The following is a 144,179-nucleotide window of genomic DNA, read 5'->3' on the forward strand; positions in this document are numbered from 1 at the left end:
GTCAATCAATGTGCCTTGCATGACCGCTGCCTCCTCGATAAGTGATCTGCCGTCCCTCAAATTTGCTCTCAGCTCAAGCCCAGTGTGGATCTCTGCTGAATTTGCACCCATTGTTGTGGATTATTTCCCCTGTGGTTTCGTAAAACATGAGAGACCCGTCCTTTTACCAGCATCATTTGTTTACAGTGCAACTTGGGGATGATGGCAATCTTCCCGAGATATGACCGAGCACCTTTATTTGTCTTTTTTTTTTCCTGATGTATTGAGTGTTGCGACACTGATGTTAATTTGTGCAAAGCTATCAGATGCACGCAGTACCAATGACGCTTTCTATTCAGTTAATGCCAACTCCACGTCGATGCATCACCGCTTTCTGCCACACACAAAAGAAGCACGAGAACCAGAAACGGAGGGCTCGGGAAATGAAAATAGGAATAGCCATGTATTCTGACTGAAGCGTTGCTCCTAAAGTAAAACATCATGGTGCTGCGATAGAAAGACCAATTCTAAAATACATAAATAAATAAATAAACATTAGTACAGATTTACTGCTCATCACCTGACTTTTTGTAATCATCCAAGAGAAAATGTGTTTTGCTCCATACATTAATCAAAAATGCAAGATGATTAGAATAAGGAATATTCTATATACAGTATCTGACTAGCATTTTTCATGTTGGCTGACAGGACACCGCGTTGGAATTCATGAGCAACTTTCTAATATATTGAACAATCCGAAAGCGGTAAATTCCTCGCTCCGGGCATAAATGCGACCATTCGTTTTGCTTGTAATGGTTGACATGCTTTGCAGACCCCTGCATTGAGTATTATTAATGGGTGGGGCAAATGGAGCTGTTTTTCACTCCAATGAGAATCATTTTGCAGCTTTGAGTTGTGCATTAGTGCAAAGATGGAATTGCACTTATTGGATAACTGATCATGTCTAGGTCAGAGTTAATTAATTTAAGTTAATTTTCAGACCCGATTAAAAAAAAACGGACATTTTAAAGGGCAACTTTCTGGATTTAAGAAACACGAGAAAAAAAAGTGGTGGTGTGTAACAATTACTTGTTAGACCAAGCAGAGGCGAAAAAATATGTAAATGTGAAAAACAACAACAAAAGAACGCTTGAACACAACACTGGTACTTTGTTACGTCACTCCTGTAATTTAGTGGCATGGATTTACTGAATGATCAACCGTTCTCTTCATTAATTTGGCTCCAACTTTCTCTGATTGCTTTTGTCAGATCAGGTTTAAGGGCTGGAGCTTTGTCATGGACCATTTTCTTCAAGTTCCACCAAAGATTTTTAATTGGATTGAGATCCGGACTACTTGCAGCCCGTGACGTTTGACTTTAGTGTCTTTATTCAAGGAATGTTTTCCCAGTTTTTGTCCTTTGGCTGGATGCATCATCACCTTGAAAAATGATTTAATCATCGCCAAAGTTCCTTTCAATCGATGGAATAGAGGCGGTGGGCCAAGGCTGCTTCTCTGTTTTGGTTTTTGAAACTAATAGTCCAGATGATGTCAAACCTGGATCTTTTAAGTTTTTTAGCTTTTTTTTGTCCTTAATCAGAATTTGTTTGTTGACACTTGTAATTCTTGCACATTTTTTTCAAAATTACCTCATAAAATGTGTTAGATTTACAGGCAAATGCAGCAGCATATGATATCAGTTGTGCTATTGGCACATAACACAACAAAAAACGATGATGCTAATCAGCCAATCGGGCATAGACAAGAAACGGTTGTTGATCTCGACAATATTGAGCTCGCGGTGGACCTCGGACCCAGCGTAAAGTTCCACTGAATATTGAGTGGAAGTTGCAGCATTCACGTTTGCAGCTAAGTATAAATATTGTTGGACATGGCTAGCTACTTATTTGCTGTCAAAGTCTGGCAAATATTTTTTTTACGAGTAAAATTTGCCTCCACCGTTAGCATAATGTTTGGACTTTACAAATCACTGTTAATCAAATGTGAAGCTTAAGACCTGAACATATATTTCAATATCATGGACTATTTATTCATCTTGAAAATAATATTACATTCTTCACCTCAGATGATGTGTAAAAAAATTACATCCTGTTGGAAGCGTTGCGGGTGCTAATATGGCAGCTGGCCAGCTTCAGTCATGTAAGGCTAAGCCACGCATTCACTGTCTGTCGGGCTGTGCCATATGGCCAAAATTTAATATTGTGCGGGTATTACCTGCATCATGTGTGTTGTTATGGATGCATTTACCCATGCCGGACCGTACGATAAGCGCTTCGGAATCTGGATGGATGTGTTGTGTGGCTTTGAAACAAAAAAACCACCACTCCCCCCCGCCCCCCCCCCCCCACCTTTCCCCACCACCCACACACGCACGCATAACGGTGGTTGTGTCCGTATTGATGCATTACATGGCCATGTGACGGAATGTAAAAAGCGAATTGAACCACATCAAGAAAAAGGTATCATAGGTGTGTCCAGTATTCACCGCCCCCGCGCTGATGACAAGACTGTCCATGTAAGAACTGGTCTGCCAGTGGACCGCTTGGGCTTTGGCATAAATGGCTTGGATCCATGACGACCGCTACTTCCTCTTTTTTTTTCCTCTCAGGCTATTTGTGTTGAGATCTGTTGGGCAAAACAAACAAATCACCTACATTTGAAGAGGGTCGGGTCCTGCTTTAAGAATGTAAAAACCTGACTTGTCGGTGAGCAAGAGCTTTGTCATGCTCAAGGATTTGAGGATTGGATGAGATGTGACTAAAACCATTAAGAGTCCCATGAGCTTCGAGGAGTCAGTCATGTGCCGAACTGCCATCGCCTAAGAACAGTTTTGCCGCTGTGCTTTGGTGCTCAAGGTGAGTATGATCTGAGAGGAAGAGACCATCTTTCTGCTGTTGTCCAGCATGACCTCAACCAGCTCCTTGTCTGAGAGTTCCATTGAAAGTCCGCATGTGCATGCCACAAAGTTTAAACAAAAGTGCATTCAAGCCTGTTATAAATTGGACCTCTTAAATAGAGGTTCTCTCGTCAAGGCGTTTCCAGAGCCAAGTGATTTCTGCCGTGATGCTCAATCCTGGAAAGATCTCATCCGTGGGATGTAGCTAGAGGCTTAACGAAGACACACGAGGCAGGCTGCACAGTCGACCACAACGAAGCTCTATTGTCCACAAAATAACTTTAGGTTTAAAGGGTGATGCAACAGAATGAATCAGATCAGTGGCGAGCCGAGGGGCTTCGACTACTTGTCTGAAGATACTGAAATATGACAGAAGTGAAGATATAAACCAGAAAAAAACAAATCAGCATGAAAGAGTGACGGTGGTTCAAACATCAGATGGCATCTCTGTATGTTGTTAGATTAGGCTGCTTAATACGGTAATTAGAAAGGTGGCTGTTAATATAATGTGGTGAGAATCAGCGATAAAAGGTGAAAGGTTCCCTCAGAACCTATCAATGTTTTCCATACGTTCAATATGAAATGGCGTGATTTTTTTATTATATCAAGTCCCAACACTTGCGATCAAGTGTGGCAAATAAAATGCAAACAGAGACAGTGACATGATGTCTCTGTTCTGTGCGCACATGTTCTGTGGCATCCTGACTTTCGTGCCAGCACAAGCCTCGCGTTGTATGTGTTTGAGAATTTGGCTGAGCACACAATGCCATGCTGGGTGTTCCGGAGGACCGAGGGCATCGACTCGTGCCTTTCTTCGACGGGGCTTTCCATTCAGCAACGACGACAACGAAAACACGAGGCCATCGTAGGTGATCCAAAAAAAACCTGATTCGCTTTAATTTCTTCTTGAACACAAATTAAGGCTTAACAAAAAATGACAAACATAACTTCCACATTATATTTAAACAAAACACGTTATTTATACAAAACAGTTCTTAACACATCTTTAACGCGAACCCCACGAAACACGGTCAGAAAAGGTGTTGCTCCATGCGCTACTGTCTTCCTAATGCTGCTTATGTAAACCTGGCCTTTTAACAGGCTACAGACAGGACAACTAATGGAGCCCAGATACTTTAATATTCTTAATAAATTTGCTCTAAGTAAAATAGCAATCAAGTACAACATCAAATACTGTATAAGACAAACAGCTTGCACCTATTCAATTCAAATTAGTCAGAGTTGAACAAATAGCTAAATATATAATTTGACCAAATTTTCCAGATGGCTCTAGGAGCTATATCTATTGGATGTTGCAGAAATCAATTAATTGAATGCATTACAGTGATCGCTCACATATCGCGGTTAATGGGGACCAAGACCTCCCGCGAAAGAGAAAAAGCCGCGAAGTAGGTACCCCCCCGCCCCTGTACAGGTATATGAATATATATAATATTTATAAGGCCAAATTTAATGGTATACATGCATGTAGAAGTAAATGATTGTAGTAATTAACATTGCTTAATGCTATCTACTAATATATATACATATATATATGTAAGATGTATACGTTAGGTTAGGTTAGGTTAGTGTATAAATAACAAAATACAGGAAACATAAACATGAAATATAGATGTAATACTGTATATGTTGCTCTATGTGACTCGCTGTTGTTTTCCTGACTTTCACTGCCTCTCGCGAACCTTTTGCGGCATATTCGCTATTTTTTATTTATTTTGTTTTTGATGATGAAAGCTCCAAACTGTCTTTAGGTGTGATTGTGGTTGTTTGTCTGGTGTGGTTGTTTGTCTGTGTGTGCCCACTGATTGGCTGGCAACCAGTTCAGGGTGTACTGTACCGCCCACTGCCCAAAGACAGCTGGGATAGGCTCCAGCTGGCCCACGACCCTCAGATCATGGCTGGATGGATGGATGACAGTGCTGTCAACATCTTAGTCATTGCCACTTTCAACAACATTCCCTGGAGGCCGTTGACCTTATCGCACACAGGTGGATTCAGACTTATCACTGAATATATGACATATCAGCACCCAGAGACAACAATCAGGGTCAGGAGAGTGTAAACGCTCTGCATTATACTGGCAGCGACTTCAATGGACAGATAAGGCCAGCACTACTTGCGGCAGTATAGGGTCAAAGTGAGTGCAGGGAGCTTTTCATGGAGACTCAGCACAAAGGAAGGATTTAAAGATGTTCATGAAATGTGCACTGTGGGACACATTCCAGGACAACGTTTTGGAACCTCAAAATGGTAACATTTGGAAAACCTTTGCAGATTTTCAAGAATGCACTCTTTTTCACGACTGTCTGTGTCCTATGTGTTGTGTTGTGTTATTTTTGTTATTTTGACTTCAAAATGGCGCCGCGAGAGTGGCTGCCTTTCCAGCAGCTCCTATATTTTGTTGTTCTACTTCTTCCTTTCATAACTTTGCTGCTGTGAATTGGGAATTTCTCCATTGCGAGACTAATAAAGGTTTTCTTATCTTTTTGGTTGGGTATAATTGTAGAAACAGATGTCTGTAAAGAACAGACGCTTACAAGTTTTCAGTCTGGGCAAAAGTACATGATATTCAAAATAACAACTGTGTTGCTGTTCTGTTTCTTCTGCTCATAAACTGTAACCAGTACAACTTTAACCCACATACCGTACATCACATTTTCAAGCTACATTTATGGCAAGAAAAAACAAATGACAGTTTTGTCAAAAAGGCAATCAAAGGTTGCTAATTTATTCATACTACACTGCTTTCCATCTCTTTTTTTCCCACAGATGAGTTTGAAAACCTTGGACTTGAAACACAAAAAAAGTGTCCTTTGGCTAATTCACATACACACTTTCCATCATGCTTCTGCAGCTGGCTGTGGGTAAGCTGGTGGCAAAGTGTAATTAGACCATATTAGTGTCAGTATTTGTTGGTGGCTGTGGATGTGAGCCTGTGCGTGCGTGTGTGTATGTGTGTTCTTTATAAGGGCACTCTTTAACAGCTCCGTTGTGGCTAAGAATGTTCTCTGACTCTTAAAACCATCAACGGTGTTAAGTCAAACATCACATTTACTGGCTAATTTATTACCCCAAAAAAAAAGTAGTGTCGATGACTTCTGTGGATAGCAAGGCCCCTGAAAATTCATTAACAAACATATCAGAATTGATTTCGAGCTCCTCTCAGCCAAAATGGATTGATTTAATCGGGCATCTAAGGAGTTCCAAAGAGATGATATATTGATTTAAGAACATTTTGCATGTTAGAAATGATCCTGTTTTTCCTTCTTGAGAGAAGTTTCCAAAAGGCTTCAACCTGAGACATTTTTTTAGGTCTGTGAATTGCAGAGGATTATATAAACCCCATTTTACACACAGCTCGCTCTGTTTGGATTCAGCTGTCCACTTCTGTGTTTTTATTTTTTTTGGTTTTGTTTTGTTAATGAAAATATTTCCATATGTGCTCAACTATGGGGTCTTGATTCGGTGTGCTTTGTCAGACCTCATTTGCATTCCACGGTGGCTCGACTTCCACGTTACTCAAATATGTGTAAACATTCACTATTTAACAACTCTTCGTGAAACTTATTTTTTTTCTTAAGAAACCACGAAACTGCAGTCTTTCTCTCCATACAGGCTAGCTGAGTAAATTAATTTTCCAACTGCTGCCTCATTGAAAAGACTGTAGACTCCAACTCTGGCAGGACTGCAGAACCCACTTTGCTATAATTAATGTTCCGCAGTGATGAAATATTCCTTTTAAACCTGAAATTCATATCTCATATCCGCTTTTGGGTACTGCTCACCAAACCCCTGTGATGGAAGCTCAGACATAAACTTTTGCTGTTTCCCTTGAAGATCTACGCAAACTTTTACCACCAATTACCCACTGAATGTGCCTTGTATCTGAAATTCAACACCGTAGGTCAAACAATTAAAATAAATCACTAACAAAGTACTTGTAATGAACATATTTTCACGGCGCATGAAACAAAAGCACCTGGTGCAGACCGGTAACATCCATCCATTATCTGATCCGCTTATCCTCATGAAGGTTGCGGATGTGCTGGAGCCTATCCCAGCTGTCTCCCGGCAGCAGGCAGCACGCAGGGCACACATAGGCAAAAAAACATCCGCGCTCACACTCACACCTAGGGACAATTTCGAGTGTTCGATGGACCTGCCTTGCAATCGTTTTTGGAAAGTGGGAGGAGACCGCAGTACTCGGAGAAAATCCACACAGGCACAGCGAAACATGCAAACGCCACACAGGAAGATTGGTAACATCTTTTTTTTTTTTTTTTTTTAAATAAGTCTTTGCTATATCATTTGTCAGCACACCAGATTTTCTGTTGTTTTTCAATACTTTATTCAAATAGCTTGCATATGCTCCAGAATGCAAACATATGCATTCCAAAGTAGAAGCTTGGCTCGAACATAGGGTTCCTTTTGCTACTTTGCTCAGCCAAACACATGGTGGCAGATGCATAATTATGGCACAAATTACATTTTCCCTCTCAATCTACGAGGGATTACTTGTGATTCACAGTTTTTTCATTGCCAGAAATAGGGCTGAATGCTGTAGCGCAGGGCCAAACACACACATGCACGATATTTGAACAGTAAACGTATGTGATTCACCAGAGCAAAAAATGGCATACAGATAGTAGATTGAAAGGAAACCATTTTGACTTTCAGCGTTTGTTTCTCTTGAAAAAAAAAAGATTAGTGAAATGCAGAGTTCACACACTGACAGTGTCACCTTCTAGTCTTTGAAGTATTGCAAATCATGTGAATCATTTTATCTCATCTATTTTATGTTTCATAGCTATATTTTTTTCTGTTTAATTACTTTATAAATAAAGCTATGACGAATCAAGTTAAGGGTACAATGACAGGATTATGAATAAATGATTTGGCTTGACAAGTGGCTTGCCTTTAGATTTATGACTGAGGGAGGATGATTTCAAAGGTAGAGGTCTCATACTCAGTCATCTCAAAGAGGCCTATCAATCAGGCAGCAGTCAACAGCCTACGGCTGGATGCTGCATTTGGAATAATGTGGCAGATTTCAACCAATCAAAAAATATTTTCACTGGCCTACAGCTCTTTTCACCCTAGACTCGCTCAGTGTGCCAGTTGCACGGCAAACCGAAATGACAACGGTTCCTGGAAATGGAGGCGCCGATGTAGAAGCCTACAAGAAAGTTAAAACTGATTTGGCCACAGTTTAGATCTCACCTTGACAAGATGTACCGTATTTTCTGCACCATAAGGCACTTCAGATCATAAGGCACACCTTCAATGAATGGCCTATTTTAAAACGGTTTAAATATATAGGGTGCACTGCATTATAAGGCGCAGCATAGAAGCTACAATAGTGGCTGCGGTTGCGCTATGCATCCACTAGATCGTGGTATGCTACAGGAATACAATTCCATACCATACAGCTTTATTTATACATAGCCTTCACAACCGCTGTAGCTGTAACAAAGCCATTAGAACTGGTCACAAACACTGACAACATATACATACAAATGGCATTACAAAACAATAAATGAAAGACAAAAGGTACGAAGAAAATGGATTTAACAAAAAGGCGCACAAACCTCGTGGGCTCACATCCAAAAGGGGCTAAATTTCCTTAGAAGTCTTGCTTGTCTCCCTCTTCTTTCGTTTAGTCAGGAGTTAACTATGCTTTTGGTATTATCTTCGTTTCATTATGGCTGCGCAGAGCTCACAAAGTAGTTGTCTCAAACAAGTGTTTGTTGCTGAATGCGCGTGTCAATTGGTAAAGGGCAGGACCCTTTTAGGTTACAAATGGTTCCTGCTATTAATCACCACTAGATGGCATAGGAACACGAACAGGGAAAACACTCAATGGGTAATGTTAAGAGAGTTAGAGTCTCTTTATATTAAGCACATCGGATTATAGGTTTCACTGTCGGCTTCTTGAGAAAATTGAATGATTTTAGGTGCGCCTTATAGTGCTGAAAATACGGTATCTTTCATTGTTACAAAACAAAACCCTGACTTTGCTCATTTTGAGGAGGAAGAGGAGATGAGCAGTGAAGAAAAACTAATGTTGTCACATGTAAAATAACATCCCTCCACCAGCTATTTTCCTATTGGAGGTATTTGCCAGATGTCACGTGGCCGCCGCTCTCAAATCGAACATTTTTGAATTCGAGGTGACTTGCCATCGTCCCTCACCACATACAGAATGAATGGGGTTTAGGACGACGCACTGCACCCTGCTAAATGCAGTGTGAAAAAGGGTGAAGCATTTTGTGTCAGCAGTTTTTTTTTTTCTGCCCAGCTACCGTTCATGTGAATGATGACATGTTTCGGATGAATGACTGTGTTGTTTGGGAAGTTGGTTGAACTGCACAATGGCCTGTGAATTGGTTGAAACGACAGTTTTTATAGTTGTGTTTCTTAGTTTTAAGAATTACTACATGACAAGGGAGCCTTGGTTGTAACGCAACCATAGCAATGTACTGTGGCTACATGGGAGAAGAGGAAATTAAATGACATTGACTATTACTCATTGAGGGCGATGCAAGAGCTCAGGGCCTTTGCCGCACTGATCTCATGCACCTCTGCATTTTTGGTGTGCAATCTTACTGACCGATTTGCGCATCAGTTTCATGGCCAGAACATATTTTGGTTTTTTGAGGAGTAATTATTTGTATTCTATTGGTTCGTTTCGACACCAAGCCTTCTGGCTAATTTTTTGTATCACATACAGTACATGTACGATGACTTCCCTTTTAATTGAGGAAATAATCATGAAATCCATTTATCCCTTCCAAACTTACATTTTTCAGCACACACAGACATTTGGGACTATTTATTACTTCCAAGTTGATTAATACAGTGCAGGAAAAAAAAAACGCTCCTCAGGCTAATGGATTGTCTCATCTATACACACAAGGCAGGTTGATAAAAAGGAAGCCGCATCTTTCTTCAAGGGCTAGTCTTCTGGACAGATAGCCATGTCACCTGGGGGAAAAAAGATTCTTTCCAAGATCGGTTACTTACAGAAGTACAAATGAGGTGATCCCCTCTGGTGCTATATAAGCTCTCAAACATGATCTTTTCCTACTGGAAGGAAAAATCCTCTCCACAGGAGTTCACATCTGTTGGTCGTTTTCACCACTAAAAAAACCCAAGAAAAATATCTCCAGGTTAAAGGAAAGTAAAATATTGTATTTTGCAAATGAGTGTTGTGATAAGGCAGTGTTGAGGCAGGGGGACTAGCCCAGGGCCTTCAACTTGAGGATGAACGGGGGGGAATCCGAACATTGTTGGGTGGCAATTAAAAATGTCTCGTTCCGGACACCATGTTGATGACTGAATTTCGACCTGGACAGAAGTTCCATATGAGCGTTGCATCACTTTTGTATGTTAGGCTATGTCTTATTTTCCGTTCGTTGCGGTGCACTGAGAACAGGTTAATACTAAGTTTAAAACAGCAGATGTCAACACCTAAAGCAGCCTTCCTCAACTGGCGGACCGCGATCCACGACCGGACCGCCGACCTCCTCTGTCCGGACCTCCTCTGTCCGTACCCTCGGCAAATTGTATAAAATAATAAATTATAAAGTGATTTTTACGTGAAACATTTTATATTTTTGGACTATAATCTGCGCATTACCGCGATCGCTTGTTAAAATTATCCGTTGTATTCTTTGCGTGCACTAACAGATGTATTGCAGAGGACCGCAGCAGCGCGACTGTGTGTGTATAATGTTTGACTAACTGGAGACCCTGACTGAGCAGGGCATGTCGGCGATAACGATGCGCTGATTGGCTCCTCTGAACTTAAGGTGTCCCCATACATAAGCGTCAGCACGCGTCTATCCCAACACACACGCATTCAAAATGGATGATTGTGTCAGGAAACAGACGCATGTGCGACGCCACAGTGTGCTCACAGCTTCAGCCCAGGAGAGCCGCACACAGACAATTAGACAAGACGAATCGCGGGAGGTTTTGATTGTGTGCAGTTTTGCTCCGTCTACCCGGGGATCTTTGCAGCTGTTTAACAGCAGAACACCGCAACATGGTAAATGAACATCACAATAGCGTCCTCAAATAATATTTGCATGCCTCAGACATTGCATTCAACTTTAGTGGAAGAACAGCACTGCACATTCCTGTGCTCCCTTGTGTCAGTATTTAAAATGGTTCTTAACTCCTCTTGTGATAATTTTTTCAGTGATTTCAGAGGGGATGTGAAAAGGGGAATTGTACAAATGAAAAGGATATTTTTGTTTTCATGTTTAGTATTTATTTTGGTAAAATGAGTATTTTGTTTTGTTTTTGTTAAATTAAGGGAGAAAAAGACAACTACTGAACTTTGAAGTCAAGATGGCGCCCGAGTAGGCAGCCGTCGGCAAGTGCTCTCATGAGCCTTGCTTTTTTTGTTGTTTTTTGGTTTGTTTTGTCACTTTGTGTTTGTTGTTACGTCGTGTGGACCTGATGTGGACTTTTTTCAGCATTTTTTGGCCACGACATTCATCAAGGAGGAGACTGTGCTTGGTGGTTGCGCCTTCTCGGCAGCATGGGTATACCAGCACTGTTTTTGACTGGGAGGAATGTCGCGCCATTTGACTGTCGTTGCTGGACAGTCCCGGGGCGCTTGTGTCTTGCGCCTGTTATGGGCAGCATTTTTCACAGCCCCGCTTTGTTCAGCGGAGAGATCGGTGCTGTTGAACGGTCTGCGGCTGGATGGATGTAAGGCTTGAGGAGCCGACGATGAGAAGAAAGGAGCGTTAGCGCGGAGCGCCGATGCGGATGTGGAACTGTGAGTCGCGGCTTGGAATTTAAGTGGATTTACATGGAACAGGAGATGTGAGCCAATTTCTTTTTCGTCAATGGACGCTACAGCTTCGTGTTTGCTTTCAAAACTTAGCTTGTAGCAGACGTGTGCACATTTTCAGCATGACGTCTCTGATCCACTGGTGAAAGGACACTTTGATCCTCTCCTCTTTCATCTATAACTGCTTCAGACAACAAAGTGTATGCAGAAAAGTGGTGAAGATTGCACGACTGTCTGTGTCCTATTTGTTGTGTCGTGTTATTTTTGTTATTTTGACTTCAAAATGGCGCCGCGTGAGTGGCTGCCTTTCCAGCAGCTCCTATATTTTGTTGTTCTACTTCTTCCTTTCATAACTTTGCTGCTGTGAATTGGGAATTTCTCCATTGCGAGACCAATAAAGGTTTTTCTTCCTATCTTATCTTTAACAAAGTTAAAGTAAAAATGTCTTATTTCCCTAAAAGGGCTATTTCTATTATTAAGCAGGCACAACTTAACAAAATAAAGGAGTTCCTGTGCCTCAACACAATACCTCTCATTATTTGCTGTGTACTGGCAAAGCGAATAATTGTTATTTTCATGCACCCCATTATTGGTTGGTTGTGAGGAGTGTTGATTTGTATAAGCTTGGCTTGACCATACTAAATGGGCATATAGCCCTGCTCCCCATGACCGCCGTGCATGGGACCGGACCTTGGTCTTATTAAAAAAAAAAAAAGTGGACCTACAGCATTTCTAGTTGAGGACCACTGACCTAAAGCCTGTATCTCTCATTGACAGGTTTACGAGTCTTTTGCGAAGCTGGCGAATGTTCGTTTTCTTCAGGGTTTGTTCAAGTTCACAAACATTCACAAAGTTGTTCGCCAGGCATTCAGCGAGTTTTAATAGTGACAAAAAGTTGTTTTTGTTTTTTTCCTGGCCAAGACCTTTGCGAACTTTTGCGACCTTGAAGGAATTCTGATGAAAAGTCAACATTGGCTACCTTCACAAAAAAACAAACCTTCGCTACCCACTCAAAGTTAAATTACCTTGATTGTCAGCAATAACATTGGACTCATACCATGAAAATGATGAGACCTAAAGTGAATGTCACTCATTGGTTAGTATTTGCAGTCTGACCCCACGGCAAGGGGAACAAAAAAAATGTATTAAAGCAATAAGTAGGTTTAAAAGTTATTGGTGGTGCACCTAGCAATCTCAAATTCCAGAGCTGAATTTGGGGCCCAGTGTGTCCCTCGTGTTGCTCCTGATGACAAACTGCATTATGACTGTGGTATGAGTCTATTAAATATCAGCCACTGGCTAGCGCACACAGTTGTTCCAAGGTCACTAAAAAACACTGCTCTCTTGTTCAGTGGTCTCTTGCTTGTACTTTCTTCTCCTCCTTTGCAGCACTTTCATGCAACTAGCCCCCGACACGCACACAAGCACACGCATGCACACGCACACACACACACACACACACACACACACACACGCACACACATACACTCACACTCACACACAGATGAGCATAAAGTGACACCGCCTCCTTCTCATGTCTAAGCAAGGACACAGTCAAGCTGACTCACCCGGAATTGAGCTGTCATTCGTGTCACCTCAGGCTTGTACATGCTTGGAAATGTGAACGTGTGTGTGAGTGTGTGTGTGTCACCTTGGGCTGGCAGCGTACTGTGGGAGGTTACTGTGAACATGCACAAGCTGGGCTGTACGAGTGGAGGAACAGGGCCTGATTCGATCATCATCATGGTCGTCCCTGAGACAAAGAACATGACTAATGTGGCGGCGTATGTGAGAGAAAGTCCTCCTGGTTGTCAATGAACAAACCGTCCTCCTCCACACAAGAAATACTCACAAGGTCATGCGGAATTAAGTCCCTGCATTTGTCCCAAGCAGAAACCAAACAACAAGAGTCATATTTATACTGTAATAACTTCAGAGAGGATATCTATATAATGAGCTACCATTCTGGGCTGTGCGAGGCAAGTGACGTGTTGAGCCAACATATAAATTCCATTCTATATTTATTCCAGATTGTCCGCACAGTAAATTTGGTAGAGTACATTTTACTCAAAAAGACAATACTTGGTCCCAATGTAAAAAGAGTAAAATATTCATAATATATTTTAGTCAATGCAGTGGATTAATTGTACTCCAAATTATTCAAATGAACTTTTATTTGATGAGAATATAAAATGCTCACCCACATTGTACACTGATGAGAGCCTCATGTACTCTGAGTGAAGAGATTTTCATCCAATCTAAAGATTTACTCCTGCTCTCGTGCACTGAAAAAAAAAAGGATAAATTCACTTAAAAAATGGATTTAAGTAAATTTTGTAAGGGAGAGTGTTTGTCAGGTTCATCAATTTGACATTCAGAAATAAAACACGAGGAGACAGGAGACCCAATTCTGGTACCAGGGGGGAACGCGGAGAAGCGTTAGGTTTCAGTTCTCTGCACATCACCCAAGGATCTTCCTCTCGCCCTCTCACTGATTGGAAATCTAATACATGGGTGTGTCTAACCTAAAAGGTGAGGGCTGTTGAAGACACACTGGACTTATTTGACTATGTGTGTGTATGTGAATGAAAATTAGTACATGTGTGCAATCATTACAAAAACACCAAATTGCAGCTGGTGTGGATGGTTACGTCCATGTCCGACCTTGGTCTTTTTTTGTCTAATACTTATCACTTTCCAACCACTTTCTCGGAAAGGTGGTTGCGTCCCTCAACTGCCACACAGTGCAGTAAGCATTCTTTATTATAAATGTGAGCATATCTTCATAAAAATCATTATATTTTTATTAAAAGCATAAGCATTCTTCATTGCAAGTATAATCAATGTATCATTAATAATATGCAAATGTATGATAACTAAAAACAATCAACCTAACAGTGTTTAAGTAAATTTTACATGCATAGTATTCGCTTATTAAAAAGAAAAAGCCATTCAGTGGATGAGGAATGAATCCACAACCTCCTGTGAATTTTACTATGTTTAGACAAGGATCTTTTCTGAGTAAAATGTACTCTGCGAAATTTAATGTGCAGGGGAGTTAGAACAATTGAAGGTTAAGCTTTTTCCGAGTACCTTGGACAAAAACTTTCCCAATGAGCGTCTGGTTATCAGACAGGCCTTTGAGACCACAGGGCCTTGCTGTGCCAAAATAACAACTGCAGAATATGTTTTTTGTAATAATTGCATTAATGTTGAACATGGCTCTCAAGGGGGATGGCTGTCGTCGAGGAGATGGGGGGGGATAGTAAAAAAAAAAAATGCAATGAAAGTGGCTGTGGCTATAAGAGCAACCATGGGAGCTATGAGATACGTTGCCCACCATGGAAAAGACGGTTGGAGGCTAAGATCCAGGCGGCTTGGAAAGATGTGAGTCAATTGACGGAGGGCCAGACAGGTGTAATGAAAGGGCCGATACCCGAGAGGTACACCCAGATGACCATACCTGAAGCACTCGAAACTGCCAAACAAAGGCTCCAAGCCTTGTCCAGTCACCTAAAGTGGTATACGAAAGAGAATGAGGCCAGACGAATAAACAGGCTGTTCGCAATACAACCTGCGAATGTGTACGCTCAGTGGCAGGGTTCTAACAGCAGAGTAGACCCACCAAGACTGGAAACTGAAAGGTACTGGAAAGGCATATGGGAGAAGGAGGTCGCACATTGCAGTGCACAATGGCTGGTGACTCTGAGAGAGGAGCACAGCAACCTCCCTGAACAGAACCCAGTTACCATAACAGTGGCAGACATACAGGAAAGAGTCTCAGATATGAAAAACTGGACAGCACCAGGCCCGGACATGGTCCACACCTACTGGCTAAAGAAACTCACGGCACTCCATGAGCACCTAGCAGCACAAATGAACCAGATGTTGAGGGATGGGACTCACCCAGGATGGCTAACCGAAGGGCGAACGATCCTGATCATGAAGGATCCCTCAAATGGTGCAGTCCCATCCAACTATCGGCCAATAACCTGTCTCTCCACAACATGGAAGCTCATGTCAGGCATCATTGCGGCTAAGATAAGTGGACACATGGATCAATACATGAGTGAAGCACAGAAGGGCATTGGTAGAGATACCAGAGGAGCCAAACATCAGCTTCTGGTTGACAGAACAGTGACACAAGACTGCAGGTCCCGACACACCAACCTGTGCACAGCCTGGATTGATTACAGGAAAGCCTATGACTCGATGCCACATAAATGGATCACTGAATGCTTGGAGTTGCATAAGGTGAACAGGACCGGAAGAGCCTTCGTTGCGAACTTGATGAGGATGTGGAAAACCAAACTTGAAGCCAATGGCAAGCCACTTACCCAAGCGTCCATCAAATGTGGCATATACCAAGGTGATGCACTCTCCCCATTGCTGTTCTGCATAGGATAGCCAAGTAATCGCCAAGACTGGCTGTCGATACTGCCTCAGAAATGGAACTACGATCAGTCACCTCCTCTACATGGATGACATAAAGCTGTATGCTAAGAGCAAAAGGGACATAGACTCCCTGATCAACACAACCAGGATCGACAGCAGTGACATCAGGATGTCATTCGGGCTTGAGAAATGTAGTCAGATGGTGACGAAGAGAGGCAAGGTAGTCCACAGTGAGGGGGTCTCACTCCCTGAAGGAACAACAGCAGACACTGAGGACAGCTACAAGTACCTCGGTATACCACAAGCCAGTGGCAACCTCGAACTGGCAACAAGGAAAGCGGCTACAGCCAAATACCTCCAGCGAGCGAGGCAAGTCCTAAAAAGCCAGCTCAATGTTAAGAACAAGAACAACACCCTGGAAATGAACAGATATCCTCTGCCAGTCATCAGATGCCCTGCAGGAATAATAAGGTGGCCAAAAGAGATTCAGACCACGGATGTTAAGACCCGAAAGCTCCTAACCATGCATGGAGGGTTTCATCCCAAATCCAGCACCCTGAGACTGTATGCAAGCCGTAAGGAAGGAGGCCAGGGACTAGTGAGTGTGAGAGCCACTGTCCACGATGAAAATCCAAGCTCCATGAATACATCAAGGAGAAGGGTCCAATGGATTATGTATTCAGAGAATGTCTCAGACAATGGGGAAGAGAGGATGAAGTGCTGGAAGAGGGACCATCACGGCAGGACAAGCCCCAACACAGGATGTACCACTGGAACATAACGGTAAGTGGCTGATCTCAAGAAGTCCTGTCAGTGACGAGAGAGGGCTGGCCTGAAGGATAGCACAGAAGCACTCATCCTGGCTGCTCAGGAGCAGGCCCTGAGCACCAGAGCCAATGAGGCCAAGATATACCACACCAGACAAGACCCATGGTGTAGGTTGTACAAAGAGACACCTGAGATGATCCAACACTTAACTGCAGGGTGTAAGATGCTGGCAGGGAAAGCCTACATGTAACGCGATAACCAGGTGGCTGGCATACTCACCCAAAACATCTGTGCGGAGTATGGACTGGAAACCCCAATGTCAAAATGGGAAACACCTCCAAAGGTGGTGGAAAATGACCAAGCAAAGATCCTGTGGGACTTCCGGATACAGACTGACATGATAGTCATGGCGAACCAACCAGATATCGTGATCATAGATAAAGGACAGAGGAAAGCTGCTGTAGTAGATGTAGCGGTCCCAAAATATGGAAACATCAGAAAGAAGGAACACGAGAAACTCGAGAAATTCCAAGGGCTCAGAGAGGAGCTGGAGAGAGCCTGGAACGTAAAGGTAACAGTGGTGCCTGTGGTGATCGGAGCACTCAGGGCAGTGACCCCCAAACTAGATGAGTGGTTGCAACAGATCCAGGGAACAACATCAGACATCTCAGTCCAGAAAAGTGCAGTGCTGTGATACTGTGCAGAACCCTCAACCTTCCTGGCCTCTGGTAGAGGACCCGAGCTGAATGGGGTACGGACACCACCCGAGGGTGTTATTATCGGCATTAATTTAAATAATTTTTAATGTGATTCAATTTTTTATCGCGAGATTAATGCGGCAACACGTCACAATGGATGTTTTGTTGCTCTATAAATAAACCGGAAATAAAACAACAAGCGCGCTGCACAGGTTCACGCCCATGTCTGTTTTGCCAGCCATGGCAGTGCGAGACACCGAAAACGGATACTTAAAGAGTTTATGAATGGAAAGTTTACTTTTAAAAAGTTGCCAGGTGGTTCCACTGACAAGACCAAAGTCACCTGTATGTTTTTGCACTCGTAAACTGAGCTATCATCATAGTACGTCGATTCTGAAACACCACTTAATGGCCAAGCACACAGCTGATGTGAGTACTCCGCCCCCTCGTCTAAGACAGACAGCTATGGATCATTTCATCCATCCATCCATCCATCATCTACCGCTTATCCGGGGCCGGGTCGCAGGGGCAACAGCTTTAGCAGGGAAGCCCAGACTTCCCTCTCCCTAGCTACTTCTTCCAGCTCTCCCCGGGGGATCCCGAGACGTTCCCAGGCCAGCTGGGTGACATAGTCTCTCCAGCGTGTCCTGGGTCTCCCTCGGGGTCTCCTCCCGGTGGGACATGCCCGGAACACCTCACCAGGGAGGCGCTCAGGGGGCATCCGAATCAGATGCCCAAGCCACCTCATCTGGCTCCTCTCGATGTGGAGGAGAAGCGGCTCGACTCTGAGCCCCTCCCGGATGTCCGAGCTTCTCACCTTATCTCTAAGGGAGAGCCCGGACACCCTGCGGAGAAAACTCATTTCGGCCGCTTGTAGCCGGGATCTCGTTCTTTCGGTCACGACCCATAGCTCGTGACCATAGATGAGGGTTGGAACGTAGATCGACCGGTAAATTGAGAGCTTCGCCCTTTGGCTCAGCTCCTTCTTCACCACGACAGACCGATACAACGTCCGCATCACAGCAGACGCTGCACCGATCCGCCTGTCGATCTCCCGCTCCCTCCTGCCCCCACTCGTGAACAAGACCCCAAGATACTTGAACTCCTCCACTTGGGGCAAGATCTCCTCCCCGACCCGGAGGGGACACTCCACCCTTTTCCGACTGAGGACCATGGTTTCAGATTTGGAGGTGCTGATCTTCATCCCAACCGCTTCACACTCGGCTGCGAAATGCTCCAGTGAGAGTTGGAGAGCCCCGTTTGAAGGAGCCAACAGCACCACATCATCTGCAAAAAGCAGGGATGCAATACTGAGGCCCCCAAAACGGATCCCCTCAACGCTTCGGCTGCGCCTAGAAATTCTGTCCATAAAGGTTATGAACAGAATCGGCGACAAAGGGCAGCCTTGGCGGAGTCCTACCCCCACTGGAAACGATTCCGACTTACTGCCGGCAATGCGAACCAAACTCTGACATCGGTGGTATAGTGACCGAACAGCCCGTATCAGGGGGTTCGGTACCCCATACCCATGAAGCACCCCCCACAGAACTCCCCGAGGGACACGGTCAAACGCCTTCTCCAAGTCCACAAAACACATGTAGACTGGTTGGGCGAATTCCCACATACCCTCGAGGACCCTGCTAAGGGTGTAGAGCTGGTCCACTGTTCCACGGCCGGGACGAAAACCACACTGCTCCTCCTCAATCTGAGGCTCGACTTCCTGACGGACCCTCCTCTCCAGCACCCCTGAATAGACCTTACCAGGGAGGCTGAGGAGTGTGATCCCTCTGTAGTTGGAACACACCCTCCGGTCCTACTTTTTAAAAAGAGGGACTACCACCCCAGTCTGCCAATCCAGAGGCACTCTCCCTGTTGACCACGCGATGTTGCAGAGGCGTGTCAACCAGGACAGCCCCACAGCATCCAGAGCCTTGAGGAACTCCGGGCGGATCTCATCCACCCCCGGGGCCTTGCCACCGAGGAGCTTTTTAACCACATCGGTGACTTCAACCACAGAGATAGGAGAGCCCACCTCAGAGTCCCCAGGCTCTGCTTCCTCCAAGGAAGGCGTGTTGGTGGAGTTGAGGAGGTCTTCGAAGTACTCTGCCCACCGATTCACAACGTCCCGAGTCGAAGTCAGCAGCGCCCCATCCCCACTGTACACAGTGTTAGTGGTGCACTGTTTCCCCCTCCTGAGACGTCGGATGGTGGACCAGAATTTCCTCGAAGCCGTCCGGAAGTCGGCTTCCATGGCCTCACCGAACTCTTCCCACGCTCTGGTTTTTGCCTCGGCGACCACCGAAGCTGCGTTCCGCTTGGCCAGTCGATACCCGTCAGCTGCCTCTGGAGTCCCACAGGCCATAAAGGCTCGATAGGACTCCTTCTTCAGCTTGACGGCATCCCTTACTGCTGGTGTCCACCAGCGAGTACGGGGGTTGCCGCCACGACAGGCACCAACCACCTTACGGCCACAACTCAGATTGGCCGCCTCAACAATAGAGGCACGGAACATGGTCCACTCGGGCTCAATGTCCCCCGCCTCCCCCGGAACATGGGAAAAGCTCTGTCGGAGGTGGGAGTTGAAACTCCTTCTGACAGGGGATTCCGCCAGACGCTCCCAACAAACCCTCACAATACGTTTGGGTCTGCCAGGACGGACCGGCATCTTCCCCCACCAGCGGAGCCTACTCACCACCAGGTGGTGATCAGTTGACAGCTCCGCCCCTCTCTTCACCCGAGTGTCCAGAACATGCGGCCGCAAATCCGATGATACAACTACAAAGTCGATCATCGAACTGCGGCCTAGGGTGTCCTGGTGCCAAGTGCACATATGGACACCCTTATGTTTGAACAAGGTGTTCGTTATGGACAATCCGTGGCGAGCACAGAAGTCCAATAACAAAACACCACTCGAGTTCTGATCGGGGGGGCCGTTCCTCCCAATCACGCCCCTCCAGGTCTCACTGTCATTGCCCACGTGAGCATTGAAGTCCCCCAGCAGAACAAGGGAGTCCCCAGCAGGAGTACTCTCCAGCACACCCTCCAAGGACTCCAAAAAGGGTGGGTATGCTGAGCTGCTGTTTGGTGCATATGCACAAACAACAGTCAGAACCCGTCCACCCACCCGAAGGCGGAGGGAGGCAACCCTCTCGTCTACCGGTATGAACCCCAATGTACAGGCACTGAGCCGGGGGGCAATGAGTATGCCCACACCTGCTCTGCGCCTCTCACCTTGAGCAACTCCAGAGTGGAAGAGAGTCCAACCCCTCTCGAGAGAACTGGTACCAGAACCCAGGCTGTGTGTGGAGGCAAGTCCGACTATATCCAGTCGGAAATTCTCTGCCTCACACACCAGCTCGGGCTCCTTCCCTGCCAGAGAGGTGACATTCCATGTCCCAAGAGCTAGCTTCTGCAGCCGAGGATCGGACCACCAGGGTCCCCGCCTTTGGCTGCCGCCCAGCTCACATTGCACCCGACCCCTTTGGCCCCTCTCATGGGTGGTGAGCCCATGGGAAGGGGGACCCACGTTGCCTCTTCGGGCTGTGCCCGGCCGGGCCCCATGGGTGTAGGCCCGGCCACCAGGCGCTTGCCAACGAGCCCCACCTCCAGGCCTGGCTCCAGAGGGGGGCCCCGGTGACACGCGTCCGGGCAAGGGAAACCTTGGTCCATATATTTTTCTCTTCATAAGGGGTCTTTGAGCCATGCTTTGTCTGGCCCCTCACCTAGAACCTGTTTGCCATGGGTGACCCTGCCAGGGGCATAAAGCCCCAGACAACTTAGCTCCTAGGATCATTGGGACACACAAACCCCTCCACCACGGTAAGGTGACGACTCACGGAGGGGATCATTTCAAAGCGAAGAAAATGGATAGCACGATGAAGAACAAATTTGCTGAAGCCAAAGCTAAATGTATGGCTACTGCATGCAAGCCTGTCAAATTGTCCACAGCTCGACTCAAGCTGAAATCATTCGCATTGCATCTAACAACTCCACTATGGAATGCCAGCGAGAGCCTCCATTACAAGCTATGTACAGAAATTGTTCGAAGCGGAGAAGGCTAAGCTACACCAAGTGGGAGAAGACACTGTTTCGGGAGAGAAATAAGAGACAAGCTTGATGAGCCTCTGGTGAATAAAGAGCATAGAGCCTGTTGAGTACGATGTATGCCACTGACACAATTGTTACTTGTTTGGAATTATTTTGTGTGGAAGGTTACCGTGTTCCGTGTCCATATCAATAAACGGGGTGGAACTTCTCTGTGTTCGTCTGACAGTGACGGTGCGCTGAGGCATGTCAAGAGTTCAGCGGTGCAGTGGTCGCAACCACACTGAAAATAAAACGTTTCCAGTGTTGTGCCTCGAACCAAGTGTAGTCACCCGAAATGATGTCTTCACAAAACCATAGAGAGACTTCCGCGCAAGAAGGAACGACAGAATCAACATAGCCTGACTTCTGTGTTCAAAGCAAACTTGAGAAAAACGAAGTATGCAACCATGGCTTGAATATACTGTAGGCTAAGTATTAGTTTACCTTAGAATGCACTTTATAATTTTATAATGTTTTTTTAATTCCCTAAAAAGAGCTGTTAAAGGAGCTGTTGTGTGACAAAATATTTTTTTCACTGTTGTTGATGGACAGTAATATTGTGTGAGAGATTATGTGTGAATAACTGCTCCAAGTGAAAAATGTTCATGTAAAATTGAAAATCAAAAATCAAATTCCAGAGATCAGATGTTTTCTATAGTTCTTCACCAGGTTGTCGCTGGGCAACATGGACTTTCAGCTCTCTCCAAAGATTTTCTATTGGATTCGGGTCTGGAGACTGGCTAGGCCATGCCAGGACCTGAGATGCTTCCTCCGGAGCCACTCCTTAGTTGCCCTGGCTGTGCGTTTCGGGTCATTGTAATGCTGGAACACCCAGCCACGACCCAGTTTCAATGCTCTTATAGAGGGAAGGAGGTTATTGGCCAATATCTCACGATACATGGCCCCATCCATCCTCCCCTCAACACAGTGGAGTCCCCTTTGCAGAAAAGCATCCCCAAAGAGTGCAGGTCTACAATTTTATCCCTGATGTCCTTGCAGAGCTCTCTGGTCTTGCCCATTGCGGAGAGGTTGGAGTTTGTTTGATTGAGTGTGTGGGCAGGTGTCTTTTACACAGTTAAAGAGTTCAAACAGATGAAGTTAATACAGGTCATGAGTGGAGAACAGGAGAACTCACAGGTCTGTGGGGGCCTAAATTCTTCATGCTTGATCGGGGATCAAATACTTATTTCCTGCAATAAAATGCAAATTAATTATTTAAAAGTCATGGACTGAGATTCTCTGGATTTTTGTTTTAGATTTTGTCACTCATAGGACATTTGATACAAATTACAGAACCCTACCTGCTTTGTAAGTGGGAAAACCTAAAAAATCAGCAATGTATCAAATACTTGTTCTCCCCAGTGTCTATATAGACACACACTTATACTTCATCCTGATTTGTCAAGGTGTCCCCGACCTTGGCATCCTTCTGCCATCGTCCCTCCATCCTTATTCATCCTTATTCATAAAATAATCATCATAAAATTATTCATCAAATAATCATCCTCCGTCCCCATGGCTCTTTTTATGCACTTCCATCCTTACATTTCACCAAACCGTTCCCACCCCCCGCATGATGCCGTGGGAGAGAGGCTACCAGCAGAGGTTTCAAAATTCATAAACAGCTCATTAGCTGGCTAATGCACTAGTCCACCACATAGCTATAGTGTGTCTTAGACACTGAGCAGAGCTAAACTCTCACTTAAAGCGCAAGTAGACGCAACAGCATTACATTTCATTCTGCAGCGAGTGCCACTATTTCAAGAATGGCAGTTTAAAAAAAAAAAGTGTACAGCAGGCCAGCATACAATTGAATGTATTGTGAAACAGCGGGGCGGCCCGGTAGTCCAGTGGTTAGCACGTCGACTTCACAGTGCAGAGGTACCGGGTTCGATTCCAGCTCCGGCCTCCCTGTGTGGAGTTTGCATGTTCTCCCCGGGCCTGCGTGGGTTTTCTCCGGGTACTCCGGTTTCCTCCCACATTCCAAAAACATGCGTGACAGGTTGATTGGACGTTCTAAATTGTCCCTAGGTGTGAGTGTGGGCGTGGATGGTTGTTCGTCTCTGTGTGCCCTGCGATTGGCTGGCAACCGATTCAGGGTGTCCCCCGCCTACTGCCCGAAGACAGCTGGGATAGGCTCCAGCATCCCCCGCGACCCTACTGAGGATCGAGCGGTTCGGAAAATGGATGGATGGATGGATGTGAAACAGCGTGGGCCACTTTACTCACGAAATATACTTTTTTTTTTTGTTTCGTGTTCTGCACCCTGCTGCTTCTCAGCCTCAAACTGGCCCTTGTAGGTGGGGTATCCCAATAGGGACATGTTCGCCTTGAGGAAGACCAGTTTGCCAATGTTCGCACCAGCCACGGTGGTCCTCCGTGTCCAGAGAATGTCGCTGGCTGTTGAAAAAAAACCCTTTCCACAGAAGCGAAGCTCTGGAGTGGGATGTTGTATTTTATAACTAAATCCATTGTCATGCCTCCCTGTGCTCCGCCGGCACGTTCCCAATGTCGGATGTGCGATTGGGTGACCAGTGATGCGTTTGAAGCGTTCCAAGGCAGTTTTTGTCCTTAGCTCATTTCGCCCGGGTAGGTTGAAAGTTTGGTCGCCTTGAACACGTACGTAGTACGTCACACGCATGTTCATGAATGAGCAGACGCAACAAAATAAAGTAAAAACATGAATAAATACACACTTTCACATACGCACAAGGTCTGTGGCACGAGACTGAGATGGATACACCACAGCCAGCTTTCTTAAACTGCTAGGAGTATCTTGCGAATGGATTTAATTGTTTCCAAGGGTCCACAAAATAGCATTTCGCTGCAAACCCAAACCTTCAGTCACCTGACTTTCTGGCAATGTATAATCTTGTTTACTCTCGTTTTTTTTGTTTTGTTGTTTTTTTTGATGGAGGAAGAGAGCTCCTCCTCTTGAAGCAAATTGAAGTCACTCCCTCCCGCTGACAAACACAATGAATACACATGAGACATGGAGTGCATTAACATTTGGACTGAAGTTGCGTATTGGTGGATTACACACTCAAGACAGGTAGGGTGTGGTTCTGTCAGTCGTCAGTGACGATTCCAGGGACTGACGAAAACCCACTGCTGTAAGGTTCACACCGAACTGAATAATGTTTTAGGATTCCAAATATGCAGGCTCAGACAAGTGATTGCAAAAATATTTATAAATCGCACAAAGTATGAAATGAAATCGCTGCTCACAAGGCGCCAGGAAAAACAATAAATGAAACCAAAATCTCTTGCAAAGGCAAGATACAATGGAACACCGAGAATCCTCAAACAAAATATTCAAGATAGCACAAAAACAAAGAGCAACACTACAATAGCAAAAAATACTTTCAACAAGGATCAATAAACGAAATAAGCACAACTATGAATGGTTTAGAAAATCACACTTGAAGCACAACAGCAAGCAAGGTCGATAATCCAACAAGGCGTAGCAGAAGTCCATCCATTCATTCATCCATTTTCTAATCTGCTTATCCTCACAAGAGTCACGGGGCGTGGTGGAGCCTATTCCAGCTGTCTTCGGGCAGTATGCGAGGACATCCTGAACCGGTTGCCAGCCAAGGCACAGGGCACACAGAAACGAACAACCATCTGCGCTCACACTCACACCTATTTACATTTTAGAGTATTAACCTGCTACGCATTTTTTTTTTGGAATGTGGGAGGAAACCGGAGTACCCAGAGAAAACCCACACAGGCACGGGAAGAACATGCAAACTCCACACAGGAAGGCTGGAGCCGGAATCGAACCTTGAACTTCTGCACTGTGAGACCAGGCCACCCTAGCAGAAGTCAAAGTCCTTCAATACAAAGACAGGCTTGATGAAGAAATGAGGCACAGGCGGACCTGCTGGAGGGAAGCCCCCTTCCCTCCAGCTGGGGCTGGAATACAATCAAAACAGAACATGTCACCGTCCTTGCTTTGTCCGTCCATTAAAAAAAAAAAGTCTTGTGCTTTTTCCCTGAAAGAGTGGTTCTTAACCTTGTTAGAGGTACCAAACCCAACCAGTTCATATGCACATTCACCGAACCCTTCATTAGTGAAAAAAAACAATATGACTTTTTACAAATCCAAGATATAAAAAAAACAACAAAAAAACACATTTATTAAAAACAGATAAAAAAGTGAATAAAATTTTAAGACGTGCGTTTTTTTCACTTTACGACATACTATCACGACAGTCACACATTGACTACTGAGTGAACTAAATTTGCCGCAGCACTGATTGGACAAGCAATGTAATGTGATATTCTGCAGCCAGTGATGGCCAAGCGGGCGTGTCATAACTAATTAACATCTTGAGTCGGGTATGTCTTAACCTCCAAGGCAGAGGCTCCGTCGAACCCCTGAGACCGATTCACCGAACCCCTGGGGTTCGATCGAACCCAGGTTAAGAACCACTGCCCTAAAACCTCACGATCCGTCCCAGGCACGGAATGCCCTTTATTTTTTTCAGCAGTTTTGACAGGCTCCAGCCTTCAATAGGTTCAGCGTTAGAAAAAATGGTTGGATGGAATGAAAAGCAGCAGAGAGTGTACTGGTGATTGTGCATATCACAAAGTTACTTGCTGACTAGGGTAGTGAGTCGATATACTGATCAAAGACAACAGCCCAAATAAAGTTTCGTTTCTGATAGAGTCATGTAAACATGAATGTTAAAAATTGTTTTAATTGTAGCTGGAGTTCACACTGATTTTACAGTAATTAAGAGATGCATAATGGAAAACTAAAGCAGCAAACAAAACTGAAAGACAAATTAGACTTTGACCTGATGAAACAATGACAGTGTGTCGAGCATAATAGAATGACAAAACCGCAAATCTATCCATAAAATACATTTACCAGATGATTGCCATAAAGCTATTATTCTAACAAACAAATAAAAAGTCAACAAGCCTTGGCACTACCCAAATGGAATTGAAGGAAGTTGTTGCAGGGTGGTCAAAAGTGCTTAGGGGGAATTTGAACATTCTGTCTTCATGATAAACAATTTAGCATGGTGAGGCGCACACAAGCAAGCACGGCAGATGAGTATCTGCCAACCCTTCACTGACAGATGATTGGATGTTAGAAATTGCTTTTGCGCCCTGCAGCAAATCATAATGGGCCTGATTTTGGTAGGCAGGCGCTCATGCACTCAGTGTAAAAACGGGTGGATCCCCATTTAGTGCTGCAGCAAGTCTAGTTTTGCATGTTTGTGAATTCGGTAGACCGCGTGGTTGCTGACCAAGAGTTTTCTATTACCTACCCCTGGAGTGCACCTTTCAATCTGGTGAGAAAAAAAAAGACGAACGTTTTGATGACTTCAAAGCAGACCTAAATGGTAGTGCAGGTGGTAGAATGGGATTTAGGTGTATTGGATCTAAGTGCAGGCTGACAGATTCAGCTCTCTGCGGACGTGTGTAGTGGATGTCATCATATTCCAGTCATTGCAAATGACAAGATCTGCTATGATTGGCCCAGAATACACTCCATTCCATCCCAGAACGGTGCAAACCATTTTTTACCTGTCCAAAGTGTCATAAAATACCAAAAGAAAGAAGGTGCTCAAAGGTGCTTTAGGGGAATTAAAGAGAGAAGATTCCACCCATGCATGCAGAGTTAGCCTGGACTTTGCCCTGGACTTGCGTTGGGCAAGAAAATAGGGCTGAATGAATGAAACAACGGCAGCACAGTGAGTTTGCATGTGCAGGGCAAGGCATGGAGACACTACCTTCACCACTGTAGTACAAGTGCACACTTTCAGTTACAGTCATCTATCACCAGGTGGATGTAAATTCATTGGCAGAAGGGTGTTCAAGCAATCAGTAGGATGGTATTTCTGTTACCATGCTAAAATAAAGACAATAGAACTGTAAACTGCAAGTGCAATTACCAATTACATCAAAAATATTATGGCACTGAAGATAGTTTATTACACACACACACACACATTTTTTAAATATATTATATATATATATATATATATATATATATATCCATCCATCCATTTTCCGAACCGCTTGATCCTCACTAGGGTCGCTGGGGGTGCTGGAGCCCATCCGAGCCGTCTTCGGGCAGTAGGCGGGGGACACCCTGAATCAGTTGCCAGCCAATCGCAGGGCACACAGAGATGAACAACCATCTACGCCCACACTCACACCTAGGGACAATTTAGAGCGTCCAATCAGCCTGCCGTGCATGTTTTTGGAATGTGGGAGGAAACCGGAGCACCCGGAGAAAACCCACGTAGGCCCGGGGAGAACATGCAAACTCCACACAGGGAGGCCGGAGCTGGAATCGAACCCGGTACCTCTGCACTGTGAAGCCGACGTGCTAACCACTGGACTACTGGGCCGCCTATATATATATATATATATATATATATATAGTTGCAGATAGTGTAGTGGTACAATTGCCTGACGTGTGTGTGCAGCGTGGTGTCGGTTCCAAGCCATCGACAGTGTGAATGTGGGTGTGAATGGTTGTTTGTCTCTATATGTGTCCTTTAATAAGCCACCTATTGGTTTAGATTTTATTACAGCTATAGGGGTGTTCACACGGCAAGATTTGGTCCGGTGCTACACCGGGGCTGCCCCAGTAGAGCGTTCACACGTGCAAATTAGCTCCGGCGTAGCCCCGGAAAACAGCTTACACCGGAGCAAATTTGATCCACCTCAGGGAGGTGGTTTAAACATTTGCTCCAGAGTAAATGCTCATTTGCGAAGCAGCACCGATGTAAATTTACACGTGTGAACGCAACTGGGTTAAATTTGCTCCAGAGCAAATGCTTGTGAAGAGTTGATTACGTACGGCGAGAATGCGTTGCTTTCGTGCTCTGTCGGACTTCCGTCATGTGTTTGTTTAATAACGACACAAGACTTGGCTGGTAACATCTTTCCTTTTGTAGGAGACTGGACTGTCTCGGAGTTGTTTGTGTAGTTTGTTCCTTTGTTGTGCATTCACAACCCCCCCACCCCCCATATAATTTATTTTGTGATTTCCTCGCTTGATTTTCTGTTTGGCGCATTACGTGTTTGCTTTTCTGAGTGTCATTGAAGTCATCGTTGATTTACGTTTTCGGGGGCGGTCACTCTCGAGCAGAAGGCACGGAGACCAAGAAGAAGAAGGACGTGCCTGTCCAGTAGTCGCTTGAGTTGTGTATACGTTTTAAAAAGAACCAACACGACAGCTCATTTGTTTTCTGTCGTTTTGCTCCGCTGCAGAAACTGCCGTGTGAACGCAAGTGTGGCTGCACCGACGCTGACACGCTCAGCGGCTTTGTACGTGTGAACGCTCCACACAATTTGCTGCGGTGTAAAATATATCGCAACAAAATACATCGGTGCAGCGCCGCAGCAAATGTGTGCCGTGTGAACACCCCTAATATGTAAGAGTCTGTTTCTCAACACAACAAAAGTGTTAGTTTAGTGTGCTTGTGTAGCTAAGTACTGTAATGATAAATGACAAATTGTATTTGCCTGTTTCATTGCTATGCCGGGTTTTCTGGTAATGCATCGTTTGACTAGTAATGTCTGTCCAGGCCACACAGCACAGCAGAGCATGTGCAGGAGTTCTGGCCTGAGCCCGCAAGTTTGCTCTTGTTGTTCTTGCTGCCTACCCTCTCATTTAACCACATTCATTCTTCCGCAAATAACGTCTACTCTTTCAACAAGTTGTTTTATTGAAGTGAACCCGCAAGTACAAAGTAGTCATTGAAGGATGATAACCATAGATGTGAACAAAAGTAGATAGGACATGTCCCTTTTGAGCTGCACTCCTACAGCGATGCAAATGCCAGGAGGGGCAAAGGCATCAGTGCATTCCAAATGTGTGTGGACAGCAAGACAAGTGGGGAAAAAAGATGCTGGCACATACAACAGTGGAACAAGAAATGACCTCTCACAGTTAAAACTATTGTTTGTCCTCCTTTTAATATGCTGTGCACAGAATGCTGTAGCACGTTTTGGCATTGACAAAAAAAGTTACCGGTAACCTCCTGAAAACCAGTTGCAAAATGATGTCGTCAATGCGTCTTTGACGAGAACATTGCCCCGGCCGACAAGCTGGCATGCCGGGTTAGGTTAGCTGGGCTGCTAAAGCACGCGAGCATATCTCGTCCTCCTGTCTTTGATGATAAATCCAAATAGCTTCAGGTCAACGACAAGCTATTTGAGGAATATATGGAAGATTAAATTATTTTTTTAAAAAATGAACATGACAATTGTATTGCAAAAAAAACAAAACAACATTCTGTTTTTAACATTGTCCCTGAACTTTTAACACTGGCCAATTTGCAATGTGTGGAACATAGTTGACAAGCCTTTTCCAAAATCTTCTCTTCAGTCACATACCCCTTTGACATTCTCACAGAGCTGTTGCACCTAAACCCAATTCATGCATGCCTTTAGCAGACAGCATTCAAATGATCTCAGCGAATGTGTGTAGCAGGTGCATTCTTGCTAATCTCGAAGAAATATGAAGTGCATATTTTGGATAGCCAATGCATACAATAGGACTGTAGCTGTTTTTGGCTGATGTGCCACACTGTTGAATTTTGAAGGGTTTTTTTCTGACCTGAATTAGCATGCTTTATGTGCAGGTGATTACATAATTACTCAAAAGAAAAAAAATCTCTGTCGACATCAGTCTGGCTGGTAAACTGTGGCACTGTAACTTGTCACTTCTCTAGTGCAGTTTGGTCAATTGGAAACCAAAGCATCTACTTTCTCAATATAAGTTCAAAATCAGATTTACATTGTCCTCCCACATTCCAAAAACATGCATGGCAGGCTGATTGGACGCTCTAAATTGTCCCTAGGTGTGAGTGTGGGCGTGGATGGCTGTTCGTCTCTGTGTGCCCTGCGATTGGCTGGCAACTGATTCAGGGTGTCCCCCGCCTACTGCCCGAAGACGGCTGGGATAGGCTCCAGCACCCCCCGCGACCCTAGTGAGGATCAAGCGGTTCGGAAAATGGATGGATGGATGGATGAAGATTGTGTTTCAAAACATCGCCTGTCTCTATACAGGCTTGGAGATGGTGTTCAAAGAAATAAAAATAAAAATGACCCATGACAAATAGTTCCACTTCAACTGTCTTGACTTGAAAGAAAATTAGCTCAAGTAAGGTGATATTGATGTACAAAGTAATTGCCATACCAAACCGCCATTTCAGTCTTAACCATGTGCACCCCGAGACAGCACATATTTAGGAATCCCTGTCGATGAGCATTGAGAAAGAAAGAAAAAAAAAAGGTTACAATGCCCTCAGAAAGCCAAAAAGCTCAAATTCAGGCGAGATTGGACAAAATCTGCTCCTCCCCTATGCTTGTTTTCCCTGTCCTAATTCTGTTTTCCACAGCATGTCCAAGTTAATACAGGCTGCTGGTGCTCTCAGTAATCAGATTGGTTCACAGTGATGATTTAATGTCTAAAAATTGACAGAATGTTGTTTTGATTAAAAAAATTCCCATGAAGAACATTTGTATGTGGATTATTCTTGGACATAACCACAGACCCACACTCAACGTTACACTAAAAGCACATTGGCCCTTTGCCCACTGATGACATCTCCTAAATGTGTGCTTTTTGGGTCAGTGTTTGTCTGCATGCTAGCGAATTAAAAAGTCATCACTCTTAATTTCTCCAAAGTGGGGCAAGCCGTATTATGTAACTCTCTGAATTATAAACCAGATCAGTCATTCCACATGGGTTTGGGCCAAAGGAGTGTTGGTAAAGAAGGAAATGATCGACATGGACTTCTATCTTCTATCTGTTTTCACCCTGCACAAATGCACTGTGTATTTGCCTAGTATTTACCTAGACAAGGGCTGAATGAATGAAACAATGGCAGCATGGTGAGTTTGCATGTGCAGGGCAAGGCATATAGATACTTCCTTTACTACTGTAGTACAAGTGCATCAGATACAGTCATCAATCACCAGGTGGATATTAATTAATTGGCAGAAGGGTGTTTAAGCAATCAGTAGGATGGTATTTCTGTTACCATGCTAAAATAAAGACAATAGAACTGTGAACTGCAAGTGCAATTACATCAAAACTATTATGGCACTGAAGATAGAGTATTAAACACACACACACACACACACATGCATGTTTGAGCTGACAGATGGGAGGCACCAGATGATAAGCATCACCCGATTTGTTGTTGGAACTACAGCTGACACCATTTAAGATGAGAGAACACCCAGGCCTACATTAGCACCCTAAATATCTCCGTTGTGTGTGTGTGTCTGTGTGTGTGTGCGCGCGCGTGCATATGTGCATGCATGTTTGCGTGTATATCAGCAAGAATGAGACAGAGAAAATAAAAGGCCACATGATGCAATGTGTTTCCTTGAGAGTCAGCTACCAGTTGATTTCGAGGGCTTCGTTTTCATAGGCAGGAGCACATGTGCTCAGCGTAAATACTGGCGCATATTCATTTTCACACAGACGCACGATCATGTTTTGAAGGCCGTCTCCATGTACCCACTTTGCAGTGGCCAACTTTATGTCATACTTAAGTAGATTGTTGCAGTACAGACCTACTTTGCATGCGTTGATGCCTTGCATGGACTCCAGTTTGCGTGGTTGCGTGCACGTGTGTGTGTCACCGGACTTCTGGCTGACACACGACAGCTTTCTATTTCCTGTGGCCGAAGAGACATCGAGTTGTATGTGGGGTTTTTGGGCATTTACAGCAACCGATTTACAACCGTAACCTTTAAATCAGAGGTAGGAAATTCCGGTTCCTCGAGAGCCATATCCTGCCTGTTTTTGATCCCTCCCTACTCCAACGCACTTCATTCAATTGATCATGATCGTTTCAGGCTTCAATAGAGCTTGCTGGTGAGCAGATTGTCCTAATCAGGTGTGTTGCAGTAGGGAAATATCTAAAACAAGCAGAATATGGCTCTTGAGGAACTGGAGTTCATTCATGCTGAGACTGTACGCATTATGAAAAAAGTGAGTAACTTGGAACAAATGTTCAAAAACATTTAGATAACTTGAAAGGTTCATAACAAGGGTTGTTCATAGCTTGAGGTTGCACTGAATTCTACAAAAAGTTGTCCAATAGATTATGACTTCTCACCTTTTTTTCACTTACTTTGAAGTGACATTAAAAAGAAACGCACCCGAAGTGTACAGTCCACATCAGCTCCACACGACGAAACAACAAACACCATGTGACAAAACAAAAGACAAAAACAACAAAAAAAAGCAAGGCTCTTGAAGAGCACTTGCCGACGGCTGCCTACTCGGGCGCTGCCTACTCTGCATACACTTATTATATTACCACTATTTTGCCGTTCAAAGATCGATAACCTCTGCTCTAAAATGGTTCCAGCAAGACTTCTGTGAAAATTGTGCTCAATCACCCAAGCACTTTATTCTGGTCTTTCAAAATAACAATAGGCTAGTTTAGCAATTTGCATGGCTTCTCCATCTTTTCCTCTGTTAATTACTCCTCGTAATCCTTTCGTGAGAATGATACTACTGCCATGGAGGCGCTGATTACTGACTTATGAGCGAAACCGTGACTTATTTAGCCACACTAGCAAGCCAGCTGAAGCTTGTTGCTAGCTACTGTATCTGTTGCAGCATAAGCAGCACCGATGGTCAGTGTTCCTCATTCCAAAAAAAGGCAGCTTTGCTACTGCAAAATATCAAATGCATGAACAATGAGTATTAGCTCCATTTTCACTTCACCAGATACAATACAATACAATATTCATTTTTATCAATACTTTCTATGACTCGGTGGTGGCCTCGGCCATTCATTATGGCATTGTCTGCTGGTCAGGCAGCATCTCGGCCCGGGACAGAAAGAGGCTGGAGCGACTGGTCAGGAAGGCCAGTTCTGTCCTGGGCTGCTCCCTTGACACTCTGGAGGAGGTGGGCAACAGAAGGATGCTAACTAAGCTAAAAGCTATGATGGCCAGTCCCTCCCACCTCCTCCAGCCCAGGTTCTTAGAAACCAAAACCGAAGTTGTTTTGCAACAATGCACATAGCCACACTCTATACAGGTGTTGTTACCTGCTTGGGGCGTCCCTTTAGCGTCCACTTACACGCCCACCCTTCACTCATTGGCGGACATCTTCCCCGCATGCCTGTCACTCACGTCTGCCTTTTCTCTCTCTTTCTCTCCATATATGTATATATACACGCCCACCCTTCACTGATTGGCCGACTTCTTTGCCGCATGCCTGTCCACAGTCACTTCCGCCTTTTCTCTATATAAACAGCGTGTCGGCTGTCAGTCAGGTTTTGGAACTCAGCGCATACACAAGACACACTGCATCATAAGGCGTCCTGTCCATTTTGGAGAAAATTTAAGACTTTTAATGGCGCCTTATAGTAGTGAAAATACGGTAATTGGAAAATGAAGTTTCAAATCAAAATGCTTCATGAACCATTTGGGTCTGTTGGTTGTAGAAAGAAGTTGAAAAAATGGCAAGTTAGTGGGCTTTCAGCACTGCACTGAACAGTGAGTGCTATATAGAGGGTGGAAGAGTGATAGAACATCAGCTGGCACCTCCATGTTGCCAACTCAGACATCCGAAAACATACTCTTCAGCCCCCTGCATCCCGACTGGCCGCTCAGAGGCGCATCCGTTGGCTTGGACATCTCCTCCGATTACCCCCGGAACACCCAATTCGTGCCATCTTCTCATTTGATCCAGCGACAGCCGGCTGGAAAAGGCCACGCGGCAAACCCCACACCAGATGGCTTGATGTCATCAGAGAGGATCTCAAACACCAGGGCCTTACCCTGGAGGATGCAGTGGACCTGGCTCATGACCGTGGTCATTGGCGGGCCCTGGTGAAGCTGATCGGCTTTACGCACTGCGACGACCCAGCCGAATGAGACTGGGCCTCCGCATCGCAAGAGCATTTATTATTATTATTATTATTATTATTATTAAGAGTGATAGAAAGCTGTTAATGGATTTCAAGCTCAGTGAAACTTGCCAAACTGTCTGTGTCCTGGATAAGAAACGTGAACATTCGCAAAGACCTGCATCAACATTCTGCAATCAAAAGCACACAAAATTCTCTGATTTTAGCCAAAACAAAATGTCACCTGACAATGATGTGCCTTTTTCAAGGACTAAAATGACATCTTGTGAATCTTGTTTTTTTTGGACAGTAAACCAAAATGTTGTTTGCTTTAGGAATAAAAGTGTGAAGTGTATTTAGCCTAGTTGGGCAACTTTCAATAATGTGTGGCATTTTTTTCTCTCCAATTTAAATCTGTGTGGAGACAGGATAGACTGGGTTTTGGTATTTTCACAGATGCACCCGGGCTTGACGCAGTGGAAAATGGGCATCTTGCGCTGTAGTGAGCATGAACACAGATGACTTGATTCACCACCAATTGAAGCTGCTCTGCTCATTTGATTTAAATGCAGCACGCGAAAGGCACACAGCCCCTTCAATCATATCACACCTAATGAATCGAGATATGTATCGAATGGTCTTTGATTGGAAAGCTGCACACCCGGATATTTAGTAATGAAATATGCATAACTAAAATTGAAAAAAAAATTATCAACAAAAATGAAATAAAAACTAATGATTTTTTAAAATGATAAGTAGCTGGCACAACATTTTGCTAAAGTAATTAAAATTAAAATTATACTGTAACTATTCTACTTAACACATGACCCTTTTGGGCTGATTTTATTTTTTGTTTTACTTTGGCATGATTGAATGGCCATCCAGAAGAAAGAATGTTGAACAGTCGTAAATTGCAATTCTTTTGATCTAGCAATCTATCTATCCATCCATTTCACTGTGACTTTCACAGATAAAAGCATGTGGGCAAGAGGCTTATGTGGAGTATTTCTCAATGAGAATTCAAGCTACATATCCACTTGAGAAGTTGGCAAATTGGCAAACAAGGGAAAGAAAGTGAGACCATCAGCTGTATCTAAGACAACAGAGATGTGATGGATCTAACTTTAGAAGCAGTGTTATTTAAAGTCTGCAGACTGTTATATAGTATCTGTACCTGCTTTTTGAGGCTTGTTATTCATGTTTGTTTTTTAAAATATTTTTGTTGAGATTTGTTGTTGTTGTTGTTTTTACATGATACTTACTTAAAGACAAACACGAATACTAAAATTAGGCCTGGGTGGTGTATCACGAGAGTACTAGTATTTCATATTAGTCGCTATTATATATATATATGGAACACTTAAAATTGTCCCTTGCCCTGAGTGGGAGCGCGGACGGTTGTTTGTCTATGTGTGTCCTGTGATGGCAACCAGTTCAAGGTGTACCCCGCCTACTGCCCGAAGACAGCTGGGATAGGCTTCAGCACGCCCCGGCACCCTTGTGAGGATAAGCAGATCAGAAAATGTATTGATGGGTGGATGAATATTGTCAGAATCAGAATCAGAATCATCAGAATCAGAATCATCTTTATTGGCCAAGTATGTAGAACACACAAGGAATGTGTCTCCGGTATAACACGCTGCATTAGTATCATCGTAAACAACATCGAAATGTATTTTATATTGATACACTAAAAATGGTAAAATTGTACATCCTCATTAAAACATGAACTAAAATGGGTCGGTCAGAGCCCTGAAACTCCAGGTCTGAAATTGAGTCACAACTCAGGCCCTGCCCCATCATGGATACAGTTACACAAACCTTCATTCCTTGTTCATACAATACAAGTGGAGCCAACAAATGTTGTCTTGTGGTGCATGCATTACAATTGACCATCGGTCAAAGGACTACTTGATCGTTTTACCAGGCTCATGATGTCATCAGACATTTTTTGACTTCGCTATAAAGTGCAATGCTGAGAGGGTTGTGGCAAGCAAGTCCTTTACTTCGACATCACATTCCCTTGTATGTGGTAGAATGAGCAGGTGAGCATGAAGGCAAGTGAAATATCCACCAACTCAAACATTTCTCTGCAGCTTATCGCCAAGCAGGGCCACTCCAAAGTCACATTACAGTCTCTCTAGAAATGTTATTTTCCCACGATTACCCTAAGCCACTTTTTTTTGTCAGTATATTGGTTTTACTGAACATTGCAGTGAAACATGAACTGCTGAAAATGTGCAGTCCAGCTTTGAGTCACACTTATCACTTGCCTCTTTGTGGGAAAAGCCAAATGGACTAGGTCGACTGTGGCTAAATGTTGTAGTCCAAAAATGTACACGAGACAGATGGTACATATCCCCAAGCTCATTTACATATTTTGAAAAGCACATCCACATACTGTAATGCCTGTTTTCAACATTCATTCTCTTCTGCTTATCTGAGGTCGTGGTTGCGGGGGCAGAAGTTTAAGCGGGGAAGCCCAGATTTCCTTCTCTCTAGCCCAGTCGTTCTTAACCTCATTAGAGGTACAGAACCCAACCAGTTCATATGCACATTCATCGAACCCTTCATTACTGAAAAATACAAATTCAAGAAGTGTTCTTTCAGTTTTGCCGGTGTGAGACTACAGTTGCTCAACTTGGCATGATAAATCACGCAGATAGGATGCTGAGTCCCATCACGTTCTGTGATGCATGTGAATCCATGTGGTCCATATTCGTCCGACCACTTTGTTTTGTTTTGGGGTTTTTTGCTCGACATAGTGTGTATTAAAACATTCTAAAAATAAATAAATAAATCACACGACGTACTATCCCGACAATCATACGTCGACTACTGAGCGAACTACATTTCCTGCAGCACTGATTGGACAAGCAATGTAATGTGATCATCTGCAGCCAGTGATGGCCAAGCGGGTGGGTCATAACATCTTGAGTCGTGTGTGGCTTAACCTCCATGGCAGAAGCTCCTTTGAACCCCTGAGACCGATTCACAGAACCCCTGGGGTTCGATCGAACCCAGGTTAAGAACCACTGTTCGAGCCACTTCTTCGAACTCCTTCTGTGGAATGGCATCCTAACAAGATGTCCTCAATGTAGAACAGTAGCGGCTCGAATCTGAGCCACTCCCAGATGACTGGGCTTCTCACCCTCTCTTCTTTCTAAGGGAGAGCATGGAAACCCGTCCATCCCTCCATTTTCCAATCCGCTTATCCTCACAAGGTTGCGGGGGTTGCTGGAGTCTATCCCAGCCATCTTCGGGCAGTAGGCGGGGGACACCCTAAACCGGTTGCCACCCAATCGCAGGTCACAGACAGACGAACAACCATCCATGCTCACACTCACACCTCGGGACAATTTGGAGTGTTCTATTAACCTGCCATGCATGTTTTTGCAATGTGGAAGGAAACCGGAGTACCTGGAGAAAACCCACGCAGGCACGGAGAAAACATGCAAACTCCACACAGGGAGGCCAGAGCTGGAATTGAACCCGGTACCTCTGCACTGTGAGGTCGCCCTCTATGGAAACCCTGCGGCGTAAAATTACTCCATCTGCTTGTATCCCAAATCTCATTCTTTCAGTCATGACCCATAGCTCTTCACCATCGGTGAGGGTAGAAACATTGACTGCCCAGTAAAAGGAGAGCTTCACCTGTCGGCTTTGCTCCTTCTTCACCATGAGGGACCAATACAGAATCTGCATCAATGCAGATGCTGCACTGATCCAGCTGTCAATCTCCTACTACATCCTCCCCTCACTCGTCAACAAGACCCAAAGATCCTCGAACTTCTCCACTCATAGCAGGATCTCATTCCCAAGCTGAGGACAGCACTCCACCCTTTTCAGACTGAGGAGTATGGTCTCAGATTTAGAGGTGGTGATCAAGCGCACAGCTTGATCAGGCTGCACACTCCCCATTCGCCACCTCACCAATGACACGGTGAAATGAGGAGTGTCATGGTCAGTATTAGATAATATTAAAATAGTTTGACTGTCAAAATTGCACTACTCCCAAGCATGAATGTCCGTTTGGAAAAATAAATAAATAAATAAACATCCTTATGCAAATTGCAGAGAGTCATCCTGCAATCCCCCGTGCGGCCAGAAACACACATGCTTGGTTACAATTCAATCGCAACAAAGCTCGCCGCCAGCTCTCATTCATACTGAATAGAAAGCTCGTCGCATTCTCAACACATCCGCAACTGTACAAACCTCCGATCCTTCAAGTAATTTCTTAAAACACACCTGTTCCACAATATTTTTAAACTATTTTCACGGCTTTTACCCATGTTTGCTTTATTTTTATTTTTCAAAATGTGTTTGCTTTAAAACCTGTATATTTTGCTTTAAAGTATATGTTTTTATCCCGGGTTGCTAATTTCTAGTTGTAAAGTGTCTTTCAGTATTATGAAAAGCGCTTTCAAATAAAATGTATCATTATTATTATCATTTATTATTTTGCCGACTCTACGAGTCAATGAGCGTTGGAAGTCCATTAGCGGCCACCCAAAGCCACCATCCACAAAGCTGGGCACACTAAAATTGCGTACAATGCATTTCACTGTTCCGTAATCTTATTGTATGGTAAATATTGTCCATTTCACCACTATGAATAAAGGTTGAAATAAAGAAAGGGGATAGAGAGTGCATGTGACAAGAAAAAAAAAAGTACAAAAACATTTATAAGATTGATAATTAAATACGCTGAAATAAAGTACAAAAATTAATTATAAAACTAAATTGCCAAATAAGAACAGGCAAAAGATCACTGTCATGCATTCTTAATGCAGAATAAAAGCAATAAACAAGAAATATGGAAAATATGAAACTGTGTCATCAAAAATAGCTCTAAAAATAGACTATGCAATCTATATTAAGAAAGATAAATAACCTACAAAATATTTGCATTTGATATATTTTTTGGAATCGGGGACATCAGCTTTGAAGCTTGTTGCAGGGGTTATTACATCTCAGCTAGTGAAGATTACCATATATGTGTGTACTGAATATTTGCAGGATTTGTTTCTCCAAAGGCAAATTCAACATCAATGCTCCTCAATTTGAGGAGCGTAAGCCCCAGCCCGTTGAGCGTTTCCATTGTCTTCTTTGTCGGGATGATGGCCTTTCATCCGTCTCATGCACAGCACTTTAGTGACCACTTACTCGACGGCCGAGAATAAAATAGCCGAAATACGGTGTCGAGGAAGTCGTCGTGCGGTGCCCTTATTCCACAACCACTGCGGCGGTGCCTCCGCCGGCCCCCATCATGCATATTTTCTACAAAGGCACCATGGAGAGCACCTTGATATAACAGTGTGGTATGATGCCTGTACCACGGCATGCTGGAGGACTCTGCAGTGCACTGTGAGAGCAGCGCAAAAGATCACTGGTCACTTCACTCCGGGAGATCTACAACACGAAGCCACCAGGTATGCAGGTGAACCCACTACCCAATCACGAAGCCTCTTCACCCTGTCAGGGAGGAGTTTGTACCATACTTATGGTTCTGTCCCAGCACGGAAATGTCAGCTCTGTTAAATGCTTTGTATGTATATGTACGTACACTTGACAATAAAGTTGATTTGACTTGACTCGAAGAGTCAAATTCAGATGTACTCCGTATTCCTTGTATGATGATGTGGTCCCTCATGGTAAAAACATGTTTCAAGATTTTAGATAATCCATAGCGTGATTTTTACTTCCTGTGCTTTAGAGGCTGCCAAGTGTGATCTAATGTTATGCATATTGGTCCCACAGTCCCATCAGCACCTTCGGGCATGGTAAGAAGAATGGACTCTGTAGTTTTGACAAGATGGAGAGAAGATTGTGCAATTAATTGTACACAGTGTGCATTTTTCCCCAGGTGATCAAAACAAAATAGAACTTTGTTATTTGAAAATAGCAATGCCTTCTAATTGCAACACAAGACAATTTCTTCTCATTTGAAAGAGATTCTCATTCTCTTCTCATTTTTTCAACTCTGAGTGCTTTATCAAACGTGCATGATCAGTCGTAGGAATAATCAATAACTGCTGTTGACTGCAACGTTGTTGCTTTGCTACTCTAACCGAGCAACTCATGGCCATTTCCATAAATGGAGTCAATGAAACAGTGAAAAACACCGATTTTGACCCTGTTCAAACACAGAGAAAAAAAGTACATGATGCATATCTTTAATGTGACCTGGGTGAGTTAAATAGTAAACCATTTCATCTGAGCAAACCATGCCTAGCCCTTTGGCTGAGTGAAATTACATTTCTGTTGAATTCCATCAAATCTTGCAAGGGAGCAATCTTGACAGAGGGGGCAAGCCTAAAGAACCCTTTCCCCTTGCTAATCAGTCTAACAAGACACATATCTTACTAAAGAGCGAATATTATTGACAGTCTGTAACCCACACTGACTTTCAAGCCTCACAATCACAAAGATGCTTTCAAGCATAATTGATGGCATTACTTAGACCTTTATGATCAAAGTCCTCATCACGGGACCTAAGCGAGACCTGGGTTCATATCCCTCAGATGAACCACTCTAACGATCCACTTCTTACGGCCGTAATTAAATCCCTAGCTCATTGTCTTGATTCATTAGCTGCCTCGACTTGGTTTGCCAACCTTGCTCAATTTTGCTCATGCATATCGCAGCGTAGTCCTTCAATTAACACCGACACATTGCCTCTCTGCTTGGAAGCCGCATGGCCCAATGAGAATCCTTGTGTTATCATAATGGCTGTCTTAAAAGTGGCAAAGCGAAAGATAAGTATTTAGTTTCCTGTCTAGACACAGAAACATCAAACACCCTCAAAACTGCGAGAATTACTCTATTTTCCGCACTATAAAGTGCTTCGGATTATAAGGCTCACCATCAATAAATGGCCTATTTTAAATCTTATCAAAGGCGGTTAGAATAGAAGCTACAATAGTGGCTGCGGTAGCTTTATGCATCCGCTAGATGGAGCTATGTGAGAGGGAATACAACACAGCTTTATTCATATAGAGCAGTGGTCCTCAACTAGAAAGGCTGTAGGTCCACTTTTTTTTTTTTTTTTTTTATAAGACCAAGGTCCGGTCCCATGCACGGCGGTCATGGGGAGCAGGGCTATATGCCCATTTAGTATGGTCAAGCCAAGCTTATACAAATCAACACTCCTCACAACCAACCAATAATGGGGTGCATGAAAATAACAATTATTCACTTTGCCAGTACACAGCAAATAATGAGAGGTATTGTGTTGAGGCACAGGAACTCCTTTATTTTGTTAAGTTGTGCCTGCTTAATAATAGAAATAGCCCTTTTAGGGAAATAAGACATTTTTACTTTAACTTTGTTAAACAGTAGTTGTCTTTTTTTCCCTTAATTTAACAAAAGCAAAACATAATACTCATTTTACCAAAATAAATACTAAACATGAAAACAAAAATATTATTTTCATTTGTACAATTCCCCTTTTCACATCCCCTCTGAAATCACTGAAAAATATATCAAAAGAGGAGTTAAGAACCATTTTAAATACTGACACAAGGGAGCACAGGAATGTGCAGTGCTGTTCTTCCACTAAAGGTGAATGCAATGTCTGAGGCATGCAAATATTATTTGAGGACGCCATTGGGATGTTCATTTACCATGTTGCGGTGTTCTGCTGTTAAACAGCTGCAAAGATCCCCGGGTAGACGGGAGCAAAACTGCACTCAATCGAAACCTCTCGCGATTCGTCTTGTCTAATTGTCTGTGTGCGGCTCTCCTGTGCTGAAGCTGTGAGCACACTGTGGCGTCGCGCATGCGTCTGTTTCCTGACACAATCATCCATTTTGAATGCGTGACGCTTATGTATGGGCACACCTTAAGTTCAGAGGAGCCAATCAGCGCATCGTTATCGCCGACATGCGCTGCTGCGTCCTCTGCAATACATCTGTTCGTGCACGCAAATAATAAAACGGATAATTTTAACAAGCGATCGCGGTAATGCGCAGATTATAGTCCAAAAATATAAAATGTATAACGTAAAAATCACTTTATAATTTATTATTTTATACAATTTGCCGAGGGTCCGGACAGAGGAGGTCCGGACAGAGGAGGTCGGCGGTCCGGTCGTGGATCGCGGTCCACCAGTTGAGGAAGACGGATATAGAGCTTTCACAGCGGCTGTTGCTGTTACTGTTGAGCAACCTACAACTGGGTCCCAAAGCGGCTTCTAAAGCCGTCCAAGAAATCTGAATATTGATCTCTCCATATAAGGCACATCAGATTATCGGCTTTTGAGAAAATTGAGTGCTTTTAAGATGGGCCTTATAGTGCGGAAAATACGGTGATTCAAATCTGGCATTACCTAATTGAGGTAATAATGCTATTGCTGTCTAATAGAACAAACAAAAAAAAAAACACCTCATCAAGTAAGCATTACCCAAGAATAATGGTTGTATTTCTGTCAAGGTTTTGATTGATTTACCAAATTTATTTTTGTTCTCTTTTTTTTAAGGCACTGGTATGTTGGAAGGTTAAACCAAGGAGTTGTTTTCCCCAACAAACGCTGTCTTATTTATTGGCAGCAGTTAGTGATAAACATGAAAAATACAGACAGACCTGACGAAAGAGCAACAGAGATGCTAAGTAGCGCAACAGACAGAGAAAAGATAAAGCAGCAAACAATAGCGACAACAAGCAGCTGTGCAGTGAACGCGTCTGCTGACACTGAGGGAAATAATAAATGTAGTTTTGCGATTTTGTTTGGAGGCTGTTTGTGGATAAAACACATTTCGGAGCATCTTGCTTTTTCCATCAAAAGCCCCAAAGCAGAGAGTTTGGATTTTCACACTGACAAAAAAAGGCACAAATACGGTTATTCGGGTTCTTCTCTAGCCAATTGAGTAAAAATTAGTAATTTGTCAATTAAGTAAAAAATCAATAGATTCTTGACTTCCCACTTGATATGCAGTAGTCCTTGAATAGAGAACATCGGTGTGTACCGGACATCAGCTTACATGCACATATGACAGCCATCCCTGCTGGTTTTGGTAAATGTAAATACCCATAAAATAAATAAAAAGTATGAATCAGCAGAGGGTTTTAATTTTCGGCTCATCGATCTCGGTCATCTCAGGAAGGGAATAGTATTAATAGGCCGAGCTCAACTGAGGTCATCAACGATGGAAGTGCAGTGGTAAATAGTGGACAGCATTGCTGGTCTAAAGAAAGCCCGCAATGAGCTCAACGTTGATCCCCCAATGAGCGCACAGGACACAATTAATGGAGAATAGATTTTCGGATGGATCTGAGTTGGCGTTAAACGTGTCACCGCAGCAACCGTAGAGCTACTGTGAGTAAGAGATAAAATGAAATGATAAGAGCAGCCCCTGGCTTCAAGTACACGCTGTGACCTGTGGACAGCTCAACAAACAACCTCCAAACACTTTCTCACACTGCACCAAAATCTCCAATATATTTTGCTGATTCTCCGTTATCACAAACATAGCCACCGAGAAATATATGAATGGAAGGAAGATAGAGTGCGAGGACTGCTGTCATTTTTTTGATTATCAAAACTCATGAGACAGGCTCGTATGTGGGAGCAAAAAGCAAGAATTAATGTCCTCGGCAGGATTTGTTGTGGTCTAACCGGAGCCAGTGCAAGATAAGAAGATACTATAACCTATAAGGTTGTATTTTTTATCAGGTAGCTTTTGTTTTTGACAATTGACCGTATGCATCGAGGCGAATGGAGGAGTACGACATCCTCCCTTGGGAAAAAACCTGTCCATTGCACCGCCAATGTTAGCACCTCAATCCCCACAGTTCCATTTTGACACGCTTCTGACTGGCAGGCCTCGAAGCTTCTCCAATGACTCATTTGACGCAAAGGTGTAAGTGGAGGCAGCAAAACGTGTGAAATCCATTGGTACAGTCCAAACGTGTCAATCAATATCATGTCTTGCTATGTTGCTAAATGTAATATTCATTTCAAGTTTGACAAATCTAAATATTGTGACGCTTCTTGAATGACTCACTTGGTTTCACATTTTATTTCCTTACCATGGCGGCACGGCCTCGCATACCTTTCTGCATCTTCGCTTTTATTGATCTCTTTGCTTTATTGTGTGGCCTCAGACTAAAGCATCCCATTTTTGGTGATGACACGAACACAACCACAACAACTGCCACATTTGCATACAGATAGACGCCGGTGGACAGCTTTGCCTATTTTTGTGTTATGGATTTTATAACCCCATGAAATTGCTTGATGAGAGTTAGCCAACTCTCGATCTGAATTACCTTCAGCAGAGCCAGCACACACACACACACGCACGCACACACATACACACACTGTATGTATATGCACACAAACATAATCAGACAATCTGCCAGCTGCCACACAGCCCTTGGATATTCACAGAGGGTAAAAAGGCAGCCCTTACATTTTTTTCACACACTGGGCCAAGCCAGAGAAGGTAATGCAGTAGCTGATCAATATGTTTGTGCTATAAAAAGACAGGATTGCAGGGAGACATATATTTGATGAGGTGCAACCTATTGGTGCTTAGTGAGGAAATGTGGGTGAACACTTAGCTGACCACTGAGGCTTTTGAGTCTCTCTGTCTTTCTCTGTCTCATTTTTCTTAACCTGGCCAATGTTTCAAAAACTGTTTCAGTGCAGTGCAGCATAAAATTGGTTTCCATCATAGATACAGTACATACATAATAGAACTGAAAAGTATACTAGGAGAGTTTTTTCTGTTTATTGAAACTTGAATTAACAAATAATACAGGATGAGGTTGACACAGACGGTTGGCTGATGACAAGATAATGGAGGATGTTTACATTTCCTTTTTTCTCCTTTTTTTTTTTTTTTTTTTTACAGTGGAACCTTCCGGAGATTGAGAACATATCTACTGGCAGAGGCATATCCCTGCCATAGGCATTTGGGAAATCGTGTCAATGCCTCGAATCAATGAAGTGTCATTCATATCATCTGATCACTTGGGAAAATGCATTGAGAACACAAAAAAGGCAAAATACTGCTATTAGGTCAATGGCGATGATGCAAATATTGTTTAATTCAGACTGTCATCAAATCAGACACGCTCCCTGGGAGAGCAAATACTGATGTCAATGTTTGATTGCAAACTCCAGCTCAGAGAAGCGCTGTCCAGTCTGCCCTGCCGTCCGCTCCTGCCTTGATTTCTCACCTCAGTACAGGCCAACATTTATTTTCTCATTAGGCGGCAATCACCGTGTTGCCGTGGCTGACGCTGTGTGATATTTGGAAATGATTTTTGATGGATGATGTCAGTACTGAAAGTGTTGATGGAAAATTAGCCTGCAGGGGGTGTTTATTGAAATAATTAAGCTGAAGGTCCCTGGAAATAGAGAGATTGTGGCAAAGAAAATAGGAGTAGAAAGGTTTGTACAAATCTAAATTTATCATCATAATTTGAATGTTTATATTACCGCTCTAATGTACCATAGCACTGCACCATTTAGTCAAGATGTATTAACATTTATTTTGGCGCCGGTTTTGGTTGGTTGTAGTCGGAGCAAAGCCGTCTTTCTCAACAACCTTATAACTCCTATTTTCTTGACATCTGTGCCCTACAAGCTATGAAAGAACAGTCAATGCACACCATGAGGGAAGGCAGTGAAGAACTAGACAAAAACAAGGTCAGCTGTGTATAGAAGGCAGACCAAATCCTGTCTGAACCAAATCCTTTCACTGAGGAGCTTCCCCTCCCACCTCACTCATTCTTTATTAAAAAAAAAATAGAAAACCCCCCCCAAAACAGCACGGCCATAGGCTTTGCTCCTAAAGCTGTGTAGATGGGCGCAGGATGATCATTGTAATCCTTTTGCATTTGGCAAAGGGTACTTTGCTTTCACATAACGGTGCATTAAATGTGTGGTGGATGATAATATTCAGGCCACTGTACAATCCATCACAGTAGTCTGAGGCACCTGTTAGAAAAAATAAAAATAAATCCAGGATTATGTTACTGAGATATCCACAGGTGCATAACACCTGCTACAGTTCAAGGGTTGACACATTAGAATTTTGCATTCATTAGTGTTTCTTTTGTTGTGCACATACACTGCAAGGGACATAGCAGCTTTATGGGGCACTGCCCCATTTGACCTATGCAAGAACCTATCGAGTGAGGAGGACACCGGCCAGCAGCTTAATTCCTGTGGTGAGTGAAATACATATAATGTGTTTTATTGAGGGCAGAAAGTACCAAATGATGTCTACCCACCAGACAACGTCTGTGCGTTGCTATCTAAATCGGGTTATTCAAATGAGGAAGTAACTTTCTCCACTCAAGCATGTAAACACGTTATCCCAAATGTTTCAGAGTTTTGACCTTAACCCGAAAACTGACTGCATGTAAACGTAGACAATGTCCTACACCAAAGGATAGCAGGAAGGCATGACCACAACGTGAAATATAACATGCCCCTTTCGTTGTCCCAGACATTGTGTTTGGCATCACCGTGCATTTAATTCTTTAAGTGCACAAAAACACATCAGCTGTGATGTGGTGATTAGTCCTCAATGGTCAAGGTAAATAAATGTCGGGTCTACTGTTATTCCTCAGTTATGCCAGTTTTGCAAAGAGAAAGTGTGAAAGGGGCAAGCCGCCAAAGGAGCTTGTAACAGGCTTGGCAATGTTCAACCATTAGGAAAAAAAAATTGTTTGACATAATAAAAAAATATTTTCGACAAACATTCAAAACTTTTTCTTACACTCGCCATTAAAACAAAATACCGTCATTTCCGGATGATATAGTGCAGGGATAATTTTACAGTTTGAGCCCTGCGAGTCCCATGGACTCACTGATCAGAAAAGTATGAGTTCCATTATGCATTTAGAGTGTCCCAAATTTCAAATTCTGAAATGGTCTACTTATTCAATTGCATATGATAATAACACAAACAACAACAATATACATTGATAATACGTTTATTCCTTATAAACAAATGCTGCAAAAAATTTAAAATAATTCAGGCCTACAAGATTTTTGCTGAGAAATAGGTTCTTATTTCATCCCATGGTTCAGTCTTTGGGTTCATAAATTCTCCTCTCTTTACTCTGCTTCCAATGATGCAAGGCTTTCTCAAAGTCAACTTATTATCGCAAAAAACTATCCAACTTTAGCTGCTTCCTCTGTGATATCTCCGCAATAAACCTTCGCAACACTTGTTCACAACACTTGTTTTAACGTTACACAACTTGGCAATTGTCTGCTTCCCGCGAGGTGAAGCCCGATGTCGCCAATCTCGTCTCACGAGATTACTCAACGCGAGATCAAAACAACAATGGTGGCGATGCTCAAACTGCGTTCGTTGCTGGAAAAAAAGATTTACCGTAGTTTTTTTTGTTTTGTTTTTGACTGAGAAATTTCCTTGCGTCCCAAAAACGCACATTATTTGGAACTGTGCATCCTGCGGGAAAATTATGCATCTAATACTCTTTTCCCACTGAAACTAGTGGATAGTAGTGATCGATGGCGACACGCAACCAATTGGCCTATTGTCCCTTTCCGATTGATCAACAGATCACGCTTTTGTGTCAACTAACTTTCAAGACAATGTGTTTCGAGAGGTTTTCTTTTGGCATATGTAACCAGGTGAACAACACTATGACTCTGACTGTTGTAGTGAATGCTGCCTCATTTAATAAATGGAGCACTGTCTCTTTAAAAGGAGCAGTGGATAATCACGTGGGAAATCTCGTGAGATGAACACTGAGCTGTGCTTATTCTATTCAGATCTGATGTATCTGCAATCAGCATTGCAAACCGGCTGATACTGAGAGTAAAAATTGTCGTTTGGGAGTTTGAACTGGAGTGAACTGCTGTGAAGCAGGGGAGATTAGTTGTTTTCCATGTGTTTCAGGCATATACAACATGCTCGAGCGCTTCCTAGCGGCCGTTGGAAAAATCTTTAAACAGGCCGCATCATTAAATTAGCCGCAGGGGTCAAAGTGCGTGACAAAAGTAGCGGTTAATAGTCCGGAAATTACGGTATTATCATTCAAAAGGCACGTTGGTAGAGCTCTCATATTGTGCAAGTGTGCCTCATGCTGTTGGCGCTTTGTGCATATTATTCCAGAATGGCTGCTGTATTTATTTATAAATGTATTTAATTATTTTCAAAGCACTCACATTTTTTAGGGGTTACATAAATTGCGCATGATCTGATTTAATGCAAACAACTCGAATAGGATTTTGTGTGTGACTTGTCATTTACATAATGGATGTATGCTTTGGCACTACACCAACATGATATGTGAAAAGATAAGGCATTCAGTAGAATGTAATTTATGTGTCACGGTTCCAGCAGATTATTGTTATTCTACAAAGTGAAGATAAACAAGCATGCGACCTTTTGGAAGCCAGACACCTCTATTGAAAGAGTAAATTAATATAAAAAAAAATGCTCTGTGCCCTGACAAATATGTGGCCTTACACTTGCTGCAGTTCAGCATTTAATTGGGTTGAGTAACTTGCAAAGTTTATTGTCTTTACAAAGACGTCACGCAATTCAACATGGAGACAATACAGCAACTTGAAGGTCTGGCCAAGAGGGGAGAGATCTCAGAGCGGGACTTTTAAACCTGCCTACATGCGAATGATCAAACTACAACATATACTACGGACATACACAGAGGGTGGTCAAAGGAAAAAAAAAGGAAGAAAGAAACAGCATATGGCCCAACAGGGAGCTCTCATGTAGAGCTGGAGGGGTTCCTTTCCTCTTGTAAAAATGTGTAGCTTCGCACCTCCACCTTTCACTCATGAGAAGTTGGACTGGAGTTACTGAGTGTATTCTAATTAAAGAAACAATTGCCACTAATTAGAGGTACAAAAACACATTAAAAACAGTTATTCAAGATCAAATATGAAATGTTCCATGACTGTAGAAGGGAGACTAAAGATTATATTCTACATATTTTCCAGTACTGTACATCAGGGGGCACCAACATTTTTGAAACAGAGTTAATTCTTAGCTACTGATTATTAGTAGTGATGTCAAGCGATTAAAAAAAATCAAGAGACAAATTAATTATGATCTATAATTAATTGATCAAATTAATCTATATTTTAATCGCATCTAAAAAGTGCTGAGAAAACCCCTATTTTCATTTTTAATTCATTACATTTTTGAGGCAGATCAAAAGATAAAAAAAGTGGCATTATAGGGTCTTTCATTGTTTGTAAACAGACTTGAACAGATGCAGTCCTAGCCATTCACTTGCTGCTGTAGTTGAGACTAGTCCCAAGTCCTAGCTGCAACCTTTAGTTTCGACCACCAGGGTGAATATCACCGTTTTGTTTGTCTCCAAATAATTACAAAATAAAAAAATAAAAATAGAACATCAGGTCCATAAAAAGTGCTTAGGTTAACATATCAAAAACAGTAAGAACATTTTTCTGAGCAATACAAGTACTCAACACTGAGTAGTAGTAAAAAATAAATATGAGACCCTGTTGTGGGAGGGCGTGGCCTTTCTCTTCCTCCGCATGTTCGTTAATTTCTGATGATGACGATGTTGGTTATCCAAATACAGGCTGGAGACGATGAACAGTACCTTAGAGGGTTTTATTTTTCTTTTCTGCAGTTTACTCATTGATTCGGGCTCATGAGAGTTTCAGATTTCGTCAGGAAGCCCAGAAAAAGTACAGTCATGAGAATATATAGAGACAATATGATAATGAGAGGCTGGGAGTTACGCCGAAATGCAAATCCCGGAAACAAAGAAAGGTCGATGCAATTCGATCTTGGCATGTTGGGAAAGTCCAGACCTCTCCCACTGTGCGTAAATCTTGAGATAAGAGTTCCTCTCCGGGGGAACTTGACGGCCTTCAGGGACTCACCCGAAGTGGGTTTCAAGGGGCACTAAAGGTGATTGTAATCACAGTAAGACGGACTTCATGCCTCGTACACAGGATGTTCTCCTTGAGTTTAGTTTGGCGAAGAGCTTTGCTTTAGCTCGCTATACTGCTAACGCTGGCGGTGCTAACGCTAACTGTGGATGCACTTGCAACTAGGTGCTTTGCATTAATGTGGGAGGCTAAACTTGAGCTGCTTCGGTAGTCAGCAAACTCCTTACAAATTAGGCACAACACTCTACTTTTATCAATCCCGCCGTTAGGGCGTTTTTGAAAAGTAAATTTTCTCTTCCTTGTCCCGAGAACTCTCACATGCTCCTCCATTTTGACCTCCCCTCTCCTCACCGCTGCTTAATTAGCCTGCCCAACTCCAATGGGAGCCAATCAGCTTATACAAAACAAGGCCAAACATAATGACAGCCAATCAATGTCCACTTCAGGCTGTGACTGAAAGTTGTTTCTCCACCCTCGACTACTCGAACACAGGAAGCCAACACATGAAAAGGGGTATTTTAAAAAGGCAACCCACCTACAGAAACAATAAAGTTAGAGATCAAAATTTAGATTAACGCGACATCTTCGAAGTCAAGATGGCGCCTGAGTAGGCAGCCGTCGGCAAGTGCTCTCATGAGCCTTGCTTTTTTTGTTGTTTTTGTGTTTGTTGTTACGTCGTGTGGACCTGATGTGGACTTTTGTTTTTGGCTACGACATTCATCAAGGAGGAGACTCTGTGCTTGGTGGTTGCGCCTTCTCGGCAGCATGGGTATACCAGCACTGTTTTTGACTGGGAGGAATGTCTGCGCCATTTGACTGTCGTTGTTGGACAGTCCCGGGGCGCTTGTGTCTTGCACCTGTAATGGGCAGCATTTTTCACAGCCCCGCTTTGTTCAGCAGAGAGATCGGTGCTGTTGAACGGTCTGCAGCTGGATGGATGTAAGGCTTGAGGAGCCGATGATGAGAAGAAAGGAGCGTTAGTGCGGAGCGACGATGCGGATTTGGAACTGGGAGTCGCGGCTTGGAGTTTGAAGTGGATTACGTGGGACAGGAGAAGTGAACTCATCTCTTTTCGTCAATGGACGCTATAGCTTCGTGTTTGCTTTCAAAACTTAGCTTGTAGCAGACGTGTGCACATTTTCAGCATGACGTCTCTGACCCACTGGTGAAAGGACACTTTGATCCTCTCCTCTTTCATCTATAACTGCTTCAGACAAAGTGTATGCAGAAAAGTGGTGAAGATTGCACGACTGTCTGTGTCCTATGTGTTGTGTTGTGTTATTTTTGTTATTTTGACTTCAAAATGGTGCCGCGAGAGTGGCTGCCTTTCCAGCAACGCCTATATTTTGTTGTTCTACTTCTTCCGTTCATAACTTTGCTGCTGTGAATTGGGAATTTCTCCATTGCGAGACTAATAAAGGTTTTCTTATCTTATCTTATCTTATTAAAAAACATAAAGCGCTAAATATGACTGTAATTAATTATTCACAACCAACACGATAATTTGACACCTCTAATTATTAGTGCAAAGGGCTACCAGTTTGGTGCACACCTCTGAAATAACAAATTTGCTCAAATTGCCTTAAACCATGCTGTAATGTGTTATTGTAATTAATAATATCCAAATATGCGAAGACATTGGAGATGGCACAACAATTTCTCACAAAAACGACTACATATCAATATGTAACACTTTATTTCTATAAATCTCTCCCAGTGTTCACATTTTCAAACGATCAGGTCTACAACAATTTGAAGAATTGAAAATGTCCCATCACTTGTGCTCAGTGGCGTTCCGTCAGAGCCTTCAAGGCCTTCTCTGCAGGCATCAACGCTATCAGAAACACAGACCTACAGATGCAACCTCAATGAAGTACAAATAATTTCTTTCCAACTTTCATTGAGTATGTCTTTGCCGCACGGCTGCCATTCCTTTCAAGCTTAATTTTGGGGGGCGGGGGGTCCAATCAGGTATGTGTGTCTTGTCCAGGGAAACCAAGACAACGAAAGTATTTATAAAAAATGATGAGATTTATTTAAGAAAGAAAAAGAAAAGAAAAAAAGATGGAGGGACACCGTTCACAGATGTGTCAAGGGAGCCTTCTCCCTCTCCACGTCTTGCGCTCTCATTTTATCTTGTTGGGAGGTGGTGAAGGCCAGTGCAATCAGCATTTTGAGCAGCTACACAGAGTACAGACTAGTGCAACTTTGCTTATCCGCAAAATAACTGGTCAGCATTCAATAGTCAAACAGTTACTTCCATTTAGCGCTGTATATGGCAAATTCCCATTACATGTGCTTCGATGACTTGCCATGAACGTATTATTTCTTCTAACGCCCTGAGGACGTCGAGTGCAGGTGTCGACCACACACACCACTGAAATCACTGGTTCTTCTTATTTTTGATTTTCATCCAAGAAAACCGGCTGCTGCTTTTGGTGAGGCAATAGGCCTCTCTGTTCTTTCTCCCTCGGTCGGTCATTGTTGTTAATCTTTCTCGGGCGCCTAACTGTTCAGTGAATGTGGTTGCTCTGTGCTTGTGCATGTACAATGACACTTATTAGATTACACTTCCACTGGTGAGCTATTTTTGGAATAGTGTCGCAAGCTACTCATGTGATCCTTCGTGGGGTACCTGGCCCATGGGCACCACATTGGTGAGCCCTGATCGCCATCCTTCCATCCATACTCAATGCCATGTGTTCTCTCCACGGTCAGAAAACTATTCACACTTGCATACAGACAGTTTGAGTTTTATTTTCATGGCGAGTGCAATTTGGTATGAGGCACTCTCTAAGTCAGAGGCTGGATAAGAGTTTTGGTATTTTCGCTGACCCTCCGAGTGGGTACAACGTGGAGCATTTAGAAAACAGGTTTTTGAGCCATTGTGGGCGTGAACGCATCCGACTTCATTTGCTGCAAATTGAAGCAGCACCTCTCATTACCCTTAATGGCCATGCGTGAAAGGCACACTGATAGTCCTTGACATGGTGGAAGAATAAACTGATTTGCTTGTGTCCTGTTGCAGCTCAAGGCATGCAAATGTATACATTTATAAAGATGGTATCTCACTGAGGGGCGAAGGCATGCATGTTGGCAAATGTGGTGAATGTTTTTTTTTCATCAGGGTTTCATTAAACGTTGCAAAAGGTTACAAACCAGATGTTGGCAAACAGTTATAATGGACATCAACAGTTCTTCTGGTCACCATCAAAATTTAAACCTGTTCCAGATTTTCTGCTTGAGGGCAGCTGCGCTGTCTATGAATATAAAGCCCTTAGAGCAGGGGTGTCCAAAGTCGGTCCTCAAGGGCCACTGTCCTGCCTGTTTTCCAGCTCTCCCAAGAGCAACACACCTGATTCAAATAATCAGGAACGTTCTAATGCTGCTTCAGAGCTGGCTGATGATCTGATGAGCTGAATCAGGTGTGTTGCAGCCGGGAGCGCTGGAAAACAGGCAGGACAGTGGCCCTCCAGGCCCGGAGCTGGACATGCCTGCCTTAGAGTGATCAATGAACCTAACAAGTCAAGAGTGTCAAAGAAAGTCAGACAACCTTAGGGATAAAGAAAAAAATGCAAACACAGGCCTGAACCGAGTTTTAAACCTGCTTCACAACGTAAACCTTTCTGCTGAGTACATGTTTTATATGCCACTGTACTCCCACATGTAACAAACTTGCTGCATAATGTTATGCATATCTGGATGTACTCTATTCCTCCAGTGATTTAAACTGGCCAGTGATGAGGAATACACCCCCCACCCCTACACACACACACACACACACACACACACACACACACAGAGTAAGTTTACAGTTACGGTTTATCTGTCCTACTGTGGTGAGACTGCTAATACTTCATATCTAATTTGACACCTGTACATTAAAAAATAAATAAATAAATAAAATAAAAAAACATTATAACAGTCATCAGTTAAATACGGCATTGGTCCCCAACCTTTTTTCTACCCAAGGCCAGTCGATGGAAGTCCATCATTTTTGCAGAGCAGCAACCATTCGTCGGGGGTGGGGTAGACAGAGTTGCTGATGTATATTCCGGATTGTACCAGTAATCTAATTTGCTGGGTGGTGGAAGGCGGGGTGCCAACATATGGGGTACGTATATGCTCCGCTTTTTTCAATATATTTGTCGAGCCCGGTATCAAATGCCACCAGTCCATGGACTGATTCTGAGGGAATCAGAAGGCCAAAAATTGCACACCTCCAGTTGTCTCGTCACTTTTTCAGGTGTCACGTGTTAATTTTCACCGCTCCAAAAAAGTCTCACCTGCGTCTGTCAACTCTTTTCACAATCCAGCTAATAACAGCTTCACCTCAGGGTCCAGGGTGAAGATGAGTTTAGAAAGGGAGGAAATAAGAACGGAAATATTCTAAAAGAACGACACGGGAAGTGCAGCCTCAGCACCTGCCAGTGCCATACCACGAGTATGATTATGCAGAGACCAAAGAGAGCTGGGGGCAGCAACAGATGGCCCAGTGTCACTGCAGTTCACTGGGAATCGTTTGATCTTTTATACATGCAGTTATCTCCCATAGCTGTCGATGGGGTGTGCTGGCAAAAGTGGCACCCAATGACAGCCGTCTCGTTACCTCTGTGTCCCGCGTCCTCGACGCACAATTTCCCCCCGGGACGCACAGCTCCAAATAATGTGCGTTTTTGGGACGCAAGGAAATTTCTCAGTCAAACAAAACAAAACAAAAAAAAAAACTGAGAGAGAGAGCGAGAGAGAGAGAGACACACACACACACGCACACACACAGGCCAGCGATCCCGCGGCCGTGCAGCAGACGTGTTTATGATTCACCAATTAAGGATGATTAGACAATTAAGGATGGAAGAGACCTGCTTATGTTCTTATAAGCCTCCTATCTCTTTCGCTCTCTCTCTCTCTCTCTCTCCCTCAACCACACGCACACGCCACGTACACAAACACAAGCACGCGCGCGCGCGCGCGCGCACACACACTAGCAGCATGTAAACAACACTTTGATTAAAGATCAAAAGTAACCCACGTGATAAGACAGAAAGAAGATATACAGCAATCAACATGGCTTTACATCTTCTCAGCCCCCCCCCCCCCCACACATGTCCTGTATATGTTGCTCTATGTGACTCACTGTTGTTTTGCTGACTTTCGCTGCCCCTCGCGAACTGTTTGCGGACTTTTTGCGGACTTCAAAAAAAAAAATTATCCATCCATCCATCCATCCATTTTCCGAACCGCTTGATCCTCACTAGGGTCGCGGGGGGTGCTGGAGCCTATCTCAGCCATCTCCGGGCAGTAGGCGGGGGACACCCTGAATCAGTTGCCAGCCAATCGCAGGGCACACAGAGACGAACAACCATCCACGCCCACACTCACACCTAGGGACAATTTAGAGCGTCCAATCAGCCTGACATGCATGTTTTTGGAATGTGGGAGGAAACCGGAGCACCCGGAGAAAACCCACGCAGGCCCGGGGAGAACATGCAAACTCCACACAGGGAGGCCGGAGCTGGAATCGAACCCGGTACCTCTGCACTGTGAAGCCGACGTGCTAACCACTGGACTACCGGGCCGCCCGTATTATAATAAAATAAAAAAATATATTTTTTATGAATATGTTTGAAAAAATCCGCAATGCACTGAAGCCACGATAAACGAACTGTGAAATAGCGAGGGATCACGTACAGGTCAGTGGTTCTCAAATAGCTCAGGGGGGCGCAAGGCTCCGTCAAGGGGGGCGCGTTTGGCCTCGGGGAACATGCTTTTTTATTTCGATTTTTTTTTTTCTGTCCAAGAATAAAGTGCAATAGCACCTCGACTACATTAGGGGCAGTGGCGCTCTCCTTGGCAGAGTGCGCACTGCACAGAGAGCATTTGCTCGCTGTTTTTTTGCACTGAGCATGCGCACTTTGCACATGGCACAGAGTATGCGTATGAAGTTTACACACGAAGTCGACAGGCGGAGAGAGAGAGATGGAGAAAAGAGGAAATATGACGAAGCATATGTAGCGCTTGGCTTCACTGTGACTACGGTAGGAGACGAGGAAAGACAGCGGACAGCATGAAGCCAAATGAATTAAGGCATTACTTAAAGACATTGCACCCCAATCCCGTTGATAGAACGTTTGAGTTTTTTCTCAGCAAAAACGTGCCGAATATTGTCAACTATCCCGTTTTGTGACTGCTGCTTGTAGCCATAAATCCAGACATAATCTTTGATTAAAAAAAAATCTGCACAAATTATTTTATATATTTTTGTTTTGCAGGTTAAAGGTTTTTTAAGATTGTGCTCCTGAGTTAATGTTGGTGATCAGTTCGAATGTATTATTATTGATTTTATGTAATTTTATTTTTCAGTATTGTATGGTTTGACATGGTCAGTCAAAAAATATTTAGAGTTTAATTAAGGATTTAATTTTATTTTTGAATTTCAGATTCACTTTAAATCTTTTCTGTGACAGTTAATAAAGCTTTCTTTGTTGTAAGTTGGTCCATATTTCTTTTTTTTTATCCTCTTATACATTAATAAGGAAACAGTGTTATGCAGAGGTGTACTTATAACAATTATATAGACAAATGATAGTATTTATAGTCATGGGGAGGGGGGCGCGAGATGTTTTCTTCTTCTTAGGGGCGGCATGACAGAAAATAATTGAGAACCACTGGTATAGGCTAATCGCTATGAAAAATAATGTGAAACAGTATTGGTTATTCTATAATTATTGCCATATGAGTACAACATGTTTTGATCCATTTATTTTTTTGAATAAATCTGGAGTACACAGTTACTGATGGAATGTTCATTTTCAATGCATAGTTTTCAAACATTTACCCTTAAAACATTATACTTTTGAGTGTCAGAATTCTTGATTATGAATATCAGTCAAAATAGAAAAATGGGTTCCCATGATGAACATTTACGGAACCCAAAATTAGTTACCGTGGTTTCCCATTGGGTAATCCGATGGAACCGAAAAACGGTTACCGTGAATTTCCGAAATCCTCAGGCCTGCTACTGAATTGTTAAAATTTTTGTAGCATTTATTTATAATTGTATGTATATGTTGTTGTTTGTGTTATTATCATATGCAATTGAATAAGTAGACCGTTTCAGAATTCAAAATTTGGGACTCTCGTAATGCATAATGGGACGTGTACTTTTCTGATCAGCGAGTCCCTGGGACTCGCTGGTGGTAAACTGTAAAATTATCACTGAATGAGCACACTAACACCATCTGATTTGAATCTGAACAGTATTATTGGATCTACTCAATGGAGAAAGATATTAGGACACGCAACACCCAAAGAAAGGCAAATTATTGAGTCGGTTTGATTTTGCTGTTATGTCAGCGACCAGTCTACAAGGTTTTCTGAGTAACTCTGTCGGATATTTTCTGTCTCTTGATCCAGATGAACATTTGTAAGGTCTCAGGTAATGAGCTTTTCTTAGCGCCCATTGCAAAACTGTATGTACAATGGGCTACAGTCAAGCCAGAGCAGAAGATTTAGGCTAATACACAGGACACCAAATAACTGCATCAAGATTGAAGTAAAAAAGAAAATAAACTACAATTGAAAGGGGCTGCATTATTCAAGCGTAATGGTGGAGAAATTAGTTGAAATAAACTCCAACTTCCTCAACAAGGGGGTTCAAAAGCCAGTGGTCAGTATTTTAAATTAACTTTGGGATGCCAGTAGACGTGAGAAAAACCTATGTGACAGTTATAAGTGAAGACAATTTAGTTGGGAAAAGCTTAGTCAACAAATGTAGACAAACAACCCATAGCTCCCACAAAGAACCTGCAGGGAATATGACCACAGTCAGAAAGTTGAACAATTAATATTCAGGAGTCTAATCTAATACCAGATTGATTCATTCATTCATTGATTCACATATCCCAGTTATTATTTTTGTTGTATGTGTGACCTATGCTGGACAAAAATAAATACATATTTGAGATGTGAATGCAAAATTAACAAATAGAAAATTCTCAGAAAAGGACTTTTTCTTATCCAGCTAATTAACAAACAACTACAGTTTGTTTAAATGGACTAGACATTTGACAATTTGAGCCATTTCTGAACGACGAAGCTCCTGTATTTGAGCAAAGCGCATGAGCATGCTACCCTCTGGCTTAGTTTGAATAATGATGTTGCCTCCCCCTACTAATCCCACTGAGCAACTTTTAGCCACTGTTGCAGTTTTGTTGTAGTCAACAGCAGATGTTAAACAGATGCTTTTTTGGGGAATAGATAACAACACCCTCCAGTTAGGCTCCCTTTCTCACTCACCCACTTGAGTCATGACTTTAGTCTCCAACATCTGGGCTGGAAAACAATGGTGGTGTGGACTTGGTAGCTTGTTCAGGGTTAAACCACACTGATAAACATGCAAATCCCTATTCATGCTGCAGGTTCAAGAGACAATTCTATCTGCATTTCGCTTGACCCAATAACAAGTGAAAGAACCCTGATGTGCACACAAGCAAAATACGAATTACACAAATGCTGAGCAGCAACCACACAGAACTAAAATAGATAACTAAAAAGATGCGTAGTTATAACCGATCGTGTCCGACAAAGAAATACAGTACTTGCTTTGGAAAATCCTTCATGCCATCTGGGGAAAGCACATTGGTACAAAAATGACATTGGGTAGGGCGCCGACCTCCCGAAGACTGCTGGGATAGCCTCCCAGGGTACTCCTGTGACCCCAGTGAAGGAGGATGAGCGAATTGTCAGGTTCATTTCTCTGGTTATTCTCAGATTCATTTTGGAACTGAAATTTCATTGGAAACACATCATCTCCAGGCAGGGGGTAGTCAAGGTTGTGAAAATCTCACTTCAGGCTTCGATTGGTTCAAGTATAATTAACTGTGCAGTACCGGGCTTCATAGTTCGACACATTAACTGAGTAGTCACATAATTCTATTACAATTTTTTTTTTTTACCGTCGCAACCAACAATAGAACTTTAAAATATTTGATATTTTCAAAATTATGTGAGGTGGGGGTTTGACGGACCTTTCCTGAAGTATACCCGACCTCTCTCCCATCAGGATGCCCCTGCAACATGCGCTGTAGATTTTTCTAACACTGCTCCTGAAAGACAAACCAGATAAATTGTTGGTTTTAGTTGACCAGTCGTCACAATATGATATTGCAGCAATGAAATTACTGTGAAGAAACTTACTCTAGACCCGTCTTCCTCAACTGGCGGACCGCGATCCACAACCGGACCGCCGACCTCCTCTGTCCGGACTCTTGGCAAATTGTATAAAATAAATTATAAAGTGATTTTTACGTTATACATTTTATATTTTTGGACTATAATCTGCGCATTACCGCGATCGCTTGTTAAAATTATCCGTTTTATTATTTGCGTGCACGAACAGATGTATTGCAGAGGACGCAGCAGCGCGACTGTGTGTGTATAATGGCTGAGCAGGGCATGTCGGCGATAACGATGCGCTGATTGGCTCCTCTGAACTTAAGGTGTGCCCATACATAAGCGACACGCATTCAAAATGGATGATTGTGTCAGGAAACAGACGCATGCGTGACGCCACAGTGTGCTCACAGCTTCAGCACACAGACAATTAGACAAGACGAATCGCGGGAGGTTTCGATTGAGTGCAGTTTTGCTCCCGTCTACCCGGGGATCTTTGCAGCTGTTTAACAGCAGAACACCGCAACATGGTAAATGAACATCCCAATGGCGTCCTCAAATAATATTTGCATGCCTCAGACATTGCATTCACCTTTAGTGGAAGAACAGCACTGCACATTCCTGTGCTCCCTTGTGTCAGTATTTAAAATGGTTCTTAACTCCTCTTCTGAAAAGGGGAATTGTACAAATGAAAATAATATTTTTGTTTTCATGTTTAGTATTTATTTTGGTAAAATGAGTATTTTGTTTTGCTTTTGTTAAATTAAGGGAAAAAAAGACAACTACTGTTTAACAAAGTTAAAGTAAAAATGTCTTATTTCCCTAAAAGGGCTATTTCTATTATTAAGCAGGCACAACTTAACAAAATAAAAGAGTTCCTCTGCCTCAACACAATACCTCTCATTATTTGCTGTGTACTGGCAAAGTAAATAATTGTTATTTTCATGCACCCCATTATTGGTTGGTTGTGAGGAATGTTGATTTGTATAAGCTTGGCTTGACCATACTAAATTGGCATATAGCCCTGCTCCCCATGACCGCCGTGCATGGCACCGGACCTTGGTCTTATAAAAAAAAAAAAAGTGGACCGACAGCCTTTCTAGTTGAGGACCACTGCTCTAGACTGCAGCCACTTGTTTTTTTTTCTTCTTCTTTCCCCCCCAAAGAGACTGATGACGTGGTCCGAAGGAATCCCGAGATCAGCGGTTCTTAACTTGGGTTCGATTGAAGCCCAAGGGTTCAGTGAATCAGTCTCAGGGGTTCGACGGAGCCTCTGCCGTGGAGGTTAAGACCCACCTGACTCAACATGTCAATTAGTTATGACACACCCGCTTGGCCATCGCTAGCTGCAGATGATCACATTACATTGCTAGTCCCATCAACGCTGTGGGAAATTTAGTTCGCTCAGTAGTCAAGGTATGACCGTCGTGATAGTACATTGTGTGATATTTTTAGAATGTTTTAATACCTGCTAGCTATGTTGAGTAAAAAAAAAAAGTGGTCGGATGAATATGTACAACATGAATTCACATGCATTGCAGAATGTGATGGGACTCAGCATCCTATCTGCATCATTTGTCATGACAAGTTGAGCAACTCTAGTCTCGCACCAGCAAAACTGAAGGAACACTTCTTGAATGTTTATGTTTCAGTCATGAAGGCTTCGATAAATATGCATATGAACTGGTTGGGTTTGATACCGCTAATAAGGTTAAGAACCACTGCCCTAGATGTTCTTCGTAGGTTGCTGACAGTTAGCACATCCGTGTGAAAGACAGCTATTGGAAGTGTTCTTATGTAACAGGAGGCAGAGTTGGCATTTTGAGCGACAGCCCAAGCCAGCTGGTCAATGTGGATGTTCGACCTGAGAACAATTTTTACCTTTAAACCAAAAGTAAAACAATTTAAAAATGTTTTCTCGAAGCTGTCACGTCATCAGTTTTTCATCAATACCGTACTATCATGTTTTACAAGCAAAAGGCTCGGTCAGGCTTTTAGTTGTAAAATTAATGAAGCCTTTAGAGATGAGAGGCAAAACATTAATTCATAAAACAGGATCAATCAATAAATAAAACAGTAACAAAGCGAGAATAGAAGGCAATTTAAAAGATGTTTTAGACAATGGAAAATTCCTAAGACCTTACAATAACACCATGTCGACATTACTTGCAAATCTGGCCCTATTATTTATGAGCCTATTCTGATGGACATTTGTTAAGAATTGTGTTAATTTATTGTAATAAAAGTATGAGAAAAATGAAATTGTATTTTTAAGCTTTGAGCTTGATTTGTCAAAAATGAAATGTGGTTGGTTGTTTACATACTTGATGGCATAGGGCTCCTATGGCATACATAATATTAAAACGACATACATTTTATACATTTAGCAGATGTTTTGGAGCTAATATAACACCCTTTAAGATTATCTATCTATCTATCTATCTGTTTATTCTCATTCAAAGCTTTTTTTTTTCCTGAAATGCACCAATGGCTTTGGTAGAAAAAGGGAATACCCCCAAACATGTGATCATCATCACAACTTTATATTGATTTTAAATTGGCAGTTTTAATGTACCTGTACTCCAAACGAAGATAACCACTAGAAACTGCTTCAACATTTTATTAACACAGGAAATAAATTAATAAAACAAAATAGATTATTGTGGCCCCGTAGTAGAGTGGTTAGCACGTCGACTTCACAGTGCAGAGGTACCGGGTTCAATTCCAGCTCCGGCCTCCCTGTGTGGAGTTTGCATGTTCTCCCCGTGCTTGCGTGGGTTTTCTCCAGGTTCTCTGGTTTCCTCCCACATTCCAAAAACATACATGGCAGATTAATGTGTGAGTGTGAGCGCGAATGGTTGTTCGTTTCTGTGTGCCCTGTGATTGGCTGGCAACCGGTTCAGGGTGTCCTCCACCTACTGCCCGAAGACAGCTGGAATAGGCTCCAGCACCCGCCGCGACCCTAGTGAGGATAAAGTGGTTCGGAAAATAAATGAATGAATGAAATAAATTATTAAAGGTTTTCACAACAATGTTTATTTAACATGACAACAAATGGAGAACAATATAAAATAACACAGTGACCCATTAAAAACTGACCCCTAAAGAAATATAGGTTTTTAAAGTTATGATTGTACTTATGGTGTGAACATCATCGCTACTTGCAGGAATCAAAAGATGACACCACTGATTGCTGTGTTTTGAGTTACGGCTGGGTACACCCTGAATTGGTTGCTAGCCAATTGCAGGGCGCACAGAGACAACAACCATCCGCGCTCGCAATCACACCTCGGGACAATTTAGAGTGTTGCATGAACCTGCCATGCATGTTTTTGGGATGTGGGAGGAAACCGGAGTGTCTGGAGAAAACCCACGCAGGCACGCAGAGAACATGCAAACTTCACACAGGAAGGCCACAGAATGGAACCCTGCACCTCTGCACTGTGAGGCTGACGTGCTAACCACTGGCTCACCGTGCCACCCGGTGAATATCAGTTTTTTGGTTTTATGATTGGCTACTTCTATAGATGCCACGTATTGATGTTTACATGCATTTTGGACGTCTGCAAATGTGTTCAATTCATGTACCGGTAACTTGATATCGGTTATTCCTGTGTCGCTGCACTCCAACCCCTTGCCGCCATTGAAGCAATGTCTTCCCGCTGTGGGGAGAGTGTAAATCCCACTCGTTGGGCATGGCACCATCAACAGGGAGTTGGTTCGCAGCATATAACAAGTAGCCTACTTTTGAAGGGTTCCCGACCCGGTCAGCTGTTTTTGAGACACACCACAAGGAAGCCATCACACTGACAGGCGAAGGCTGAAGAGACAGCTGAAACTGCTAGTTTGGTCTGAGTTTTTTTCATCACTAAAAACAGACCATTGTCTCATAAAAAAAGACACCGTAAACCTATTTCAACTAATAAGAAGTTAAGATGAACGTCGTAGCGCTACCCATCACAATGTTTTTCTCCAATTTAAAAACCTCAGAGCCTCGAGCAGCAAAGGCTACGAGTCAAGTGAGATTCGCCTTCTTCACCACCCACACAACCCTCTTCGCCTCTCTTAGAAGGCAATGTTGATGAATGTTAACTCATTCACTCCCAAAGACGTTTTTAAACGTCTTTTCAGACTTGGTCTAGAATTGGCTGGAACTGAATGAGTTAATTACAGTATAAGGTTTTGTAATTGAAAATTGAAGTTGATATGGGTACTGTTGTAATCTTTTTCTCAAATGGACGCTACAACTTCGTGTTTGCTTTCAAAACTTGGCTTGTAGCAGACGTGTGCACATTTTCAGCATGACGTCTCTGATCCACTGGTGAAAGGACACTTTGATCCTCTCCTCTTTCATTTATAACTGCTTCAGAGAACAAAGTGTATGCAGAAAAGTGGTGAAGATTGCACGACTGTCTGTGTCCTATGTGTTGTGTTGTGTTGTGTTATTTTTGTTATTTTGACTTCAAAATGGCGCCGCGAAAGTGGCTGCCTTTCCAGCAGCTCCTATATTTTGTTGTTCTACTTCTTCCTTTCATAACTTTGCTGCTGTGAATTGGGAATTTCTCCATTGCGAGACTAATAAAGGTTTTCTTATCTTATCTTATCTTAAATATGTAAAGTATACAGTAAATACTGCTTGCATATTTTAAACATCCTGGTACCTGTGATGTTTCTTGCTTGCAATAACATCAGTGATCAGACAGACAACATTGTGGACAGCAGCTCTTCCCATTCACCTTACTTCCGCATGTACATACACATAATGGGCCTATGACCATGTGAGGATATCATGCATTCCTTTCTCTTTATGCTGCTGTCATGCGTATCGAAATCGTGTCATGGTAACCATGAAGTGCAAATATAGCCTAAAATTGATTTTATCCACAGCCTGTAACGAAACTGCTCAATAGATCAGTTTCATGTGACGTATGCATACATTAAGTCTGGCTGCGCGCATCTTGGAGGCAGAAAACACATGATTGTGAGTCGTAATAGTCTCGTGCTGTGGGTTGTCAGAATGGAGTGACGTCATTTTGATGCGCGCACATCTTGGAGGCAATGTTTGCAAACATTGAAACTCATCTACAGATTTTCTTTAAAATGCATTTTCTGGTGTTATTTGTTCATGTCTGAGTGTGCAATGTCCGGATATATATTTTTTTGCACTTGGGGGAAAAAAAAACAAAAAAAAAAACAATGAAAAAACAACCCCCACACAAAGATCAATGATGTTGCTGACATATCCATTTTTCATTACTTTTATTTTTATTTGAAAAAATAAGATGCATTCTCCTTTTCCCTGAATTCTCATCATCCTCATCCTCGGAGGGCAAATAAGCAATTATACAGCATATGAAAACACTTCATGGTGACTTATGGCAGCTGTCTGAGGAGATAAATGTCCAACGCTAAAGGAGGAATTTGATATCAAGTCCTACTTGCTTGGTTTAATGTTTCTTCTGTTTCATGGTTCTCAAAAATAAAAGCTTGTCTTCCTCGAGTAATAAACAGGCACGTGCATGAAAATAGAATACAAAATGTCGGATGTACTAATTTGAGGTTCCTTTGTTTAAGTGTCTGTTGTACAAGGGTTGCTACTATGATGTCACAATCTTTATGGAAAGTGTGTTGACACAGCTTTGCCACGAACGCGCCCTGAAATTGTCACACAAAACTAATGAGGATTCATAATTCTAAACCTTGGCGGGAGGATGGCTGGAATGATATGTCGTGAGTGCTGTTGACTTCAATCTTTTCATCATATGGTGTCACTCATCAAAAGGCAGAACGTGAGTCCTGTCAAGCTGAGAGGTGACTAATTGAAACGACAACTGCTCATTGATCACAGACTGGCGACCGCACAGAAATCATATGATAGGAAGTGCAGAAAACCATGAGAGGTACTGCCGGGGCTGTAAATATTTTAACCCCAATGCACGGCTGAGGGACAAAGTCCTGGCAATAAGTTATTTCGATATATAATGCTCATGTGATTAAGTTCAGTGTTCTATTACCAGTTTGTTGGTGAAGAAAGATTGTTAGCTGCTGAAAAAAGACAAAGAGTACTGCAGCTAGGCATCAATCTTCTCCTAAAGCCGGCTATCGCATATTACCGTAGTCATTTTCAGAAGGGCCCAACTGGTATTTTTGAGGCAGATGCCTAATTGGATATGTAGCAGAATTAAATTGACATTTCATCAGTTGATTCATAATACCGGTAATTATATACAGGATGGATAAAATATTGTCCTCGATAGTTTAGCCTTAGAACAATAAAAATATGAATAACAGGCAGAACATTTGGACTGTTTCACTTGTCCTTTAGTATTTGTTTAACTTTACAAGAACTTTGCAAAATCTGACAATTTCTTTTGTAGGGAAATGTTTGAATGTAGAGTATTATTATTATTATTATTATTAATGTTTGTCCCATGTTGTAATTTATTGTGTGAGAAAAAAATCCTCCTGATTTCAAAAGAGCTTATGTCATACGTTTAAATCAGTCAGCCGATTAGGCGGATTCTGTAAGTTTAGCTATCTGCACCATTTCACATTTGATATCGTTGAAAACAGATATGAATTTGCCTTTGACACTAAACGCCATCAAACCTTTATGTCTGATGAAAGTTTGATGAAGTTCAGTGTCAAAAATCCAAAAACTTGTCATGGCTAGCAAGATGTGTCGTCAAACTTCAGGCCATTTGGCCACTGCAATTTTGGCCATCTTCTGTTGATTACTATTTAAACTACCGTAAATACATTCATTTAGGGGGGAAAAAAATCCCTAAAAGCTAATCATGTATTTTACACTTACAAAAGGCCACCATCAGAAACATGTACAGATGGGTTTGCTAATTGCTTATGCCAGTTCATTAAGTGTATTAGACTGAGCCAAAAACAACAGATGGAAGAGATGCTCGACTGGAAAAAAAAAAGAGCATAAATTGAAATGTCTGGGCTTGCTTACTTCATGGGCGATGTCTCTGCTGTTAAAACATGAGCTCCAACCTGTCCAAGTGCTAACAAATGGGACAGGGAAGCGATTGGCTAAGTGGGCATGGTTGTGAAACAATGAGTCAGCTAAAGGCTTTGAGCGCCGTCAGCACCCCACAGAGCCTTGATGTTTTGATACAGGGATGTGAAACGGGCTGATGACTGCAGCAGCAACCTTGTAGAACCTGAATCCAACCCGTAAGTGCACTGAAGCATCTCTGTAAGTTTTTCAAGCTCGTAACAGCAATGGAATTTCTTCTTTATAGTTACAAACATCCTCAAAGTGCCAACTCAAACGTGCAACAAAAAAATAACATACTCTCGGAAGTGAACAGCAACAGTTTACCGGTGTCACCTAATCCATAATGCAGCCGCCATGTGCTGCTTTTGTCAGGATGATCAAATAAATGAATGGAAGTCATAAAATAAGTCGACGCTGCATGCTGACAGTTTGTTACTGTGGCTGTTTTTATGGATTTCACCGAGCATACGGAGGCTGTTTTGCGATGTACTGTCTGGCCCATCTCTTAGAATCGTGGTTGGCAGCATAAAGTTGAGTCATGCAAACCTTTTGAAACAACATATGCACTCACACAGAAAGTGGTGCCCCAGTTTCTCAAGGTGCACTTAGTCATCCATCGAACCACAAGCCTTATATTCCCCTCATTGGTTTGGAAATGCAAAACAGAAGTCGAAAGACCAGAATGGTACAGGTATTGTCATGGCACGGGTTGAACTTAGGTTCATTTGGCCACATTTAATGTGCCGCCTGCTGATGTTAGGTGCACTTACATTGACACAATTGAGACATTCGAGCATTGACAAGTTAAAAAAAACATGCATCAAAAAAATAAAAGAAAGTGTCTGATGATTTGGCTAGAGGGGTGAAATCTGGCCAACCAGATCCAAGTTGCAATATTCTGACATGCCTCCTTATAACGCCGAATGTTTATTTGATAAAGACATCACACAAGCATTGGGCAAACCAGATGCATTGCTGTGTATTTTGGCATTATTCTCAACATTTGGAACAAAATGTGAATTGAATCAAATTATTTTAGCCTGAATTTGGCTCAATTTGCTTCATCTGAGACAGAATGGGGAAGTACTGTACCTTTTAAAGCTGACTAAATGCTGGTAAATCCTCAGACAGCGGCTCTGTGCAGTTTCTGCAATTATGGTGTCACCATCTCAACTCCACTTTGTTTATAGAGCACTTTCACAACAAAGGATTCCACTGAAAAAAAGGTCTAAACTATCCTGTCTGGCCATTAGGGCTGACAGATACCAGCTTCCCACAAAAGGATATGCCATACAAGGGATGAAAAAAAAACCCCCGTCTGAACCTGAAGGTCACATTAGTAAATTGTAACCTTTTAGAAAGACAATGAGAACCAGAATTCCATCCTGATGCAATATTATGCAAAAAAAACCAAAAATAACATTTCAAATAAAGTTTCAAAGCCTTCCCAGCTGTCCCTTTTGAAAGACCGATATTTTTCATTCATTTTCAACTGGTACTTTTATCCACGTCTGTCCATGTAAATTAAGATAAGATAAGAACACCTTTATTAGTCTCGCAATGGAGAAATTCCCAATTCACAGCAGCAAAGTTATGAAAGGAAGAAGTAGAACAACAAACTATAGGATCAGAAATAGGTAGGATTTATTGTGGATCTAGATTAAATGCTACATGAATAAAAATGAGCGGAGAATAGCCTTTTTAATATTTCAGACAGTGGACCGCTGGATCAATGACAAGCCCAAAGTGCAGGGACTTTCCATTATTGCTGCCTTTCCTTGTTGGTAACAGCAGACTGAACTGAATGTCCTGCATTCTGACTTCCCACTCAAACACCTCTGCACACACTACTAAGCATGATATGCATTCTCATTTCACAGAGGGAACTGCAGCTCATGAGGAGACGTGAAGGCTTTTAAAGGTTTGTCTCACCTGCTTTGCTCCCGATATGGTATGCACACAGCCAGGAGATCTGGAGCCTTTCAGATCTAGGCACATGGATGTCTATTAAAATTGCATTTCTACCGTCTTTATTACTGATTTGTCTTACTATTTATTGTGCATGTTAAATTACTCCATGTACAGCACTTTGTATGCAGCGATGGCTGTTTGAAAGTGCTCTATAAATACAGTTGACTTGACTTGACTTGACTTGGAGAAAGGTTTGTGCCTCAACCCATTATGAGATCACTAATCGATTTAAAGTGTGCTTGCCACTTTGGGAACCATTAACTGTTGTATAGGCGCAGTGGAAGCTTTTTTTTTTGTCATTAAACATAGAAAGACTTTAATGGAGAGGACATAGAAAATGATGTGAAAGTTCAGAAGGAAGATCTGCCGCTAGGGATGGTTTTATGGATATAGTGGTAACAATATATTGATACTCACACTATTTGGCATCAATTTAATAAGATAAGAAACCCTTTATTTGTCTCACAATGGAGAAATTCACAATTTACAGCAGTAAAATTTGAAAGGAAAAAAGTAGAAAAACAAAAAGTATTTGCATGCACAAAAATAAATTTAAAAAAATGAACAAATGATAAAATTTCAACTCACAAATTTAAAAAAATTACTTGATGCAAAGATGACCTCCAACTGTTTTGGATACTAGCGTACTTCAATTACTGTGCTGATACAAGCCTGTCTATGATGGTGTATTGTGCTGGTCCATGTTATGTGAGAAGTACATCTCCAAAACCAAAAGCCAGTAAGAGTGCGGGAAAGAATGACGCAAAAAAAAAAAAAAAAAAAAAAAACCTAAGTGTGTTTCTAATTTAGAAAATCTTGATAACGTTCCAGAAAGGTGCCACAACTATGACAAATCAGTTTCACACAGTAGAATGACATTATTGAACAAATATCTGAAACAACACAATCCGAGAGCCACAGTGAGGCTTGGTATAAAAAATAAATAAATAAATAAAAGCTAAGCTTCACCAAAAGTCAGATCTCCTACACCACCTGCATCCAGTAAAATACCCTGTTTGGAAGTTTTCAAAAAGGCAAAGTTACCAGGTGAAGACAGCAGTGTTACCTTTCTCGTGGGAAAGACAAAATCTCAACACAATACAGTGATGCTTTAAGCTACAAATTAATGAGTTTCTCAAGGTATGAACCGTCCATTTGCTGATTTTTTTGCATTAAATTGCAAGCGTAGACTGGAGAAACGAGCACTATACAATGGTGGGTGACTCAACTCACACGTAACAAGCTTTTTTTTTGACAAATATATGATACAGTGGTTAATATGTATTCTTTTAAAAAGAGGCTGTCTTTTTAACTCTCAGATGAAGTTTACTGTCAAACTAAACATAAAACAGAGAGCGTTACAAATTATGTATTGAAAGTAACCACACAGCCTCCACTACCGGAATTAGCATCGATGAGTTGTTGCCCTTTCAGCAATGGATATCTGAACACAATCAGTGCTGCACTTGCAGAGAGACCATATAACTATTCTCCCCGGCATATATTCTCTATCCTCTTTATCCATCCATCCATCCATTTTCCGAACCGCTTGATCCGCACTAGGGTCACGGGGGGTGCTGGAGCCTATCCCAGCCGTCTTCGGGCAGTAGGCGGGGGACACCCTGAATCCGTTGCCAGCCAATCGCAGGGCACACAGAGACGAACAACCATCCACGCCCACACTCACACCTAGGGACAATTTAGAGCGTCCAATCAACCTGCCATGCATGTTTTTGGAATGTGGGAGGAAACCGGAGCACCCGGAGAAAACCCACGCAGGCCCGGGGAGAACATGCAAACTCCACACAGGGAGGCCGGAGCTGTGAAGCCGACGTGCTAACCACTGGACTACCGGGCCGCCCCTCTATCCTCTTTAAAGAATGACAATTATTACTGCCGTAATAATAATATTTATTTGTTATGCTTCCCCCCGGTGCTCATGGTGCGCCCACAGAATGAGCAGCAGAGGTGAAGGAGAAAGTATGTTGAAAAACTGTTTCAATTCTTTTTAACTGTATATAATTATGTCATGACTGTATGTTTTAATAACATTGAATTTCATAGAGTGCTATTTCTTCCATATTAAAAATGTTGCAAATATTGTTTGGAATGGATTCATATCCATTTATTTTTCCATTCATCTCAATGAGGAAAGACGATTCGATATTTGAGTGTTTTGAGTTATCAGGTCCAGGAATGAAGTAAACTTTGGGGTGAGCCATATTGCTTTAAGCCCTTTGCCCCCCGCCGTCCCCCCCTGAAAATCGATTGGACTATTTTAATCAATTGTTATGAACTGTCAAAAAAAAAAAAAAAGATTGTGAACGACATTGACATTATTCCAAACTTGGAGAACACACAAACATAACATTTACTACTAGTTTGTACATTTTAATATATTTCTAAATGGGTGACTGTTTAACAACAAATTAACCAGGATATTCCTTTTTGGGTAAACATGTTGTGTGAAGTTGTTTGTCAATGAGATAGAGGATCATGATTGACGTCTCCATGTCTCCAGCCACGAGTATTTCTGCACAGTGATACTGAAATGGTAATCCCACAGTTATAGTGTGCATGACGTCACTCGCATTGGAAGCAAGGTTTGAATACAAACAAACAGTGCAGTTTTGCAACAGCTGGCGAGTGACACGAATATAGAAGTAATGTTTCAAATCTGACCCATTTAGTTCTCCCTCTAACTTAGTTAATTGCTGGCTCTCACACTGACTCTGTATGACCTCCAAAATTAATTATTCACTGAGTGGACTCCTTCATGTTGGGAGGAAGCTCCTCACAGGTTTAGCATTCGAAACAAACAACCCCCCCACCCCCTCCAGAAAAAAAAACAAAAAACATATCATGGCTAAAACTACAGCAAATGGTTCAGCTCAATGCAAAAAAAATTAAAAAAAATAATAATAAAAAGAATAAAGGGTGGAAAGTGTTAACATAGAGGATAATGCTATAACCCAGTTGTTGTAAATGGACCACTCATTCACAAACAACAACGATAAGTGCCAATACTATCTGCCCCAAAGTAGTTACGGCCAAAATGCTGCAAATAGTATAAAACGACTTAGCATGAGGCAAAATAAACTCTAAATGATGTTCTGGCCAAGGCATTTATGGGGCTCTGAGCAGGATTTTGTTTGGGTCCCGCTTGGCTCCCCACCACAGCTGTCTCACTTCTCACGACAACTAATACAAGTGTTACACTTGGCCCTAAGCAGGCGTTTAGTTCACATGTGCCTTGGCTGTCATTATGTGCCCAGTGTGTGTGTGTTTGTGTTTTTTTTTTTTTTTCTCTGAGTACCTTAGTTTGCTCTCATATCCCAAAAGTATGCTTGTTCGGTTAATTGAAAATCCAACATTGTCCAAAGTAGTGACTGTGAGTATGACTGGTTGTTTCTGTGTGCTATGATTGACTGGCCCATGGTTTACCTCACCTCTCACCTAAATACCGCTGGGATTTGCGCAAATTTGCCTTAACCCTAATGAGGGCAAGTAAATCTACAAAAATAGCGATTTACTATTATTTTATTCAACAGTCTACATGGAATCATACAAGTGCGCACACATCTACTGTACATCGTGTGTCGTGGCAAAATTTCACTGTTAAGGTTTGATGTGTCTATAAAGATAACATGCAACACCTCCTCATGTTGCAGGTAACAAATGTTATTCAAAATAATATATCTCCTCAAAAGAAATGGTGCAGAAAAAAAAACAGAGGAAGCTCAGAGCAGCATGTGATGTATCCCTGCAGTCAATTATACGCGAAGTAGCTTCTAAGCTCCCTGAGAATGTTGCCATTACCCATTGGGGAGCACAAGTAATTACAGACCGCTTTTATCCCCATTTTGTCGACAGGAATAAGCCTAAAAGCTTGGCATCATGGCCAAGAAAATAAAGATTCCCAAGGTATACTTCAGAAATGTGTTCCTCGAGCCGGTCCTTGGCCTCGAGGACCGGCTCGAGGACCGGTCCTTGGTCCTCGGCCTTGGCCTCAGAGTCAAGTCCTTGGTCCTTGGCCTCTGAGTCAAGTCCTTGGCCTTGGATTGCCGGTCCTCGGACACAATGAGGGATTAGAGCCTCGAATCCCTTGTCCAAGGACCGCTAAAATCACGAAGGAATCTAATAAATTCCATCGAAGGAAACCCATATTGATGGATTAACTCTGGCGCTTTAAGAGGGGCGGGTCTGCCACTGACAGGTGACAGTTAGCGCAACATATAAAGAGCATATAAATAGCGTGTAAAGCCTTTCTGTAACAGTGGTGTCTTTTATTTAGTTATTTTTGCACAGTCGTCACGTTTGTGCGGTTGGACTAGAATGTTTGTTTGAACCAAGTAATTTGCGTTACAGCTGGAGTCAATAATGTCGGCAGTTCACTTCCGGGTTTGGCCCTTGGGATTTGGAGTCCTTTTGCTCTATTCCAGTTATGTTTGCTGAATGCTTTCTCATGTTTGGAATAATGAATATTGATAATACATAGTTTAAAATCATGGTTGATTTAATTATTTATTATTATTATTGTGAAGTTGAAGGTATTAATAAATGTAGTATTAGTGTTAGTGGTAATAATTGTAGTACTCAGAGAATGTTTAGAGATTCAGCCATCTCGTTACCTCTGCGTCCCGTGTCTGAGACGCATAATTTTCCCACGGGACGCACAGTTCCAAACAATGTGCATTTTTGGGACGCAAGGAAATTTCTCAGTCAAAACAAACAAACAAACAAAAAAACTACGGCAAGCCTGAGGATTTCACAGTAACAATCGTTACCGGTAGCGTGTCGTTTCCGTGGCGTCATTTTCACGGTACCGAAAAATAGTTTAACTATAAAAGTCACCGCACTTGAGTTGACTGTGTGATCAACGCGATTTCACTGCGCTCGTATGTGTGTTTGTGATGTGGTGTGGTGTGTGAGTGTGTTTCTTCTAATTTACTTTTGTTTTGTTTTGTTTTCAGTGTTGGGGGGGACACAACAGATGACGTTATGTGCGCATGCGGGTTGTTATTTTAGTCCGCAAACTGAGGAATCGCGCGGATGAAAGTTTGAGATGGCAGCGAAAAAAACTCACCAAGGTCTACTAATTACGATTTTTAAGAAATGGGAATGCTAGTCTGATTTTTCGTATGAATCATCCAAAGGGCGTATCACTAAACTCACCTGTGACGTATGCACAGAACGCAAGAGCGAGATACGATGAGAGGCACGATTACGAGGCAAGTTGGTCATTAGATTTGTAGGCTAATCGCTGTGAAAAATATTATGAAACAGTATTGGTTATTCTATAATTTACTGGTTGTAGCATGGTAAATGTATGAATAAAACATTCGTCAAGGTGTAGTAATGCTAATGTTCACTGTTGGTAGAACGAATGATGACGTGTGTTAAATTCTTTCGTCAAATTGAGAGTAGATTACACACGCATCGTCTTGGGAAGAGGATGTCAAGCCACATCAATACTTACCTGTATTAATGATTACCAGTCAATTAATCTTTGCAGTGTGAGATTGGAAAAAATACTCTGATGATGCCACATGAGTACACCAGTTTTCGATCCATTTATTTTTTGGAATAAACCTGGAGTACACACCTGCTGATGTAATGTTCATTGTTAATGCATCGTTTTCAAACATTGACCCTTGAAACATTATACTTTTGAGTTTCGGAATTCTTGATTATCAATATCAGTCAAAATAGAAAAATGGGTTCTCATGATGAACGTTTACGGAGCCCAACATTAGTTCCCGTGGTTTCCTATTGGGTAATCCGACGGAACCGAAAAACGGTTACCATGAATTTCCTGCTACTGAATTATTTACATTTTTGCAGCATTTGTTTATCATTGTATGTATATGTTGTTGTTTGTGTTATTATCATATGCAATTGAATAAGTAGACCCTTTCAGATTTCGAAATTTGGGACTCTCTCAATCCATAATGTCACTCATACTTTTCTGACCAGCGAGTCCCTGGGACTCGCTGCCGGTAAACTGTAAAATTATCACTGAGAGATTACCGCTTTTTCTGCAGTCAGTGATTGACTTCTATGCAAAGTCATTTCTCAACTTGTGTTCCGTGCCATGTCATGCCTGTTGAGTGTTGATTTACTTCATATTAAGAAACTACTGCACTAAAACATTAATTCATAAATGTATACCATATGATTTTATTTTTTTCTCAGTATAAACAACACGTACCCTGACTGTTCTACTCTTTGAATAAAAACACTTCATTCAAGCGTTAGGGGGTGCAAAGGGTTATGATGGAGGGGTGTTGCAAATCATGAAGACCTGCCAAGTGGTATGATAGCATTGTTTTATACATGTCCTCGGCTAGGCTTAGTTTCAAAATCAGTCCTTGGTCCTTGGCCTTGGCCTCGGAGGCAAGTCCTTGGTCCTTGGCCTCGGAAAATTTCTCAAGTCCTTGGCCTTGGCCTTGGCCTCGGAATCAAGTCCTTGGCCTTGGCCTCGGGTTGCCAGTCCTTGGACACAACACTGGTATGCTTGACATTGGCTTTTTTTGTTGTCTCTCAATCTAGAGGCCATCATACAGCTCAATAATTATATTTGGACTTTTTAATTATGGTTAGTCATGTTAAATGTGTGCTGCAAAAGAAATGCAGAGGTGGGCTGTATTGATGGAGAACACCCGGAAGGTACAGATGGAAGGCTCCTTTTTATTTTATTTTTTATTTTTTTCTCCTCATTACTCCCTCTTGTAGCTTCATCATGGCACATGTGCGATGTGCATGGCCTCACATTTGCACTGTTGCCATACATTCAAGGCTGCACATGAAAATGCAACAGGAAAGCTAAACTGAAAGCAAAATGGACCATATATCAACAGTGTTTCCAAGAATACAGTAAGTGAACTGAATCTTTGAGGCGGTGACTCCCTCACCATTTGCCCAACAGTACAGGCACTGTTGATTATGTCTGCTTTTAGAGCTGACCTGCTGACCTGCTGACACGCCTACTGCCCTGAATCGGTTGCCAGCCAATCGCAGGGCACACAGAGACGAACAACCATCCACACCCACACTCACACCTTGGGACAATTTAGAGCGTCCAATCATTTGCCATGCATGATTTTGGAATGTGGGAGGAAACCGGAGCACCCGGAGAAAACCCACGCAAGCCCGGGGAGAACATGCAAACTCCACACAGGGAGGCCGGAGCTGGAATCGAACCCGGTACCTCTGCACTGTGAAGCCGACGTGCTAACCACTGGACTACCGGGCCGCCCCACACTGTAGTCCACCAACTCAATTCTGTGTCAACATCAACATCTACCAGAGAATCTGTATTATGATGGCTTGGCGGCATGATATCGTTATTTCCCATGATGCTTTGATTCTTAATGTGACACCACAGTAGTAATATGCCCAGTCTTATATGTACTTAGAGATGATTATGTGTTCCATTTATTTCTGGTTTATCCCGTCACAGTTAACATCTGTCCATCCATTTTCCATTCCGCTTATCCTCACAAGGGGGTGCTGCAGCCTATTCCAGCTGTCTTCGGGCAGTAGGCGGAGGGCACCCTGAACCGGTTGCCAGCCAATCGCAGGGCACACAGAGACAAACAACCATCCACGCTCACATTCACACCCAGGGACAATTTAGAGTGTTCAATCAGCCTGTCATGCATGTTTTTGGAATGTGGGAGGAAACCGGCGTACCCGGAGAAAACCCACGTAGGCCCGAGGAGAACATGCAAACTCCAGACAGGGAGACTGGAGCTGGAATTGAACCTCTGCACTGTGAGGTCGACGCGCGAACCACCAGACAACCGGGCCACCCCACAGTTAACATGAGAAGGGAAATTCAAAAGAAATGGTGTCATGGCTCAGGGGTAGGGTGGTTGTCCCCTAACCCAGAGGTTGTCGGTTCAATACCTGGACCTTGTGACCAAATGTTATCAAGTGAGACACTGAACTCCAATTTACTCCTGATGCTCCGTCATCAGTAGGTGAATGGGAAGTCAGTGTGAAGTGCTTCGAGGACCTTAATCGGTGGAAAAGAGCTAAAGCAGTGAAAGACCAACTCCCAGCCAAGTGAAATGACAACAGGCACAGGAACCAAGCAGAATAAGCATGGGGATATAATGATCACAAACAACCTGTCAAAATACGAGTGGAGGTGGAGGAGGCTCGTCTGATGAGACACAGGAAGACTCTTCAATTTACAGAAAGCCCATAAAAGCACGAAAACAAACTTGAGCTCCACCTTTACTTGCATTTATTACATTTGCTCCGCATTCAAATTCCATGCTGGCTGTGTGCAGGCCACATTGGCAGACGACCTCAATACTTTGTGCCAACTGTTTCCCCATCTCCCAAAATGTGCAGTGGCGTTTAGTTATCACCAAGAGAGCCTTGTTGTCAGCACTTAGCCCAAGTACCCTTTACTTGTTTATCTTATTAACACTGTGTCACATGGATTATGTTGGTAATTGAGGCGGTAAAGTGCCAATTGGACTGTTTCTCCTTCATGACTTAATAGCACGTTTTTCTTTTTTTTTTTTTTTGCTGGGGAGGGCCGATGAGCATGGGAGTCAGACCTAAAGTCAAACATAAACCATTTTTCAGCAAACATACAACTTAAACAAGTCATTGGCAGGCATGTGCAATGATATTTTAAAAAAATCAGTAGGCGGAGGATATCAACACAATATAATACCTGGAAGTGATTTTAAGTCAAACCAGGGTTGTGTTCGCAGTCACTTCCTATCCACTATGTAATGCACTATAAAGTGAAATCTTTTTGGCCCAAGTTTACAGTGGGAAAAACTGTGATAAATAATGCACCATATCTTTCAACCTCTCTGTGGACAGGTATCATAACATTCTCAAAAAGCAGTAAGATTCAACAAATACATCAATAATATACATGAAATCATCTGAAAATACACATTATCAAAATGATTTTCAATACCTTTTAAAAAAAAAACAAGCTTACCAGTTAGTAATGAACACTGAAGAGACTGATAGGGTAACTGGAAGCTAGAGGAAAAGTGAAAGTTTGAATGAGCCAGATGGACTTGAATGTATCGACCATGTATAAAATTCAAATGGCATGTTCCCCATACCTACAGTCACTACTACTACTAACAAATCACCCAGTGCACTTGAGGGCAGCAACCACAGCTTTAAAGATTAAACACACACAATATTAGGTAAGCAGTATATGTACATAAAACTCCACACTTCTACCGGGGTTGGCTTTCTAGTTCACACAATAAAAGGGGTATGTGCATTATTATTAAAATCAATAGTTGCGTTTTCCCACACCAAACCAGACAGGTTAGTCCGACACAAACATTGTTACATGGACTAATGGATGAGCAGTGAACCGTCTAGAGCAGTGGTCTACAAACTACGGCCCGCGGGCCGGACCCGGCCAGTTGGTCTTTTTAATCCGGCCCGCCGAAGGTTGGTACAGTACACAATTAAGGTTCGATGTAAATGATTGTATTCATTTCATTTGGACTTGTAATGACAGGCATTTCAACGCCAGGTTTTGCAGTTACTTGAAGTTGCAGAGCACAGGGAGGGAAGGGGGGAGACGATACGGAAGCCCGCAGTAGCGCTAACACAAGTAACTACGCTAGATACGACGTAATAAGTGTGTCCGCGCCGCTATTTTCAATAATTGGATCCAAAACGGCGACATGCAAGTGACTCTTTATTGGTGTAAGTTTTACTGGAATTGTGAACATTTTGACGTCCTGTAGATCATGGCATCCAAACGAAAAGGAACAGTAATGGCCGCGGAAGAGAAAGTGAAGTGTATCTGATTAAACAAAGCGGGTTGCAATGTACGAAACATTCAGGAGACGCTTGGAGTCTGAAAGACTCAAATCTACGAGACTTTGAAAAACGTGGAAGCGATTCTTGCTCAGTCCGATTCTGGATGTTTCCATACTCAGAGTGAATTGCATGTGGCTCGACGGACAGTCGAGTAAATGAACGTTTCCTGGAATGGTCTGACTGTTATCGTGCTAAAAACCTTGCGCAAACTGGACCGCTAATAAGAGAGGAAGCGAGTTCCATAGCGCTATGGGCATCGAAGACTTCGAAGCGTCCCGTGGCTGGGTTCAAAAGTTTGTTGCACGGCATCAGCTGAGCAACGCTGTCTTGTGTTGTGATCGAGGGGAGGTCAAGTTCGAGACAATGAGTGAGTGGAAAGAAAGCCACCAGGTCTTTTACTCGTCTCATTTTGTAGCAAATAGTCCCAACTTTGTTATATTTTGTCATATACAGTACCTGAACTTTGTACTGCAGTTTTTGGGCAATATATTGTTGCACTTTGTTGCTTATGTTGTCACACATGACAGTGATAATTTTACAGATTACCACCAGCGAGTCCCATTATGCATTTTGAGAGTCCCAAATTTCGAATTCTGAAATGGTCTACTTATTCAATTCATATCATATGATAATAACACAAACAACAACATGTACATAAAATGACAAATGAACGCTGCAAAAATGTAAATAATTCAGTAGCAGGCCTGAGGATTTCGGAAATTCACGGTAACCGTTTTTCGGTTCCGTCGGATTACCCAATGGGAAACCACGGTAACTAATTTTGGGTTCCGTAAATGTTCATCATGGGAACCCATTTTTCTATTTTGACTGATATTCATAATCAAGAATTCTGAAACTCAAAAGTATAATGTTTCAAGGGTAAATGTTTGAAAACTGTGCATTAACAATGAACATTCCATCAGTAGCTGTGTACTCCAGGTTTATTCAATAAAATAAATGGATCAAAACATGTTGTACTCATATGGCATCATGAATACAACATACCACAAAATCACAGTATTTCTTTCAAATCTCACACTGCAAAGATTAATTGACTGGTAATCATTAATACAGGTAAGTATTGATGTGGCTTGACATCCTCTTCCCAAAACGATGCATGTGTCATCTACTGTCAATTTGACGAAAGAATCGAATACATGTCATCATTAGTTCTACCAACAGTTAACATTAGCATTACTACACCTTGTGACAAATGTTTTATTCCTAAATTTACCATGCTACAACCAGTAAATTATAGAATAACCAATACTGTTTCATAATATTTTTCATAGCGATTAGCCTATACCAGGGGTGGGCAAACTTTTTGGCTCGGGGGGCCGCATTGACTTTTAAAATTTGACAGAAGGGCCAGGTCAGCACGAGCTATGGTACATTAAAAAAAAACTGCATTTGTTGACAGTCCATATCAAACATCAACAGAACAAAAGCATGAAAGTACTGTATTAATATACTTTTTTTAAATGACAAAAGTGTTGTTGATGACCTATTTTAGCCTGTGCATCGCTGCAGATGGGTTGTGATCAGACCAGTAGAAGTAGAGCGATACAGAGGTACTAGGTTGTCGAAAAGATTGCCCCACCCCCCGTGTTCTGCAACTTCAAGTCAATGCGCCACCTGGCGGTGAAATGCCTGTCATTACAAGTCCAATTGAAATGAATGCAATCATTCACATCGAACCTTAATTGTGGACCAACCTTCGGCGGGCCGAATTATAAAGACCAACGGGCCGGATTCGGCCCGCGGGCCGTAGTTTCCCCACCACTGGCCTATACAGTGATCCCTTGCTATTTCGCGGTTCGTTTATCGCGGCTTCAGTGCATCGCAGATTTTTTTAAACAGTCATAAAAAACGTTTTTGGTTTTTTTTGAAGTCCGCAAAAAGTCCGCGAGGAGCAGCGAAAGTCAGCAAAACAACAGTGAGTCACATAGAGCAACATATACAGTACATATGGGTTGGGGAGTGGGCTGAGAAGATGCAGCAAAGCCATGTTGATTGGCTGTGCATCTTCTGTCTGTCTTAACACGTGGGTTACTCTTACATCTTTAATCGGTGTCTAAGTATTTTTAACGATGCGTGCTAGTGTGTGTGTGCGCGCGTGTGCTTGTGGCTGAGAGAGAGAGAGAGAGAGAGAGAGAGAGAGAGAGAGAGGACGCTTATAAGAACAAAAGCAGGTCTCTTCCGTCCTTAATTGTCTAATCATCCTTAATTGACGAATGATAAACACGTCTGCTGCACGGCCGCTGGATCGCTGGCGTGTGTATTTGTGTGTGTGTGTGTGTGTGTGTGTGTGTGTCTTGTAGTTTTTTTTTGTTTTGTTTTGTTTTGACTGAAAAATTTCCTTGCCTCCCAGAAACACACATTATTTGGAACTGTGCGTCCGCGGGAAAATTGTGCGTCTAGGACTCGGAACGCAGAGGTAACGAGATGGCTGCCACATATATGTTGTTAGCATACTTGGACGTTCATACAGGACATATACCACAGTTGTTTCACTATTCTCATTCAAAAAATGTACGGTGATACTTTAATGCTTTTGTTCTCTTGATGTTTGGTATGAACTGTCAACATATACAGTTTTTTATATGTACCGTATCTTGTGCTGACCCGGTCCACCTGTCAAATTTAGAAATCAATGTGGCCTCCGAGCCAAAAAGTTTGCCCACCCCTGGGCTAGATTGATCTCTACTGAACAAGAAAAAAAAAAAAAAAACACTGAAACATGCTTGCTTGTATTTTTTCGACACTGGCAGTTCCCACAAAAAAATGCCACTGTCCCGCCTGTTTTCCAGCTCTCCCGGCTGTAACACATCCGATTCAAATGATCAGCTCATCAGCCAGTACTGAAGCAAGCAGCATTAGAACAATCCTGATGATGTGAATCAGGTGTGTTGCTCCTGGGAGAGCTGGAAAACAGGCAGGACAGCGGCCCTCGAGGACCGAGTTTGGACACCCTTGGCTTCGTCAATCAACTTGTTTGAAATAGATAGATATGTAGAAAAAAACTCCTCCACGATGTTCCCTACTGCTGTAAAACAAGAAGAAGTATCAAATATTATAAAAACTTTTAAAAATAAAAAGTCAACTGATTGCTTTAATATTGACATGACAATAATAAAGCAGATTATAGAATATGTAGTGCGACCTTTCACGCACATATGCAACCTGTCATTCAAAGCTGGTATCTTTCCATCAAAAATGAAAATTGCTAAAGTTATTCCAATCTATAAAAGTGGAGAAAGACATCGGTTTACAAATTATAGACCAATATCACTACTACCACAATTTTCAAAAATATTAGAAAAACTATTTTCTCGCAGACTTGATAGCTTTATACAAAAGCATGCGCTGTTAAGTGAGAATCAATATGGCTTCAGGGAAAAACGGACCACCTCAATGGCAGTTATGGAGTTTGTGGAAGCAATAGCCACTAATATAGACAACAAAGAATTTACTGTTGGGGTTTTCCTAGATCTAAAAAAAGCTTTTGACACAATAGATCACAGTATATTATTGAAAAAACTAGAAAGATATGGCATTAGAGGTGTAGCTTATAAATGGATAAAAAGTTATTTAGAAAACAGATATCAGTACGTGCAACTCAACAATAAAAAAACGAATCAACTGAAAATCACTCACGGAGTTCCTCAGGGGTCAGTGCTTGGTCCAAAACTATTCATCTTATATATAAATGATATCTGCAAGGTCTCAAAACAATTTAAATGTGTCCTATTTGCTGATGATACAACTTTCTACTCTTCTGGAATAAATCTGAAACAGCTCCTGACAACCGTAGAAAACGAATTAAACAAATTAAAAAACTGGTTCGACAGAAATAAATTGTCACTTAACCTGAAAAAAATCGAAGTTAATTGTTTTTGGCACAAGACCAATCAAACACCAAGCTAAAATTATGGTAAACTCAATTGAGATAGAAAGAGCGTATGAAACCAAGTTTCTCGGATTAGTAATAGAAGGAAGTGCTAAATAAGAGATCTTTGTACACATTATACACTTCATTATTATTACCATATATGACCTACTGTGTGGAAATATGGGGAAATGCCTGCAAAACAAACACACTCCCTATTCTCAACCTACAAAAAAATGCAATTCGAATTATTAATAGATCAAAATATACGGAACCCACAAATCCACTATTTATCAAATTAAATACGATGAAATTTTATGACCTGGTTGACTTTAAAATCGCCCAATTAATGTACAAAGCACACAATAACCTGCTCTGCCAAAACATTCAGATGTTTTTCGAAATTCGAGAAAGCAGCTATTATTTAAGAGGTACCAACGTATTCAAAAAACTCAAAACAAGAACAAACATCAAGCAAAGAAGTGTATCTATCAAAGGTGTTAATCCGTGGAATAATCTCGAAACGGACCTGAAAATGAGTAAATCGCTTGCTGAGTTCAAAAACAAATTCCAAAAAATAGTACAAACAACCTACATCAATCAGAGTTAAAATGATAAATTCAAAACATTAAATATAATGATAAATCAGAACTAAGTTGATAAATAGAGAAAGGTATATAAATATCCATTATGAATACAAGAGAAAATTGACACAAGAGTGTCAGGGTGTGGAAGTATATAATCCCGATACAAACCAAAAGTTGTAAAAATATCACGGTTAAGGGTAAAGTATGAGCCTTAATGGAGACTTCTTTCTTCTTACTTTTTTCTTTTCTGATTGATATAAAAATGATTTATTAGATACAATCACATAACGGGGTAGGACTAGATAAGTTTTTTACTTCTTCCTACTCCCTTGAACATAATAACTGTGTTGAATGAAGATTGATTTCTTTCTTTTTACTTTTTTTATCTACCTTATTTTCTGTCAAATTATTACTGTATATATGTTTTATGTTCAATAAACAAACAAACAAACAAACAAACAAAGGTTGGGAACAGCCCTGCGTGGCGGGTGAGACCCCCTATTTCGACCAGTGACCAGCTGTGGAACCCATTTAACCAGGTATGTCCAGCCTGTTTCCCATCTCACTCGGATGCAACATATCTGATTCAGATGATCAACTCATCAGCCAGCTTTGAAGCAGCATTAGAACGATCCTGATATTTGATTCAGGTGTGTTGCTCCTGCGAGAGCTGGAAAACAGGCAGGACAGCGGTCCCTGGGGCTGAGCTTGGACATCCCTGCGTTAAACCGTATGACAAACACATGCGGCTAGGCAGAGGGTATCTACTACTGCGGTGCTTGCTACTACTGCAGTCTTCGGGGTCATCTTGTTTCCAACGAGAACTTCACGCGCACTCCGTAAATCCACTCAGTTGGGTCATCGGGACTCAGGCAAGAATGGACTGAACTCGGGTACCAATGAAAACCATGAGACCAACACGAGTGGTTCACCTCCTTGTCAAGTTCCAAACCATGCTTCTAACATCCATAAACTGGAATTATTGGGAAAGGTGTCATTTGTTGATTATAGATTAACGATTATGGCTCTTGTAGACTCGGGGGACCGACATGTGTTTCATTGATCCCTGTGTGGTTGAAGCTCTTGGCTGCCCCATGGCGGAACTGAACGAGGTTAATAGGGTGACAGATTTTGACAGGTGTCTCCTTGCAGAGGTCCAAGATATTACTACTTGGACCTTTTCACTTTAAACAATCATGAAATCACAAAGAACAAAGAAGATTTTTTGTCATGCTTTCTCATGCTCTGCAATTGTTTTCAGGTCTAACTTGGTTAAAGACTTATAATCCGGACATTAATTGGAGCCTACCCGCAGTTGAACTTTTTGGTTTGTTTTGCCTGTTGTTTCCAGTCAAATTTGTGGAAGAATGCTGCTCTCGTTGTGTAGTTGAAACAGAAGAATCAAAAGTGTACTCCTGCAACTCTTTTTTGGAGGAAAAATAGCAGTGGTGGGCACTCAGTCAGTCCAGACAGAGGTAGGGGTCTGCCACTGACAGAATCTTGCTTCTCTGCCAGACTGATAAATAAATGATAGAAGTTGAGGTTGAGGTTGTCTGTCACAAGTTCTCCGCCTTTGCCGTGCTGGGGGCAAGCATCCAGGACTGTAAGCCCCAGCGGGAAGCCCCATCCTTTGCCCTTTTCACCAAAGATCTCAAGTATGCAAAACTGGACTTGCTCATCAAGCCTAACACTCCACCAAGCTCTGCTGCCGTGGAGAGGATGAGGCCGAAGAGTGCCGCCATGACTAGCGCCAACTTCCACAAGTTGGTGTTCTTCAAGGGGAACATTTCTCCTTTGGACTACTCCAGCTAGAGGGGACAGTTTGGGGAGGAGAAACATGAAAGGGACCAGTAATAGTATGAGAATTATTTGTTTCTGTGTAAAGTGTTCCAAAATGTTTGTAAATGAATATATTTGTCTGCTGTTAAACTTGTGTCAGAGATTTTCACTCGGACAGTTGACAAAGGCTCAAACACAGGAACAGATCGACTTTCACTGCCGGCAGGAGGTGCAGTTCTCCATGAAGCCACTCAGTGTGCGCTCCCTACTGTCACCCGAAACTCTGCAACCTCTGCCGGCCTTTTTATTGACTGTATATGCAAATGACAAGGAATATATCAGAAAAACACTCCTATCTTCATTAACATGACACACCTCTGGATGGCCCCATTGGGTCGCCCCTCAGACAAAGCATTCTCTTGGTACCAGCACCAACATCGAAAAACTAACAGACACGTCTACATTTTAACGAGCGGTGTCTGTAATCTGGCTCGTGACCCTTTCTCATGATGGAGTGTTTGAGTACTCCCTTCCGTCCAAGGTAAAATCTTTCTCTCTGAGGTACCATCTGCTCGGGTACCTTGATCTCTCTATGCTTCCATTGTGTGCAAGATGCTCTGAACACAAGCATTTCGAGGTCAATCAAGCATGTAACAAGATGAAACTTTAAAACATGACAACATTGTCTTTTTCTATTCTAACAACTTGTCAACAGTTTTTTACTGACTGTCCTAAATTAGCGGTGGCCTGAAATAACGATGGACTGATGACGACAGACTGGCGGACCAGCCACTGGCGAATGACGAATGATGGACCGATGAAAGCGCCTCCATCCATCCATCCATCATCTACCGCTTATCCGGGGCCGGGTCGCGGGGGCAACAGCTTTAGCAGGGAAGCCCAGACTTCCCTCTCCCTAGCTACTTCTTCCAGCTCTCCCCGGGGGATCCCGAGACGTTCCCAGGCCAGCTGGGTGACATAGTCTCTCCAGCGTGTCCTGGGTCTTCCTCTGGGTCTCCTCCCGGTGGGACATGCCCAGAACACCCCACCAGGGAGGCGCTCAGGGGGCAACCGAATCAGATGCCCAAGCCACCTCATCTGGCTCCTCTCGATGTGGAGGAGAAGCGGCTCGACTCTGAGCCCCTCCCGGATGACCGAGCTTCTCACCTTATCTCTAAGGGAGAGCCCGGACACCCTGCGGAGAAAACTCATTTCGGCCGCTTGTAACCGGGATCTCGTTCTTTCGGTCACGACCCATAGCTCGTGACCATAGATGAGGGTTGGAACGTAGATCGACCGGTAAATTGAGAGCTTCGCCCTTTGGCTCAGCTCCTTCTTCACCACGACAGACTGATACAACGTCCGCATCACAGCAGACGCTGCACCGATCCGCCTGTCGATCTCCCGCTCCCTCCTGCCCCCACTCGTGAACAAGACCCCAAGATACTTGAACTCCTCCACTTGGGGCAAGATCTCCTCCCCGACCCGGAGGGGACACTCCACCCTTTTCCGACTGAGGACCATGGTTTCAGATTTGGAGGTGCTGATCTTCATCCCAACCGCTTCACACTCGGCTGCGAAACGCTCCAGTGAGAGTTGGAGAGACCCGTTTGAAGGAGCCAACAGCACCACATCATCTGCAAAAAGCAGGGATGCAATACTGAGGCCCCCAAAACGGATCCCCTCAACGCTTCGGCTGCGCCTAGAAATTCTGTCCATAAAGGTTATGAACAGAATCGGCGACAAAGGGCAGCCTTGGCGTAGTCCCACCCCCACTGGAAACGATTCCGACTTACTGCCGGCAATGCGAACCAAACTCTGACATCGGTGGTATAGTGACCGAACAGCCCGTATCAGGGGGTTCGGTACCCCATACCCACGAAGCACCCCCCACAGAACTCCCCGAGGGACACGGTCAAACGCCTTCTCCAAGTCCACAAAACACATGTAGACTGGTTGGGCGAATTCCCACATACCCTCGAGGACCCTGCTAAGGGTGTAGAGCTGGTCCACTGTTCCACGGCCGGGACGAAAACCACACTGCTCCTCCTCAATCTGAGGCTCGACTTCCTGACGGACCCTCCTCTCCAGCACCCCTGAATAGACCTTACCAGGGAGGCTGAGGAGTGTGATCCCTCTGTAGTTGGAACACACCCTCCGGTCCCCCTTTTTAAAAAGAGGGACTACCACCCCGGTCTGCCAATCCAGAGGCACTCTCCCTGTTGACCACGCGATGTTGCAGAGGCGTGTCAACCAGGACAGCCCCACAACATCCAGAGCCTTGAGGAACTCCGGGCGGATCTCATCCACCCCCGGGGCCTTACCACCGAGGAGCTTTTTAACCACATCGGTGACTTCAACCACAGAGATAGGAGAGCCCACCTCAGAGTCCCCAGGCTCTGCTTCCTCCAAGGAAGGCGTGTTGGTGGAGTTGAGGAGGTCTTCGAAGTACTCTGCCCACCGATTCACAATGTCCCGAGTCGAAGTCAGCAGCGCCCCATCCCCACTGTACACAGTGTTAGTGGTGCACTGCTTCCCCCTCCTGAGACGTCGGATGGTGGGCCAGAATTTCCTCGAAGCCGTCCGGAAGTCGGCGTCCATGGCCTCACCGAACTCTTCCCACGCTCGGGTTTTTGCCTCGGCGACCACCGAAGCTGCCTTCCGCTTGGCCAGTCGATGCCCGTCAGCTGCCTCTGGGGTCCCACAGGCCATAAAGGCTCGATAGGACTCCTTCTTCAGCTTGACGGCATCCCTTACTGCTGGTGTCCACCAGCGAGTACGGGGGTTGCCGCCACGACAGGCACCAACCACCTTACGGCCACAACTCAGATTGGCCGCCTCAACAATAGAGGCACGGAACATGGTCCACTCGGGCTCAATGTCCCCCGCCTCCCCCGGAACATGGGAAAAGCTCTGTCGGAGGTGGGAGTTGAAACTCCTTCTGACAGGGGATTCCGCCAGACGCTCCCAACAAACCCTCACAATACGTTTGGGTCTGCCAGGACGGACCGGCATCTTCCCCCACCATCGGAGCCTACTCACCACCAGGTGGTGATCAGTTGACAGCTCCGCCCCTCTCTTCACCCGAGTGTCCAGAACATGCGGCCGCAAATCCGATGATACAACTACAAAGTCGATCATCGAACTGCGGCCTAGGGTGTCCTGGTGCCAAGTGCACATATGGACACCCTTATGCTTGAACAAGGTGTTCGTTATGGACAATCCGTGGCGAGCACAGAAGTCCAATAACAAAACACCACTCGAGTTCTGATCGGGGGGGGGCCGTTCCTCCCAATCACGCCCCTCCAGGTCTCACTGTCATTGCCCACGTGAGCATTGAAGTCCCCCAGCAGAACAAGGGAGTCCCCAGCAGGAGTACACTCCAGCACACCCTCCAAGGACTCCAAAAAGGGTGGGTATGCTGAGCTGCTGTTTGGTGCATATGCACAAACAACAGTCAGGACCCGTCCGCCCACCCGAAGGCGGAGGGAGGCAACCCTCTCGTCTACCGGTGTGAACCCCAATGTACAGGCACTGAGCCGGGGGGCAATGAGTATGCCCACACCTGCTCTGCGCCTCTCACCTTGAGCAACTCCAGAGTGGAAGAGAGTCCAACCCCTCTCGAGAGAACTGGTACCAGAACCCAGGCTGTGTGTGGAGGCAAGTCCGACTATATCCAGTCGGAAATTCTCTGCCTCACACACCAGCTCGGGCTCCTTCCCTGCCAGAGAGGTGACATTCCATGTCCCAAGAGCTAGCTTCTGCAGCCGAGGATCGGACCGCCAGGGTCCCCGCCTTTGGCTGCCGCCCAGCTCACATTGCACCCGACCCCTTTGGCCCCTCTCATGGGTGGTGAGCCCATGGGAAGGGGGACCCACGTTGCCTCTTCGGGCTGTGCCCGGCCGGGCCCCATGGGTGTAGGCCCGGCCACCAGGCGCTTGCCAACGAGCCCCACCTCCAGGCCTGGCTCCAGAGGGGGGCCCCGGTGACCCGCGTCCGGGCAAGGGAAACCTTGGTCCATATATTTTTGTCATCATAAGGGTTCTTTGAGCCGTGCTTTGTCTGGCCCCTCACCTAGAACCTGTTTGCCATGGGTGACCCTGCCAGGGGCATAAAGCCCCAGACAACTTAGCTCCTAGGATCATTGGGACACACAAACCCCTCCACCACGGTAAGGTGACGACTCACGGAGGGGACGAAAGCGCCTATCATTGGGAAATAGCTTTTAAGTGCATGGTTGTCTGTTGTCTGTCAACACTTGCACAAGTGGCAAATCCCTGTTATAGAATTAATCGTAATGTACGGGAACAAAATTCTTCATCCAGACCAAATATCCCTCAAAATGTCAGCTCCTTATGGGAGTATGTCTGTAAGCACAAGTGGTAGACACTATGGGGCAAAAAATGACCAGCTTCATAGGGAGAGGTACACTAGGAGTCTGCGGGTCATCGACTGAAACAGTAAATGAAATGACATAGATGCCCTCTCAACAACATCACAGGTGGGGAGGGACAGCAGAGAAGTAACAAAATGCTACGCTGCATCACGGTGGGTGATTGATGTCACCTGTGATGAATACAACATCGCCGATGAAGGGTATTTGCCCAGAGTGGAGAAACGTGGTAGGAATAAGGTATCATATGCTTGTGTCGACAAAAGCAGACGGTAAATGGTTAATGGGCTGTCACTTGTAGAGTGCTTTTTTTTACCTTTGGGACTCAAAGAGATTCACACAGTTTCCTCATCTACCTCCTAATAACGCAGCATCAGGAGCAACTGGGGGTTCAGTCTCTTGCTCAAGGATACTTCGACAAGGTCGCAATGGCCGGTGATTGGACACGCAAACTCTGGGTTGGGAGATGACCGCTCTACCACTGAGCTCACGTCGCCCATATCAGTACTCAGTTTTCCTAAGCTCGCCTCTGTTTTGGTTTGTATGATGAAGTTAGTGGGTAAACTTGTTTCGTAATGTACAGAGTGCATTTCAAAGAGATGTAAACGTCTGGTGTTGCGTCGCTCACTGCTGATTTTTTTTCCTCCGTCTGTTTGCTTCTCATTTGGCTGTCAGTCACACACATGCACCCACCCATTAGTGGTGCAGTAGAGTAGAAATATACTCCTCATTCAAGTATTTGATAAGCAAAATCGCTCCTCAATGGATAAACCATCTTTTGAGCCTTGATTATCGTGTAGTTGAGTAGTATTGGTGAGGTCAGAGGTCACTGATGCTGAATAAGTGACATGTTTTATAATCTCGTACCAAATATGTTTAATGGGGTTTTGGTCAGGACGCTTCAATTCATCCAAATAAAACTCATGCAACCATTCCTTGATGGACGCTGCCTTGTGCGGGTTTCGCCATGCTGGAGATGGAAAGGACCTTCCCCAAGCTTTAGTCTGTGATTGAGCTGTTCTGCATTCCTGTCCAAGTGTTATTAATGACAATAAGTGTAATAAGAGGAATGAGGACAGAAAATAGAGGGATGATTTTTTTTTTTGGTTCAGATTCATGAGTAAAATGTATAGTCAACATATAATGAGTTGATTTAAAAGTGTGTCCCAAAACTTGTGACACAAGGGTCCTCAACCACCGTACCATTTTTGCAGAATGGCTACTGAATTGGATTGGATTGGAAACAACTTTATTGTCAAATGTGCTGGTTTCATGTGGACAATGGTTTCATTGTCACATATTCCAGGCGTGTCAGCGACAATGTGACAGTTGTATGACATTATTTTTCTCTTGTAATGATTAACAATAATTGACAGCAACAATTTATTTCACTCCAAAAGGATTGACTGATTGATTGATTGATTTACATAAACGTAAAATCTCTATTCCCCCTCCTTGTAAAACCTCAGCACAATTGTTATTGCAGAGGATTATTGTGATGCTTTTGATTCTTCTGTGCATGCCTGTGCCTACTTACGTGCCTGTGCACGGGGTTGCTCAGTGGGCAGCTTGCAATGATTTCACACTGAGATTTTGCTTTTGTGCCTGTGCTGTATCAAACAGCATTTCATTCTCCCTTTTCCACACACACACACACACACACACACACACACACACGCAGATACACTCTTTCACTTGCTCGCTCTCGCTGTGGCACACAGCAAGTGTCTCATCATCCATCTCAACTTGACACCCATGAACAGTGATGTTTTCTTTAGGCGCCGATGCTACAGGGTATAATATTTCACAGACTGATGGCATTCACTCTGCTTGATGTTCTCCTCCACAACAAAACTCCCATCAATTTCTTGCTTTCTATTTTATGTCAAGCTTGATCATTGTCTTTGCTCTTCTTTTAATAGGCTCCACTGTTTTGAAATCTGTAGTCATTGGAATGTAATGAAACTGCAATTTGCCGATTTCATGTGGTGATCTGTGAATTGATTTTCCTCAGCTCGTCAGCTGACAACTTGAATTTGGATGTAGGTAGAATTCATTGTATGTTTCTCTTTAATGATCAGAGTGGGTTTGTCAGTAAATTTTGCCGATCTGTCATTCGCCAGCAGTCAGGCCATCTGTCGTAATAGTCAGTCTGTCATCTTTCCAAGCCAAACAAAAACTGCAACGACTACATCTGGCATCTGTGACCCAAACCAGACGTAATCGTTTACAAAACGTTCTGTAAATAACGAATTTCAACAAGATTTCACAAAAAACAATAACCATAAAGGTTTATATGCAAATGAATACACATAGACTGCATACAAATTTTAACTCAAACCAAGATTATGGATTTATGTTATCATGGCAACCAATCACAGGCAATATGAGCCCCAGCGCACTTGCAAAGAATCAAATCTCCGGCCTTCCTGTGTCGAGTTTGGATGTCTTCAAAGCACTTGCATGGATTTTCTTCTTTTTCTTCAGGCTTCTCCCTCATTCCAAAAATGTGTTAGGTTGACTGCTTAGGTGTGAGTGACTGTGAATGGCAACCCCATTGAGGAAAAGTGGTGTTTGAACTGGACGGCTGTTAGAAAACGGCACTTGTTTGCTGACATTCAACCGTCAAATCAGCAACCAATGTGAGTGATGCCAAGCGCTCTGTGATCGCAAGATTCGAGCAGGTGGCCAACAGGATTTTTATTATTGTTGTTATTATTTCTAATTCTTTATGGTGAGTCAACAGCAATTTGTTTCAGCAGCAGTTGGGTTTTTTTTTTTGCTTTATAAATGAAGTTGAAGATGGGTTGAGTCCTCTGGAAAAGACACCCTGCGCTGAATAAAGCAAAGCACCCCCAGCAAATAGCAAAGTCCCATCCAGCAGTAGGTGTAATCTTTTTTTAAATTATTTTTATTTAATGTTAAACATTTGCACCTGTAAATATTGGCGACACATACTGTATGTCTGCAATCAAAGGATTGCAGCCCAGGAGGTGGATGTGGCTCCGGGAGGCCGCAGAAATGGCCCTGCTGTGGCAACATGCCACTTGGGCACAAGCCGAGGACTGTTCATTCTGGGCTGGGTCACCAGGGCAAGTGTGTCTGCTAATTCAAGACCTGAAACACTCCGGGTTCATCACTTGAACAAGTATCACCCTCTGGTCTATTCAAGCATTGACGTTTTTGGCCTCATATGTCCAATGATATCCTTTCAGAAAATGGGACATGTAAAATTTGAGGGTCAGATTGTTGTATTCCAACGAGGCCAATTGCTGGCTAAAATAGAACTGTGTGTTTAAAAAAAGAAAGAAAATGTCGTTGGTGTGTGTCGGTGCCCAAGAACTACATACAGTACAAGTGCTGTTCAGGCCCAAGGAAGCAAATACAGCAACACAGTATTTGACTACTGCAGGATAAATATTTGGCATCAAAACCCTCCTGTATGAAAGTGAGAATGGTTTTGCAGCAGTGCCAAATGACACATGCAACTAAAATGTCATTCTAATATTGAGTAGCATTGCCAAAATAGGTATTAAAGAGATATCTGTCACAGTATGGCGTATTGTTTTTTTCTCATTACCAAAGTCAGTTAATTCAAGTCTACATACCGCATGCGCACACACACACACAAATAAATCTATCTATAAATTGATAGATAGATTTATTTTTTCCCATCCATTTTTTGATCCACCTATCCCAGGGGTGAGCAATTATTTGAGTCCTGGAGGGCCGCTATCCTGCATGGTTTCCATCTCTCCCTGTTGCAACACACACAATTCAAATGATCAGATCATCAGTAAGCTCTGCGGAAGCCTGATATTGAACATGTTCACTTCAATCAGGTGTGTTGCAACAGGGACTGCAGGACAATGGCCCTCCAGGACTGGAATTGCCCACCCCTGACTTATCCTCACAAGGGTCGCGGGGTGTGTTGGAGCCTATCCCAGTTGTCTTTTGTAGTAGGCAGGGGACACCCTGAACTGGTTGCCAGCCAATCGCAGGGGACAACAACGAACAACTATCCCCGCTCACACTCAAACTACACATCTAGGGACAATTTAGAGTGACTCATTAACTTGCCATGCATGTTTTTGGATAGTGGGAGGAAACCGCATTACCAAGCAAAAAGCCACACATGTATAAGGAGATCATGCAAACATCCACACTGTAAGGCCGGTAAGGCTCGAACTCTGGACCTCTGTACTGTGAGGCAGATGTAACCAGTCGCTGCCATTTTGTCCGTTTTGATTGTGTTTCAGCTCCAGCTGGAAGTGAAGAGCGTTTCCCTGCAGCACATGCACCTGTTCAGCGTTTCCCCATCAAGCTTTGCCAAGTATTTTAAGAACTGCCAAGTTCCCAAATCTCTGTCGGATTATTGACCTTGCTTGCTGTTGTGCTTCAAGTGTTGTATTCTAGACGTCTTGACATTATTCATAGTCGTTCTCGTTTTGTCATAGAACTTTGAATTTTCATTACCGGTAGTTCTTTTTATCGATCTTGATCTTTGGTTTCACATTATTGGACTTTTGATATTTAATTTGTGTATGCTTGGTGTTCTCTCGTACCTCGTGCTAAGAACCTGACAGCCGCCCGCCATGCAGCTCCCCACTAAATTTTAAAAAAAGAATCACATGTGTACATACAGTATATAGGCCACAGGTGTCCACGTTGTAACATGGAATATTTAAACAGAAAGATGTTTCTCACCTCAACCTTTTCTTTATATTCATGTATTATATGGTTCCCCCAAATTCTATTTGTTGTAAGTATTATCCACACAGTAATTTAACAGAGTGGGATTTGGTGTGTTCAGTAATGTTTGTGGGATTTCTCTTACCTTGCAAAAAGATTTGTCTGTCATCAAAGGAGTCGGGGCAAGGAAGAAGAAGAAAACGGCCTTGAATAAAAACAAGCTTGTCCTAACTTGTCTTATTTTGTATAAAACTGCGTTTCCCTAAATGGCACGAAGTATTTACAAAGCAAGTGTGTTTTTTCCCCCACATAGCCATATTCATAACGCTCTGGCCTCTGACACAAAATCAGAGATAATCAGGAATATGATTTTATTTTATTTTTTAATCTTCATACTTGTGACATCACGAGAGAGAGCTTTGTCTCACATAATGCCGCACTTTGCAAGCTCATGGCCTACCTCTCAGAGTCATCGCTGGTTCCTGAGGTGAGACCAAGACCCTTAAAAATTGGGATTACCCCTTCATTTCCTGTGAACCTGCACACCCGAGGGCGAAAGGGTGAAAAAAAAGGCTGAATGTATGAAGCTTGTGTGTGTAAAAGGTAGTCCGTAAATGACAGTAATGTATTGTAATGCCTGTACATCTTGGCAAGTAGGATGACAGTCTGCAACTTTTAGCTGTTTATTTATTGAGACAAACACACAAGTACAAAATACGAACAGGTGTTGAACTACCTGTATAACCAACCATCTTGACTCCAGCTCCTGCACATACCAAACACACGAATGCTATGGTAATTACTGCGATCCTTATAACTTTACAAAAACAATGTACTGACTTACATTTCTTTTATAATGCTTTATTTTACTTTTTGACACTGTATTGCTTTTTTTCTTCCCAGAAACAGATAAAATAAAATTGACTTTATCGACAATCAAACTGAGTTACAAGCATGGTCACAAAATGAATTATACTCATCAGTCAAGGTACTATGTACAGTATTTTACTGAATTTTTAGTTTTTTTGGGGTGTTTGTTCATTGTATTTCTAATGCACTTGAATTAAATATACTCTGCGGGCCAGCACGCACAGTCTAGTCGTGGTCCATTATATTTATAACCACCAGGTCATGCATTCGATGATACTTACACTTTACTGTTTAACCACACGTACACATACACATTCGTCTTTGGTACCATGCCTGACATGAATCTTCATTTCTGCCCATGGCCCTTGTCCATGTGTTATTGATGGAGCACACATTGGCGCCTACTCAGCCACACAGTCAGACCCTGGTGAGCAATCTTAGCTGATCCTCAGTGACCAATAAAGAGAGCCCGGAGACTGACAGGTTACTTGGAACCTCTGATTTATTGAGTGGGGTCCGAAGTCTAAATCTTCTTAATTACTTTTCCCCCCCCAGTCTGCTTGATTTGACTTGCTTTTTTTCTGTTTTTACAGAACCTTGAGCTTCAAGTCTTGATAATAAGAGGGTCACAAGCAGTGTAATAATGTCTTCCTATAGTCCCCATATATACAGTTAAGATAAAATAGGTAAGAATTTGAGTCATGAAATCGTGCCAGAGAATGTAACAATGACAACAAAGGAATGAGAAGGACAGCAAAGTATTCAATTAAAGGTGCCATGTTTTACAATACAATACAATACAATACATGCTGATTTATATAGTTTTGCGTGATGGTAGTGCAGAGGAAGACCCCAAAAAGCAGGGAGGCAGGGTGGAGTGACCAATATGTAGTTAACAAAAAATGCAAACAGGAATACACCAGAGAAACTAACTCAAAAACTCACTCAAATAAAGTCCAGCAAAATCAAAGTAGCAAAAAACCCAAGACAGAAATCAAAACATGACACGTGTGCACAGCAACAAACAAACAGCAACAATGACACCGAGTGATCTTGCCGGGAGTCCTTTTCAACAAACAAACTAATGACACAATGACTAACAGGTGTGCAGCTGCAGGCGGAGCCCTACAGTGCCACCTGTTGGCCACAAACAGAACCATGACAAAAGGATCATTTTTCTCCAAGAATTGCAGTTTAATTCGGGCTAATATGGTTTCCAGAGGCAACAAACGGAGTAATTATAATTTCTAAACCAAATTGAACACCTTTTGAGCACCCTTCTACCATACACAGATATAGTTGGGCAGTCCGCAAGCGGGTATGTTATTTTTTACAAAGTATTGACCAATCATTAAGTGTTGAAAATTTCTTGTTTTGTTTTACACTGCAATGTTACTGGCTCAAAATGTTACAGATTTTTCTAGTTGGTTTTTGAACAGACCTGTCATCAGACCTTAGTCTTAAGGAGACACATGAAATTAATGTTGGTGCCGGTTGTGGGTGGGCAGCAGTTCTTTATTAATTAATCAACAGATAGTACTTTGATTCACATTTTGATTCAATAGCGCAGCACTGCCGCTCGCAGTCAGTTGTCTAGGCTCTGATTTGGTCATCCCTGCCCTACCAGTGAAGATTGAAATGTGTCCTTCCTTGGTATGCTGTACTACACAACCATAGTACTTTATTTATGTTGCACCTTTTAAAAAAGTGGAACCAAAGAGCTGTACGAGTTCAATGGCCAAAGCAAACAAATAACAAATAAAGACATAAATCATATATGGTGTAACATGAGCAGTCACTCAGGCTCTGTTTCAAAAGAAACAAAAATCAGCAGAGAGTGGGGCTTACCTAACATTCAGAGGTTGCTCGTTCCACAGCTCTAAATCCCAATCCCCCTAAACTGATTGGAAGACCCGAGGGGACTTGAAGGTACATAAGGCTCCAACAGGTCGGAGAGATAGTCGGGTGCGAAGCCATTCAGGCACGTTCAAAACTAAGAGTACCATTACAAAGTCAATCCAAAAAAAATCACACGGGCGGGGGGGGGGGGGGGGGGGGTGTTGTGTGACTGGTTAGCGAACAAGCAGCCGTATTCTGGACTAATTGTGAGCGGGAGATGGGGAGAACTTTGACGAAGCACTAGCTCACCTCTGAAATGCCTGAAAACACCATTCATGCTTTAAATGGATGTCCTCTTCCGATATTACATGCCATCTGCGGTGTTTTGGTCGATGACTTAAACTGCAGACTCCGGGTGAGGCTGGACCTGGTTGCACCACATTAAAAAAAATCCATCCATCCATCCATCCATCTTCTACCGCTTATCCGGGGCCGGGTCGCGGGGGCAACAGTTTAGCAGGGAAGCCCAGACTTCCCTCTCCCTAGCTACTTCTTCCAGCTCTCCTCGGGGATCCTGAGGCATTCCCAGGCCAGCTGGGTGACATAGTCTCTCCAGCGTGTCCTGGGTCTTCCTCAGGGTCTCCTCCCGGTGGGACATGCCCAGAACACCTCACCAGGGAGGCGTTCAGGAGGCATCCGAATCAGATGCCCAAGCCACCTCATCTGGCTCCTCTCGATGTGGAGGAGAAGCGGCTCGACTCTGAGCCCCTCCCGGATGACTGAGCTTCTCACCTTATCTCTAAGGGAGAGCCCGGACACCCTGCGGAGAAAACTCATTTCATATTTATTGTATATTATATATTAAAAAATATATATAATATATAATAAAAAATCCCCAAAGATGAATGTCGAAGTAAAGAAATTAAAAAGGAGTTGCTTGGCAACGAAGATGGAGGAAAATCTAAACCAATGAGAACGATAAAATATTCTGGGACCACCAAATACTATCCAATCATTCTCTCAACTATTAAATGAACTCAAGATCCATCCATCCTTCCATTTTCTGGGTAGTTCTAGTACAACTGTCATACACTCACGAGCCGGAACACGTTACATCACTTCAGCCCTCAAGCATACCAAGGAGAAGTTTCAATCACAGACACTGAACTGGACTGTTGCCAACTGAAAATGCAACTAAAAAACGAGCCGACATACATCAGCTTGCATGTGTTATATGCATCACTTGTGGTTGGTCAAAAAGATAATTCAGAGGTCCGACCAAGTCTATATGTTTAAAACAAACTGAATATGTCAGAAATGCTTCCTGTGTGTGATTACAAAATTTAAAAAAAATCTATATACACCTGTATATACATATAATAATATTAATAATAATACTGGCCTGTGTCCCAAGGTATAACTAAACATCTATAGCTACAAATGCATTCCCCTACCATGAGTGTTTTTGCGATTCCCATCGGGTGGAATAAAAAGGGAATGATCCCAGGCTGCTCTCTTTGATATATTTTACAAAGATTTTAAGCACAGCCGTCCAAGGTCTATAAGGTATGTAAGTTTTCGGTAAAGTAAACAGAGATCCCTAAAAGAACAGGGACACTTTGAAGATGGGGGGGAAAAAATATCAAAGCTGTGTTCCCAAAGCAGAATGTCACTTCTCAACTGTTTACTTTTGAGAATGGCATCTGTCTGTCTGCAGCTCTCAGTACCTCTTCAGGTTGGGTGAAAGACAGTGAAGCAGACAGCAAACAATTACCCTTTTTCTTCATGTTGTAGAATCAATGCAGATATCACCTCAAGCCACAGCAGATATTAGATCACACATCATGAGAGAGGACAGAGTCAGGAAAAACTCAGAAAAGCAAAAAAGGGTGCCAGGACTTTCAGCGTAGTTCTCCCTGCTTAAATGTATGGATCTCTGTTCGAATACATAATTCAAAACCCCGACCACGAATTTTAAGCCAAGATTGTTTATTTTACACAAGATACATGTAATAATCAAATATGTAAAGCACTGTAGATACAATCACTGCACACAACAGTAACATTCGTACCACGAAATCATTCATAATCCACTAAAATAGCTGCACTTCGTTGTGATGACAATGACAGAGCTGCCCTTCTTCATTAGGCAGCTTGATTTTGCAGCACATTTCATACACAAGGTAACACAATGGACTTTGAGTGTATATAAAAGTACACCACTTACAAAACAAATCAACTTAGACATTAAAAGACTAAGTACAGAAATAAAAACTAGCTTACTAAAATGATTAAATTGCACCACAAATGTCAATCTTTAGATGTTATTTTAAAGACTAAACATTGTGTGTGCCAATGTGCGAGTGCGCATGTGTGTGTGTGCGTGCGTGTGTGTGTGTGTGTCAGGACACACATGTGACTTTTAATGTTGAAACAGTCTTTTTGGAATGGATCCTGTATAAAATCATCAATCTAGCTGCACACTTTCAAATTGACTCCATTCCGTTGTTCCTGACTGTCAATGACCTTTTATGTGGCCACATGAATAATACAAGCTTGGCATCGCTCACGATAGAAAGTTTCCTTGAAATGCCCTTTCCAAATAAGAATATATCTCTCAAATGTTCTTACTGTAGGCAGCAGGGGCTGGAGATGCAATCCTTTTGTTGTACAAAGGCATGTTATATATGGGAATGATGCGATCCGTTGAGAGAAAATTATTGAAACAGGATTTGTGTTTATCTCTGTACCTTTTTCCCTAAAAGGTTTCTTACACACACACACCTACACAAAACTTTAATCCCTCATGGTGATATTTATCAAAACGACAGGCTTTCGCAAGGCTTTGTCAAATAAACACATTAAAAACAAATGTACCATCAGCCAAATCATTTAAAACATTGCAGTGGTTCCACTTGTCAACATGAAAAAAGTATTTGGGTCTAACCATTATAAATCTCCCAATATACGGACATTTCAAGCATTTGAAACAGCTGTAATTTGTTTTATCTTTGTCATTCAAAGATGAGCAAAGGGACTGATAATATTAACCATGTACCAGATGTCATGTGACATTTGTCCCACCCACAAGCATGATGACATCTGCATAAAAGTGGGGAAAAAAGAATCAAGACAAATGCTCCCATTTGTAAGGCAAACAGACTCAGACAATTAGCCTTGACGCAAGCTGCGAGGCTCTGACCTCTGTGTCCGTCTGCTTGCCCTGAGCTGACGCAAAGCCAGACCTGCAATATGTTGCCATCAAGAGCGTTGATTCGCGTGCACCAGGCATCCTGGCACATGTCGCACTCAGCCCCAGGTAGAAACTTGCGCATACAAAACAGCCGGAAAATCATGAATGGTTGCTCCTCTGACATAATTAGTAGCTATTCAGTCGAGTGAGTTCCCTTCGTCTGATTCCATTTAACCCTGACAAGATGGCCTTGGTTAATATCGCAATGCACAATGTACAGTATAACGGGCTTCATGCTTCTGTGAGGGAGAAAATAGAGCTTGTGAGGAACTGAAGGCGTGGATCCTTTCTGAGTTGGCCTTGATGCTCTCAGTTGGGCACAGCAAAAAAAGTGGGACCTTTGATTAATTGCCGAGTCCATATAAAATGTTCTGTTCTTTTACAAAATTACAGCTAAGATAGAAGAAAATGATATTGAAATTGAAGTGAAATTTGACCTCTCCAGTTGAACCATCGCAGGAGTGAACTGGGAAGCGGCAGGCAACAAGCTGAACCATTTGGGCACAGCTGCCAGCATGGATGACGACTAGATGATTAATTACAGTTGTAATATCATCTGAACACTCTAAATTGTCCCTAGGTGTGAGTGTGAGCGTGGATGGTTGTTAGTCTCTGTGTGCCCTGCGATTGGCTGGCAACCGGTTCAGGGTGTCCCCCACCTACTGCCCAAAGACAGCTGAGATCGGCTACAGCACCCACCGCAACCCTTGTGAGGATAAGCGGATCAGAAAATGGATGGATGGGTGGATATAATCTCGATTTCATAAAAAGTGATTTTGTAATCACAAAGACTGCGATGTGATCATTAATGTATTGTGAAGCGGAGGGGCTGAGGAGAGACGAGGGGGAGAGTGTGAGCGGAATATCTCACCTGCTTGATCTTTTTCGCCTCACAAGTTAAAAGAAAAACTCCTTGTATGTGGAAAAAATAATTCTTCCCGTGCAGGTGTGTTGTGTACTTTGTGAGTTGTGGCTGCCGTCGTATGTCAGAGCGCATGTGGAAATGTCTGATGGCAGTGGGACGTGTGCTGCCTTTGTAAAAGAAAAGGGTTGATTCAATTTGTGTCTCTGATGTTAGAGCTCACACAGGGAGAGGAAAATGTGCAGCGAATTGAGCCAGGACAAATCAAAAGGCATCCATGCACAGTTGTGAAGCGTTCAATGATTTAGAGGATAAATTCCGCCATTTGTTTCATCAATTAACCCAAAGACCGGCGAAGAGATGTTACTCCACATTTAATCAATGAGACGGCGAATAGTTGTACTGCCTGTTAGAAATACGTTATGTCATGAGCTACTTCATGATCATGATTAGTGCGCCAGTATCTTACTTCCCCCCCCCGTTAGCGTGTGGGGGGTTACTAAGTGGAGAATGATAAACTTGAATTATTATACAACCACGTTTCGTTTATCCGTCTATATGATAAGTTTGAGAGAGTGATTAAGAACTGCAGTTAACATTGACATACAGTGCCATGTTTCACAAAATTATGTGTAGGAAGTGATAAAGGCAAAGGTTTGTTTGCATTATTGTTGTAACCTGCACTTTAGGTTCCGCTTGATTGGTATACAATTTAGTCAATATTTATGTTTACACCACACTTCTGTGTGACAGAATTACATTGCCGTGGTCAACGCTAAACAAACGGCACACCAAAGCATTTAGTAAGTTTATATCTGTAATTTGTACAGTAGTGGATAAATTATTTCATATTAATTAATGCTTTATTTACCTTTCCCTTAGTGTCCCATAATGCATATATGTCAGATATTCCATCCATCGATCCATTTTCTAATCCGTTTATCATCACAAGGGTCACGGGGTATGCTGGAGCCGATCTCAGCTGTCTTTGGGCAGTCGGCAGGGGACACCCTGAATCGGTTGCCAGCCAATCACAAGGACGAACAACCATCCACACTCACACTCACAACTAGGTACAATTTAGAGCAGCGGTAGGCAAACTACGGCCCGCGGGCCAGATCCGGCCCGTTGGTCTTTTTCATCCGGCCCGCCGAAGATTGGTGCACAATTAAGGTTTGATTGCATTCATTTCGTTTGGACTTGTAATGACACATATTTCAATACCAGGTGGCACAGTTACTTCAAGTTGCAGAGCACAGGGAGGGAGGGGAAGACGTAGAAAGAGGGAGAGAGTAATGACCATGGAAGGGAAAGTGATATGTACTGTATCTGATTAAACGAAGCGGGTAACAAAGTACGAAACATACAGGAGGAGATGCCTGGAGTCGGAAAGACTCAAATCTACGAGACTTTGAAAAACAAGGAAGCGATTCTTACTCAGTCCGATTCTGGCAATTTCCATGCTCAGAGTGAATTGCTTGTGGCTCGAGTAAATGAACATTTCCTAGAATGGTTTGATTGTTATCATGTTAAAAACTTTCCGCAAACTGGACCGCTAATAAGAGTCGGAGAGCAGTCAAATGTGTAGAGCGTGAACAACAGGGGACTCAGTACACATCCTCGAGGAGAACCGGTGCTGAGTGTGATGGTGGAGGAGAATGTTCCATTATTACTGGCATACAAAGACATTGTGCTATCTTCTTTATTTTCTATTTCTATTTCTAACTTTTGGCCCGGCCCTCCACAATATTTTCTGCTTCTCATTTGGCCCCCCCGGGAAAATAATTGCCCACCCCTGATTTAGAGTCTTCCATTAACCTGCCATGCATGTTTTTGGAATGTGGGAGGAAACCTGAGTACCCGGAGAAAACCCATGCAGTCACGGAGAGAACATACAAACTCCACACAGGAAGGCATATAAATAATAGTTTAATTAGAATAGAATATAAATAAAGATTAATTGGACATCATTGATGGTTCGTGTTACACTCACCCGACTTGTGTGTGGGCAGTGTGGGATCGATTCCCACTCAGTGACAGTGTGGATGTGAGTGGGAATGGTTGTTTGTCTCTGTATGTGCCCCGCAACTGACTGGCGACCCATTCAGCATGTCGCCTGCCTTTTGCCCAAAGTCAGCAGGGATAGGTTCACGCAACCAGCCTCACCCCACCCGCTGCCCCATGACCCTGCTCAGGAAGTTGAAAATGAATGAAATATTAATTAGTGAAAAATATGCTTGAAAAGGACATTGAAATAAAATATCCCAATTGTAATTTGAAGGAATATATATATATATATATATATATATTTGCCCAAAGTCAGCAGGGATAGGTTCACGCAACCAGCCTCACCCCACCCGCTGCCCCATGACCCTGTTCAGGAAGTTGAAAATGAATGAAATATTAATTAGTGAAAAATATGCTTGAAAAGGACATTGAAATAAAATATCCCAATTGTAATTTGAAGGAATATATATATATATATATATATATATATATATATATATATATATATATATATATTAGAGCTGTCAAACGATTAAAATATTTAATCTAATTAAAAATGCAACTGTCATAATTAACTCAAATGAACAAAAAAATTAATCGTGATTACTCACGCATTTTTTATCGTTTCTGAATTTCCTTTTATATTTTTTGTTCTATTTTTTCCCCCGTTTTAATGCTCTCATCAACATGTAATCATGGATCCGTTTTCTTTGTACAAAATGCAAATATTTATTGAAACAGCAATTTCAATTTGAAATTTTACATTAACATTTTTCATTTGGAGCAGTTATTCACACTTGGAGCACATAATCTCTCACACAATATAACTGTCATCAATAACAGTGGAAACAAACATTTTGTCACACAACAGCTCAAAACGGAGCAATATAAAATTATAAAGTGCATACCTAAGAGAAATTAGTACTCAGTCTATAGTGCAGTTGAACCATGGTTTAATACTTGCGTTTTCTCAATTTGCTTTGAACATAGCTGTCAGGCTACCTGCTCATTATTCAGCAGAGGCTTGTCAACGGAGTCTATTATTTCTCTCCCAAAACAGAAAAGTAACAGTAAATTAAGAGAAAAACAGTAAACTATAAAATGTAAGCCTAGTCTAATACTTTTTTGCTTTGAGCCAGTCAGTCAAACAGACAAGCCTGTTGACATTTTCAGACGAAAGGGAAGCTCGCTTCTTCCGTACAATGTGGCCAGATATTGAAAACAACCTCTCAGAAGGTACTGATGAAGCCGGTGTTGCCAAGTACTTGCGTGCAAGGTGAGACATTTCTCTGTGTGCGCCTTCATGTGTGGACCACCATTCTTGGGGACAGTCATCAATGTCAACAAGACGCTCTGCCTTGTAGCGCTCCAGACATTGCTCAAGACTGTCCTCCTCCTCTTCAGAAGAAGACTCAAGTGCAAGCAAAAGAGTTGGTTTCTTCATCGGAGGCTCAGGCGTGACGTGCTTATCTCGCTGTACGGGCACCTCCTGAAGCAAGGTGTGGACCATATCCCACACCTCAGCCCTGTCGGGTTTGCTCAGACACTTGAGGTCCTTAAACCTTGAAACAAAATGAAAACCAACTTAAATACAGGTACGGGTGCAGATAAACAAAACAAGATTCATACATATATAAATTCAAATACAAATACAAAACACACTGAAACGCAATGCTGAGAATGAGCATAAGTAAGAATACAGCATGACAATCTGACCTTGGGTCTAGTGCTGTTGCAACTTTCAGCCATGTGATGTTCATCTTCTCCTTGCGACTCTCCATGTCTGCTAAGAAGAACTTCTCCCCCCCAAGAAGTTCAGACACATACCTGCAATAATATAGATAAGCACTTTAGTGGGGAACTGCTGATGCCTACTGTAATTTAACGAGAGTTCACATACCCACAACTCATATCCACACACACAGGTAGATATTTACAACACACAAGTAGAAACATACACACACATGTCTACCTGTCTGTTGTACACAGGTAGACATGTACAACAGACAGGTAGACATGCACACACACACCTCATTCAAAACTGATTTTCACATGACATGGATACACAGTCATTTACCTCAAGTGCGCCAGCATAGCCATGAGCCTCTTCAATTTCTCCATCTCAGTATCTGTTGGCATGGCAATGTTGGTTGCGTGACTGGCTAGAGCATCTCTCAGAGGTTCAGCATCCTGCAGAACACGCTTTATCATTTCCAGGGTACTGTCCCATCTAGTTGACACTTTCTATGCGAGTGACTCTTTCTTCTGATGATGTGCAACTTGTTGCTTCTCGAGGTCCGCTTGGTTTGCTGGACTATGCTTGAAGTGTCCTACAACTTTTCTGCATTTTGTCAATGCGCTGTCAAACGGGATGTTGGTTAAAGAAACTGTGACTGCTCGGTTCAAAGCATGAACGATGCACGGGATGTGCTGAAAGGGAAGCAGCCTGGTCGCTGCAACCATGTTGCGTGCACTATCCATGGTTAATGAGACAATTTTGTGTTGAATTTCCCACTCTCTAGCTACTCGCACAAAGTGCTTTGCAACAGTGTCAGCGAAGTGCCTCTCTTCTGTCTTTGCAACAGTCAAAGAATGCGACTTAAATTCCCACTGTTGGTCAAAATAATGGGCTGTGACTCCGAGGTAGTTGTGATTACTAAGGGAAGTCCAGTAATCCCCGGTGAGCGCAACTGCTTGTGTCTTCTCCAACGCTTGGCGTACTTTATCCTTCTCCGCTTCGTACAATTTCTGCACCTGGCTTGTAATGGTGGCTCTCGTCGGCATTTCGTAGGAGGAGTCGTTCGATGCAATTCGAATGATTTCAGCGAGACCCTCGTCCTCCACAATGTTAATAGGCCTGCATGCAGTCGCCACCCAGTTAGCTATGGCTCGAGTAAGTTTGCTCTTAGTCGCGCTATCCATTTTCTTCTCTTTGAAATTCTCCATGGTTGTCTGACTTAAACGAGGGGGCATAGTACTTACATCAGCCGTGTGCTTGGCCATTAAGTGGTACTTCAAACTCGATGTACTACGATGATAACTCAGTTCGCGACTGCAAAACACACAGACAACCTTGGTCTTGTCAGTTGAGCCATCTGGCAACTTTTTAAAAGTAAACTGTCCATTCATAAGTGATTTAGTATCCATTTTCCGTATCTCACGCTGTCGCTCAAACTGTGGCTGACCAAACAGATATGCGCGTTTATTTTAGAGCAACGCAACATCCGGTGACGTGTGGTGCCACGTTAATCTCGTGAGAAAATTTAATCCCGCGAGAAAATTTTTAATCCCGTTAAAAATTATTTAAATTAATGTCAATTAAAAACATGCTAAACTGACAGCTCTAATCTACATATATATAATTTTCCATGTTTCACCCCAGTATGGATGGAATCTAACATCCACCCTTGAATCACTAAAGGACTATTCTCCAAACTAAATCATTTAAAACTCATTTCAAATAATTATGCAGGTGACCATGCAGATGAAGCATACACCATTTAGTGCTGTCGAACATTGTCATCGATAATAGATTCCGCGTGCCATTTTTTACAAACTCAATTCATGTTGTCAGCAGTCTCGCTGTCAGTCAGACAAAAATACGTTTGCAATCCATTTTAGGAAAACCCGATAGAACACCACCTACACACATTCCTTCATGCATTCCAAAAACACATCATGTTCCAAACAGTTGATTAAGCGAACATTGTAATTTGCCTTCCTTTAATGCAGCAAACAACAACGACTAAGTGACCTTGTACCATGTACTGCCTTGATTGAAAATTCACAGCCGAGAGCATCATCAGCGGAGACAAGGATGAAAGAGAGCAGGGGGCGGGGGGCATGACCTATGTGTATCGAACAAATTCCAACAATCGGGATAAGAACACCAGAAAATCAGTTGATGGGGTCATGATGCTAAGGGAAGTGTCCTCAGGGTGCCTGTCAAGCTGAGCGCTTCATATTAAGCCGGCATTGTGTGTTCAGTTAGCACTCGTTTTGGCATCATCAACTGCTAACACCTGTGTGTAACGCTGTGTGTTAGGATGGCGGGGGTTTAATCTGTTCAAGAGCTGACCTCATTTGATGTTGCGTATGCCGGTAAACATACATGAGCACTGCTCAGCATTGCTGCAGCATCATAATGTGTTCATTGACATTTTATGATTGGCTTAATTTAAATATGGATTTATTGACAGAAGTGTGAATCCTACTCTGGACACTTGCGGGCAAGTGAAAATTTGACATTCAACCATGAGTTGAGTGGTTGTATGATTCTCAGACCTATACATTATTTCTGTGGTGATAACAATCATACATCAACTCGTCAGATGTGCATAAAAATAAAGACATCTTTAATGGCATTTAATGAGGCATGTCACTGTGTGGGGGAATTTTGAGTTTGCACGGCAAACCAAATTATACATGAGCCGCTCTGGAATTAAAGCATTTTTATGCTAAAGAATTCCTTCCTGCCAGATCTACATCATAATTAATGGTATAATATAGTTGTGTTCATTAGTGATATGCACCCACGTTTTTTCTGAATCTATTCTCACAATTCTTTATGGAAGCGCGCAATGTGTGGCTGGCATGGATTATGTGGACTACGAAAGCCTCACAAGCCAAGTTTGTATGAACAAAAAACCTCCAACAAAAAAATCATGGCAGGTTATTGGAACACTCTAAATTGTCCCTTGGTGTGATTGTGAGCATGAATGGTTGTTTGTCTTTGTGTGCCCTGCGATTAGCTGACACCCAGTTCATGGTGTTGCCCGCCTACTGCGCATCGACGGCTGGGATAGGCTCCAGCATGCCCGCGACCCTCGTGAGAATCAGTGGCATGGATAATGGATGGGTGGATACTTTGCATTAGGCCGTGTTTCTGAACATTAATAAAAAAATAAAAAAAAATCAATGGCATCTGATTCCCTGAATATGTCCAAGCTGATTAAACTATTTCAAAATAACGATTGCGCCCATACGATGTTCATATAATCCAAAATATTGCAAGATTTGTTCTTGTATGCCCAGTCTCATTATGTTGATACTGCATCGGCTTGAAACCTTTTTTTCAGGGAATCAGATATCATTGATACTTGCACTATTAATATTCCTACACACTGCCGAATAGAATGAATGACAATTTTGAGTTGTATGTCCCTTTAAGGGGCTAGTTGGAATGGTTTGTCTTTTAGTGATCCCATGAGGATTTTTACTTTTATGTTTTGCTGTACATCAATGAGAAATGTATTCCCTGCATGCTCATTACCTGAAAGTTTATGCTACCAAAAGAGGATGCCCAGCAGAGAGACCGTGCACCTGTTGTCGCAGCTGGATGTTCGTAATCATTTTTGGACGCTGCCGGCAAGCAACAGCAGCTTTTCAATAAAGTAGTGTGTGGCCTTGTCTTTTTCCACTGAAGGGTTGTGTGAGTGAGAGAAAGAATTCAGCCATGGCAGGCGACTGATTGACGGTTTAGCAAGTCCAGCCTGCTACAGATTGACACAGTGGAAGCCTGGCTCATGCAGCCTGAATTACACACACACACACACACACACAAACACACATTACTCCACACTTCGTAACTGTCAGGGTGCTCATCTTGAAATGTTTACCAAATGCCCTCTACATTTGACCATGATGCACCACAAACACATTCAAGAATTCTGCTGTACTACACAAAAACTGCAACATTTTACATTCAACAGGAACAGCCAAAGTGAGAAAAATTGAAATTAAAATTATACCAGACAATAATATTGGGAGTATGTCAACTATTCTCCCACCAGGAAGCCCCCTCCCCCACATAGTTATTCAGTTAAAGATTATGGCTTCATAAATACAAAAGTGTTATCATGAGGTAAATGATTGCTTTCCTTTTCCATCCAGTTTATCAGTGGCAGGCACTAGGGGCCTTCAAAACATTCTCTGGTGGCCTAAACAGTATCAAAAGACCTGCATTTTAAACTTGGATTAAATTGTATGCTGTCAGGTTCCGTCAACAATACGAGGAGGCGGTAGGCAGCGGCGCCAGTTGACTGGACTCCACGGGCTTGAGCGGCGACACATGTTAAACTGGATGGACCTTGAGAGTCGGTGGGAGGCGGAGTTTGACAGTTCACGATCACCTCCACCTCAAACAGCCCGATGAATCTTGGTCCTAACTTGTGTGAGCTGCCTGCCGGACGCAGATCCCGTGTGGAGAACCAATCTTGATGGCCCGGACGGTAATCGGGTGAAGGACATCGTCGGCTATCAGCTATTTGCTGATTCTGATCAATGGTGCGAGACAATTCTGTTCTTGTCTCCCTCCAGACATGATGGGCCCACTTCAGATGGAGTTGTATGGATGGGATGGCCATTTGGCCCTTTTGAGAGGGAAACAGAGGGGGTTGGTAACCGTACACAGCCATAAATGGAGACCGACCTGTGGAGACAAGACGAGGGTGTTTTGGGCGTATTCTTCCCATGGAAGCTGACTGGCCCATGATGCTGGTTGATGGAGACAGGCCCAACGGAGAGCCGTCTCCAGGTCTTAGTTGACCCTCTCACTTTGACCATTAAATTGCGGGTGATATCCTGAAGAGAGGCCACCCTGAGAGACAAATTGAGAGCCCCGATCTGACACAATGTCCATCGGAATACCATGGAGTCTGAACACAGCAGCTAAACAGTCTCCAATGATGACGGAAGCTTGAATAGAGCAAACAAATGAGCCAGTTGAGGAAATTGGTCATTTATCATCAACATTTCATTAGGTTAGACAAAGAATAAAGCAACATAAAAAATAATTCAAAGCTATTTCTACCATTTGTTTCATCTATGACCTCGATTTAACCAGTTGACGGTGTGTCGCAAGATCTGCACTGTATAGTGTTTTGTTTTGTAATGGTAAATATTTCGTTCAAACATGTTTGTTGTTATTAAAAAAAACTGGATGAGACAAATCAAATGATGTAACAACTATGTGAATGTGTTTTGTGTGTGTGTGTGTGTGTGTGTGTGTGTGTGTGTGCTTCCTGCTACAGTTGTGGAGTGAAAGAAACCTTTAAGGTGTGCACTTGGACAGTGGTAAAAGTGTTTTTACAAGAACTGAACACCACTCTGAATGGTTATGTTAGTTAAAAAAGGTATCATGACAGACACTCTTCTCCTTATTATAAACTAGTGCTCTTTCTTTTCTTTAGTCCTCTTGCACTTCATGGCGCGTAGAGCCAACCATAGCAACCAGGTCTTTCCATCTGGGTCTGTTGTGATCAAGGTGTTGACCTTGTTCCAGGGCCACATTGCAGGCCCCAAGGTCCAGGTATATTACATCCAGCCAGCGACCCGATTTGTGATGTGCTCGGTCCACGAGATACCTTCAATTCTCCTGAGGGCCCTGGAGTCAAAGCCATCAAGCTGGCCACAAGAGTGTTATTCAGTGGCCAGGTTTCGGAGCCATACAGGAGGACGTCCTCCTAAACTAGTGCACCATTCCAAAAACTTTAAATGTGTTTGCCATATTAGAGATGTGCTGTAATTTACCACTGTATGATTTGTCTTTTGGTCCTGTGTATGTGGTCGTCTGACACTCAAAGAGGCTCTGTAAGTGGGTTGACAGCAACAAGTTCATACTATCTGGTTATTTGGCTGTGTGATCCACAGTATTTTTTAGCGAGCCCACACAGCACCATTTTTGGGATCTTTGATGCTTGCTACGCAAGGTGATTCCTGTGTGTGTGTGTGTGTGTGTGTGTGTGTGTGTGTGTGTGTGTGTGTGCTGAAAATGAATACTAGCCAGATTGTGATGATTTTAATTATAAAGTGAAAGAAGACGGCTGCCGGGGTTTTAAATACAATTCCAGTAAGTGAAAATGCAACTGGTAGCTGATGCCTGGGAATTTTTGTCTTTGTCCCCACAATGAAAGTGTACTTGGGCTGACACAAACAGGCCTATTTGGTCCACTGAAGCTCCTCAATACATGGCAAAAGATAGCAAACCGTGACTTGCAGCTAAAGATCTACTTTCCCGAATGAATGTGAAGCAGTCAGGGGAAAGGTACGTTGAAGAAAATTTGTGTCTCGATAAGTAAAAAGCAAGAAAGCACTGGTCTGGATATGAGCTTGATTAGGCATCAGGTGATGTTCGCTAGGCTTTATCAGACTGCACAATCTGTCTCCTTGGCTGCATCGCAATGCTTTTTGTTCTATTCATCTGGAGTCAAACTAATCTGCCTCATTCTTCAGATAGTATATCTTTTTTGATAGGTATCACATTGATTCCTACGAACAATGAATGCGTTTTTTTTGTCTTGCAAATGATTCCCTCTCAACAAGGTGACTAAAACCTCTCTGAATAAAGAGTCCCAAATCATTATGTGCAGACAGTCTGTGACCTTTCCACTTCTCATTTGAAATGTAGTATTATTCCTTACCATCTTTTGTACATATGCATATATCATATGCATTAATAAAAACATCGCTTTGGTCTGCTCATTTAAAACAACACACTGCACTAATGATATTTTAAAACAATTCTCTGTCCATGTTTTCTGTGTCTCTGCCATTTGGTAACATCATTTCCTTTCTGTCAACAATCTCGTTTGGTTTGCTGGTGAAGAGAGCCTCCGAATGTGTTGCATATCTACCGTGGAACCTCATGATAGTTATGCACCTTTTTACGCAAAATTTTAGTTTGGCACTTATGTCCTATTTTTGATACCTGAACGGTCTTGGTGTGGACGAGCAGATGCTGTATTTCTCCTCTCACGGTGTACCTATCATTGAGAATATGCATAACGCATTACAGTGATTTGAAAACTAGTATATATATATATATCGGTCTGTTGCTTAAGGTGGAAGCCATTGGATATGTAGACAGAAGTTCCACCTCCGCATCCTTGATCATACAATCACAAAATAAAACAAAAATATAAGTATTGGTATAACTTGAGATCGGGGGGGAACGGATTAATTGCATTTCCATTCCATTCAATGCGAAAAAAAAAAGAACTATATCGCTCCCATCCCATGTGGAAGCAAATACACACCTATATGAGGAAACCCACCCACATGTACACAGACACACGTCACACTGTTCGAGTGACTGGTGTCGAGACATGGCAAGGTACTGAGAATCCACATGAAGGAATCTGAGTGACCAATCCACACCAAGAATTTATCTATTTATCAAATTAAATACGATGAAATTTTATGACCTGGTTGACTTTAAAATCGCCCAATTAATGTACAAAGCACACAATAACCTGCTCTGCCAAAACATTCAGAGGTTTTTCGAAATTCGAGAAAGCAGCTATGATTTAAGAGGTACCAACTTATTCAAAAAACTCAAAACAAGAACAAACATCAAGCAAAGAAGTGTATCTATCAAAGGTGTTAATCTATGGAATAATCTCGAAACGGACCTGAAAATTAGTAAATCGCTTGCTGAGTTCAAAAACAAATTCCAAAAAATAGTACAAACAACCTACATCAATCAGAGTTAAAATGATAAATTCAAAACATTAAATATAATGATAAATCAGAACTAAGTTGATAAATAGAGAAAGGTATTGAAATATCCATTATGAATACAAGAGAAAATTGACACAAGAGTGTCAGGGTGTGGAAGTATATAATCCCGATACAAACCAAAAATTGTAAAAATATCACGGTTAAGGGTAAAGTATGAGCCTTAATGGAGACTTCTTTCTTCTTACTTTCTTTCTTTTCTGATTGATATAAAAATGATTTATTAGATATAATCACATAACGGGGTAGGACTAGATACGTTTTTTACTTCTTCCTACTCCCTTGAACATAATAACTGTGTTGAATGAAGATTGATTTCTTTCTTTTTACTTTTTTTTATCTACCTTATTTTCTGTCAAATTATTACTGTATACATGTTTTATGTTCAATAAACAAACAAACAAAGAAGTCCCATAATCCGCGACCACACAGGATGCCACAACAGCGAACCAGGCAGACCGTGAGGTAAACTCACATTGTGTCGAGAAAAGCCCCCCAGTATGCAGGATGACATCCCCGCAGGCATTCCAGGCAGACCCCTTGGTGTGGAAACTTCCATGAGGTGAGACTGGAGTTCAGGATTTTTAAATATTGAAACTCAGAAAGGCTAAAAGTCAATTAGACATAACAAGATAAAAATAAGGACTAGTAGAGGAGAATATGAAATGTGCAAAATTTGGGAGAAAATAGTTCTAAGTTACCGACATGTTTGGCTTTGCAAATCGTCTCTGCATGGGTGAGCGGACGGTCTTGTGATGTGCCACTCATGCTATTTAACCATCATTGACATCATTGTGCGTAACTCATTGCAATAGTTTTGCTGTGTTTTTTTTCCCCTCTTAATTAGACTTCAGTATGATGTCAAGGTTACGGTTGGCTGTAAATGCCCCAAAACCCCACATCAAAGTCTCCTCCGCGGCAACAAACAGAAAGCACAAACACACACACACACACACACACACACATACACACACACGCGCACATGCACACGCACACACACTTCTTCCAATATAACAATCCACACAGAATGCCTCCAACATTTCTGTTTCGCGTAGCACAAATCTTAGATCGTATGCATGATACGTACAGTATTTATTGTAATGAAGTGTCTATTAAACTAAAAAACTGGGAGCAAGCTTTGAGCATCTCGAGGTTCCCTGTACACTCACTTTTTTCCAATCACAATTGTCACAGAGGCCATCTAGTCAAAATGTTTCGGTCTATGTATGGTACTTAGTGTTTACTGTATTTGAACGTCTCTTAAATTGAAAAAGAAAAGACGTAAGACTCAATGTCGTTTCCCTGCAGCAGCAAACTGTTGTGTTTGCAAGGAAATTTTGCCTACACACACGCTTCTTCCAATCACAATTCTAACAGTGGCTGCCCGAACATCATTCACATGTCAAAAAAGACAAGTTTCCTGAGATTGTTTCATGTTCTCACACACACACGCACGCATGCACGCACACGCACACACACACACACACACACACACACATACTGTATATATATATATATATATATATATATATATATATATATGCTGTATATAGATAGATAGATAGATAGATAGATAGATATCCATCCATTCTCCGATCCGCTCCATCCTCACAAGGGTCGCGGGGGGTGCTGGAACCTATCCCAGTCGACTTTGGGCAGTAGGCAGGGGAAACCCTGACCTGGTTGTTAGCCAACCGCAGGGCGCACAGAGACGAACAACCATCCGCGCTCACACTCACAACTAGGGACAATTTGTTTTTGGAATGTGGGAGGAAACCAGAGTACCCGGAGAAAACCCACGCAGGCCCAGTGAGAACATGCAAACTCCACACAGGGAGGCCAGAGCCAGGGTTGAACCCACGACCTGTGAGGTCGACGTGCTAACCACTGGACCAAAAGACAAGTCATACAGTAGAAAATTACAGCTTATCTCTAATATGGCAAACAAATTTAGATAATACTTATCGATACCATTCCAAATAATCTTTGGAATGGTGTACTAGTTTATAATAAGGAGAATAGTGTCTGTCATGATACCTTTCCTAAGTAACATTACCAATCAGAGTGGTGTGCAGTTCTTGTCAAAACACTTTAACCGCTCTCCAAGTTCACTTGTACAGCTTGAAAGTCTCTTTTACTCCACAACTGTATGCACCGGGTTTGCATTATTTGATTTCACTTATCCAGTTATTTAACAACAAACACATTGGAACACATTTTTTACCATTACTGTCAAGACACTTTGTACACTGTGTATCTTGAGACACACCGCCAACAGGTTACATCGAGTTAATGCAGGCAACAAACAGTGGAAACATATTTTATTACTTCCAGTGTTTTTGTATCCTTTGCCTGAGCAAATGAAGGTTCGATGAAATTAAAAATGTTATCATTTGGTCTATTTTGGAGCTAAGGATGTTGTGATAATGGCACCTTTAATTTGTATGGCATTGCTGAAGCTAATGATAACTTGCAGTGGTGGGCGGTGCCTCTTGGACGTGAGCCTTTCTTCAGCACTGGGTCATTGGGAAAACCAAATCACGAGAAGGGTTCACTCAGCAGCACCAAAGCCCCCCATTCACGAATGCATTTTGCTTGGGATAAAGTTAGTACAAGCTAAAATTGTGGCTGGTTAAAATGATGAGTGGCTATTAACTCAGGGGTGGCTATTAACTCTGGGAAAGCAGTAGCCAACCAGAACACAAAATGTAGACCTGAATGACACAACCACAGAAACGAGAGAGCGTACAAAACAAAGAGCGACACATAATTAAACAAGTTGAACTGAGTTAACTTGGGAGGAGGGGAGCAGATTTCAAAAGCTCTGCTACCGAAATAGTAGCATCATAGAGACTTGTATAATAAGAAGCAAATGATTTCAAGAACACCAAAGAGAAGTCTAGATCGGAGGGGTTTTTTTTGCAGGAGATTCATCACAAGTTAAAGATGTGTAGATCCATCATTCGTAATTTCAGCATAATGAATTAGATCTTTGAGGTTTTATGAGTGTCAGCATAATTCAGAGTATCAGACTCAGAAGTTCAAAAGATTAAAATTTGCCACCATTGGCACATGATGGAAGAGGAAGAAGATTTTCAATCAGGGATATTAAAAGGCAGGATTGCAGACAGGAAAGAAAAGATTCAGCCAGCTATAAATGTTAACATCACTGCAGGTTGCATGAACCATATGCAGTACAGGTATACTGTAGGTTCCCGACAAGTCAGACTCATCATTTGGGTCTTAGTGAGCTCCACTCTCAAGTTATAGGAATTTCATGACTGTACCAAGTGCTGTTATAAAAGCACTAAAATGTCTATGGGACAAGTGCAGCTTTAATTTACAGGCTGTTTCTTGGTTGCACGCTCCCTCCCATTGTCTAAATTGGAAATGATGCGCTGCGGTGCTGAGACATCTCTTTTGAAAGGCCCAAGAGATGCCACAGCACAGCTGCTAATGCTGGAAAAAGATGTTTTACTGAAAGCGGGATGATTATGAACCGCATTGTGTGTGGCCATTAGCGCAAAACTGTTCACCTGGGAGACAATGGTTCAGACGCAGCATACTTTCTAATTTTGGTCCAAGGGCCTCGAGTGGAGTCTCCTCCCATTCGGCAAAAGGACATCTGTTAAAAACGCCGGCAGCATATTAAACATGAATTTGAGCTTCCAGTGGACATGTCACAAAGCATTGTGAGCCATGCAGTTCTATATTTTGGCCACATTGGGGCGTGGCCAAATGAAACCAGGATTTATGTGGCAAATGTGTGTTATGGTCTCGTGCAACTGCCTATCCTGGTATTTGTAGGTTGTGTCAATCCGTTAGCTACAATATTCACTAATTACTAATGTATGTACAAAATGTACTTATTTTTTTGGCAACATTCGTGTTCGTGTGCTATGTGTCTGCCCCAATTTTATGTGTTGGGGATTTGATGCACACACTCTGGGGGCATATAACACCTGCAGGTGTTTCCAGCAGCTGCTCCACAATGAAGAGTCAATGCCCAACCAAACTCGACAAATTAAAACAGTGCCGGATCTTGAGTAAAGATCTATAATGACCTTTTTATTTGTGATATTTTAAAGGATATTTTCACTCAGTCCCATTCTTTGAACTGATTTGACATGTGAAAGAACAGCCAAACCAGCCAAATCGCTCTTAACTTCACAAATCTGATGGCAGAAGACTATTTGTTCAGGGAGTCAATAGCCTGCGGCCACAATGAAAGATCATCGAGAGGGCAGTTCACGATGTTATGGCTATTTTCAGATGCTGGTGGATAACAGTGAGATGGATGCTTAATGTGATAAGCTAGTCACAGAGTCTTGAGATAAACTGGTTGATATTGCTCTCCAAGCTTGAAGTCTTGCTATGATTTTGGGGAAAACTATTCTCATCACTGCAGTTCAGGATTTGAAACAGAACCTTATTTTCACTTCCACATGAGCCTGGGTCAGAATTGCAATCAGAGTATGATGGGATTGATACTCGCGATAGACCGATTATCAGCCGGACCGATTATCGGCGGGATGCCGTGGGCTCGTATTCATCCACTATTGGCGGCAACCATGCGTAATCGGTGGTGTTTCACTGTTTTGGCGTCCACCCAACTTACGGATCAAACCCATGCTGCCATCATGGCTCCAGTTTGGGAGTGCAGAACGCTAACTACTGACCTGAAAAAGAAAAAAAAATGTTGACATGACACTCATAGGGTACGGACAGATAAAACAAATAAAAATAACAATAACACATACACGGGCACACACACACACATAACATGTTTTTCTCTTTCCATACATTCCTCGGGAGCTAGCAGTTGACTGCAATGGACAGGTAAAGCACTCTTGGTCCAAGATAATATGCCTAAAGACATTTCAGCAAAATGAGTTGGAGTTTCTATTTTTAAAAATTTTGAGACCAATATTTTCCCGTTATACAGTATATAATATCAGCTCCAAATATCGGTTCTCCAGCTCCGTGACTATGAATAATCGGTATGGGAATCAGCCCTTAAAAAAACATAGCGGTCTATCTCTAATTAATACACTCCACTCATCATTGTCTTATTATTTTGTTATATTGTTTGGCCTTATGAAAGGCTCTTGACAATAAAATATTACACACCATTATACGATCATATTACTATATTGATTGAAGTTGAAATTTCTTTTTGCTTGCCTTTATGGTTATCTGAGAACCAAACTGTGAAATTAGCACATTTGTAATAACAATTGTTCATCTGCATATACCCTGTAATTACAATAAATACGGCCTTTGTCTACATCCAGTCAGTCTTATGTAGAATTTATGTCCTCCTTGTGTCCCTTTGTCATCCCACTTTTCTATTTTATTCAGATCACATCTACCTGCCCTTTTCATTTTATCAAAGGGCATCTTTCCAAAACACCGTGGGAGGGCATCTAAATCTGAGACTTTACACACATCTTTGCTTCCACATTGATAAAAACCCAGAAAAAATGCCTGTTGATGAATGCAGCCAGCACTTCTTTGCATGAATTAACTTTGTGGAGGCAATGTGTGGATGGGAACCACACACAAAGGAAACAGACCGGCAAGGATGCTTGATTCCCCGATTTTGTTGAAGTCACAATGATGATTTTCTGTCATAACTGAATGGGTGAACCATTATACGAAGCCCAGAGTAAGGAAACAAAAACAAAAAAACAATCAGTCCCTCTAAATTAATTCACGTGATATCGTTGTGTCAAACTTTACATTTGAAAATAAGGGCATTAGGTCTGCCTGACCACCAAAGCACCTTGCCCCATATTTTATGCGACCGGTCTGAAGGATGATGGTTGTTGTGTTAACTAGATTGAGAGGCTGCATAGCCCTATGCTGCTGCATGCACACAAACATATTTATGTCTGCGTTTGTGTTTCCAGCCAAAGCTGATGTGAGTAACAGCTTGGTGCAGTGCTGTCACCAAGCCAGCATTAGTGTGCATTATTTATCCGCTTGCAGACTGAGCCAGAGAAAGGCATAACCATAGCAACAGGAGTCGTGCAGACACACAATCATTTACACACGCAGGCAGCAAGGAGAAACATCGGTTACATTTGCACGGTGGCGTCTTATTCACAAAATCCATGCCTTTCGGCAAAGCATCCGCATTTTTGTCCCCCCAAAAAGTGTAACCAGCTTTGAGAACGGTTGAGCGCTCCAATCTGTCATTCAAAAGACGCCCTGGCCTTGTTGGGCAAAAATATGTTTTTGCTTCATTTCACAAGGCTGGGAGTGTCAACTTGGATGTCAATGTTTTTCTCTCTCTGGGAGTGATTTATACTTGAGACCGAAAGTCTTGTAGACATTCGCTCGATACTGACCTGTTCTGTACTTTCCCTTGTTTGAGAGTTTGGAGTGATGCCGAATGGCAAGAACTATGTGAATCTGAAGAACACATACCACAGGGGAAAATGATCGTTTTGATGCTGAAGTAGGTGATGCTAATTGGCGGAAACACCCCTACAGCCATTTTCTGAATTGTTTATCCTCACTAGGATCGTGGGTGAACTGGAGCCTATCCCAGCTGGCTTTGGTGAGAGGCAGGGTATATGCCAGTCAATCACATACGTACGCTTTCTATTCTATGGAAAATTAAGAGTGTTTAATTAACCTGAGAAACATATTTTTGGAACGTGGGAGCAAGCAACCGAAACATGGGATGAATATGCAAACTCCCACAAACTCGGAGATGTGCTAACCGCTCAGTCGCTGTACAACCTTTGTTGAAAGTAACTATTGGACTTTCCGGGCCCCATCTCACATAATGCTGGTGCGGTTCCTCAGGCAGGCACAGGAGGGTCTTCTTGATTGGAGCCACCTTATTCCTGAAGGCTCTCATGGGGAAACGATGATGTGAGCGCCGTCCGGTAAGAATCTACTGTTTGTTTCATCGGGGTTCACTTCACAGAGCAATTTATTTGACTCCCGCCCCCTTTTCTAAGATGTCATAACCACAAGTAGAAGTTGAATCTGTAACTACAAGAGCAATGCTTTGAACTGGCTCCCCAGACGAGGACAAGAGAATGTTGTCGTGATAGATGCTAGTTTCCAGCACCTTCCCGGGGATGAGGTTCACAGAAGAAGAAATAGTCTGAGAGTCTTTGTTTGAAAAGTCCAACAGGGACAAGCGAGAGCGAGTGAGGCACATGGACGAGCAGGAGCTGTTTGAAAAATGGCCCCTTTACTAAAGTTTGTTCTTTTTTTGGGTTCTGAACGTGGAGGTGGGTTTTGGCTTCTGTTTGGTGCAAAGCTGGATCTACTCTGTGAGATAAACGGCTCTTGGCCACCCCAAAAACTTGGAAAATCTTCAGCTATTTGCCTTAACACCTTTCACAGAAAGCTGATGAAATTAACAAGACAAACAATATACATTTGCGTGCATTTCATGACTGACTTGTTTCAAAAAGTTGAAGAATTCAAAAGCGGATCTTTCATCCTTCCATTTTTCTGTATGCCGCCCGCAAACGAAAAACTTGGACACCTCTGGGCTATATAAATAAATGTGACTTGACTGACTAAAAGGTGGTCTAATTTGCAGCGCTGGTGATCTAATGAGACATTGCCATTTTTTTATCGATGCACAAGCAGACAAATGTGGCGCTTTGCAAACATGCTATTTCATTCATACATATGACACCAGCGTGGTACAATCCATCTGAATCATTGTAGAAATGTATGCATTAAATGAAACCTAATCATCATCCTAAAGAAATTGTCATAACACTCCCATCACTATCTCGGGAAGAGGGAAGGTGATGGAGTTGTCACTCACGGACACAAGAATGTCGAGCAAAAGAAAGAAAACATCACCCATGCGCACAGTTTGACTGTGATTTGCGCTAGACTTGCGCCCGGAATGAAAATAAGGCCATTAGTCGTCTGAGTGAAGCAAGCATAACCATGCATAAAATGACTTTGATTCATGAGTCATGACCAACGCACTGAATTGAGTGCATCAGCACAGTGGCCGTTTGGTGCTGAAATGATTGGGAAGAAGTGTAATGAGCAGGGTTGTCATGATGCAAAATAACACAACCAGCCATCCAATATGCCATCCTAAAATGGGCATTTCGTACCCCTACACTGCCCTGATTTACAGAATTCTACTTATGTTGTCATATCATTACATCCAGTTTTGGCTCGCACTGAGTGATTGGTTGACATGTGGTTCTTTTAATCTGAAGAGAATTCAGAATGTATCAAACACAACCAAGATTCCTCTACAAGGTGTAAACGTTATACCTTTAGTACTCTACTCTGTCAAATGATACTTTTTTGTTTGTTTGTTTGTTTAAATGTCTACTTTGTAATTGCTGAGACAAGAATTTTGTGTGCCTTTATGTTTTACTGTGATCTCTACAATCATGGTAATTGTCTGATGTCTATTTCAGCTTGGTAGAATAATTACTCACATAACTCTAATGTTCAAAACTGTCAATAGATAGTGTGAGGCATTTTACCTTGTTTTCATTTGAATTGCTTGTTTTGCTAAAATGTAAAAATAAATAAACTATGTAAAATGTCACGTTGCTTTGCTGATGTGAAGTAGGTGTCTGCTTTGGCATTCTTTCTGTGGAACTCGTGATTATGACAATAGAGTCTGTCAGGAGGATGTTACCTCACCAAACACACTCACATTGTTGATTTAAGTAAATGGTCTGGAATTTGGATTTTAAAGTGTACAATTGTTTTAAATTGGATGGGCAAATCAGTGCTGTTTTTTTCAAACCAGCTTTTAAATCTTAGGCAGCTGTTTAATTTAAAGTCACTCCTTTTCACAAAAGCACTCTGTGCATTTGTTACATCTCGGTTGCATGACTGTAATTGCACTTTATATTTGAGTCAGCCAGTCTTCCCTCAAGCGCCCACAGTGTGTCCAAAATGCTGCTGCTCAGCTCCCTCCTTAGCGGCACTCGTAGGAAGGAATACACAACTCCAATACAGTTCTTCACTGGTTCCCTGTATATTTTAGAGTTCATTGTCAAGTTACTGTATTTTGTCAAATCCTGAAATGGTCTTGCTCTATCTTACCTCTCTGAGCTCCTCGACCCCAACACACCTGCCTGATGCCTCAAGGCAGTGGACCGGACATTACTGGAGCTATCGAGGACTAAGAGGGGGTTCAGAGAAGATCAAGCCTTTTCACTGTCTCGGGCCATGGAACAAAGTTTTTTTTTTTTTTTCTTATATGTTGAGCTAGTTAATTTTTTGTTTTTGTTTTTTGAGTATATGTCCTTCTCTTCCTTATGTCGAGATAATATACCGTACATATGAAAATGTGCATCAATCAGTGATGCCATGCTGACACATTTGACTAATATGACAATGACACATTACTATTTCTCGTTGAGGAGTCAGATTACAATTACTATACCATTGTCAGTTTATCAGATATGGTTATTCTTCCATTATCATTCAACATTTCCATTAAAAATACATTTGCATCTATACTTGCACACAACATCGGTACTTGAGAAACCACTTACCCACCTGAAAGGGGCATATGTGACGAACGATCTGACAAGAGTTAAATGAACAGCACACTCTTCTCACCCACAGTGCTTTCCTCACGCAAGTATTGGCCAGAAAAACACTTGGGTCCTAACAATTTAGCACTCGCTGAAGTCACGAATACCTTTAAATTATGGAACACGTAAGAAAGGGAAACTCTGGTATTTACAGCTTGTACATTGTGAAACGCTTTGCGGGAGTATTCAAATTCACATAACCGTCTGGCAGAGTCACATTGTTTTCAGCGCAAGGACTACTCCTGTCCAAAAACAGGAATGGAAGGAGTCAGAGAGATTCCCATTCGCTTTGGAAAAACACTCACTATTTTGAGTTTGTGTCATTACAAAAGAGGCATTTGAATCGTTTAATACGAGATTCCATGGGAACCGTAAACTCTTTAAGATAAGATAAGATAAGATATCCTTTATTTGTCCCACACTGGGGAAATTTACAGCCTCCAGCAGCAAGAATGTAGGCAGAAAGAAGAAGAAAAAAACAAACAAACACAGTTCGATTAAGTGCAATATAAATACAAAATGGATAAATTGCAGTGCTATTTACAGTTGTTTTCCACATCATATAATTAATATGAATATTATTGTTGCTATTTTTTATTCAGCAGCCTGACAGCAGTTGGTAGGAACGAGCGTCGGTATCTCTCCTTGCAGCGCGGGTGTAACAGTCTCTGGCTGAAGGAGCTACCTAGTGCTGTCAGGGCGGGCTGGAGAGGGTGGGAGGGACTGGCCATCATAGCTTTTAGCTTAGTTAGCACCCTTCTGTTGCCCACCTCCTCCAGAGTGTCAAGGGAGCAGCCCAGGACAGAACTGGCCTTCCTGACCAGTCGCTCCAGTCTCTTTCTGTCCCGGGCTGAGATGCTGCCTGACCAGCAGACAATGCCATAATGGATGGCCGAGGCCACCACCGAGTTATAGAAAGTCTTAAGGAGCGACCCCTGAACCCCAAAAGACCTCAGTTTCCTGATTAGGAAGAGTCGGCTCTGTCCTTTCCTAATCAGGGTGTCCGTGTTTGTAGACCAGTCCAGTTTGTTGTTCAGAAGAACACCTAGGTACTTGTAGGAGGTCACCCTCTCTATGTCCATACCCTGGATGTTCATCGGTGCTGGTGAGGACTGTTTCCTGCAGAAATCCACAACCAACTCCTTAGTTTTCCTAGGGTTGATCTGGAGGAGATTCTGCTGGCACCAGTCCACAAAGTCCTTCGTCATTCCCCTGTACTCCCGATCGTCCCCCTCTGTAATGAGGCCAACAATCGCAGAGTCATCGGAGAACTTCTGAAGGTGGCAGTTTGGAGTGGCGTGTCTGAAGTCCGAGGTGTAGAGGATGAACAGGAATGGAGCCAGAACAGTCCCCTGCGGCGCTCCAGTGCTGCAGAGAAGCCTGTCCGACTCACAGCTCTGCAACCTCACGTACTGCGGCCGATTCGTGAGGTAGTCTATGATCCATGCTGTGAGAAAGTGGTCCACTCCGGCGTTCTGCAGTTTGCCTCCCAGCAAGTTGGGCTGGATGGTGTTGAAGGCACTGGAGAAATCAAAGAACATGATTCTCACAGTGCTCCCAGCCTTCTCCAAGTGTGACAGCACTGAGTGGAGGAGGTAGATAATGGCGTCTTCCACGCCGATGCCAGGCTGATAGGCAAACTGCAGCGGGTCCAGTGCCGGGCTCACCAGCGGTCGAAGGTGGGCGAGGATGAGTCTCTCCAGCGTCTTCATCAGATGAGACGTCAGCGCCACCGGTCTGTAGCTGTTCAGCTCCTCTTGGGCACTGGGACCAGGCACGAAGTTTTCCACAGCTGTGGAGCTCTGCCCAGCTTCAGGATCAGGTTGAACATGTGCTGGACAATGTCACACAGCTGGTCAGAGCAGGTCCTGAGGAGCCGGGAACTGATCTTGTCTGGACCTGCTGCCTTCCTCACATTCATCTTCCTCAGTTGGTTCCTCACCTGCAGGCAGGAACCAGGTGACACTGGGTTGATGAGAGCTGGTCGAAAGAGGAGGGGGAGGAGAAGAAGTCCTCAGTGAGAGTGGTTGCAGTTGGTGGTTGGGGGAAGGGACAGACGACTGGTCGAAACGGTTGAAAAAACGGTTCAGTCCATCTGCCCAGTTCTTGTCCTTCTCAGTCAATGTCTTTGGGCTGTCATGGCCTGAGATGGTTTTCAGGCCCCTCCAGACACCAGTGACATTGTTGGCCTGCAACTGGTCCTCCAATTTCATCCTGTATATCTTCTTCCCCTCCCTGATCTTTCTTCTCAGCCGAATCTGCACGGCCTTCAGCTCCTCTCTGTCTCTTGACATAAAAGCTCTCTTCTTCTCCTTCAGGAGGGCCTTTATGTCGGGATTAATCCATCGTTTGCTGTTGGAAAAACACCGCACAGTTCTGGTGGGTACGGTGTTCTCCTCACAGAAGTTTATGTAGTCCGTGATGGTGTCAGTGAGTGCATCAATGTCCTCCCCGTGAACCTCGCTGTAGAGTTCCCACCTGGTCGTGTCGAAGCAGTCCCGCAGAGCATCTTCAGCTTCCGTGGACCATTTCCTGACCACTCTGGTCACAGTTGGCTGCCTGTGCACCAGTGGTTTGTACACAGGCTCGAGAAATACCAAGTTGTGGTCTGCTCTTCCAAGAGGGGGGAGGGGGAGGGGTTTATATGCCTCATTGGTATTGGCATAAAACAAGTCCAAAATGTTATTGTCTCTAGTGGCACAGGTTACATATTGCGTGAAGGTTGAAAGGGAGGACGACAGAGAGACATGGTTGAAGTCCCCAGAGATGATCAGCAGGGCGATGGGGGACTGTGTTTGCAGCCTGCTCACGACAGTCATCAGGGCATCACGCGCTGCATCACCATTAGCCGACGGGGGGACGTACACTGTCACAGCTATGACGTGTGAGAATTCCCTCGGGAGATAATGGGGCCTGAGGCTAATGGCTAGCAGCTCAATGTCCCGGCTGCAGAGTTTGTCTTTGATCGTGATATGCCCCGGATTGCACCATTTGTCATTCACAAAAACAGCCAGTCCCCCACCTTTTCTCTTTCCACTCCCTTCATTCCTGTCCGCACGTATGAGTTGGAGGCCGTCCAACTCGGCATGTGTGTCCGGAGTGATCGCTGTTAGCCACGACTCCGTGAGTAGCATCAGGCTAGCCTCGCGGTACTCCCTTTGATGTCGCGTTAGCGCCGCCAGCTCATCCATCTTGTTAGGGAGCGATCTTACATTCCCCATGATGACAGACGGGAGGACATGTCTGTACTTTCTCCTCCTTGTGCGGCGGTCCTTCCCGGCTCGACACCCTCGTCTCCTCCTCTTCAACTCGCGTGGGATATCCGGTCTGTCACCGGCCAGTAGCCCGCTGTTAGCCCGCCATGCTAACAGCTGGTCCTTACTGTAAACAATGGAGTTGCGTGTGCCATCGGGATCTCCGTTCACAGGATACGTAAAAAGATTAAAGCAAATAAAGGAGATGAGCAGAAATGAAGCTGCCCCTCTCCCCCCCATAGGTTTGGGGTACAAAACCACGCAAAACAAAATGGGAAGAAGAAATAAATAAAGTAAAAGGACAAAAAGAAACTCAAACAGGGATATGCGCTGCTGGAGAGGCAGCCACTCAGGGGGCGCCATCATTAAAAATAAATAACTAAATAAATAAACAATTTAGAAAACCAATTTGCTCTCAAAGTTGTCTGGCGTGCAGTGACTTCCTCATTCCTCTTTGAAAGGGAGTTCACTTGAGCTTCAGGCCAATCAGGTCCAAGCTGCAATTGGCCATTCCCAGGTGGTTGCAATTACCTTTGCCTGACACAATTAATGTCTACCAGACATTATTAAGTATTAAGCACCACACACTGATATCACACAGTAACAATTTGGCTGGAGAGAAATGTGGACCTTTCTCCCGTCCAAAAGCCACAAAACAACAGAATTTTTAATATGCGTCTTATGTCATCATGACATCATATGTAACGTAAATGTTGTCTATGGTAATACTTACTTGCGGTTGTCACAAAAGGCAACATTCAAGATGGGATTGGCAGTACTACGCAAATGCATGGAGCAAAGTAAGGCTCTGTCACGGACGTGTTTTTCGTTTTTCGATGGTAGGAGAGGGGCAGACTGGGACGGAAGCGCTCTAAAAGGGCAAGAACAGCCAGGGACGGAGGACAATTGTTATATGAATAGGGATGAAGGGACAATTACGGAATGATTCCCGAGGTCAGAACATGGAGGACGGACCAGCCAAAAAGGGTTAACTGCCATCTCTGGTATTACCCTCTGACACATGCTTGGTTAAAATTCATGCTACCATCACCAACTCCTTTGAAATTGATTATTCTGAGTGTAAATAGTCTACCCTTATTTTTGTATTGAAGGAAAGTGCAGCTGGGCTTCCAAACACTTCACTGTGTTGTCTGCTCTTGAGTCTGTCCCTCCTCTTGACAAGAGCACCCAAATCTGTCATGCAAGGCAAGAGTTTGTGGTCATGGAGGGAGTTGAGGGGGTGGGGGATCGCTGCTTGCCTTTGTTGAATAAATCCCTGGTTTATGACTGGATAGTGAAATGTATCATTTCAAATTGAAACGTGTGGCAGTGAGAAATTCAAATCTCAGCCTAAACAAACAATATGATTGGAAAAAAGTATCTTCTTGGCTGAGGAATGTTTTGTTTTGCGCCGTTTTTTTTTTTCTTCTTCCAAACAGACACAGATCGTCTTCACTAAAACAAGTGTGCCACCTGTCCCATTTGTGTTCCAGTTGCCCTTTCCGGATCCATTCCAGAATTTACCTTTTTTTTTTTTAAAGTAGTTATTTCAAGAAGCTACTTTTGTTCTCTCTTCATTGTGAATGTCTCAAGTGGTCTGTTAATGCTTTTGGATGTTGTGCTTTTGGTTGTGTGAAGCACATTGAGTTGCCCAGTGATGTGTATATTTATTTATTTATAAATAACGTTGCCTGCCTTGCCTTCCATTTAAGGCAGGATCACATCACTCATTTTTGTGCCCCTACTGTAGGTGGCAAGCCCATGGGACGGGTGACTGATGTCTCGACAGGCCGCGCTCCAGTCTGTCCAAACTCGGCCACCAGGTGCTTGCCATTGAGTTTCACCTTAAGGCGTATGTCCACAGTGACCCTTGTCCAGGAAAACGAGGTCCAAATATTTTACCTTGCATAGAACGTTCAAAAGATGGCTTTATTGAAATCCTTGTCGACTCCATCACCGGCGTAGATCTTACACCTATTTTGCCTGGGCAACGCCACCACGGGCATAAATCCCCTGACAATTTAGCTCCTAACATCACTGTGACACACAAACCACTCCGCCCTGGTAAGGTGACGGCGGCTCAAGGCGTAGTAGACTCCTAATTATAAAGTTGCATTCACGTACGTCACTTAGGTCAGCAAAAAGTCATTTATATGCCCTCGTTGAGAATCCAAAGACCCTGGTGGGCACCAAGTGTTCTTGAAAATAACCGGTCAAAGCAGACATCTAATTAAAAGATTCAAGAGATCTGTACCTCAGGTCTTGGCATTGTTCCAGCCTGTGAGTGCGCGTGTGCGTGTGTATGTGGGCGTTCTTGGAATGAACAAATGTGACTGTTGTATCTCTATTACCACACATGTGCTTCTGTCCATTGTACTGAATGACTGTAAACGATAGCGCTACCATGCATGTAATTTCATTTTCCCTCTCTGCGTCTCACTTTGTGCATGTCCGCCGTATCCATTTCCACACTGGTACATCTTGGTGTATGGCTGTGTGCTAATTGGTCAAAGTGTGTGTGCGCGCACGTCTGTGTCTGTGTGTGATAGATGCTTAAATAGGGCATACCGCCAGCAGTGCAGCACAGTGGAACTGACCATGGCTTTTGCTGTTTCCCTTAGCTGATTCCCTGTCACTTGTAATTAGGCTGATGGCTTGTGTGTTCCGCATGCGTGTATGTATACAGTTTCCTATCACCCATGATAAACCAAAAAGCCCCAAAATACATAAGATACTCCAGCCTTGGGATATTTGTCTCCTCCGATTTACACCAATAACAACATCACTGATGTGACGCTGCTGCGCAAATCTAATTTCTCCAACAATATGTACACGATATATTTGTTGTGCTTTGTGCATTACTTTGCAAATGAGGAGTTTACAAAGGTCTGTGTAATAGTTGTATTGATGAAGACTGACAAAGTGTGCCTGCCATTCACAATAGACACTTGGGTGAAATAGTACCATTTATCATTTAAGAGGTCAAAAGTGTTTTTTGCTTTTTTTTTTACATAATCACAATACTGTACCAGTGAACACATAGCAGATGAGTGTGAAGTTGATTCTTTTGAGGCTTTCAAAACCTTCTGAGCCCAGCAGTATGTGCCGTGTTGACACAAATACAATTGTTTCTTTGTGTCAATGCCAGTACTGCAAAAGGAATGAGCATCATGCAAATGTGACAGTGCCCTGGTGTGTTGTGTAACACGCCCAGAGATTTATTTTGGATATCTTCCTGTCTTTTTTTGCCACCCAAGATCTCTGCTGAGCTTGCTTGTCAAAGTAGACTTTTATTTATTTATTTGGTAACACTTAATACATACACACAATACATATATATATATATATATATATATATATATATATATGTACATATACATACAGTATATATATATATATATATATATATATGTACATATATACGTTTCGCTACAAAGGAACTCATTCATAATAGCAAGTTAGGGCTCGTGTATTCATCCAATGATTAACTAAGAAAGAGGAATCTGCTGACGTCATTGTATGAGGTAGGCATTAGCGTGAAGGGTCTTGCCCAAGGACCCACATTGGATGATGTTATATGCTCATATTGCCCTAAGCGGGAATCGAACTAGGTTCAGGGACACTCTGAACCGGTTGCCAGCCAATCGCAGGGCACACAGGGACAAACAATTTATTCATCTAGTTTGGGGGTCACTGCCCCGAGTGCTCCGACCACCACAGGCACGACTGTCACCTTTACCTTCCAGGCTCTCTCCAGCTCCTCTCTGAGCCCTTGGTATTTCTCGATTTTCTCGTGTTCCTTCTTTCTGATGTTTCCATCACTTGGGACCGCTACATCCACTACAACGGCTTTCCTCTGCCCTTTATCTATGATCACGATATCTGGTTGGTTCGCCATTACCATCTTGTCAGTCTGGATCTGGAAGTCCCACAGGATCTTCGCTCTGTCATTCTCCGCCACCTTCGGAGGTGTTTCCCATTTTGACCTTGGGGTTTCCAGTCCATACTCCACACAGATGTTTCGGTAGACTATGCCAGCCACCTGGTTATGGCGTTCCATGTAGGCTTTCCGTGCCAGCATCTTACACCCTGCAGTTATGTGTTGGATCGTCTCAGGTGCCTCTTTGCACAACCTACATCTGGGCCTCAATGGCCCTGGTGCTCAGGGCCTGCTCCTGAGCAGCCAGGATGAGTGACTCTGTGCTGTCCTTCAGGCCAGCCCTCTCTAGCCACTGATAGGACTTCTTGAGATCGGCCACTTCAGTTATGGTCCGTGGTACATCCCGTGTCGGGGCTTGTCCTCCCATGATGGTCCCTCTTCCAGCGCCTCATCTTCTGTTCCCCATTGTCTGAGACATTCTCTGAGTACGTCATCCGTTGGAGCCTTCTCCTTGATGTATTCATAGAGCTTGAATGTTTCATCCTGGACAGTGGCTCTCACACTCACGAGTCCCCAGCCTCCTTCCTTTCGGCTTGCGTACAGTCTCAGGGTGCTGGATTTGGGATGGAACCCTCCATGCATGGTTAGGAGCTTTCGGGTCTTAACGTCCGTGGTCTGAATCTCTTCCTTTGGCCACCTTATTATTCCTGCAGGGTATCTGATCACTGGCAGGGCATAGCTGTTTATTGCCCGGGTCTTATTCTTGCCATTGAGCTGGCTTCTTAGGACTTGCCTCACTCGCTGGAGGTATTTGGCCGTAGCCGCTTTCCTTGTTGCCAGTTCGAGGTTGCCATTGGCTTGTGGTATACCGAGGTACTTGTAGCTGTCCTCAATGTCTGCTATTGTTCCTTCAGGGAGTGAGACCCCTTCAGTGCGGACTACCTTTCCTCTCTTAGTCACCATCCGACTACATTTCTCAAGCCCGAATGACATCCCGATGTCGCTGCTGTAGATCCTGGTTGTTTGGATCAGGGTGTCTATGTCCCTTTCACTCTTAGCATACAGCTTTATGTCATCCATGTAGAGGAGGTGACTGATTGTAGCTCCATTTCTGAGGCGGTATCCATAACCTGTCTTGGTGATTACTTGGCTTAGGGGGTTCAGTCCTATGCAGAACAGCAGTGGGGAGAGTGCATCACCTTGGTATATGCCACATTTGATGGACACTTGTGTAAGTAAGTGGCTTGCCATTGGCTTCCAGTGTGGTTTTCCACATCCTCATCGAGTTCGCAACGAAGGCTCTTAGGGTCCTGTTCACCTTATACAACTCCAAGCATTCAGTGATCCATGTATGTGGCATCGAGTCATAGGCTTTCTTGTAATCAATCCAGGCTGTGCACAGGTTGGTACGTCGGGACCTGCAGTCTTGTGCGACTGTTCTGTCAACCAGGAGCTGATGTTTGGCTCCTCTGATATCTCTACCAATGCCCTTCTGTGCTTCGCTCATGTATTGATTGATCCATGTGTATATACTGTATATATACAGTATATATATACATATACAGTATATATATACCGTATATATATATCATATATATATCGTGATCATAGATAAAGGGCAGAGGAAAGCCGTTGTAGTGGGTGTAGGGGTACCAAGTGATGGAAACATCAGAAAGAAGGAACATGAGAAACTCGAGAAATACCAAGGGCTCAAAGAGGAGCTGGAGAGAGCCTGCAAGGTAAAAGTGACAGTCGTGCCTGTGGTGGTCGGAACACTCGGGGCAGTGACCCCCAAACTAGATGAGTGGTTGCAACAGATCCCGGGAACATCGGACATCTCAGTCCAGAAATGTGCAGTGCTGGGAACAGCAAGGATACTGCGCAGAACCCTTAAGCTTCCTGGCCTCTGGTAGAGGACCCGAGCTGAATGAGGGACGGACACCACCCGAGGGGTGAGATGAGGATATATAAGCGGGTTACGGGAGGAAGGTTCTATTCCCGCTTAGGGCAATATGAGCATCTAACATCATCCAGTGTGGGTCCTTGGGCAAGACCCTTCACGCTAATGCCTACCTCATACAATGGTGAGAGACAATAAATCGAATGACATGTCGGCTCAGGCGTCGCCCGGCCAAACAAGGTCTGGGGAACCAGAGCACCTTGATGAAAAAGGGGCTACTGGAACAAAGCGGAAATGGACGAGATGCAATAACATGGCTCTGTTGGAATGCAACTACTCAAGCAGCCCTAGTCAAAAGGGGTTACATGCAGGGAATGGGGGCTGAATGCTTACTTCGAAACCCACAGTCACGGTTGACCATGAAACAACTTGGAGCTCACTGTTCCAACATCCACAAACGGCAATTGCGCACGCAGAGACAAATCACCATTCACGCTCACAATCACACCAAGGGACAGTTTAAATGTTTTTGGAATGTGGGAGCAAACCGGAGTACCTGTAGAAACCCCACACAGGCACCGGGAGAACATGCAAACTCCATACAGGAAGACTGGAGCCAGAATCGAACCCTGCACCTCTGCACTGTGAGGAGGACGTGCTAACGAGTCCTTCTATTGTTCGCATTTTGTTAAACTAAGTAGTGTGCCACCTTCTAGTTGTCAGCGCTGAAATTGTACACACAATAAACAGGTGACAGAACATAATAATGTTCTGAACAGTGGTGCACGGAACAATTTTTTTCTGGTTCTCGAAGGAGTACCAGAGGTTTTTGTTTGCTGCTGGTTTTTTCCTGACCCCCGACCTCAAAGCTAAACTTAAAGACTTAAGGCACACCCGCAGGCCACACCCAGTGTGTCCACAGTTTTTAAACAGCCTTTGCAGGCTTTATGAAGTCAAAATAAACAAATTATTCACTGTTTTTATTTTTGTTATCCATGGATATCAGCAGCACAAGTGAACAAAAGCAGTGACTTGCTTTTGGTGTTGCCAACTTAGAGATACAGTATTGTCACTGTATTTAGTGACTTTTACAAAACGTTCTAGCAACTATTTAATCAAAACAACAAATGGTCATCATTTCTAAAACTGTGGTCCCCTTGTTAGGAACATTATTATTTCTTTCCATGGTGGTGGGAAGACGGGAATTTTCCCTGGTAATGAGACGGTAGTTCTTATGTTGGACAATAACGATTTGTGCTCAATGCCAGCACACTTTAAAAATGTAGAAAATTATATGGACACTGTAGAATGTTGGTTAAATCGGCAAGGCCAGGCGGCCAAAGCCAATTCAGTTTGCTTCAAATAATTAAAGGTACATCATTTAAAAGCATTTACAAACAAAATAATTAAAAGCATTTAAAAGCAACGTAAAGAAATAAAAAGTTGCTTACTGAAATGAGTAAAACAACAAACAATGCAAAAACCAACATTTTGGAAAACATGATGCTGTGAAAGTCCCTAATCATAGGTACAGGGAAAAACATATTTTTTTGTACATGATTTAAAAGCATTTACACTCTGGGCTGACTTCACTTCTGTTGGCTGCTTACTTCATTTGTGTGCAAAACAACTAAATGCTGCTTCACCAAGTTTGTATCACAATAGCATTTCTTTAATGTATTCAAGACTTAAGCCATCCATTCATTTTCAACACCAGGAGGAGGTGGGTGGTCTAAAGTCTCTCTCTCATATTGTGTAAGTCTTTTTTTTCTTGTTTCGTAAAAGTGATCGTCAAATGTTCACCACATGGTACTGAATATTGATACTTTAGCGGGCATTATGGTGATGATGATGATGACAGATTATTTTATCTCAAAACAAGACAACCTGAGCAAATATGAAGTAATTTCTAAGGATTTTTAAAAAGGTTTATATGTTTCAAGAACAACTTGTGTGAGTGTGTGTGTGTGTGTGTGTGTGTGTGTGTGTGTGTGTGTGTGTGTGTGTGTGTGTGTGTGTGTGTGTTTGTGTGTGCGCTCCACCTTACCTCTCTGAGCTCCTCCGCCCCTATACACCTGCCCGGTGCCTCAGGTCAACGGACCAGACGTTATCCGAGGTGCCAAGAACAAAGCAGAGGCTCAGAGGGGATCGAGCCTTTTTAGTAGCTGGTCTCTCTCTTTGGAATGGTGTCCCACTAAATGTTCGGCAAGCCCCCTCGCTGCTCATCTTTAAAATTCATCTCAAAACAAATTTCTATTCTTTGGCTTTTGACACAGCATGACTCAGACTTCATTTTTTGGTTGACTGTTTTTGTGCTTTCTACTGTCTTTGTTATTAATTTATTGTTTCAGTGTTTATTGTTATATATATGATATTTGCTCCATGTAAAGCACTTGGTATATAGCAGTGGTTGTTTTAAAGTGCTCTATAAATACAGTTGAGTTGAGTTGAGTTGAGCGAATGTGTGTGTGTGTGTGTGTGTGTGTGTGTGTGTGTGTGTGTGTGTGTGTGTGTGTGTGTGTGTGTGTGTGCAGACTTGTAAATGCCCTTGAAGCATTGTCCAGGCCAGGCAGTCTAATTGGTCCATAGAGGCTTTTGTTAAAAATGGTAGGGAATGTACGCAAATGTGTGTGTCTATGTCCTTGAACTGTTGAAACTGTAAAGGAAAAACAGTACATGTGCTTCATAAAATGTGGCAAGAACTATAGCAACAATAGACTGGCTACTCTCTGACTTGAACTGTGTGCAGAGTTAAAGGACGTGTTTTAATAGAGGAGGAACGTTGGACTGTCACTACTATAATGGACCAATAAGACGAGCTAGCTACTTTTGAAATGTAATTCTCCCTGAAGCCTTCTAAGTTTTACCTCATTCATCTTCCGAGTCATATCAGCGGAAGACAAGTTACATACAATAACAAATTGTTATTGTAATTCTGAAATATGCTGATTTTTAAAAAAGTGTGTGCGCGTGGGGGCAGGGGTCAGGCTTGGAAGTTTGAGCACTTGTGTCTTTGTCACAAGAACCATACGGGAATCAAGCGGTCGTCAACATTGGGCGGTAACCTTTGATTTGGTGGTTTACGTGAAAATAAAAAAGCTAGAATGGGGACATGTAGAATGCATAAAAGATGTGAAACGGTTATCAGGAGGATGTGAATGTGGAGCAGGGAGTGTTAAAATACAGGAAAGAATTACATGTGGGTGTTGGTACTGAGAGTCCCGAAAGAATTGTGAGCATAGAGGACAGCGCACAAGTACTCATTACACTGTCAGATTTTGCGACCTGCCATCATGCTGTCTGGAACCTTGTTTAAAAATGTTTTTGTTTTGTTTTCTGGTTCCATTTTTGGATTCAAAATTGGGCTTTTGAAAAAGGTTGTGAAGTTCAGGGGCAACAATTGCATCTCTGAAAACCCGCTGATGTTGATTCAACTGCTTGTCTCAATTTTTTTTCCTGAGTTATTGGTGCTCATCGCTCATGTTTGACACCATGTTCTACTTCTCCCGATTGCTCATTCGTGAATGAGGCTCAAAACGCACCTCCCATCTTGTATAAAAATACATCTGGCAGTGGGATGTGTGACTGGTGGGACATGAAATTAAAACCATCTTGGTCATGTATGCATGACTGACTTGGCAAGTCCCCTTTTCATTCCCATTTTCTTATTTTATGTACATTTTAGTGAGAGCTTGGGAAAGAAGTGTGCGTTGGTCTAGCCACCAAAACCAAATTGGTGCTTATAATTGGCTTTAAAAGGGGTTAAATTAGTCAAAGAGCCACATGTCCATCTTTTTAAAAAGTTACATTTATCTCAGTCCAGGATCATTCATTTTTAGTTTCTTTATATCGGTTCAGTTTATTTTATCCTACAAAGTATTATATTTTCATTCTTGCTACTCTTTCCATTGTAGCTAGTTTTCTTCTGACATATTCCCATGTTGATTCAGAGACGTTCACACCATAAAGCTGCATTCTGCACTGTGCTTCAATAAAAATTAACCTCTAAGCTTCAAAAACAAAGTCAAAACATTTTAACTGTAGCAGCCTTCTAATTAATGACTGATTAAAGAGGTTTTATCATCTGTTGAAGCCTTTTTAAATGTAATGACGAAAGAAAAGAAATACAAAGTAGTGTCATGTTTCGGTTGGTGACCAACAGGTGGCACTGTGGGGCTTTTCCCTGCAGCTGCAGACCTGTTGGTCGTTAGGTAATTACTGGCTATAAAAGGACTCCCAGCGACTACTCATTGTCGGGTCATTGTTTGTTGCTGTTGGCTACTGTCATGCCATCCACGTTTGTCATGTTTTTGGTCAGGTTTTCTGTTATTGATAGTGTTTTGCGTAAGTCATGGGTTTTGTTTGCTACTTTCAAAGTAGGCGTCATGAGGCGTGTCGACACAATGACACACTGTGTTGATATTGTGCTGATACTGTGTCGCTGACCACTGCCACCTGCTGGACCTTCAAAATCCCTGCAGCCAACCCACTTGACAGACTGAACAGACTGATTTGATGATGAAGTGTATACAATGCACTACCTCACTCTACCCACAATAGCCACAAGTGCCATTGTTTATGTTGTTGTTTATGCTGTTTATATTGTTTATATTGTCTACACTGTTTAGATTACATGTCTTTTTTATACAGTGTAGCTGCTATCCTTTCTTAGCTGTGTGTGTTTAATGCACAGCATGTTTGCATGCATATATGCACTGAGGATTGAGAGGAAGAAATTTCATCTATGCTGCATGTCATACATAAAGCATATTTGACAATAAAGATGGCCTTGACCCTTGACGATATCATTCACATCCATGCATTTATATTGTATCATTCAATGTGTTCAATAATGTGAAAATCATGTGAATGAGGATGCTTGTGGGCTTTGTCTTCACAAATTTTGATTTAGAAAAATAAGATGCTCCAGTGTTTTAAATTTCAGTCTGTTGCGCTTAATGCATGCTATTTTCCCTGTTGTGGAGAACACACACACAATGGAATAAGACATGTCAAAAATCCGAGAGGCACTTGGTGAGACAAGGAGATTTTAATCAATACCTTATTCTCCAAAAGGAGATCAAAATGGCTCCACACTGCAGACAATGTGTGTTTGTCTGGAAGCTGCTCCATAATATGCACGTACTGGAGTAACGTCACTCGAGTGAAGCGCGTCTCAGCAGTCGATAGTCTGCTGCTCTCTGCTGTGCGCGCGTGAGCGCGAGCACGTACTCGCGGCGCCGACGCAACCCACGCCGCATATTAAGCTTTGAACTACAACAACAGCTAAGCTAGCCTAGCCGATGTAATGATGGTCAGCAGACATGGTTTACGTTTTATGTGACTTTTAATAACAACGTGGCAGTCATCAAACATGCGGTGTGCTCACTCGCAGTCACGTTCTGGAACTCCCCCTTATAGGCGGGACCTCTCAATCAACTGGAGTATGACGTACAGTACAAACGTTCATAAAGCACTTCTCATATAATATTAGCCTATTATATGACAGCCGACACGACGCTCGAAGTCAGACGGACACGTTTTTTTCTGATAATCAGTGTGTTTTCCGTATTGCTCAAACATATACAATATTTTTATTCGAGCGAGGGTGAGGTCTGGCTTGTTTCGGCAGTCGGCATCGTGTCGCCAGACGCACTTCCTTATAAACACTGTGTGGCCGGCTTTTGCTGCGTCAACGCCCCCTGCACTGAGTCGAAACACCCTGAACTGAGTGGACAGCCTGGACTGTGTCGACACAGCCGATGCAGTCTAGACTGCGCCAATGCAGTTCACATGTCAATCATGTGATGTAATGAAGCAGCACATGCACCGACACGTGGATTGCTCTGTGAGCCCGACGCATGCGTCAACGCATCGGTGTCGCTAGACCCATCACTACTACTTTGGATTTGTTTCGTTATTAGGACTATGTTTTGGATTTGGTTTTCTGTGTTTTATCAATACACTTATTCAAGTACACCCTGCTCCTCCCTCTTGCCTACTTTTTGGGGTCCACCACCACCTCGCAAACGTGACACGTAGTGCTCCTAATGGTGACTGAGTGTACTGCTAGCAGTAAAATTCTGCTGCTGTTATTAATTAATAACAGCAGGAAAGGTGACCAAGAGGTTTGGAGATTTGACTTTCTGAAGAGCGCCCCTGGATTTAGGCTCAATTGCTAATGCAACAGGACTGCCTCTGCACTTTTTTTTTTTAAATATCGCACTCTCGCTTAAATTGTATGCTTAGCAGCTGCATGTGTGCACACCCTCTATATGAGGTCTGGGATGCTTTTAGCTCACTAACAAAGCAGATGAGCGCGTGGGTTGTCATTCGTACATCTCTGTCAAAAACCATGAATTAAGCCCCTGGGAGAGAGTGAGAAACGGGGAGGTAGGCATGAAAAGCAAGGAGACGAGGGCAGAAAGAGAGAGAGAGAGAGAGAGAGAGAGAGAGAGAGAGAGAGAGAGGATGAGCAAGAGAGAGAGTGCGAGAGAGACAGAGAGATGAAGCCCCACAGAATCAACCTCCTTTCCCCTCCATCTTCTTCATGTCAACTGTGAAGACAGCTTTCATGATGCACAATTTTTCCTTTTCCAATTCAAAAGATATTGCATCAACAGAAGAGGATGTCACGGACTTCTTGGCTTGAAAAAGATCACGTTTTTGGCATGTAGATGATGCTTTTCTACCAAGATTTTATCAAGCAGATATATCGGAGATAGCTTAAGTGAAGCACTTTGCATTTGAACCAATTGAATCTGCTGTGGTGCATAGCTTTACGAGGTCACATTTTTGGCAGTCAGTTTGGATAAACAAATGAATTGAAAAAAAAAAGAATGAACTGTAATTAGACCTCTAATAGGCACGTACAAAGTTCGCGGCTCCCCTCACAAATGGTGTTGTGGTACCACAAGGGGATGTAGTCATCCATCAAGCAGCCATCAAGGGAGAAATCGTGACAGTTTATAGATTGGCTCGCTAGCTCTCTTTGCTCTGTCTCTCATTCAGTTTTTCCCCTAGGGGAGAAAATCCAACAACAGACGAAGCTTCTTTGTGAGCGGAATCTAACCTGCTGTCCATCTGAGGTTGTATTGTTGTGACCTGACCCTCAAGAGTTTTTTTCTTACAGTAGTGGTTTTTGAAGCAAAGGTAAGATCGACAGTATTTTTTTGAATACAATCACGAAGAAAGAAATGCACAAATAATACACTACCCGATGTTATCGGATACAGTCTATCTATCAATCTATCAATCACTTGATGAGTTTATCTGCAGCTCTCTCACGAACTCGGTGAGTTTCCCAGTAAAGATAAAAAAAGACCAACTACATTGCAGTGCATTTATTTTACCTTCTTGTCCCAAACGGCAAAACCGAAAACCGCAACAAGGGGCAGAAGACAATCGGTCTCAAACATTGGCAATATCTGCAACTGCCTGGTCACAGCAGCACATTCTGTCCAGACCAAAATTGCTCCTCTACTTAGCCCCACACAAAATGTAACCGTAGACCCGGGGACTTACCTTAACCTACCTTTAAACCTTTTTCTTTTGCAGCTCACGGATGTTGCACCTGTCTTCATGCAGCCGCACTGCCCGACTTGTACCCGACTGGCTAGTTGGTTCACCAACTGGCTTTTGGAGCAGGACGCACACCAGCAGCGTACACCAGAGCCAATATCCTGTTTACTATTTTGTTAAACCCCATTTGTCCACCCAAAATTTTGCTGTGGGTGTCGATGTGCAAATGACTATGAATTCTTTGTACGTAAGTAGGTCAAAAATAAAACTTATAGGTGCCCTGGGCAAAATATGGACCCAGGAGCACATCCAGCTCGGCGACTTTCTCTGACCGGTCCTCACAGTGACCATAAAGACAAAGAAATACTGTTCTGAAAGTTGTGTTTTTGTGTGCGCACATGAGCAAGAGCTGCAATACGTTTTTGATGACTGTTTTCTGACTTCTCGAGCAACTATTTTAAAAAGAGATAAGCAAAAATGACAACAGTGGTCCTAATGCAAGTCACGTTCTTATTTCCTGCATAGTGGAGGGAAGAGGGCCGAGAAGATTTGACCTGATAACGTCATAGGCAAACCTAATTTAATCTAACAAGACAATGTGATTTGTCTAAAATCACATTGTGACTGCCAATGACATATATTTTCATCTTTTAAGAATGCAGACATGCAATGCCAGGTACGTCTTTCTATTTTTTTAATTTGTTTTTCTGTTTTTTTTCAGGTGGAACGATAAAATTCATATTGACGAAATTGAGGTTCAATGCTGACTTGGCCCATGGTGATCCTTCCAGTTTACCATGTGGGCCCTTTCCGAAATGAATTGCCTACCCCTGGCTGAGAGTATGGTCAAATACTGCTCAAGTGGAAAATCTTCCATGGAGTCTAGCGAAGGAACACCTCCCTGTCTGCAGTAGTTCCACTTCAAGTCACCAGTGAACACTGCATACATATCTCATGCAGCTATGGTTCATGAATGCCCCCGCACACATTGTCTCTCCAGACTATTAAACACTTCCACCATTGTCTAGTGAATAATCATTTGAATTCTTATTGTGCAAATTTGTTTACAATTTTAATGATTTGTTTTATCTGAATACGCTTTTAATATTCGTAAAATAAAACAATTACTTAATTTGACTAAATACGAATTCTCTACATAAAGGCCTTAGAATATTATCCATCCATTTTTTTGATCCTCTTATTGTCACAAGGGACGCGGGGCATGCTGGGGTCTATCCCAGCTGTCTGCCGGCAGTAGCCGGGGAACAACCTGGACTGGTTGCGAGCCAATCGCTGGGTACACACAGTTAAACAACTCTTCAATTATCTTTAACTTTGAGTGTTTCATTAACCTGCCATGTACACGATGTTTTTGGAATGTAGGAGGAATTGGGTGAACATGCAAACATCGAACCCTGCACCTCTGCACATGCAACCAGTCGAAGAGCATGCCAACCCCATGCAATAGTATTTGTATCAAATGCATGTTGCAAATAGGCTTTTAAACTGTAAAGCACAGGTGTCAAAGTCTGGTCCTCGAGGGCCGGTGTCCTGCATGCTTTCCATGTCTCTCTGCTGCAACACACCTGATAATGATCAGGATCATTATCAAGCTCCTATTGAGCTTGCTGATGAGCTGATCATCAGCAAGCTTGGGGGTAGATCTGACTGTTAGTCTTTGGCTAGGCTCTGAAGTTCAGTCAGGAAGTGGCCACCAACCCTCAAACGCGGAGGCTCTGCAAGGGAGTCTTCTGCAAGGAAATGACACGACACAAACTGCAGAGGCCCGAAATGAACTGCTGCAGTACTGCTTGGTCCAGCATCTGCCCCTCGCCAGTGGGTTTCCCCGGCTGTAATCATCTCATCGCCGCATCCCTCAGCTGCTGTGTAAAGGTGAAGGGGCGATCCATGGGTACCAGGTTGGCAGACCAGAACCGACATTGGTAATGTTCTGACGTGTATACCACGCAGCGAAGCACAGCTTTCGGCACTGCCTCAAACCTGCCGTCCAAGGAGGCCAGCAACCTTCGTGTTGCAGTCAGCGCCTCCCCTGCAACATAGGAAGCAAGCACTTGGCCCATTCTGCAGCAAGCCAGCCACATGCGGCTGCTGTCACCTGAAACATTTGGCTATTCTGACAACAACATCTTGTGAAAAGCGATGTCTCAGAGTGCCCTACTGTGACAGCAGGCCCTGTAGCAGCTGGCTCTGCCTCTTACTTTGGGTCTGATAGGTCTTCAACTGCCAGCATTCACTGCCGCTTGTTCCCAGTGCACTGCAGAAATCTCCCCCAGCATTTATGATAATCACATCGTTGACTGAAATTGCTCTACATGTGACTTGTATGTGCTGGGACATGTTGAGCATCACTGCGATTGGCTGGCAACCGGTTCGAGGTGTACCCTGCCTACTGCCCCAAGACAGCTGCGAGAGGCTCCAGCATGCCCACGACCTTCGTGGGGACAAACGGATTAGAAAATGGATGTATGGATATTGAGCATTAGTGGTGCAGTCTCGCTACCTCAGTGAGTCCCGTAGCACAGACACAAAGATACACTGCTTGTGCGCAGGCCTTTTATTTTATGTTCTGATCCAAAAGGCAACACTGAAAATCACATTATATGGATATGAGGGAGCCACACTCATAATGATTTGGAGTTTGTCTTTCCAAATTAGCAGTTAATGTCTTGATTCGAGTACACACAAACACACAGAAAACTCACGCTGGACTTGTGTGTAGAAAACTGTTTTTTTTTAGATTCCACTGGAAACAAGACAGATTAAACAGAAGATCGTATAGTACCGTAAACTTAACTAAAAGAAGGCACATTAAAGTAACTCAGAGAAAAATGGAAAAGGTAATGAGTAATGGAGATGAATGAGAAATGGATGTGTCGCTGGTGAATAATGAGGGCAATGTGTGAAGCGTACAAAGCCCAGATTATCCTTTCAAATGTAAATATGCACCAAGTTGGAGCCTAGTATTTTGCAAGTGTACACTTACTAAGGTTGAAGGTGGGTCACGGTCAGGCTGATGAAGAGTTGTGATAAGGAGTGAGTTGAAGATGAGGAAAAAAAGGGAAAAGTCAGAAAAAAAACCCCAAACAAGTCGCAAAGTTGCGACCCTTTCTTTTTTGGAAACTGAGTGTTTTTGGTTTGCGTGAGAGTTACGACATTTCTATCATATCTTCTCAATAGGAACATGGAAAGACATCGCTCATGAATTCAAGTACCAAAAAGTGTTAAAGCACAGGTACAATTGCCCTGTTTGTCATCAATCTTGACTTCAACCGACCGCTGTCCCTACATACTATTATCCTTGCTGCAACAACAGCTCAAGGTGCTCAACAACAGCTCAACAATTCACTGTAAACTAAAGGAGAAAAGATAGAAGAGAAAAATATGCTAGAGTGTAGGAAAGGAAAAGAAACCTTCAGGCAATTTAAAAAGAACTTTTATTTGAAAGCAACTGCAACTCTAACAAAGATGCAAGGCGTTGTAGTGTACATGCATACGGACTCCGAGTGCTCTGTTTTCGAGTCGGCGCGAAGTTTGCACAGGGACACCTCAGACTAAGTCTTGAAATTTTCGTAGACCTATGCAGACTGCTGCATTCCACCAAGTGCTCTTGTCCTTCCACTGCAAGAAAATCCATCAGAATTGATGGCAGGTGGCTATTGTGAAGTGTGTCGTGGTGAGAAGTGCACTCCTATTTCAAATTTAGTTTGTATCGGTCAAGCCACTCGTATCTCAGGGCACCAGCAGCGTTATAAGATTTGGAATCTGAAGTACAAATGTGACCAAAGTTATGGTTACTGAAACATCAGAATGGAAGTGCTGCAGTGTAGTGTACGTAATTCCAAATCTACAGACCTTATCCTGTCAGTACAATGAGCTGAGCTACGCTGTCAGTAAAAAACACAAGAATGGTCAGGGCAAAACAAATCCCTCCTGCCACATCCCCAAATGCATGTGAAATGTTTTTTTTTTCTTCGAGTGAGTCATTTTTTCTCCATCTGTCCTCTGACCCGGTGCCTTGGGCAGAGCGCGTCAGTTTATGCAAGTTTCTCTCCCTTGTGTTAACACGGCAGCCTCCTTGTACAGCGCTTTGAGATAAATAGGCGCCATCCGAGTGCATTGCACCATCCAGAGGCTCATGTGTACGTTTGACAGTCGGTGGATTCTGTCGATATTTCCATTTCCTCAAAATGGACTGAATTACCTGACACAGCTTTGCACTGTTCTGAATATGGAAGAGATTAAAATATCAGTATTATATTTCTAATTTCTGCTGAAAACAACAAATTCACTGAATATTGCACAGCATTGATAATTATTGGAGTTTCTGAGAGGAAAGAACAAAAGTGAAATGAACAAGTTACTGCGTGGTAGTTACGTATGCCGCTAACCACCTTGAAAAATAGCCCAGTGTTTGCATGTGTTTGACTTTGTGAGTGTTTTTAATCCAACAAGGCATTGACCGTATCATTTAAAAGCAACAACGCCGGGTTTCCTTGGACTTAGTCCAAATGAGCTGTTCCAAATTCAAACAGGCTGTGGCGGCACACTGGTCTACTGGTTAGCACGTCCGCCTCACAGTGCAGAGGTGCAAGGTTCGATTCCGGCCCCGACTTTCCTATGTGGGGTTTACATGTTCTCCCCGTGCCTGTGTAGGTTTTCTCCGGGTACTCCGATTTCCTTCCACATTACAAAAACATGTGCAGCTTGATGGAACACTCGAAATTGTCCTTAAGGTGTGAGTGTGACCACAAATGGTTGGTGGACTAGATGTGCAATACGACTGGCTGTCAACCAGTTCAGGGTGCACCCCGCCTACTGCCCAAAGACGGCTGGGATGGCCTCCGGCACATCCGCGACCCTCGTGAGGATGAAGCGGATTTGAAAAAGGATAGATGGAAAATAGTCTGTGCTTGCTTCCTGACAGAATTTAGTGTTGGTTTGTGAATTTTGACTCACAGGAGTACGCAAGTACAAAAGAGCATGTTCCACAGTATCAGGAAGCTTTTATTCAATGCGGAACTTCATTCTCTTGAGAAGCGTTTCTAAAATGTTGGTTCAAATAAATGCCGAAGGCCTCGTTCCTAAAATATAATGAGTAGATTGTGTTAGGAAATGGAATGTAGCTTCCTAACCCTCTGCCAAAGAGGCTTCATTCTCCAGTTGTGGTCGCGGCTCCCATGTGAGGAAAGTAATCGGATCAGTACAAGCCGCAGAACGCCTGAAGCGTCATGAGGAATGGGCACGTTTGAGGCTACTGAATCTAATCAATGAGATAATCAATAGGTGGGGGCTGAAGGAAGGGTATTACTTAGGACTGGCGGAAACACCACTCACTCATCTTGATTAAAGGCCACTCTTGGTGGGTCACCACTTGGCTGTTGTGCTCTGGGCTGACACCAGAATTCAGGGTCAATTATGAATCTCTTTAATTACTGCGGTATTATCTCTGTGGTCTCAACGGTCCACATGCGGATATGTTTTGAGGTTTATGAATGACTCCAGGAGATATTGATCTCTTGTCCCACGTGAAGTTTATTTGACGCAAGGGCACTAAATGCATTCAACTTGAACCTGTGGCATTGCATAGAAAGCACGGCTCTACACCAGCTCAGGGTAAGTTGCGACAGCAGCCAAATAAATAACATAATACGGATTAGACATGCTGAAACTGACTTACAGGGGTTCTCGTGAAGCTGTGCTTTTAGTACGGCTCCAGGCTACATTTTGTGTTGCCACAATTAGTGTTGTAATTAAATGTCACTTTTCAGGCATGTTTGTGTTTTAACAAGCACAATGGTGCCACTCGTTTGTGTTAAACAATTGCTTTGTGCGTGAGCAGCCTGCACGAAAGAACAGGGGGTGGTTCATAAATATTCCTTTTTATAGAACACAGACTTGATGTGCTGTGGTATTAAATGTAGAGCAGCACCCGGATCTAATATTGCCATGCAATTCCTTGCT

General features: G+C 42.9%; 1 long non-coding RNA gene and 1 pseudogene across 1 annotated transcript; both read left to right on the top strand.

Annotated features, from left to right (window-relative positions):
• The first annotated feature begins 16,317 nt into the window (after nucleotides 1–16,317).
• LOC147211356 (uncharacterized) lies at nucleotides 16,318–84,683 on the top strand (annotated as a pseudogene).
• A 52,665-nt stretch (nucleotides 84,684–137,348) lies between these two features.
• Nucleotides 137,349–139,219, top strand: LOC147211357 (uncharacterized). Its single transcript, XR_015100514.1, has 2 exons — nucleotides 137,349–137,828; nucleotides 138,234–139,219. It is a non-coding gene; the product is annotated as an uncharacterized LOC147211357 (long non-coding RNA).
• The last annotated feature ends 4,960 nt before the right edge of the window (nucleotides 139,220–144,179 follow it).

The sequence above is a fragment of the Hippocampus guttulatus genome, chromosome 1, assembly GCF_054856545.1.
Source record: "Hippocampus guttulatus isolate MCC_2025c chromosome 1, RoL_Hgut_1.0, whole genome shotgun sequence".
Taxonomy (NCBI): Eukaryota; Metazoa; Chordata; class Actinopteri; order Syngnathiformes; family Syngnathidae; genus Hippocampus; species Hippocampus guttulatus.